The sequence below is a fragment of the Oculina patagonica genome, chromosome 4 (genome assembly GCF_052425735.1).
Source record: "Oculina patagonica isolate OP01 chromosome 4, crgOcupat, whole genome shotgun sequence".
In the NCBI taxonomy this organism is placed as follows: domain Eukaryota; kingdom Metazoa; phylum Cnidaria; class Anthozoa; order Scleractinia; family Oculinidae; genus Oculina; species Oculina patagonica.
This window is the reverse complement of record NC_135761.1, coordinates 30,402,348-30,544,024: the sequence shown is the minus strand read 5'-3', so window position 1 is coordinate 30,544,024 and position 141,677 is coordinate 30,402,348. Positions and strand designations below refer to the sequence as shown.

Genomic DNA, 141,677 nt, shown 5'->3' with positions numbered 1-141,677 from the left:
ATTATTGACCAGACCACCGCTGATTTCCTGATAGTGGAAAACGCTCGACCAGGCAACAGCTACTTTGTGCCAAAGATTCATAAGCCACAACGCCCTCCGCCTGTCCGACCCATTTGTAACACAATCAAATCGGCAACCACTAATATTTCGAAATGGGTAGATGACCAACTCCAACCATTGGTCCAGAAATTACCTTCTTACTTAAAAGATGACAATGATTTTCTACGCAAACTTCAGGAAATCAATAACAACCAAACCCTACCCTCTGACACACTCCTGGTAACTTGGGACGTTAAATCCCTATACACCAACATACCGCACGCGGATGGAATAAAAGCGTGTGAGCACTTTCTATGTCATAATAACTACAACAACAACAAAGTAGACACCATCTTGAAGTTCATCATATGTCGCCCAGACCAATTCCCACCATCATGTATTTCTGATACTGGGACAACAATTTCGGTCACGCTTAACATATCATCTTCGACTAATTGTAACAGCAGACAAATCGACAAACAAACTCCCGCAAGAAGCCTTTTCTTCATCACTACCAGTGTCAACATTCGACGTCACAGCTGCCTTCTCCGCTGTCTTTCTCTGGATATTTTCTCCAGCAATAATGCCTTCGTAAACCTCACCAGGTTGTTTTGGTTAAATCTGCGCGCTCTGTAAAATTTTGCGATCTCCCGTTAGTTTTTGCGGAAGACTCAATGAAAGATTAAATTCGGTTGAATTAAATTTGACGTGTAAATCAAGCGGCAATTAAATTCGACGTATAAACAGGGCCTAAGTTAGCAATGTCCACGGTCTAATATGTCAGTGTCTCATTTTTTTTGGTTATTGCTTTATTTATTGGCGCTAGTATTAGTTCGTCCCAATGAAATTTCCCTGCTTTTTGAAACCCTACACTGCCAGGAGGATTTAAAAAATCGGCTGCCACAAAGTAAGCTTGCTTCAATTCGGACTTTGGAAGCACCCATCGGAGCACAGAGCACAACGTGGAATATTTTGATTACAGGTGACTCAACTTAACAGGTTTGTGGAATTGGCATTGAATTGCCAACAACAAAAACTAAGTACCTAAATATCATAAATTTTTCAAATAGGATGGACAAAGATCACCATAAAACAAAAAGACCTCGAAAAGAGAAATTTAGAAAATGGATGTGTGTCCTCTTCAACTGAGTCTCACCACTGGGAAAGAAACAATCTTTTATATGTAAACAGACATGTGACCTCATGTGCGCAATCTTATCCACAGATATTGGTCTAAAAACAGTATCACATTTTGATCTTACCTTTATTTCTTGTATGATTCTAAAACTAAAAATGCTTTAACAACACAGATTAGGAAGACAGCAAGAAGCAGACAAAGTAAACACACCAGATTTTCATATTAATAGAACAGGTATATTTTTGTATAGAATAAGCTTCATTTAATTTGCCAACATTTTGTACTGTGCAATCTGTTTTGAACAATAATCTGTACAGAGGGAATGTACACTTTACTCATAAAGTACAGTTAACTACAAGAGCGTAGCATTGTTTCGTCAATATGCCTTGGCTACAGAGTTATTTTAATCGATGTATTGCGTTACAAACATTCCAGTGAACTTGTTATATAAACTGTGTATGCTATCAGCTCTATTAACTGGGCATCACTATCAGCACTTAGTGCTTATATCAATTGTTTTTTTCCATTATCAGTTTGGCCATCGGTGGCATATCAGGTCTCAAGCGAAAAATACGTACGTGCATGTGCTTTTATATACTAGTCTTTGTTCTACTAGCGGGCAAGACACCCCATCTACTGTCACTTGTAAGTTTGTTTTTTAGTATGCCTTGTGCTACAAGAAATCGTCGCCGTGCTTCCAATCCTGCAGTCAATCCGGCTTCGTTGGAGCTGGGTCAACTTTTGGCTTTAGCGCACCAAAGTTTGGTGTTGTTAGCTTCGGCTCGACCTCTCGTGACAACTGACTCAAAGGCACAGCTCGCCGAACGGATCCACGCATTCGAACACGCTAACCCTCCACCTGCTGGCCCCAAAGATGCCTTTGGTTCAATCAACGTTTCTCCACAGTCCTTGATGGTTAATGTTGGTGCAAATCCTTCACTAGCGGCTGCCTTATCTGACGAACAGATCACCCAGCTGCGATCGCTTATCTCGACAGCCATTCGTAGCGAGCGTGTTGGCTCGCAACAGCCTCCATTTCCGGATGCAAGTTCATTGCTTTCTCCTGCGTCTCCGCAACAACAGCCTCTTTCGACAGCTATCCAAACACACCCGCCTTATGTTCCGATTGACTCAAGCAACAGTTCAACAGGAGCTGAACAGTTGCAACATGGCATTCGTCAACCTTCTACACTTGGTCCCAGTCCCCTCCCAGCCAACTTGGGGAACAGTAAGAGAGTGCCATACTTGTTATATCTCATTTAGAATAATAAATATTGCATGTGGTGGTTTGAATATTCTATTCCTTTAGAGACATTTGGATTTTTATTAGTTGTAAACAGTGACAATAAAATAGTTTTACAGGACTGGGTGATGATAGTGGTAATCTGTATTGGGTAAAGTTGGGAGCAAGGAATCAATCATTTATGGATTCCCATTGTTGTGAGTTATTATTTTCATAGTGTTTGTTTGGTAAAAACAAATATGGAAAACACAGAGAATGAACATTGCCAGATATGCTTTATTATTTCCATTTATGATAATGACTACCTGGTGGGTTTTATTGCATACTCTATGAATGGTATTTGAAGCAACATACAACTGTTCTATAATTCCAATTAATGTATTAAAAGTTTAATTTTTTTAATGGATATTACCTAGAAACCAACAATGGAAAACATCACCTGAAAACTGTTTACACTTTACCATTAATGGTTATAGACAAATTAAGTATAAATACCGATACCACTTGAAGGTAAAAAACCATTATTAGGTTTTCTTGCGCTTCTTTTTAATCACATTAATGCTTATTAATGGTAAATGGGAATTACCATATTTACCATTATCATATTTTATTTACCCATTAAATGTTTTTTGAAATTTTTTCCTGTGAGGCGTGCTCCAACAAAACACAAAACAAAGACCCCCTAAAAGTGTTTTAGGTTCCCTTGCACCTAAGTCAAAAAGACAAAAAAGAAGCTGTCCACTGTGTGATTTTGAAGGTTTTAATCTGGCCAGACACACGGAGAAGCTAAGCACATTAAAGAACGGAAAATACTGGAAAATGAAATATCTCTCAGGGTGAAAAAAGCAGACTTCAAGGAAATGGCCGCAGAGAATGAGAAAAAAAAAAAACAAAGCAAAACGCAACCAAAATGATAAAAATGAGAGCACGTCCATGTCATTTCAGAAACATGAAAGAAATCACTACCTGTGTAAACAGCAGGGCTGCATGGCAGTGGTCAATCGACTATCGCAGCACCTGAAGTATGTCCATGCTTTACCCAGGGAAATGGCTGCATTTGCAAGAAGATTTATGCAATTGGTAGACAAAGAACCACTACAGCATGCTGGAACAAAAGAAAAACCAGTACCTTTGCTTCATCAAGGAAAGTGAAGAAGCTTTGACACCTCACGACGTGAAGAGCCTTGAGAATTCTGAACATGCTCATGAAGTCATAAAAAATATTGCGGAGATGGGCGATGGTAATCCAGTGTCAAAAAAAGCAGTTTACTGAAATCTTCTCACTACCCTTATTCTACACAATAGCGCTCTAACAGGAACTGTTGAGAATTGTCCTGTCAACCAGTTTCAAAGCACAAAGAGGGATACTGAGGAAAATTACGTGGTACTTGTAAACTTACCACAAGAACGTTTGGCGCTGTCAGGTTGATTTTCAAGCCCACCTTATATTCGCATACTGGCATGTACATAAAAGAAATGTTACCGATATTTGGAAACTCAAGCAGAGTTCTTTTCCCCAGCAACAAAGGCAATTTTTTCAGGAGTCTGACACCGGAAAAAGGGTTAGCAAGACCTTTTGAAGAGCCAACATGAGACTAGACAACAACATTACTGCCATCCGACTCTGAAAGTTCAACAGTGGTTGTGTCTTGTACTGACTGTGGCTTCAGTTTTTTTTATCACCCATATTAAACACAATCCTTTTGATAACGAACTGAACAGCGGTGGCGACAAGCAACCTTTGAAGGAATACAAAAGAACGAAGGACGTGTTTCTACAATAATATTGAAATGTAGAAACAGTCATATATTTAATCAATTTATCACAACATACATTTACATCGAATAAAGCTACTTGATTCCGCTGTGCGAAAAAGAAATTGTTCACGTGTGTGATCGATTGAAGCGTTTCTTTGTCTGAGCAATTGTTTCATGTCATGGGGTTGTTTCGGATTTCTTAGTGGAAAAAACGAATTAAATAATATTTAATATATTTAAACGACCTCAATTCAAGACGCTGCGAGCAGATGGGATTATTACGATAACAACTCCAAATGCAAATAGACAGCCAACAGCAGCAACAGCAGAATATGATGCAACAACAAATGAAGGCCCTCATGCAGCAACAACAACACGGTCAAAATTACGCATCCTACGCCCTCGTGCCCTGTTGCTAAATCGCTCTAATGTCACCGTAGATGGAACTTATCAAACGACGTTCACGGGAATTAATCACATTTCACTTGTGTTTTCATTGCGATTCATTTACCATGTAAACAGATATTACATCAAAATGGCAAATCCTGACATGTTTTCTAGTTACTGATGATCGCATGAATAGCTAAGTCATTAAGAGCACCCTTTCTTGTGAATGTTTAAATGATAAGTGATGACAGACAAGTATACGGTTTCACGAAACGTTGTTCCGTTTTTAGGACATCAGTTTAAACAGGATAACCTGCAGTTGTCTATAAGTATGGACGATCAGGAAAATTTATCGAGTTCTAGTAGTGAGGGAGAACTGCAGCTTCTTTCTTACAAATTACTACCAAAGCGGCACTGTTCTACTCATCAGTTATGGTCAGCAAATATTGTATTACCTCGACTAAATACTGAGCATTTTAAGAATAGTTTTGGTAATAATATAGTTTTTAATATAATTGTCATAATATTGTAACTAATTTTTTTTTCTTATTCCTGTATTATTACCATTGTACCTTTTGATATGTATTTATCAAATGAAATAAAGACACCTTACCTATTTATTATTTATTTCTCCTCAAGGCAAAGTTCATACATTCAAACAACTCCAGTACTATTATAGGAGGACAAAGGATAAGAGGAAGAGAAAGTACACACCATTTATACATAGAGAGAACCCTAGCAGACAGCTGAAGAGGTACAGTGTATTATGCTACTGTTGCAAGTTCTTCAAGCATTTCAATGGATTCTGCCACTTCCGAAACAACCAGAGATAATTATGAGAACTGTTAAGTTGGGAAACATTAATCTAATGGCGGTTCCCTCCATAAGTCACAAGATGAGGACACTACCCTCGATGCCACTTCAACGGATGAAAGTGAGGAATCATCCATATTCCAGTTATTCAGTGAAAACGACTCATCTTGATCTTCGACTGGAAGTGAAAACTTTGAAGAGCCCAAAGAGGTGATTTACAACAGGAAAATGATACTTTCAAATGGACCTTTTTCGCTTGGGCGTTTTGGTGCCCCATTACAGATCATGTGATGATACTCTTGAGAATTCTTGCTTTCAAATTTTCAAAAAGTCACGTGTATATGAATGAATAAATTTTATGTGGATGAAAGAGAAATTCTCTAGAGAATATCACGTGGTCTGCCCAAGCCAAGCGAAAAAGGTCTATTGAAGGGCTCGGCATAAAAAGGGCGGAAGTGATTTTCGCTAAAAATTAACATTGACAAAATGACTTGACATTTCACATGTGGGTTTGTTTACGTATGTGAAACATTGTACTGCATTTATTTTTCTGGGTTTTTGCTTCGTTTTCAATTGGGGGGGGGGGTGGGGGCAGATTTTTCTCAGGCTATTTGTAGAAGTGTAGAAGAGAGGAAGCAAAACGAAGCAAAATATCGAAAATCCTGTCGGTTGTCTTAATTGTTTCTTTTGTTCTCAAGCACAACTTGAGTAATAATAATAATAATAATAATAATAATAATAATAATAATAATAATAATAAAAAAAAAAGCAACCTGGGCAGATCTACTTCGAATGCTAACAGCCCTTTTCTGAGAATGGTGTCAGAAACGTTTCAGTCATTTTGTTGAATGAAACTGTTCATGAAGGAATATTTTGGATCCAAGGAACCAACGAAGATTAATTATTGTTCAAATTGTGTATAACAAGTTAAGGATCGATGCCCAAATGACAGTTGTAAAGGAGCAGCCCTGTCAAGTTTTATAGATTTACATTTTAAAGAGAAGAGAAAAGATCTTTTTCGGGAAAAAAACTTCTTACACCCAAGAGGTTTTCTTTCACAATTTCATAACATTTCTTTCACTGTTAACATGATGGAGTCAACAAATAGTCCTCTTCCCGTGCTCCCGTGCTGGTCATTTGTGGCCTATTTACATCGTGATCAATGAAATTCCAGACAAGAACTGATTTAAAAGTAAGTTTCTCATTCCTGCGTACATATTTTGTGTCAAACAAGATCCAAATATGCTAACTTTATTTAATCCTGTTATCGAGAAGCTCAATTCCTTAAATGATCCTGGAATTCATGTACCAGACAGTGCACATGGAAATATAAATGTTCGATGTATGCTTTTTGTGGCGACAGGAGATATGCCTGCCCGGACAGACTTGATGAACATGAAATGCTGCAAATGTGCTTTGCATGTCAGAAGGAAAGGGTTATGGACCCAAAAACATCCACAGATGCTGGCCTTTTCAACAAAACCTCGAGAAAAGGACTCTTGTAGATCAGTTGCCATACGCGTCAAAAGCCACTCAGAAGAAAGCAATGATGGGAGTGAAAAGGCACTCAGTTTTTGCAAAACTGTTGTATTCTTTTGATCTAATTCGATCGTTTGCAATTGATTGGATGCATTGTGTTGTTTATCTTGGATTTCTTAAGTATATCATGCAGCCACAAATTTTAAAATTTTCCTGGGGGAGCATGCCCCCCCCAACCCCCCCTAGGACTAGGAGGTTGAGCCTTTGGAGATCCAAACATTCGCTGCCTACTCTGATTCTTATTAAAAACCCTGTTATAGTTGCTTTGTGCACAGATGGAGCGACCAGAAAGCGTTAAGGTTAGCAACACTTCTGTTTATTTTTTGTTCCCAAGGAACCACTGAGTAGGTGGGGGGAGGGTCACTTTTTTTTGTGTGCGTGTTTGTGGAGGGTCATGCAACAAAACATTCTAGGAAGTGGGAGGGCCACGAATTTTTTCGCAAAAAAATTCTAAAATACCCCGGCCCACCCACCTAATAAAAAACGTACCTTCCCTTACACGGATTTTCTTCTGCTGATGATAGAGTTAACTCGGAACAGACAATATATGCTGTTGATTCATGCTGTTATAATACAAAAAATGACATTTTATTCTCTGTTAATTGTACTTACTAAAGTTTGGTTTTGATACAAGCAAAAAAATTATTATTTATATAGCGCCTTTTTCATATGTACTCCACTCCATCTCCATGAGAGCGAAGACCACTCTTGCTCAACGACTCCCGGCCGACATGGAAGACAAGGTCATCCAATTTCATCGATTCGTCCTGAGATCTTGCCAGCGTTGGGGGTACGATTTTAGTTGTATCCTGAATATGGACGAAACGCCAATGCGGTTTGAGCTGCCAGCCACCAGAACCTTGGAGTTCACCGGGAATAGAACTGTTCCAGTGTTGTCATGCGGCGCCGACAAGCAGAGTTTCACGGTTGCACTAACGGTGAAAGCGAATGGCGAGAAACTTCCCCCGAAGGTCATATTCAAAGGAGTTCGACAGCTGAAAATCAACGTGCCACCGAGGATGCAGGTCTCCGTTCACAAGAAGGGCTGGATGGATGAAGAAGGTAAGCTTAAACATTGTTTATTTTGAATAGCATCGTTTCGACAAGGGAGCGAGACCACCAAACTTATTTCCCAGAAAAGAGGTTCAAATTTCATTGTTGACGTATCACGTTACCTAGCACGTGCTGTTTAGCACGTACGCGCGTATGCAAATTTCAGTTTGTTAGCTTTTCTTGTGTAGTTGTTTAACACAATCCGGCGTTTATAATGAAGTTTTTTAGCATTCAAGCATTCTAAGACTGTATTTCTGATTATTTTCTAGGAGTTATGGAGTGGATTCGACGCAATCTTCGCTACACCCCAGACCAAAAAGCTCTCCTCGTGTGGGATTCATTCCGTGGGCATTTGACAGACGTGGTGAAAGATCTTCTAGCGAGACGAAACGTGGAAGCCGCAGTTATTCCTGGTGGACTTACACCCCTGTTGCAGCCCCTGGACAAGTGTATCAACAAACCTTTTAAGACCAAGGTGCGATCACAATACCAGGCTTGGATGGTATATGGTCCGTTTACATACACTCCATCGGGGAAGAAGCGTGCGCCGAGTAAAGAACTGGTTTTAAAGTGGATCCAGAAAGCATGGCAGGAGATTCCCGCTGATTTAGTCGCCAACTCATTCAAATGCTGCGGAATTTCAAATGCTCTGGACGGCACCGAGGATGAAGCTGTGTTTGACGAAGAAGAAGATGGAGAGGAGGAGGCAGATGATGATCTGGAGAACGAGTGCACCGATGCGGGAGGAAGACTAGCTGACATCAACAATTCACAACCGCTCTTTTCAGAGCCACCCCGGTTCTTTTCGACCACCAAATCTTAAAAAGTCAATGATTAGTGTCTTTTATTTGTCTAGTAAGTTCCGGTAAAATTCGGTCGTTAGATTTTGTTGCGCGAAAATATTCGGCTATAAGACGCACCCTGATTTTAGCAAAAACTTCCTAAGAAAAAACAGATTTTCCTTGAAAAAAACGTGCACCTTATAACGGAAAAAATACGGTAATGTTCAAATGCGCTGTACACATACTGTAATTTACTACACAAAGGCCAGGCCACAACACCGGGGACTTTGTGCCCGAATAATGGCCAGCAATGTACCAAGGTTGGGAGGTCTATGAAGTTTCCAATGTTGGGAAGTTTGTCTTCGAACATTGGTATGTACTGTACATTTGGTATACCAATGTTGATAGATGGTTCCAATGTTGGTATCTATGAAAAATACCATTATTGGCAGTGTCAAATCCAAACGTTGGTATCATATGAGATACCAATGTTGGTATAGCAATTTTAAGGTTCCAAGGTTGGAAGTTGTGCCAAAATTTCAAGGTTGGAAACCTTATTTAGATTACTAATGAAAGACCACTAATGTTCCAGTGAATTTTCCATGTTTTACAACTGCTTTTTGTGTCTTTTTTTTATAGTGACATTAAACAGCATAACTTGCATGCAACAGGAAGAAACAGAAAGGAGTGGGTCTATTATGACCTTGCTGAAAGTGTTTGGGACACAGAGAAGTGGCTTCAAAAAAAGTCATTGACACAGACAATGTAGGTTCTTTCTTCAGCTTTTTGTTTGCCAGTAATGAAGCTTATTCTTGACTCAGACCTAAATGCTGGCTTCGGTTGATGTTGCTTTTGTTTAGCTGTTTGTTTTTGCTTTTGTTCAAATAATGGAAAGTTATGCATGGCCTTGAAAGAAATGAACGGCTAATAAATGCAAAAAATGTGTGTATCTCCATTTATAGTAAGTTAACTGTAACTGTAGCTTAATTATTATGCAGCACTCACTATCATGGTTAATTTCACTTGTGTTACATCTAACATAAGTATCAGGAAAAATAATGTCTCAGAAATTACAAGGGCGGTCAATCAAGTCTTAAATAGGGGGAAGGAACAATATTATGTTTTCAAAATGCAGGTTTTTCCGAGGCAATTTGTAACCATATCTTGTTGTTTTAAACAGTGCAATACAAGGGTAATGGGTATCTTGATTCCAAATCTAAAGTTGATTTTCTTTTTCTTCCAATTGACTAACCTGAAATCAGAAAGCATTTAATGTCAGCCAAACAGGAAAAGGGTGGTAAATATCCAAAATAAAAACATGCACCTTGTTAGATTACTAAAACTTTGTTACTTTCTTCCACATAGGCTCCTCAGAACCTTGACAAAATCTGCAAGGAGAAGGGAAGAACCCAACCATTCCTCCTGGCCACCTGTAAAAATGGATGTATTGAGGCCATCAACTTAGTAATTAACAAGGTTCCACTAATGACATTTTAAGAATCGGTAGCAGCCATTGCAGCACTCACTGGGGCTTATTTCATTTTTGATCATGCCTTCCCAAATGAATGTACTGGCCTTATTTACCAGTACTTCATGCAAGAGTTTGTGGCACAGTTGCCAGTAAGAAGTTCCCTCAAATATGGAACTTATCAGAATGCATGTTGGCATTCTTTCAAATAAAGAACTTTAGGAGTAAATTTTATTTCCATCAAGTGCCAGCGTCATCCCACCCCAACTATTGACCAGGTCACGAGTAATTTTAAATGGCCCTACAGTCTTCTCCAGACTCAACATGTGGCCTCTGCTAGTCGAATATTGACTGATGTTGAACACAGATATTCTCAGACATTGAGTGCTTTTTCAGAGATGGTGGACTGGACATTTGTAAAGTGTGGGCACAGCCAAAGTAAGACACAAACGATCTGCGTCCACGTACTGTCCTTGAGTAAATTCTTGGGGTTATAATTGACCAGCAAGAGAGCACGGGTATGCCACCCCTTCCACCTACACTTTGGCCAAAATCCCAAAAGTGGTAAAACGACTGAAACTGTGGGGATCGTCAATCAGCAAACAGTATATTCAGGAACGTTGGGAGCAGATCCTAGAGGATTGAATAAATGCCATCACCACAGAAGACATTAAAGGAATTGACAGATTTGAACCCACTCTATTGGCTGAAATGAAAGAGTTTTGCAAGCAGAGTTCTTCGCGATCAGAGATTACCTGGTTTAGAGAATGCACAAAGGCCTAGACCAATGGAACGTGCACGACTCCGCGATTTTACATCTGCAGAAGATGATGGAGCAGGTTGGATGATAATGTACGTAGCCCAGCACAAGACATGGGCAGGCAGCCCAGCCCCTCTTGTTATGAAAGCTTCATTATACAAAATGTTCAAGGCATATGTAGAACATGTAAGGCCTTTCTTTGCTGATGCTAAAGAAAAGGCACTGTTCGTAACACAAAAAGGAAGATCATTTGAGCATGGAAGAGTAGGAAAGAGAAAAAAGGCATGGTGGAGAAAGACCACGGGAAAAAAATACCAGCACAGATCTAATAAAATTACCGGCCTCTGTATGATGCAGACCCAGTTGAAAAGAGAAAAATCCACGACCACATGTGTTACAAGGAAGCAATGGCGGAAGTCTACGTAGGCTTCCGTAAGCCACTGAGCCATCACCAAACCACTTGGAATTGACACAACAGATGTTGAAGAAGCAGAAGCAGATGAGAGTGAAGAAACAGAAGAGGCCGCTAATAAAGCAAATCACTCTGACAATAAAGACAAACCTACAAGAAAGACACAAAGAAGAGTCCGATGAAGAAGCTAATGATAATTCTCAAAAGGGTCTTAGTAAGGAACAATTGACAGACATGGATCTTCTTTTTAGTAAAACAATCTGCACCAATGCAAAGATATCCATGAAAACAGTAGAAGATACCATTAAGGAGAGTTTCACTACTTGAGCTGATAGACGATCATGCTTGTGTAAAGAAAGTTTAAGATCCAGTGCGATATCGGAAACAGAAGGAAAGCCTCACATGCAAAGAATAGAGGAAGAAAACATAAAGGATATCACAGATGACTGGATGTCAGTGCACTGCACACAATCATCTACCTAGTCATCAAGCTGAAGAAAGTGGTCGCCTGAAGATGAAGAAATCATTAAAAGGGCCTTTGAAAGACATGTGATAGTGTCAAACAAGTACCAGATCAAAACAAAGTTTTATGTCAATGCGCAACTCAAAGAAATCCAGGAAAGAAACGATTTCAGTCACTGCTACGAGAAAGTTAAAGTAAAATTTGTTGAGTTCCACTCTTTGACAGTCATCCCGAAGAGCGGGTCGATAGTTGGTCTTATTCGCTGTGTTGTTGTTAAAATTGAGGTTAAAACAGTTTCTCTTGTTCGACATGTTGAAGATAGGTTGGAAACGAAAACACAAAAACAAAAACAAAACGTTCCTATCAAGAAGCATGGTCAATGTTTGGTTAGACAATCAGTTGCGTTATTGGGAATCATGGATAATGGTAAGGTTCAGAGAGATTATTGTTTTTGCAAGTTGAGTTTTAGGCTGAAAGAATAATAGCCATTCCACACCAAATGCATTCTTTCTCCTTTTCAGTTAGATGCTCGAAATACCGCTGCTAAGGCCATAAGAGTATGGACTACAAGGGGTGGGGAGGGAGGGGGAATGGGAAACAAACCAAGAAAATGTCAGCAAACCTTGGGGGCGAGGGAAAATATTTCCTGTTAAGGTGTCTCTACTGAACTGAAGAAGAACAAGTACTTAAAGACATTTATTGAGAAGACAGAAAATTTCATATGTCGAATGCGATGGAAAGCGTACCATTTCTTAAACAAAACAGAATCAACAGCAAACACGACCTATGGCTTCAAATCAAGAAAATCACCGCCGCAAATCAATGAATTGATACCTTTTGAAGAAGACATGACAAACCTTATCCAGAACATCAAATTCAATGACACTAAATGCAGTTTCCAAGGCAAATTAAACTGCGATATCAAGAACAAGATCAAGAGATCAGACACCCTCCTCATTCCAGCAGACAAGACTACAAACTTTTATGCAATGAACCCTTTCTCTTACGACAAACTGATCAAAGAAAACGTCACCAAAACGTACAAAAAATCGAATGATGAACTTGTAAGAGAGATAGACGCGCAGTCTATACCGCGACGATGGATTGGCAGCCCTCAAGGGCAACCCACAGGAAGTGGAGAGGATTAAAAAAGATATATGCAAAGTTTTCCGTGACCACGACTTAAAGATCACAATCGAAGCAAACACCACCAAGGTCAATTTCCTAGACGTCACGCTTGACCTCCAAAGTGGAAAGTACTATCCCTACACAAAGGAAGGCAACGTCCCTCTATACGTCCACAGAAAATCCAACCACCCACCATCCATCCTGAAAAATATCCCCGAATCTATCAACAAGAGGCTCTCTGAAATATCCTCTGATAAAGAATGCTTTGATAACGCTAAAGGCGTCTATCAAGAAGCACTCAACAAAAGCGGATACCACTTCAACCTTTCATTCAATGCCACGAAAAAACAGACAGCGCAACATCCTATGGTTTAATCCACCATATAGAAAGAACGTGGAAACAAACGTCGGCAAATGCTTCCTTTCACTTATTGATAAACACTTCCCCAAATCTAACCCACTTCATAAAATTTTTAACCGAAACACAATCAAATTAAGCTACAGCTGCATGGGCAACATCAAAACAATCATATCTAACCATAACAAAGCTGAAATTAACAAATCCACCAGTACTAATGACAAAACGAAAAATTGCAATTGCCGGAAATCTAGCACGTGTCCTATGGATGGAAATTGTAACATTGAAAGCATTATTTACCAGGCCAAAGTCACCACACCAACCACGAAGGAAACATACATCGGGCTATGTGACACTACGTTTAAATTAAGATACCGTAATCATGTATGTTCTTTTCGAAATGAGCAGTATAAACATGCCACTGAACTAAGTAAGTATATATGGAGCCTGAAAGATCAGAAAGTAAAGTATGACATCAAGTGGCGCAAAGTTAAACAGGCTAGGTCTTATTCGAATGTAACCAAGAGATGTAAACTGGAAATGTCAACTCTGAACAGCAGAAATGAGCTTGTATCATGTTGCAGACATTCTAGGAAATTCTTACTGAAAAACGTTTTTTAACTAGTGATAAAGTTCTTGCGTGACGTGACATATGACACGCAATGTATTGTATTGTTCTGAATTGTCAAATATCTTTGAATGTAAACGTTTTTCTGGCAGTCGCCTGATGATTGCCTTGCACGAGGCATGAAACTCAGAGTAGCGAATAAATGACCATATAAACTAACTCTTGAGATTTTACTGTTATTCACCGCTCTAGTTCAGCTATTGAGCACTTTGTAGCAGATGAGAATTTCACTCCATTTTTTGATTATAATCACAATGTATGTATACTGGCTAAGATAAGTATATGTTTATATGTTACAAACGTGTCCTCCAAAGAAAACAACTTATCGAGGAAAAGAGGTCAGCAGTGCAGTTTCGTGATATTGTTGCAGACAGAAGTCAAGGGAAAGTATCATCCCACCATCATATTATTGACTACCGGTATGTCAATAAATTTGGAGTGCCTGCCTCCATTAAAGTGTTTACCAAACATCAGTTATCAAAGCTGTGCCAAGTTTATGGTGCAGCATGTAGTGCAAGGTCCAACAAAGTAGCCATGTGCTGCCAATTATTACGTCTTCGGAAAGTATGCCACACCCGTACTTTGTAGAAGAACTTCAAGCAAATTCTTTTGCAGATGATAACTTACAAAGAGTGATTCTGAGGATTACAAGGCGATCAAGGCAAACAGAGACAGCTTAAGTTATTCTTGTTTATGAACAAAGACATTTTCCGTGGGTTAACATTGGTCCTGCTTGTTTATTGGAGTTTTATTTTTTCGCGGGTTAGCAGGAGGTCCCGCTTGTTATAAGAGTTCTTGTTTTCGCTGGTTAACAGAAGGTCCCGCTTGTTTATTGGAGTTTTTTGTTTTTCACGGGTTAACAGAAGGTCCCGCTTGTTTATTGGAGTTTTTTGTTTTCTCGGGTTAACAGAAGGTCCCGCTTGTTTATTGGAGTTTTTTGTTTTCTCGGGTTAACAGAAGGTCCTGCTTGCTTATTGGGTTTTTGTTTTCCGGGATTAGCAGGAGGCCCCACTAGTTTATTGAAGTTTTTTAATTTCTCGCGGGTCAACTTTAGGTCCCACCTGTTTTATTTGGGTTTTTATTTTTCGAAGGTTCCCAGGAGGTCCCGCTTGTTTATTTAAATCTTTTATTTTCCTGGCTCTACAATACGTCCCCCTTGCTTATTGCAACTAAATGGTCCTTTTTGCAGTTTTTGGTTCTGCAATATCCTTTTACTTCCCCAGTTATAATTTGTAGCACATTTTACTGTATTTAGGCGACCTTTCCCTCCTAATGGTGGTGCCTAGAGGGGTGTCTTTCACTCTCGTGAATTACTGGGCGGAATGGTGGCCTGTAAATTTTTTAAGTTAGTACCTTTTTTCTTTCGTCCCTATTTCATCCCTTTACTCTCCTGACTAGTTTTTTCTGGTTTTTAGGATAATGTCGTGGAGACCCTTTAGGCTCGCCTCAAAGCGTTGGAGGACCTTAACAATCCCTCCGTTGGGGTGCTGTTGCGCAAAATCAATGCCTTGTCTCTTAAGAGTGGCTCAGAAATAAATACAAGGCCATACAGTTGGCGGAGGAGCTTCTTACCTGTGCTTCGAATGCCCACCATGAGAAATTCACCTATTACTCTGTCGCACTTCAGGAGATACGCCAGCGACTTCACAAGCGTAAAGAGCAATTCAAAGCTTATTTTCTGGCCCTTTTCTCTGACCGCGATTATGGCAAGGTTTTGGAGTCCCTGAGTAAAGTTGCAAGAGCTTGCGTGAGCCTCGTTCTGCAGTCTGTGCTGTGCCCGGTTCTGCCCCCCTGACCTGTTTCAGATGCGGTCGGATTGCCTATTACGCGAACCGCTGTAGGTTTCAGCCTTATGCCCGGCGAGGCGCCACTTCTTCCGTATCTGGCCCAAGACCCCAACTGCGTTGATTATTATTTTTTCTTTTTCTTTGTATTGACTTTTTTGCACAATAAAGTTGTTAGATTTACTCTTTTGCGCCTTGCTTTGTCTCTTATGTAATCCACCTTCGCGTTTACTCTTTTATAAATATTCTTATTTTATTCCATTATTTCTGTTCGCCCTAGGTCCCTTCTATTACAGCCTCATCTGTCCAGTTCCCTCAATGTGAGATAGACCCGGATTTTCGCCCTCTGGAAGTCCCTCTTAACAATCTTAAATGGGTCTCATGTAGCTCCACACCCATTCAGGAAGTTCCATGCGGTCTCACTGTAGCGTATATAAGGAGAATCCTATATCATCTCGCTCTCTTTTCTTGCACACCCGAAGTATGTTTCATCGCAGTTGGCAGTATCTTTGTATAGCTGTCTTTATCTGGTCTCATCTGTACTTATCCCCCCTGTGGTCTCTCTCAGTAGTTCTTCCCTTCCCTTTTCGTTGTCCCTTTTGCCGCTGAGAGCGTCCGCCAGGGCTCCCATTCTCATTATAGAAGTGTAGGTGAGACCGATGAAAATACTTCACATTTTGGATGATAATGCCTGAGGCTGAAAGATTGTCCTAAAAATAAACAGTTGGCAGATCTTTCTTTTGATATACTAACAGTATCAGGTATCAGAAATGGGAACGAATTCAAAGCACTCTGCAAAAGAACTGAATAATTCAGTATCCAGCACTCCAGTAAAGCCAAGTACAAGGAAAATGAAGAAGAGTCGATATTATGAAAATATTGAGTGAAATTAACACAAAACTGAACAAGTGAGACACAATAAAACAACACCTTACGTGTTGATGATGAAATCAAAGAGCTTAAGGAATCTTTCATGTTTGTCAACAACACAACTGACGAATTAAAGAACGATCAAGAGGAGAAAAGGAATTCAATAAAGAGCCTAGAAGAAAGCATCACGAAAATTGAAGCACGCAATGCAGATTAACAGAGAGAACTCCTGGATATGAAGGTATTTATCTGGTATTTTACAACCTCCCAGAGCAAGCAGAAAGAGATGATCCATTCCCTGTGCTGAGGGAACTACTTAGGAAAACGATGGCCATTGACGAGAATAACGAAATAGAAATCGAGAGAGCCAACTGAGATGACAGAAAACCTAGGCTGATTGTTGCTAAATTCTTAAGATACCAAGACAAAGAATATATTTGAAGTTCTGCATATCTTTTGAAAGGTACTAAAATCAGCATGGCCGATCAGTTTCCAAAAGAAATTGTAGAAACCATACCCAATAATGAAAAAAAAAAAACGAAAAATGAAGGAAACACAGTAAAACTTAAAGATAAACTCTTTGTAAATAAATGGCCAGCGCTACAGGAAAACATCGAACAATAGACAGGAGATGAGTTACTAAATTGGTTGGATGTCGCTGAGTCAAACACAGTCTGGATTTAAATCATCTTAAATCTTAAACTTAAATCTTAGTTAGCAATGTTTATTTTTGTCATTATAACGTAAATAACTGTTACCAACGAGAGTAAATCATGTAATTTTTGTGATTATGAAATAACTAGAGGTTAATTAATAACAGGGATTGCTTCATTGAGTGTTCGCGTCTCCACGCTGTTAGTTAGCTAGCTTTGTGTGCTAAGTTCTTGTTTGAGTTTGCTTTCAACATTTATCCTTTTCTGTCTAATCCAGTCGTTCCATTCGTCACCATGAGTTTAGCTTCTCTTTCGACCCGAAACAGCCACCGCCATCTTAGCTCTCATTATGCATGGGAAACGCTGCCTTCTATTGACGAGAACACATTGTTTCAGCTAAACGCATCTCAAGAGTCCCCACTGATGGCCAGCAGCGGGAAAGATCGCAAGCAAAAGAAATCCACACCAATCAAACCTGGTGCACTCCCAAAAAGACGCACCACAAACAATCCTATCAAGAAGGTAGCTGACGTATCGGATTCCAACACGGCAATCATGTAAAGCAGTTTTAGTTTAGTTTTAGTTTCTTTAATACTTGAGCTTATTGTAACTGATGGTTTCCCATGTTTAAATAAAGTTTTTACATTACATTACAATCCTCCTTCGACAGCAGGCGCAGGAGAACCGCCCCCTTTACCTAGCTCGAGGCTCGACGCGAGTCCAACCCCTTTGCTGGCCACTCTTCAGCTTCAAAAGGAAACTCACAAGCTTGAAATAAAGAAACTAGAATTGCAGCTTCAGCTAGCCCAGCTTCAAGGCAGCCAGATCGCCCCGCCGAATTCCACTGAGTCTTCTCCCAGAAAATCACTCAGCGACTTAAAAGCACCACAGAAGACCTTACACCCGCAGCCCTGGCCACACATTTTTGCACCAGGCGAGCCAAAGATGTATAATGAATTATCTATGCCTGAGTTTTGTGCTGGGTATTTAGTCATTATACAGCAAAGCACCATCAAACCCCATTTCGCCGCTCTTCATCACCTTATGGTCATAGCATTAATTTATCAGGGGTCAGTGGTCCGCTTATTCCATTATAAAGTGTTGTGTTCCCTTGAGCTTGGTTTGGTTAAATGTGGAGATTTTTTTGATCATCTCAAACTTCAATTTTTGACACCATCGTCCTTGCTGTCCGTGAGCACTTCACTTTTAAACCGGCGATTTCGCGTAACCAAATTTGTGATGAATGGTCCTGGTATAACTGTTCGTGAGGCGATTGTTCCAAGCAGCATGTCTGCATACGTTCTGATTACCAAGCCCTTGCTTGCCCCAAGCGCAAGTTTCCAAGGTCGGTAGCGTGCAACATATGCAATAACTATTATCATCATAATAGGCATTAACAAATCTGTCTAGCACAGATAAGGAGTTCTCTTGTTATCAACGGTAGATGCCTGCTTGCCGTTCAATAAATGCGACAGCTACTACTATCAAGGATCAAATGCTGCTTACCTTTAAAACATAGACTACTTTACTATAACACCATGATTAGACCGATTATAGATTACGTGAGCGTGGTTTGGACCAGCTGTGACAAACATACCCTCACACGTGTTCTAAAACTGCAGAAGAGGGCTGCAAGAGTAATTCTAGATGCCGATCGCCAAGCGAACTCTGTCAAACTGTTTAATAGACTTAACTGGATACCATTTACCGAACAGGCTAAACTAAGTAAGTGCTGCATTATATACAAGCGTTTACAGGGGCATGTACCCACCTATCTGAAAAGCTTACTTAAGCTTACTAGCGAGACTCATTCACGAAATACAAGATATGCCAATTTTAATATTGTTCATCCAGTTATAAAACGATTAACTGAAGGTGGCAGAACTTTTACCGTGACTGCTTGTAAAGAATGGAACAGCCTACCCCTATCTATGCGAAAATTGTCAACAATTAAAGCTTTTAGGAACTCTCTTTGGAAGAGAATTTTTAAAGAACAGCAGTTTTTAAATCATTTTATTCTGTAATTTAGTTACACTTTTACTCTTTTTACCTTTTTAATATTTTATCTCGTATTTCTTGTATTTTTATTCGTAATATTTCATAGTTTTAGTTTATCCATAGTTTTAATATTCGTATTGTTCTGAGTATTTTTATATTTTATTGTAAATAATTATTGAGGGCCACTGGTTTGTTAGTGTTTTTATGCTATTTTAGTGCTACCCTCGTTAAATAAAGACTTTACCTTACCTTACCTTACCTAAGTGCAGCAGCAGCTTTTCTCGGCTCCAAATCTCCAATATGATGACTTTGTAGTGTGTGCCATTGACAAAGAAAAAACATTCATTTATTTGTGCAGCTCATATATCCAGATGCGCAGCAATGGAAATTTGTTTTGCCTAAACTAGAAACATTTTGGAGAATATGCATTCTCCCAGAGATTTTGGGACAGTGGTATACCTGAAAGTGCACAATACCGCCTACATTACCAAGTAAGGATGTCATTTGTTTTGTTGCACAGAAAAAGAGGAGGGTAGCATTTTATGTTGCAACAAGAACTGCCCTTATCAAAGGTTTCACACTTCTCAACTCCGTAGCAATGCCAAAAACCTAGTACTGCCCTCACTGTTGCAGAGTAGCAAAAAATCCTTTCGGACCTACTGTTGTGTCAGATCATGAAATGTGATAGCATTTGTACTTGCAAGGCAAATCCTACCCCTACAGACAAATTAGGGAGAAAGCTGCACAAATGATAAGTACTTTCATCTTGCTTGTCTTGATTTGAAGCAATGGATATAAATGAATATTTGTGAAATTCAAGGCATGTTTAAATTAATGCATGTGGTTCATTTGATTTTATGCATTATTCATTCGCTCAGCCACTTCAAGCAGGCAATTTGTGAGGGCTGATTCACACGGTGCAACTTTGTTGCATGCGACTCTCTTACAGCATGAGACTATTGTGGTTTCGATGCCTTTTTTGAAGACCATTTTTCAAAGGCATAGTCTTAAACCAGCAGTGTACTCTGGACATATTACTATCAGATAGACAGATCAAACTTCAGTCGGCATCATGCTCAGTAATTTGTCAGAACCAGAACATAAGCTTACCTATCACTGGGATCGCCTGAGATGTACCGCATTTTGTTCCCATTTTGCTTTTTGTTCCCCAGGGCAGGTAGCATGGGCCATGACCTAACAACCCTAGGGAGACCTGGGTCAGCCGTTGAATTGCAGGCCGGCTGGGGGCTGGCTAAAGTCAGCTTTTTGTTTGTTTCAGCAAAGACGTTTCTTTGAAATGTGGCCGGGACTGGTGCCGGCTTTTGGTCCCCGCTTCTAGGCTTTCTAGCAGTGCCTGGGCTCTCTCAAACCCACAGGGGGAAGGTAGGGGAGGGCTAAGAGAGTTGTTGGCCCCTGGCAGTTCCGGGGGCCTTGTTTTTTAAATCAGGACAGATTTATATTTTCAGAATAGTGTAAAAATCTTCAAACTGATGGTGGATAGGGAGTGTATTCGAAATATGTCTGTAAAATTTAAAAGTGTGTTTATTTTTTTTGAAATGTTTACTTTTTAACTTACTGAACTCCAATTCTAACTTCCTCTCAAAATCGCGAAATTTAATACTCGCGAAATATGGCTCTTGATTTACAAAAAAAGATGTCCCTCCCCCCTCCCCCTCCCGCCTTGTGTAAATGAAAAATCTGTGACAATATTCAAAGTTTTTTTACCTTTTTTTTTTAGGTTGAGGAACCTTCCAATCGGGCCATTATATGTGACCTTGGAGTTGGAAAGGTCAAAAGCATGATGACCATGGTAACAAGAGAAGGGGCAAATGCTGGCACTCTTGCCTATCAACATATAGAACAGATTTCAGAAAAGCCCCCATTCCCAAGTGTGGATGTTTACTCTTTTGGTGTAATTATGTTAGAAGTTTTCACAAGGACTCCAGCATGGAGTGATCTGTCATTTGCAGATGTTGTGAGTGAGTGATTATCCACATCCCACATGTACTGTTACCTGTACTACAAGAACAGCCAGTATTAAAACAGAATGTACCAGCAGTGCTAAAGAGGAATCCTTCTTTAGATCGTCCGAATCCTGCTGGTTTGCCAAATGATGCCACAGAAAACCAATACGGCCATGAACCAACTCGTCTGTGGTTATGAACCACATGATGTCTCAAACCAAGGTAGAGTACCCCAGTGCCAATGGCAGAAAGCAGAACGGAAACCTCTCTAAGCTTGAATTACACGTGAAATGTTTTCAAAGAAATACACCAATTCACCAGGAATGAAGTGGTCGAGTTTCAGGAAGACGGATCTCTTTTTGCTCGACTATTGGTAGTTTGCAAGAGCAGACCCAAGGTAAAAGTCAAGGCAGTGATAGGGAAATCTGGGTTTTGTGGTACCGAGGTCTATGTTTGCACCCGACAGCATGATGCTTCACTGTTCCACAAAGAGCTTGTTAACGAGGATCCTTTACAAGCATGGTGGTAAATCATGGCAGAAAACCAACACAGCTCCTCAGAATAACGTAGATGGCTTAGCGGTAATAAATGTGGGTGCGGAGCATTACCTCCAACTATGAGTCACTGCTGTTGACACTATGGCAGAAACTCAGGACATCACCAAGCCTCAAAGCCTTCAATGAACAAATTCGCAATGTGGATGTTAAACATTATATAAACAATAGCAGCACTTGCTGCAAACTTTGCAACCTATGAATAGGTGTCTTAAATAAGTTTATTCACACATTGTACATAGTTTTAAATGTTTAAGATAAATGAGAGTAGATAGACCACTTAATTATGCATGCGTTACATTGTCTTTTGAAACAATGGGCTTTTCCCTAATGGTTTGAATATAAACATCGTTAATCGTTACTTACAGTGGAATAAAAGATGATTTTATCGCGCGCATGTTTCTCTCTTTCCGCGCCTCGCTCTGCCTCGTTCTTCCCTCCTTCTCAGCCCCTTCTCTGCCCTTTTTCTCTGCGGAGTCCTCCCGTGTTCTTTTTGTCTTGGTTTTTTACCTTGGCTGGCCTTGAACTCCTGGCTCTCACTTACCTTTTGACTACCAGTCTATCGTCTACACGTGACCACTACAGTACGCGGTTCAGTTGAGAATTCTCCAGGAAAAAATAACTTATATTTGATCATGAGAAATTTACATTGCAATTCATTTTTTCACCTCTTTGATACATTTTAGACAGTGCACAAAAGCATGAAACCCAGCTTTTTCTCATTTGTTATTGTGGTGATTAAAAAGAAAGGATGTTTGCATTTGCTTCCCTTTTGAGATTTGCTACCGAGAAAAGTCAACAGTTTACGTGCCATTCATGTTCTTCTGATGTTGCTGTCCAAGTTGAATTTGTTTAAACTGTGTCAAATCCTCTCGGATCATGACCGGTGCATAGAACTAATTTTCTCACATGGTTTGGTAAAGAGAAAGGTCTTTTCTTGTAGCAGTGGGAGCAGATGGGGCCCCTTTTAGTAAAGCATATGAGGCATGTGCATGGCTTGTTTCATTTCTGAATTTTACAGAAAGATTTGCCTCTCCAGATGACAATTTTCTAATTTGCGGTGATGTAAAGACCACCCTTCAATGCTACAATATGGGAAACTACTGAAATTACAGATGACTTCTATTTAAGTCAGACTTTTACTGTAAGAGATCAGCAGATAAAGTTTGAGTTTAAACTTGTTCCATCAGATATGGTATGGCTTGCAAAATTTTCTGGGGAGCTGTCCAATTCTGCCAAATATCCATGTTCTTTTGCAAATGTCCAGTTAAGTGAATTACAGGAAAGAGGGCAAACCTTGAATAATAATTCTCAAAGTAAGTGGCAGCCATGGGCATATAAATTTAGGGAACAGGTTGCCAAAAAGGTGACACAATTTAAAGAAAAACAGGCAAGGCCAATTAATGCAGCTCAAGAACAAACATTAGTACTAAAAGATGCAACTACATAGCAAGCCTCAAATCAAGACAAGAATTTGAGCCAGTTCTTGGCCCACTTATTCAAAATGCAAAATGTGATAGCCTTCATGTGGGGAATAATTGCTGGGGGCATTGGCATAAATTGCTTTTCATCCATGTTTTGTTTAAAGCAAAGAGATCCTACTAGTACAAAGTCTGTTTTTCAGTTGCCTGAAGATAACCCATCGCGAAAGCATTTGAAGGCTCTCAGGTTTAAATAAAAGTGCAAGAAAATGTATAATAAGATTTTGCCATGGTTTAGGGAGAAATGGAAGTCATCTCCATTTGAGTTTCGGTTTACTGGGGAGAAAACAAAAAAAATTGTGATGGCTTTATGTATCTTGTTGAAGCTCAAATTAAAGAGGGAAATATTGAGCAAGCCAAGAATTTTTTGCATTGTCCCTTGGCAGAATGGGTCTTCACCTAAGGGACAGCTTGTCCCTTGCTAGTAGAGTCTTTAATATTAACTTCAGTGATCTAGTTAGTTCCCACCCTATACCTTGCAAGAAATGCTTTAGTTATGCTTACTCTAAATTTGTGGCCAGAAGTTGGTTTATGGAATGTAGCAACAGGGAAAGTGATTGATATAATTTATGCAGAGAATGACTTCCCCCTCTTTGCCCATATCTGTGATAGTTCAGTTTGACAACTACAAAGGTCCATCGTTTGTTGATACCTTGCCAAACATTGTTCCAATTTGCCCCATAACTATTACAGCAGACACATTTAATGGATATTATGAAAGACAGCAAATACCTTTAAAGCTATCATGGGCTATAATTGAAACTGATAACTCACTCTTCTTTTACAAGCGTCTTACTGCTTTGTTTTGTTAATATTTATGATTACACTAACTTCTACGTTATAAATCTCGTAAAACATCCCGCTCTCAGAAAAATTATTTTACCTTTCCCCCACACATCCTTTAAGGGAAGCACAATTTCACATAATCTTTCAACAACCAAATCATCCATTGTGGGTGTAAAGTTGAACTAAAGTATTAATGTTATTCTTTTTTTATTATTTTCCCAGGCTATGGCAAAAAGAAAAGACAGTGATGCCGGTTTCCTACACTCAGTCTCACCCTTGAAAAGATCCAGAACAAATAAAGATTACTTTGTGTGTTCCTTCCATCAAGTTCAAAGTTGTTCAATGCGGTGTTGCAGTCTATGAAGGATAAAATTCGGGTTCCAGAGTCTCAATTCCAATACTGCCTTCAGGTCGTATAGGGCGACAAAAATCATGGAAAAGTTCTTGATTCGATTGCTAAAGTTGACAAGGCTATGCAAGTGGCAACTCCTAGACCCTTCACAGCCACAGGTTGTGGACGTGATGGCCAAGCCTTGGTTAGATGCTTTGCTTAAGGAAATCCCTCCCTGTGATGGGATTTCAACAGCAATATTTAACAACACACATTAGCACCGAACCTAACTCTCAGCTATGTAAATTTTCAGCTGTCTCTGCTCACTTCAAACATGCTGCAGTTTGGTGGACCTAACCTCCTTCTGAAAGACTACAACCAAGAGAACCCTGATCTTCGAAAGAGACAGAGGCATCTAGAGAGGTGCAAGGATATGGTATGGAAGAGCTCTGAAACATCCCGTCTTTGGAATTCCAGTTCAAAGAACCCCCTTGCCCTCGAAATTCCAAGATGCCGCCTGTGGTATGGTATGGATATTTTCTGGAATCACCCAATACCCATACTCGCAGTATCCAGAACTTCCATCTGTCCCAAACCGCCCTTCAATGTACGGTAGGAATGAGTTTCTTTGAGTATTCCAACCACGTACCACTCAAACACAGCAACCCGCATTGACACAGCTATCTCTCAACCAAATCCTGGTTCTGCTGTATCCATGAATAATTCAGAAAAGGGCATAAAAAGGCCACAGAAAAAGAAAGATGGAATTACGATGACGAGCAAGTTGCACTGAAACTTTGGGCAGAAAACATTGAGAAGATTGAAAGCAAAGACAAACGAAAGGCATGGCAAATTGCATGCATGCCTTCTTCACGTCCTACACCTCTTGAACAGTTCCTGCACGTTCCTGGAACATGATTGGTTAGTGTAAATAAAAAAAGGCCTTGTTTTGGATGATAATGAATTAGCTCATATTGTGTGCAGATTCCACAGAAGCACACAGTTCTGTACGTTCTGCCGGTTCGTGAACCAATAGATCAATTGTTCCAATCGTGAAATACAGCTTATCCTAAAAAGTTCAGATTGGATACTAGAATGGCATCCTTTGTCATTGACTGGACTGCTCCAACGGCATGTATGAGTGCAATAGGGCTTTCAAAAAAGGTGCTTATAAAGGAGAGAGAATCATCGCTTCTGAACTCCCACATAAGTCAAAATTTATTTTCAAAGCATCAAAACCAGGCATGAAGCTTATCATCCTCCAGGAGAAAACTGACAAAGGGGAGAAAATCTTAGAGCTTTATTATTCCAAGCACTAAAAAGGAATTGATCTGGGGTTTGTAAGTCTTCTTTGCTATCTGTTAACCTATCTGTTAACTGTCAGTTAACTTTGGATGAAGTAGAACAAATTTAACGCAAAGGGATCGCCTCCATTGTTGGTCATGTGTTCCAACTTACCTATGCTGCGTATTTTGGCCAGCTTATCCAACAAGCGAGTGCAAACTGCTCCAATGGCTGAGAGAACACTCCTGTGTTATGATGGACAGTGAAGACGGGTGGATCAATTACCATGATGAAGCCCACAAGCAAGTAGACCTTGCTACAATAAAGACAACTGTGGAAAGTGTTTGCAGCCCTTTGGGGCTTAAACTTGCCCAGACGTGGGAAAACTATCTGACTGGGATGACCTTCCGTAAAGTGATAGAGACCAAAAATGAATTGAAAGATACAGTGGGATATGATGAGGGCCTGTAAGGGTTAAATTCCAACAAGCGACATGGCCTTGAACCGGCGACATGAGAGCCACGAACTGGTGACGACCGACAGACAATTCCAACGAATTAGCGAAAGCGACACCAATGTTACGATAGACCGTCAGCAAATTTTGGAATTGTTGCTTACTGTTACATTTGCACGTACATAATTTGGTCATAATTACTTAGTGATGATCAATAATGGCTAATGATGGTACAATAAAGCTAAAGGCGAACAAAAATACCCCTCATTTTATTGCTGTTTTGATTGTTAATTCATTTGATTGACGTATTCAGTGCATCACTACTTTAACGCTTTTCGTATCATGTTCATCTCCCTGCATGACCCACGTGCGTATCTGTTGGAGAGATATTTTTCTTTATCAATCGCGTGACCTCAATGTTCCAAATTGAAGGCGAGTTATTGAAATACATTACTATCAGAGTCACCAGAGAGTCGTTTTGTCGTTGACGGCATCAACAGCATGGGAAAACACAAAAAGCACAAGAAGGAAAAGAAAAAACGAGAAAAACAAGACAAGTTAGAGAGATCGAGAGAGCGACCAGGTGAGTGTAAATCTTTATTGAATGGTCATTTATAGATTGCCGGCACTCGCACTCGTGAAAATTTGGGGGATGTTTCAATTCTTATGTCACACATTTTGTATCATTCCCAACTATCTAAAACATTTGGTTAGTGAGAGAAAAATCTTTACCGTGAGTCAGCGCTAAACCATAAATTATAGACATAATTGTTTCACAACACATATCATCTGTCCATCAACGGGCATCAACGTACGCATTTATTATTTATTTTACCTCTTCAATCCATGTGAGCATGTAGGGTACGTAACTCGCAAGGAAAACTCTTTCATACATTAATGAGTTTCGTAAGATGGAATTTCCCCTGGGAAATTTTTTTACAAACGGAAATACAGTGGAACCTCGATAAAGCGAAGGTACAAGGGACTGGCAAATGTGTTCGACAGACAAGGTTTCGTATACCAAGGTTCTTTTTCCCATATAATTCTTTATTATTGGGGTAAAAAGTATCGTTCGTTATGTCTTGGGCTTCGTTATATAAAGGTTCAGAAGATCACTGTGTCGGTCTTGAGGACTGGTGACCTCTGGTTACAGCAGTCTTACACCTATATCCGGGGTCTTTTGCGGTCACGCAACCCCGGGCACGCAACACTCCTGTGAGCAGTGACTGAAAATTTCAGTCTTTCTTTGCTCTAGGAAAGTTAAAAGATTATGGCAAGAAAGATAGAAAGAGAAAGAAGAGCTACCAGTCAGACGAGTCTGAGTCAGATGTCTGCGAAGTAAAAAGAAGAAAGCAAGAGTGGCCGCCAGAGTCGTCAAAAGTTCAGGCTACATTGGCTCAGTTTGTTGACAAGAATTCTGGCAAAGAATCTACATCCACCACTGTAGACAGCGGCTTGACACTGACAGTCGATACCACAATAAAAATCTATCAGTACGGCCACACAAAGAAATCTGGCTTCCGAAATACCCTTTTTGTGTTGTCAGACAAACATAGAGATTTAGGTGCTCTGAAAAAAGACCTCAGAAAAGAATACGGCATAACAACTGATGCCAGAAGGTACCAAATTGGCGATTTCAATATAGAAATTGGTGTCACCTGCTCTGAGAAAGCGTACATGGCCAACACGCAGACAGAGTGGCAAAATTTGATGACCCGTTTCAACAGTGGCACAGGACAATATTGTCTCCTAGGTAAGTTACATGGGAAGACAAAGGAAGTTGCGAGAAGACCAGCGACCTCGACTCCGAAGATGAAAGCCAAGCAGACGTAACAGACGTGGTGTTCGGCAGAATGCCCTTGCGCACATCATCTGGAAGAAGCGTTGTATGCCCAGACCGCTTGGACCTCTGACCACTTCACCTCTGAGCAGCAAGCACTTTTTAAATAAAAGCATAGATAGGCGCTACAATACCCTCAATTTTTAGCCTTTTGCTGTAGTGACTGTAGTGTTATCAGCTGATGTTTTAATATTCTTTCCTTTACTAATGCGTAATTCATTCATAACTGGTAGTACCATCTATTGGGATAATTGCTAAAACTGTTGACACAAATTGCCTTCCTAAAGGACTAGAATGCACCTCGATAAGAAAACTAGTCAGGTATGGATTGAGATTGTTTAATCTACAACTGGAAAATAACAGAATACTGGGCTGCTAGAACAGACCTCGTCTTTCAGACTTTGATTAATTTTTTCTCCGGATGTTTGTCTTTGTATTGTTTTCCAAGTATATAAAGGATAACATATATCACTATCTATTATTATTATTCCACGTACTATTGCGCCATTCACAATATAAGGTCTCGAGAACATGCAAAATATGAGACATTATTACACCGTGGAACAGGGACAAAATACGGACAGAAAGCGAAGAAACGACATGGCGAGACTAAACGACTCAAACTTAGGGGGGGAAAGGAGTGGAATAATAAATCCCTTATTCGATGGTTAAACATATAATCGAATAAGATGTTTTTATTGTAGCTTCGTTTTAATCAATCAAGGTCAAATTCCTTGTTACAACTCCTCCAAGAAGAAATTCCGACAGGCAACATAAGAACCTTGCGAAATGCCGACATAGCTGCTTGCAAAATTCAGACGGGGGACATGGGTACCCCCCCCCCTTATAGGGTCTTTATGATTGGCTGGAATCCACAGAACTCGCTATTGATAAGCAAAAATTCTTACTCAATCGGTTGTTTGTCAAACAATCTGTTCCCCAAGACTAGAAATGGATGATAAAACAGGTAACAGTTTCATGAATGTTAAGCCAAAGAAGCCCTTCACTCATTCAGCCATTTCCCATTTCCACAATTTAAGCTTGCTACCAACTTAGTACCTCCAGTGTAATGATGTGGCACCCTTGAAAATGCAAATATTATATTAAGTTTTCTTTCATTCAGTGCCACAGTGTGATGATGATAACGATGTGTTTGATGGATCTAGTGACAATGGTAAGCGAAAACTCTAGGATTAAGGATAAGACATTTGTTAAGATCAATTCAATGCCACTGTAAAATTCAAATGTCTGGTCCTAAGACACATAGGACCTTTATCAACATTCTGTATTCAATACACACAGGGTGACTTATCCCCTTGTGTGTTCCAACGTTAAGAATCAGTGAAACAAATGCAGAAGGTAACAATGATTTATTTCCATATGCTTGGTTACAAAACATATTTCTTATAGCCCAGGCAGTTTTAAATAGGTCAACCTGTTACTAACTGCAACAGAAGGGGTTTTAACGCCTTTTGGTCCAGGAACATGTCTTCTATAACATATCAAAAGTCTCTGAAAATCTGAGCAGGGGAAGGTGACTAAAAACGGGTTTTTTAGAACCCTATATAATGCAGCATGGAAACGAGGCTGCCTGGACTATCTGCTGTATCGCAAGAGATTTTTAAAATACCACATGCAGCACGGGCTAGCATAGCATAGGCTCTCGTGTTTTCTTGCTAGCTAAGTCCAATTACATGCAGATTAGATCAGATAATTGCTTAAATAAAAAATCTATAAAAATACACAAAGCTTGTAGTGACACAGAAAAGTGTGCTATTTGTAAAAATAGCACACAATGGTGAGGGCGAGGTCGTAACACTAGAAGCGCAGGAATAAATTGGGCAAACACAGAGCAAAATGATTCCATCACTACGGTTCCTGGGAAGCAGGTTCATCAGAACTGCGAGCCAGCGAGCCAAGAAAATTCTTACATCTAACACAACTAGTAATCGTCGCTCTCTAATTTGCCAAGCAGACCAATGTTTCTCATTTAAAACTGACTGTTTCTTTTGTGGCACCAAAGTTGAGTTTGGGGAACAGAGAACAAGACTGGGGGAAGCGTTCATGGTTATGACAATTGAAATGAAAAACATGATATTGAAAATTTGTTCAGCAGCAGGGGACGAGTGGTCTGAATCGATAAGAGCTAGACTTCCAAATGTGCATGATTTGCCTGCTGCTCAGGCGGTTTACCACCAGATCTAGACCTGCAGTGTAAACTTCCGCACAAAAAGGAAATTACCTTAAGTTTGTTAAGTGGATGAGCAACTGGCTGTCAAATAGAGGAAAGTTGGTTGTCCCAAGGATGAAGACAAACGCGAGGCCTTTTTTAAAGGTACAAAGTTTCTTGAAGAAAATGAAGACGAGCAGATAACAGTGAGCGATCTAGTGGAGAAAATGGAAGAATATTTGAGTGGTAGAAATAGCGAAGCTTACGGACGGCAGCACATGAAAAACAAACTTCCTAAGTACTTTAGAGACAAGATTGTGATAACAGATATTGACGGTAAGCCGAACGTAGTATAAGAGTTTTTACCTACAGAGGGATTACATGGAATGATGGATAGGATAGATAGATAAGTCTTTATTTTATGAGAGTGACACTTGACAGTTATAAAACCGATGAACTTGTGGCTGTCTAAAAAAAAGTGAACATCTACAAAACAGCAGCTAAGCGAGGGTGCTAATGGGGGTACCCAATTGTCAGTTAACTACAATTTTTTAGGCCAATTCTCAGTAAACTACCTTTTTGGGGGGCCAATTGTCAGTAAACTACAATTTTTAGTTATCTATTAACTTTCCTTTTCTTGAGCGAAAATAATTGCGTCAACCCAAATTTTCTTTACTTCAGCACATCAGTGATAAAATAAGTTGACAGGCACGCACGACTCTCACGCAGGTGTATGAGCCATTTTTAAAGTATCGATCTCACGATCTTTGTATATTAGGGGAGGTTCTTCGAATATTTTCTTGAGCAATGGTTTTTGTTCTATGAAATGTCAGTTTTTCATGAGTATTTGCTTCAAGTTTGGACTGTGTCTGGTACTGCTGGTTGGTATCGCCTTTCATTTGTTTTAAGTTTTGGTTGGAGGGCCCGCTTCCTGTTTTCAAAATTAAAATCTTGGAGTAGGCTTTCCGAGTAACCTCTTTCGATAAGATGTGATTTGAAGAGCTTGACTTTTTCCTAAATTTTGTTTTAGAGGAATTTGTTCTATGCTAAGCAGTCTTAAAACCTCCCCTTTGATAAAAACCTGTCTTAATTTCTGGTGGGTGACACAAGGAGTAGTTAGTGTACTGAAATGTTTCAGTGGCCTTGTAAAGGGTGCGTATGTCAAGCGCTGGGTCGTATCATGAGACTGCCATTTTAATGCCTATGGCAGTTCCGTGTGTTTGTATGTAACAACTTTAAGTCAAACGAACCGAGTGCAAACTTTTCTGCTTGTCGTGTGATTCCGACCCATGAAATAGATCAAATGTTTACAAGCTATGTCCATTGAATTGTGCTTTGCCATGTCAAATGGTACGCGACCTCTGGGTCGTTCGAATGCAGATCCTGTGTCATCATCTCGTTAAACTCAGATAACTTTGACCACGCTCCACTCGACGCCTTTCGCATATAATATCAGTAAATATGTCACCTGGTCATGCAGTGGGACAGGTAAATGTCACGAAATAGCTTTGTCGTTAGGATAAAACTTTGTTGCTTTCATTTACAGCAACAATCGTATTTAGTATAATTAATAGAATGTCACTTACGGTAACTGTTTACTTTTCGTTCATCCATTAACTACTAATTTTTTGGTCAATTGTCAGTAAACTGTTAACCCCATTAGCACCCTCATAAGCTGGTAAAAAACGACCTCAAGTGGCAACTATCACACGAAAGACACTGATGCCAAATCTCATGTCAACTTTCTTCCTGCCACATTTTTAACTGCATTTCTGGGAGTTCTCGCCTCAGAAAAAAATAATTCTTTGAAGGTAGCGTCAATCGGGCAGACCATTGTTCAAGTTGTGCATCCACGTGTTGTTATCGCACCTTTACAGATTGGGCTTGCAGTTCAGTTGCACCACAACTTCGCCTCGCGCTTCCTTATTGACACCTTGCATCACCATGGGTTTTGTTTTCATACCAAGGAGTGCAAATGTTCACCCAGAATGCTGCGCTTAGACAGGGAACTAATAAAACAGTACAGTACAAACATCCGGAAATGTTTTCAAGAAGCCCAAAGGCCAGCCAAGAAAAGAACAGTTAAAGGCACTGTGTACAAAGTGACCTAGGAAATCTTGGGGGGCCAAACACAAGCCCAGAATTAATGGGAATGTTGAATCCACTGTCAAACAGCATGCCGCAACCGGCCACAATCTGTACATTTCAATTACCCCAGCGTTCTAGAACAGGTGTGAACAGCAAAAAAAAAAAGATTGTTTCCAGAATTGTTGCCTTTTTTCTTAGACAAAAATTCCGTAAATGAAAGGGCACCCTTTGCCAAAAGTTTATGCATCACTGGCTGTCTCCCTAGAGGGCAATGAACAATGACGTCACAACAAATTAGAATAATGTGTATGTAATTCTCGCAAAATCATCACTCTTTGAAAAGACCGTAGAAGGCAATCCAAAACTAAGAAACAATTTTACTTTTTAGAACTGTTTTAAATGTTTGTAAATTTCTAATTACGAACATAGATCGCTCCAACAGTTTTGGAATTACAAAAGCTGACAAAAATCTTCACCCTTGGCCAGTTACAAGGCAAGTTACAATGACTCACAAAGGAGTGATTGCAAATTCACTCAGCAAGGAGGGCTACATTTCCATACATGAATCTAAGGAGTAGGGATCGCTGACTTGTGTTGATATTACCACCGTTTGCATTGATACACAATTTTTCAAATTGAATCACCCATGGAAACATTACCCAAATTTCAAACATACATGTCATAACATATATAAAAGTGTTTGATTTCCCCTCCAGCGCAAAGCGAACAAAAAATGGATACCGTAATGATTCGATTAAGCGCCCTCCTTTTAATAAGCGCCCCCTTCCGAATAAGCGCCCCCCTTCGAATGTGTTTTTGTTAATAAGCGCCCCTATTCCAATAAGCGCCCCCATTCTTATATGTGCTCCTATTCTTAAAAGTGCTCCTATTGTGGCTAACTGACCCTACTGAAGTCGTCGACGTCGAAAAAAATAAACTCATGAACATTCAACGTACCCTACATGTATATATTTACTGCTAAAATAAACAACTCTTGTAAAAGTGACTGAACTTTCAACAAGTTGTTACTGTTACAGCTTATGTTATTGCTAGTTATTTTGAAATATATTTAAGTTTTGCTTTGAACATTTGATTGTTTCGCAAAAAATTAAATAAGCGCCCTGTCCCGAATTAGCGCCCTGTCTCGAATAAGCGCCCTCCCTTTAGGTGCCAAAAGTAAATAAGCGCCCCGGGCGCTAAATCGAATCATGGCTAAAAGCTTTGAGTACAGTCAAAGTGAACTTGGTTTTGAAGATCGAAGCTTTGAGTTGCCAGATCTCAAAAAAAAGTTTCTCTAAAGCAGCATGAATATTTGCAGTCAATTAACTTCTCCAATCAGTGCGGGTCCATTTAATTTAAATTTCTGAAAATCACTTTCTTTCAGAGAGAAATGGCATTTTACTCCATTGCGAAATATGGTATGATAAATGGAGCACAGCTTGGAGATTCTGTCCTTCCTCATAGATGTACATTTGCACTCTAAATGCGTGCATCCATGATTTTCTGGTGAGCGTGCTGCGGCAAGACATCAAAATAGAAAGCCTTTATAACAACCCTAAGAATGCAGTATTGCCGAAACGTCAGAGCAGTTTTATACCACCATTTAGCGTCATTTTGGAACAATTTTAACAATTATTTTTAGCCTTTATAACATGAAGAGTGGAAAAAGTAAGCATGTAGTTGCCTTAAATGGGGATATGGATATCTCGGCATTGCTTGATGAATATCCCTTGACATTTGGTTGTGGCAAGGGAAAATGGGCCAAAGATCAAGTATCATCATGGCTGTTGACTGGTCACATGTGAAAGGGCATAATAGCATAGTACAAAATATTTTGTACCTTCACAGTCACAACATCACATGAAGATATACCTACAGGATCCTTGCCCAAAATGCTATCTCAAAAGATGTTTGGGATGGTGGTTAGAGCTTGGAGAATGTTCTTTGTAGTTTATGTATCACAGTGACCTGTACTTGTGACCTTTGAAATGTGGCCTGCAGTTTGTTCCTGCCACTTATTCATGGATGTAAATCATTTCCATTACCATTGACTTCATGACGTTCACTGTTGTCTTTTAGTAGATCATGGGTAACCAACTGGATGAACAAAATCACACCTTGCATCTCAGTTACTGTATATATTTCCATTTCAATGGGTAAATTCCTTTCTTAGCTTTCATGTGTTCGAGGCCTTTTTAGGACCCAAGACCCAAATACAATATGACAGAAGTTCATTTGGCCATTCAAGAAATGCCACTCGGGGACAAAGAATGATACCCTTGCTCGTGTTGCAGAAGATCATGTGGTGGGAGTGCTTTATTTAAAACCAAACTGCAATTAAAGGTATTGAAATATCTGATCGTGGTTAATTCACTTTGCTGAGTGGAACCATAAAGATTTTGTTCTTAATCAAAGACATGGAGTTGCATATTTTATTTGCGTCATTTACATTTCCTACCTTTTATTCTTTTTTTAGACCAGCCACGAAAGTATTCATTAACAATTTACACATTACACAATTGGGAATGCTTACACAATGTAAGGCCAGATTGCACCATCACTTCGACGCTAGCGGGACTTCGAACGCGATGTTCGACGAGTTAGCTTCACCGAAAGGTCTCTGATGAGTCTCTTGGCGGAGCACATCGCTTTCAATTTGCCTCTGAGCGGAAATTTAGTTGGTAACCGCGCTTTATTAACTTTGGGTCATATGTCACAGTTAATATTCCTGTTAATAACTAACGCACCACTCCAGACGTGCAACGGAAGGGTCATAGCGACTTAAAAACGTGATGTGCAGAAGTAGGTGATGAAAGAAATGTATGCGCAATGATTATTTTTGAATTCTTTATGTATTAAATCATCATAATAAAGTGGAATAATTTGGGTGTTGTTTGTGATGTTACCGTTTTCGAGCCACATGAAACGGAGACCATGTGATAATGGCGGAAGCGTGCGTTACAAAATAAAGGAACTTTGATCTTGATTTAGTGTCTTTCTGAAGTTTTCCCAACCAAACCAGTAGTATATCAGTAGTCCCCAGGCATTTTTGCTCGCAATTATTGTCTCACACTTTTACTACAATTTTGTCTGAGCGACTACGGGAACATTTTAATACAAGCCTTTTCGGTCTGATAACACGCGCGCCATGGCTGAAGCGATGGAAGACCTTCAAGATCACCGCAATAATTTAAAGCGTCTGTGCCGTGTATGCGGAGGAAAGTTCAAGAAATCGAAGGAGAAATACGAATGTAGCTATAGCTGTATCGAACACAAAGAGGCTTTAGCTGAGAAGTACCAGCTAAATATTGAAAAAGACGACCGTGATATTCACCCCTCGCATTTTTGTAATGCGTGTTATGTTTCACTGGCCCGTACAAGCGCCGAGCGTGGACCGATATTTTGGGAAATACACACGGAGAGTTGTAAAACCTGTTTTGCCATTACAGAAAAGCAAAGCAAGGGAGGAAGGCCACGAAAACCAAAAAAGGGTCGAAAACCTACCTCTGATAAGTTGAAAAGCCCAGCATCTCATGATAGTTCGGAAGGGCTTCAATCAAAAATTAAGGATATCACCCAGACATTAGAATCGCATCGAACAAGAGACTTTGATGAGAAATTCACTTTTACAGAAACGTTGAACACTGACTTCAACTGTCCTATATGTAAGGATATCCTTGATAGACCACTGGAAACTGCATGTGAACACTACTTCTGTGCCAGTTGTCTATTAGAAGCTTTTGAAAACGATTCCAGCAACGAAGCATGCCCAGTGTGCAAATTTCCCTTATCAGCCCCCCAGGTCAAGCCAGCAACAAGAATGATCCTGCGATTAATTGGAGAAATAAAGGTGGGATGCAAGAGGTGTAAAACGCAGCTCAATTATGAAGATACAGCTCACCATGTTTGCCCTCCTGCGCCCCACCTGCTCCCACCCCCAGCCGAGACTGCACAACGGCCTCTACCAGCTGCACCTGCCGTTGCTCGCGCTATTCCTGGTCTCGCAATCGAGCCTGTAGCTACCGACCCAGTTACATTGCAAGATGCTCTTGAGGAACTAAGGCAAGGGAAAGTTTCCCCACAAGTGGAAAAACTTGGAACAATGTTTGTAAAGTCCAAGCTGAAAGCCTCAAGCGATGGAAAGTCGGCTCTTCTAAAAACACAGGGCAAGGTAAGTAACCTAAAGTGGAGAAAACTGTTTATCAGTTATAGAACGAAACGAAAATTTACATTTCTATTCATCCCGATTTATTACAATCTAGCCCATCCAAATTGTCCATGTGCCACGAGCTGAGAAGTCCAGTAAAGAAGTGGGTGAACGCCAGTTAAGGAGCCGAACAAGAGATCTTCAAAGTGTTGGCGATGCACTCAGCAAAGGCCAGATGGACATCCAACTGGTGCAGTATTTGAAGACAAAAAAAAGCAAGCAAGAGCGGGAGGAAATTATTAGGGAGGCCCTTGGTAAAGAGTTGATTTTGGAGATACCTGACAAGCAGTCTTTGGCTATGAAAGCTGACCTAGGGATGTCATGGTTTCGCCTTAATAAACTGAGAAGGTATTTGGTACATGTTCTCATTTTGATAAATATAAACCCAATCTATCATACGTTTTTAAACATGCCTGCATGAGGGTGAGGTCTTTTTTTTTCTTTGAAGGTGGTTCAAACAATGGGGAATAAAAATGGAGAGCGAGAAGTTGCAGAGAAAACAAAAAAAGGATCAGATTGGTGATAACCTAGAAGCAGAAATGGTACCCATGGAACACACGGCCAAAAAAGAAGGAAAAATTGTAACTTTTATAAAAGCGACCCCATGTGCCTATGTGGATAACTTGGCGGAACAAATTAAAACCTTTGTTGATGAAAATGCAAAGTAAGTTAATGTTATGTTAATTTAAACTTAATATAACTATGTATAACTTCTGTATGTTTAAATACATGCTTATACATTGTACAATCTTATTCTCTTATCAGAGCTGAATTGCTGACTACACATGGTGGCATGATCCCTGAAGATCAACTCTATGTCAAACTGGGAGGAGATCATGGCCAAGGCTACATGAAGTTCGCATTTCAGCTTGCCAACCTGGAGAAACCAAATTCCAGCAAGAAAACGGTTGTGTTCTCATTGTTTGAAGCAAAGGACACAAGGAACAACTTGAGGACTTCTCTCGAGAGATATAATGAGCAGCTAGAAGCTGCAGTAAGATATTCCTCTTTAATATTTCTTGAAAATTTACCAGGCAATTGAGATATTTTGTGTCAAAGAGTAGTATTTCTTGGTTATTTATTCTAATTGAAACTAATATTTACTTTGCAGAAATAAATCAGTGGTACTGTTCTTATTTGGTGACTATGAATTTCTCTGCAAAATCATGGGAATTTCTGGGGCAAGAGGTAAGAAATTAAACTCAAATACTATATTTAATATTATTACACCCGGGCGTTGGCTAATGATATCCATACTTCAGTTCCATGCCCAACACTGTTGTCGCACTTTATTTTACTTTAGGGACCTATCCCTGCTTGTGGTGTTTAATTCTTGGGACCGAAATGCACCTGCCCAAAAATCAAAGAGGAGAGGCACAAACAAGAACACTTGAAGGCATGCATGAGCACCTAAGGGAGTTCAAGGAAAAAGGGAGGGGTGACTTGAAGAAGGCAAAGTCCTTCTTCAACGTCATCAACGAGCCACTGTTGGAAATACCAATTGATCAAGTAAGTTGAACAGCAACAACAAATTTAATAGGAGAGCAAAATTAACATCCTGACAACTACTTACTGTTATATTTCACAGATCTGTGTTCCTGGGTTGCACATCAGCCTTGGTTTATTTTTGAAATTTTACGAATTGCTTTTGGACGATTGTGCTGTTCTTGACGCAAAGATAGCCACCAGGAAAGCCGAGACTGATGAAGCAGCTGGGGACACAGATTTGGATAACTACATTACGCAGCTACGTAACGCAAGAGAGCACCACCAGTTGGCTCGTTCCTATCTAGAAGAGGCCCAACAGACTGTTGGATATGCCACATATCTCATAACAGCTGGTGCGCTTATTCATACAGAGGAGGCACCAAACCCAATTGTGTTACAACTCCAGCAGCATGCTCAGGATATGCAAAGCAAGGCAACACGGGAGGTACATGATCACATATTTAGACATATTTCATTGCTACAACTAGTAAGGGCCTGCTACATGAGCCTGACTGCATTGACCTTGCCTTATGTTTGTAATTGTGTTAACACTGTAACAAGATAGAGAGAATTAGAAAGGCTCACCAGGTTCATAAATTTTTTTCCAAAATATACTTCTTAACCCAATGCTTATGCTTTTTGTGTCAACAGGAAACACTTGGCAGACAAATAAATGAATGTGCTAAATTTTCACGAGACACTGGGTTGGTATACAAAGCCTTGGAAGACACCTTGCAGTCCATAAATGTCAAGAGGCAAGCATACCACAGCCACAGCTTTGTTGGAAACCACATTGACATATGTCTCAAGGTAAATTTTGCAAAATATAGAAACAAAACTTGACTTTCTTTATTAAATTAATTAAAAAATTGAATAACACAAAACCATGTTATCCTCACTAGGAGTCAAGCATTCAAAAAATAACTAGAACTATTGTGGACAAGACAAGTGAGCAGTGTCCTGGACTTACTGAAGAGGCAAAGTCAATTGAGCGCAAGTTCCACACACTGTTCACTCTTTTTGCCAAATGCCATTTCAGCTACAATGCCAGTGCTCCGATGAAGGATGAAGAAATCACCACCTTAGGTAATGAAAATTATAATTAAACAGTGATAGGGTACAAGTGGTAGGGTTATTTCATTTCCATTTTCTTCCTTTTATTCACAGCACAGGACATCTGTACATTTACGAACTACTTCAGGGAACAGTTTCCTCAGGCAACCATCCCTCCAAAGATGCACATGCTGGAGGACCATGTTGTCAGCTTCATTCAGAAGTGGCATTTTCCTCTGGGCTTCTTTGGTGAACAGGGTGGAGAATCAATTCATCATGAGTTTGTGGATTTGGAAGCGACGAGGGAGACGAAACATGCGTGTCAGACCAGCCACGAAAGTATTAATATGTTTTGTTGAAAATAAACATCACCTCTTTATACAAGACTAAAATATTATCTCTTCCAGTATTTCTAGGCCTGCACTTCATAACCTGTGATTACTCCTAGTTTTGTATGATAACTCCCATCTGTGGTTGCATGTGACTACATAAATAAATACTTGTCATATGTATTTTATCTACCATGTGATCAACTTCCACTTTATCGTAGAAGTTCCTTTAAAATTAAGTTCCATTAAGTGGATGATCCCGTATCTCATTTCTTACTACAGGCAGCAAGACTTTACTGGCGATACAGGTTACATTTTTGACCCAACTGGTATAGTAACTGATGAGCATTATGGCGTCAGATAGGGGACAAAATCGAAACTTATATTTCGTGGCGTCGAAACTTCTTTTTGTCATCGAAAACAGTTCTTTGTGTCGTTGAATTCTACTCTTTATGCCGTCGAATACTGTTCTTCCTGTCGTCGAGTTCCAATCTTCGTGCCGTCATGTTCTTCGTTTCGTCGTAATTTAGTTGAGTCGTCGTGTTTTTAACATTCGTAAATTCTCTTTGTCGTCGGGTTCTCCATTTCGTCATAATTTCTCTTTGTCGTCGTTCTCTTTGTTGTCGTGATCTTCATGTCGTTGACGACGGTATAAGTAGGTCAGCGGTAACTCCCGCCAATATTTAAAACAAGATGGTGACCAAGCGATCTTAGAAGAAACAGCTAAGAAATGTCCCAGTTCAGTCCACATGTTTCACCAGCCCTTAATCTGAAGAACCACATTTCATCAGCTATCTGTGAAGTCATTCGCCTACTTGAAAATCTCAGGTTTAGTGATGATAACGGAAACCGACTTGATTACTCGCTATACAAGCTTGAACAGGTTGTCTATCTCTGCGTTTGCAGTCAAAATATATGGCCAAATTTTTTAACTGACGAGGTTATTCAGCTGCTCCTGAATGCATATAATAACCTATCTCAAGACAACTGTGAAACTGATTCTCGTACGCCGACTAACTGTGAGGCAATTTATACAGGGTCGGCAGGTAGGCTAGCTTTTGATATTCCAAGAGAAACTTTAAAACTGTACTTGAGCTATGGTTTTTCTCTTCAGAAGATTGCTAATATGTTTGGGACTTCAAGAAAAACGATAAGTAGGCGTGTTAAGTCATATAGCTTACGAGAAGAAGTCCCAAAGTATGACGATATCTCAGATGAGGCCTTGGACTCTGCCGTTTCTGCTGTATTACACAACTTTCCTAACTGTGGTATAAGAAGAATGAAAGGGTTCTTGCTTGGGCAAGGTATTAGAGTGCAGTGGAGTCGTCTCTGTGGAGAACTGATCCCAGTGGTATTCTGCTACGAACTTCCCAACTCAATATTGTAAATCGGCGTCATTACAGTGTGCCTGGACGCAGATCATTATGGCACTTGGATGGCAACCATAAGTTGATCAGATGGGGATTTGTTATTCATGGATGTGTGGATGGATTCTCAAGACGAATTATGTTTTTGAAATGCAGTACCAATAAAGCAGTGTTACAGCTGTTTTTAAATGCAGTTCAAGACTTTGGACTACCCTCCAGGGTCAGAGGTGATCAAGGCACTGAGAATATTGAAGTAGCTAGACATATGATATCCCATCCAAGAAGAGGGCCAGGTAGGGGCAGCTTCATTGCAGGAAAAAGTTGTCATAACCAGAGAATTGAGAGGTTTTGGAGAGATTTGTTTCATGGTTGTTCCTTTCTTTTCTATTACATATTTTGCTATCTAGCAGATACAGGATTGCTTGACATTAACAGTGCAACTAATTTGTTTTGCTTGCAATATGTGTTCACTCAAAGAATAAACCAACATTTTAAAATGTTTCAAAATGGCTATGACAACCATCCCCTTGCCTCAGAATCAAACATGACCCCTGCACAACTCTGGCTATATGGACTGGCAAACTACCAGGGAGAATGGGAACCACTTGAGGAAGACTTACCATCGTTTGGTGTTGACTATAAAGGTCCTCTCCCATCAAATGAGTTTGATGGGGGGACTTGGAATGATCTTTCAGTTCAAGTACCTGAAATTCAGTGCCCTTTGAGAAGTGCAGCTTTCAATAGAATGACATGTATGGTTGATCCTCTGGAAGAATCTTCCTGCTATGGAATTGATATTTATATCAAGTCTTTGGAAATTGTGGATGATCTTTCAACACTTGCATAAGTAAACAGATGTTGTTAGACTCTTCAGGAATTACACAAGACAGGATAACCATGCCATATTTAAGAACCCTACACACCAGCAAATTTATTTTAATGAGGTACTAGCCTGTGTATGGGTAACAATTTTCTTCACTGACAATTTGCATGTATGTGTAAGCAATGACTTCTGTCCTGTCATTTGGCTTCAATTGGTCTACTCTGGCTCCCCAAGCTCTTGTGACATCAACATTATCCAGCGTTTCTCCAGCAACTCAACCCACACCTTCCATCCAGCAGTTTTCAATGAGCTTAGTTCCTTCCTCATTCAGCCATCCCACCCTGCCCATCTCTTCACCAGTCATGTCATTTGGCTTCAATCCGTCTTCTCTGGCTCCCCCAGCTCTTGTGGCATCAACATTAACCAACGCTTCTCCAGCAACTCAACCCACACCTTACATCCACTCTTCAATCACCCAGCAACCTTCAATGAGCTAACCAATCCTACACCACCAGCCATGTCGCTTGGCATGAATCAATCTGCTCCTGCACCTGTATCTTTTTCCCACCCAGCAACAGTGGCAGTGTTCAGGGAGTATGGATCAGGGGCATTGAAGGATTGGCTGGATTCTTTATTGATTCCAAGAAATATAGCCAATCTACAGCAGGTTAAAGAGATTTGGGAGGTTGGGACTACCAACTGCCCACCACTCCATAAATGGACAGTGGTTATGAGAAACCACAAATCAATATCTGGAAAAACTCTTCCATGTTTAGTCAGCGCAAATTCATCTACAACCTATTTAAAGACTGTAATTTTGATGAAAACATTGTATTTGCAAGACATAATGAACTGAGGCCAGGGAAGCTGTACAAAATCTTAAATTCTAAAAGTAAGTAGAGCTCTTTTGTACTGATTTGATAACACACAAGAAAAGACAACAAAAAATAACATTATAACAATACCACCCGGCGTTGCCCAACCTTAAGAATATACTCATGGGCAAATGGCACCTTATACAGAACCAACCACATTTAAGAAATATCTTCAAGGAGCCTCTCCTAATATCTTATTGCAAAGGAAAATCCCTAAAAGACACGCTCATCAAAGCTCAACTAAGAAGGCTTCAAACACTATTCTCTTTGTGAACCGCAGGAGTCGTGCAGGCCCGTCAACACTTTACACACTGTTTGATTTTTAATGGAGGGGCCCCGTTCTGCCTCGCATAAGAAAAATCAGTTTTCCAAGACTCAATACAGGCATTAAAGCGACCTAGAGCAAAAGATATTACATATGATAAGAAAACACTGCTCTATAGGAAGATCTCCAGGCCTACAAGTATACATATCTATCTAATCCATAGACGCACTGACCTAAGACATACATATGGATCGAAAAATCGTAGTCGTCATTGGCTTATTCAAGTACGTAACCATTGGCTCATTCAAGAACCAATAGAAAAACAGGCGCGAATTTTCGATCCGAATAACGGTCAATAGGGATATATAAACTCCAAACAACACAATTTGCTCATACTGCTCTCAGACCTTCAGTGGCAACTGACGAGATTTAATTAGAATTGAAACTGCAGTCTTGCCTCAGTCACTTTGATAAAATATGGCAGATAACAAGCTTTCAGCAGACGGTTTTTTAACGACCACAGAACTAAACAACCCTGAAGAGGAGTTAATGGATACAGGCGATCTTAGTGCCAAGGAGGAAAAAGCTCTCCTTCAGAAAAAACCCGAGAATGACGGACTCTTGGACGAGGAGATTCCATGCGCTCAACGACCAGCGGAGCGAAGTAAAAAGGCCTCCACCAAACAGCCTAAAACCAACGAGCTAAGAGACAAACAAACCGAGGCACAGAGAAACCAAAAGTACGGCGGAGATAGAAAACGGCGCCGTGAAGCTGACCCTAAATCCTACAGCTCCGATGCGAAGAAATCCTGCCAAGAACAAGACGCTATCAAAGAAAAGATGGCAAGCTCTGAACACTCCATCGGATTGCTCAAGACGCACCTCGAGAAGGGCACATGCCCTAAGACATTACGTTATACTGCACGGGCTAATATCACGCCCGATGAGGATTTTAAGAACGATATCGGCTCGATAAGAAAGAAAGCTGAGAATGCCCTTGTAGGAGCGCTGAGATTTCACAACAGGCGTGTTGAGAGATTAACGATTAAAGCTTAGAAGGCTCGAAGTAGCTAAGTCTCGAAAGAACCATGAAAATAGAAACAGAAATGTCAATCAAGAGAATGTAACCGAACTAGCCAAGACTTTAAAATCCAAGATAAGTGAAGTCAACTCACTGCTGGAAAGACTTAAACAAAAAGAAATAAGGGGGGAAGATAAAAACAAAAAAGATAAAAAACCGGCTAAATGCCAAAAAAGAAAAGAGAGGAGAAGAAATAGAGAGAAAAAACGCTTTCGCAACGCCATTGAGTCACGTAAACAACAAATCAAAAACCTGTCAAATACACAACTGACAGATGAGCAGATTTCATTACTATCCCGTGGTCTTAAGTTCATTCCTGTTCCTGTTCCTGGGAAAATCACTGATGGAAACCTAACGATTGGCAAAATATCCGGGGTGGATCAAGCAAAGGTCAACAAGACTGTTTACACTGGTTTACACAGACGCACCATCTCTACAGTGAATGAATGGCGAAACAGTTAATTTCTGTGTATCCTGTACTTAGTGATGTAGAGCTGACAGCAAAGAGTTGGCTGCAGTACAAGGGCAAACAGAGCAATGGATCCTGTAATAAGTGAAGACGCACATGGTTTAGAGGAAAATTGGAATGGACAAGGAAACTAGGAATTGGACCAGACTGTTTTCGAAAAGAGACAACAAAACCTCACTGAAAAGAGCAAAGTACAGTGGCCCACAAGGGCACTGCAAATTCCAAACGATACTTCCAATTTCAATCTTTACTCTGAATTATTTAGTCTCACTCTGAATTTAGTCTCCTCCCAATTTCCCACAACTTCAATCCGAATTTTAAAAGTTCACACCAAATTCTAAAGGTGGTTCTCCTCCATCGTTTTTGGCTGAGTCTGTGCATGAATTGATGCTAACACTTGAAGTCAACTTTGACCAACTTGATGCTGCAACACATTTTATTCCTGAGAACAAGGAACTCTTTGAACAAATAAGAAACTGTTAGTCATTTAATGACAGCTTGAGAGACTTAATTTTAGACCATGGATACACTGGCCCATTAGACAAGACCCATCAAGATGGTATCATTGGAACCATTCAAGTGAGCATAGTTAACAAGCGCTTACTCTACTAAAGAGAATTTTGTGAGGATTTCAAACTGTTTAAAGTGTATGCAGTGGTAAAAGATAATGATTCCCTCTGCAAGGACCTGTTTGGGCAAAATGCAAGTGGTCCTGGGGATTCAGGTTATGTTTTTTCTCTGGTTCCGCCATATTTTTCCAAAATCTCTTTTTGCCTGTGGAAGGAGAAGAACCAAATTACAGATGAGAACAGCGTTCTGGAAGCTGAGAAGAATTAGGCTATAGATGTGAGTCCAGCTGGAGTACTTGGCTGGTTAACAGGACAGAAACATCGCCCTGTAAATATGCAGAACAACTTACAATAACAGCACATTTCGACCATGATTGCAGGGAAAGAAATCCAAAGCACACCGTCTGCTTTCCTCAAGTTGGAGCATGTAGCAGGGAAATAACATTCCCTGTGGCACACAAACGAAAACAATCCACACATTGCCAATCATTGTTTTTGCATAGTCTGAATGATGTCACTTATAAGTATTAGGGATCAACAACCCTTGGAGACATCATCTCGTCTTAGCTTAGTCCCTCTGCATTCTGGCTTGGTCAAATCTGGATCTTAAAATCTCGATCTTACTGTGAGCGGTGACATTAATAATCCTTTCGTGTCCAGTAAACCACACATCGGGCTTCTCCCTGATTTTGAAAGCCTGGGACCCAATAGAAGGTGCAAACTTTAATTGGCTGCACTTCTTGCAAAGGTTGCGAGGAAGAATCCAAAAGGATCAGTAATAGTTTGAATTTGTTAATATTCAAATGGCCTTTCCATTTAAATATTTGTATTTGCTATTTTTCAAATGGCCTTGCTCTAATCTGTACCTGATTTGCAGGGATGTGAAGGGTTCATTTAGAACTCAAACAAGTGGTAGCCATAGAAGTACCCTCAGAGAATAACTGTTGTCAACAAGGTCGAAGCATTTAAGAAAAGAGAATCACTAGAAAAAATGTCTGAGAAAGCAAAGAGATCTTAAGGTAATGATTTTATTGCCAAGCAAAACAGTAGACAGGAATTTGTGCCTCTCTTAAGTTCTTACATTGATAAAGCTCATGTGGAACCTTTTCATCTTAAAAACAATGCTTGGTAGTACTTCTTGAAAAGCAGTTTTAACATAAGCCATAATAAAATCTAAGCTGTCAGCTGATTTAAAAAAGATTCTGACAATGTAAAGTGTATCCATATTCATTGATAAATTTGTAATGGTCTCTCACCACAACTTGGTGTGTCGTCATATCGAAAAAGGAGTTTCAGAACTGATCACAACTTCTGAAGATCCCTTTCTTTTTCCTTTGCTTTTCTTGGTGAAAATTTTAGGGACAGACTCGTGACTTATCTGGGTTTACACTGACAAATCATGGATCAGTCTATTCCCTCTGTCATATGAGATGGATGGGGAATTGAAAATTTTGGCTCCAAATGATAAACAGGCGCCTTAGACCACGAATGAAAGTTTGTAATGGCTGGATGTTGTAATTCAGATGCGCAATGCTGTCGCAGCAAGTTTTAACATAAATTTTGGAAGAGATAAAGAAAGCTTGTTCTACCGATGGAGTCACCTGCAAAGAAGAAAAACTGATTGCTACCAGGAGTGGAGCGCCTTCAATTTGAGACCATAGTGCTCAGCTTTGGCCCTCAACAAATATTTCATAAAGTAGAGAACGACTATTTCTAACCTCTTCTTCAAACACATAGTGATTATTTAACTGGCCCCATAGTGGACGGAGAGCTTTTGTTGCATTTACAATCGCAGCTTTGGCAGCCATTTTTAAACTTGGTGCCTTGCATTTTTATGTATTTTCGCTGTACAGTTTCTAAAGACAGCCGGTGAAAAAGTTCCACTGGGCAGCATGTGCCAGACCGGCATGGGTAATAAAATTATTTGTTATTTGACGTACTCATATAGACTGTGCTTTATATTCATATTTATTTAGACCCAGGAATAGAAGGTTATTCTCCAAACATGTATTATACCATATTTTTTATTTGATACATGTACATGTTCCAGAGCATTTCGCACAACCACAGTTAGCTGCTTTGGACCACAACTCAGGTACAGGTCAGGAGCAAACTGCCATCACGTGGGAAAGAACGAAACTGCACGAGAATAAAAAGAGAAAGAAGATGATGAATTTAGCAAGAACAATTGAGGTCTTAAAGAAGATTGCACCAGAACTGACAGAAGGAAAGGCGTGCACTAAGGAATATTTATACGCAGGGATCATCTCCAAATTTGGAAAGGGACAGAAGAAATCAGCAGCCCCTTTAAAATTACATGTTTTGTTTCTTTATAAAGAACTTTGTGGCAAGCCAACAGACACACGTTTAGAAAAACCTACATGTAACGAATACAGTTATGATAAGTCATTCTTCAAAGGTGGGGTGAAGACAAACAGATGTTGAAAAGTGAAAGCAAAGACATTACTTTCTTCAGAACTTACAACGCATCAGCAGACTTTCGTAGAATATTCAAGCACTGTTTGGAATGCTTTGGTAAGAAAAGTACAAATAAGATTTTCCAAATGTCCTTTTTCAGATCAAGTGGAACTCGGCATGCTCCAAGAAAAAGCATAAGAATACGAACTTAATTTCTAATTTCTAATGGAGTAATCTCAAGCACTAAAAATCGGGGGTGTAACAGTAACCATAAAAGATTTTTAAACCGTAACGGAAAAGATTTTTGAAACATAGCAGTGGAGAAAAAATCATCTCGCAGCAGGAGATCTCTAAACCATTTTGCAATATATGTCTTAATGATCAGGTAAGCAAAAAAAGAAATAATGAGCGAATACTTTGAAAAAGAGGATGCACTGGCACATGGACTGCTGGGCAATATGCACAAACCAAAGTTCATTGGTTGCATTTCCATTAAACCAACTAAGTAAGATTTTCAAGACAGGTCTTGTGAGCTTTAGCCACATTGAACCAACAGTTGGACATGCTAAACGAAAGCTGCAATCAATCTCCAGTGAAGCCACCCCTATTAAACAACTGCAGGAGGACTTCAAACCTGGTGGTAGGCTTTCAGCAATTGATCTCACACCAACAGTGAATCATTTTGTAGAAATGGACAAACTGTTTCACAAGTACATTGCTAACCTGATTGCAAACTTTAACAACCATTATAAAAAGAACAAAAGTAAAGAATGAGAACATATCAACGCCCTGCTGTGAATGTGAGAGGAAGTGAGGAAGCTCAAAAGTACAGCTGTATATTTTAGAAACTAATACACAACCAGTGGTTACTGGACCAGACCAAACAAATAATTTGAATCACACAATAGAAAGACAGGGAGCGCAGTCTCTCATTAGTAAAAATGGATTCAAAAGAAAGGGAAACAAGGTATCACCACAGTTGCAGTGTTAAGATATCAAGTGATTCACCTGTTTCAAACCATTTTTGTTTTGTTTCCAGGTAGTTTGGTGTATAACTGAGGTGGCTTATAACCAGAACAATGACCCCTTGATTGGAGAAAAAATGGTTTTATTAAAATCTTAAACACATGGAGATTTGATTTTCTTGATTCTATTATCTTTTTTTTGCTTACATATTCTAACCCGCTTTACATCAAATCAGCACTCTGTAGTCATATAAACATTTCTACTTAAAAACTTAGAATTGTTGAAAAAATTTCATTTAAAGGTCCTTGACATTGTAAATGATGATGAACTGTTCAAAAGATGACCTTGGATCATACTTCCATCAGATTGTATACCCACTTGGAATAAAGAAATTCGAAGTGAAACACTCACAAACAACCAGTGAAGATGGGCCAACCCTTGATTACATCTCTTATCATGGATGCCATAAACTCTTAAGAATACAGCCGAGGATTGGCATGTATCACATAAAATGCTTTTCAATTTACCCCAAGTAGGGATTCAACACATTAGCAGTTAAATCTAATGTATGCAATTAAATAAGCTCATTTTATAGCCCAGGCAAGTGCATTTTATAGCCATGTAGTTGAGTTTAACAATAAACACAATATTAGTCTTGCAGAAGGTTGTACATTTAAGCTGACAAGGTTTATTGTCCTATCTAATCAATAATGTTTACAATAATCACACATTCTCCCTGGATAGTTGTTTAATAGTTCAGTAAAAATCGTGCATAAAAACCCAGTTTTTTCAGTTAAGTCTATATTGTATAAAATTTGCATGAAACACTTATCACTCAGAACAATTAACAATTAAGCCTTGTCCAAACTTAATCAATTTCAGAAAATGAGAACTAGCTATTTTCAGGATTAAAAGACCCTTATAAATTGGGCTAAATTAAATTGCAAATTTTAGCCTAACACTGACACAGCACTTTTCCTGTACAATTGCTAACCTGCATAAACCCAAACATCCAGTTCAAGCAGGAAACACCAGAAGGGGGCGTGAGAAAGTTTAATAGGATTGCTGTGTCGCTTGGCACATTTCTAAACACTCTATCTGAAAATGGAGATGAGCCACCAAGCGTAGATCAGCTCAAAAATGAGATCAACCACCATGGCATTGAAATGACAAAGAAAACTAAACAAGTTTTCAACGCCAGTGCCAATGGCACAACTATTTCCAGAAGCCAAGATGAGAATGCCACAAAGACCAAGTGTAAAGTATGTGTCTTTCTGAAGAGGAATGCTTTTTCGCCAGATGCCTGGGAAAGCTTTTCAGACTGTAAGTATATATAAAAGGACATTAGATTTGGCGTTCTGGGTATATTAGCCTTTATTAAAAACTAGCAATGGTATACAGTCAACTCTCTTTAAGACGGAAACCTTCAGGACCGGCTCCAACTGTCCGTCTTAGAGAGGCGTCCGTCTTATAGGGAGTTTAGTTACAGTAATATAACTAAAGAACAGTTGGGATGTACTTCTTTCTAGTTTTCTTGTTAGTTTGCGCAGTTGTTCCAGCCAGTGAGGTGGTGCACTACAAGCCAAGATGCGCCCATTAGGGTGCAGGAGAAAGATACGAGTCAAACAGATTTTTGAATGATAGTTGAGTAGTTTTAATGGTCATTTGAACGCCCCAGCTTTTTTCTAAATCAAATGAATAAAAACACTTTATAACAAGGTTAAAAGCCTTTAAACTTACTGTCTTTACCTTCGTTGGTCACAAGTATGTAGTGAAATTTGGCGCAAGCATCATTATCGAATCGTAAACATCTTGGCCGCCATTTTGGATCAGTTTGGTACTTTTGGCAGTTCAAAGCATTATCCTTTGTGAACAAACAATACAGAAACAATTTCCAAGTGATGATAGAAATTATTTGGGGTTTGTGATTCTAAGAGAGCTTCTCACAGGTTTTGAAAAATTCTAACTAACATGTAGCTTTGAAAAGCAAATAGAAGGAGAAATGAAGAAAACAGTAAAGTAGAAAAAGCGGTTCAAACCACAAGAGGAGTAAGTTGGTAAATCTCACCACTTTAATTACATTTTTTAAACCAAGGCTGATTTAAGTGATATTAAAGGATCCCTCCTAACCATAATACCTTGCGTGCCTCTATTAATGTTTTGATGACGGTATGCGCGGTCGCATGGCTCACAAACAGCAGACACGTGAAAGAACAGTGAAGAGATAGCTGTCTAATGCGCCAAAATGGAAGAAATGAAACACGAAACAAGCGTGAATGTCGATGTTGAGGGGCCATCAACACCCGTAAATGTATACGGTTCGCCTGTGGCTCCACAAGGCCGAAGAACAAGAAATCAATTGCAGCAACATCTTACGCTGTCCATTTGGTGAACATGACTTGAGTGGTAAGCTCGATCCTACATTTTCCACGTGAATTTTTTTAAAATAAAAATCATTGTTTACAATATCGTATATTTTGTCCTGTCATAGACCTGTTCCTGTAAGAATTCGTGTAGTCGTAAAAAGACGGCTAAAATCCCTGGCTGTCCATGTAAAAATGCTTCGATGAAATGCTTCAGCAGCTGCACGTGTGGAACGAAGAAGACGGCGTGCAAAAATAAGACAGTAGAAATTGTTTTCAATGGAAACCCTAGTGCTTTTTCTCGACATCAAGAGCAAGCCGCTACCGCAGATTTTCAATAACCATTATTATTATTGTGATAAAGAAATAGATAAATGAGCAAAAATCAGGAAATGTGGATTTCAAAATCTAAAATGCAAATGAGTATAATGTATAGGAAAATCCCAATTCAATTCTCTCATAATCATTTTACATATATTTTAAAATCCAGTCACTAAACTTTTTTTTATTTCAACAGGGTAGCAAGTCGCCTGGTATTTATTCCGTTTATTGTGGGGCCCTGTAGTCCAGCTATTAGCAGAAGCTGAGTGGACACTCAAATTTGAAGAGGCTCCAAGGGCTCTCGGTGCGCTTTTGGCACTGGATGTGGATGAAATTATCAATGGCAGTAGAATTTTAAAAAGAAAAATAGCAAATCTGTATCCGGATGTTGATGACAGAGTTTGTGAGAACTATGGGCTCCTGTTAGCAATGGCAAGGAAGTTACCAGATTATTGCTGTAGCTAATTTCCGTTTTTTAAATTTAGGAGAAATGAAAGCATGAATATTTTGATGTTAGTTTCCATACTGAAACAGCAGTAAAGAACTCTTTTTAAAAAATTGTAAATTTATATTTTTTATTTCTTTTAAAGGGAATATGTTTACAAGAGTTAATCACCTAACAAGCCTACCCTTGTTGTGATAATTAAACAGATAAAATAATGAGCAAAAATCAGGACATGTGGATTTCAAAATCTTAACAATGATGTGGCCAACAAGAACCACAGAAGTAAACCAGAACTTGAAATTTCAAATTCTGGATCACTAAGTAAGAATGATCTATCTGTCGCTGCTTTAAAAGTTGAGACAAGTCAACAGAAATATCTTGTAACCAAAGAACCATCGTTTACGTTTGGCCTGTCGATTTTTATGTCAACATTGAGATATCTCAAGACAGGGCCCTATCCTAGGTCAAAGTTTTAAACTTTATTCAGCACCTTTTTTGATCTACTCCACAATTATTTATTTTTATTATTTATTTATTCCCCGTAACTCCAACAGAATGTGTCTTGAACTGTGGACTTTCCACTGATTAACTGATTGAATAGTTTTACAAACAAGGACCAGGAATGAATTGACTAGAATTGAACCATATACTTTGTACTCTGTGTGCGTATGATTTCGACATATTGGATTACTTTTTTGTTTTTGCATAGGTGCGGTTAGAATTGTGAAGCCTATTAAATGGAGTTGTACAAAGTGGGGAGGTAAATATCCACCACTAGCCACCTGGAATAGCTATATAACAATGAGAATAGCTTCCACTACTATTCCTTTAAACCTGGACATAGTAGCAACTGTTGGGATTTACTTACTTGAGACAGAAAGAAACTAAAAAGTAGACAGACAACTTGCTGAAGCCACATAATTGCCTCTTAAAAGCTCTGGGCCAGGTTGTTCAAAGCACGATTAAGCTAATCCAGGATTAGTGTGAAATTTGATTTTAATTTTATAACATTTCGTTGAGGTTTTCTGTTAATATTTTCTGCCCCCAGTTTTGACGTGGACCAATCTCAAATGGAAAACCTCTGGAAAACCTCTTTAAACAAGAGAAATTAAAATCTTGATCATCTTTTAATCCTGGGTAAGCATTAATCTTCTTTCGAACAACCCGGCCCTGTTGTTTATCCTGATGACTCACTTCAGCATGCAGATCCAACAGTCAACGGACAAACAGAAAGAGTACAAAGAGGAGAAATTACCCAAATCACCTAAAGGCCCCACCATGACACCATGGGTGGTAGTTATGAGCACCCACCACAGAAAAGACCCTGCCAGTTTCAGCATGAGAGCATTAATGAGAAGATCCAAAGGTGTGAAGATTCTCTCACCAAGCTTTACAAATATGACCCAACGTATGACAATTTAAAACTGAGGAGAATGAAGAAGATGAACAAGAAGAGGAGGCCAAGGAGTTGCTAATGTCAATATTTTCATGAAATATTTTAAATCAAGCAATGCAAATTAAATGCAACTGTTGTAATTCAATTCAAAATAAAACCCTATGCGTCTTTCTTTTCATGTTGATATCAAGAGCCACGGCTGGGGCAGTCGAACAAGGTACTCGTCCGAAACTAAAGTCAATTTTGCATGCAAGTTTTTTGCTTATTACGACGATTTCGATCTTAAGAAAAAATCGTTTTACTTGCTCACTTGTTATTTTTGTCATTCATGTTAATAGTAAGCACTTCCTCCAATGTAATTGTTGTCATGCTGGAAATTGCTCTTCTCGCTTTTGGCCGCCCTCAATGGCGGCAGCGTTTTGGATACTAGTAATGATTCTTCACATATTGAACACAACTGCCTGTGTTGCAGTGAATGAAATGGTGCAACTTTTGTTTAAGTGTATCGGTGAAAATCATGGCAGAAACCATATCCTTTCTTCTAAATATATAGAAATGTAAACAATAGTGCATTTCAGTTATTTTACCGTCGTTTTGTTCTCTTCTATCAAATAAATTTTAAAGGGACATTTTCACGGTACTGCGCATGTACAAGTTATGACGCAAGCAAAATCACTTCTATTGTTTACAGACCAATCGGAAGCGATATGTCAATATGCAAATCCTGCGCGTATTTTGTCCGTGTCATGGAATTTTCGTGAAAGCTGATCGATTTACTCGTCTGACTCGTTTAAATCAACTCTCTTCACAATTTCAAAGCTCATGCTTAAAATGTCGCCAGCATCTGGCAAATCATTCAACTGCCAGTGTTATGGTGTGTGCTCAAGGAAAGACAACTGGAAAGATGAAAGCAAATCGAATGATTTTCCTTGCAATCACGCGGCGAGCTACACGACAAGATACCTCCGCATTGCTTTGTTTATGTATAGAATGATTGATAAAAAGCGTATAACGAGAAAGTTCAGTTTTCCTTGTACATTAAAGCTTGCACATTCAACGCTTCTGTTATGATAGAATTCTCTCACTCGCATGAAGTTGCTGTGAAGATAAATCGGATAATTCAACTGAAACGTACGTTCGAATTCAATTTTGAGATGCAGGAATACAATCGCGAAAACGTCGATGTGGACATGAGATTTCTTAGCTTATGCCGCGATCCAAAATAGTTGCAACTCTTTGTAGATATTTTCTAAATGGTATTAACAATCTACCGCTGTATTTTGTTTTGCAAGAGAACCTTGTGATCTTTATGCAGTGAGCAAACAATCTGTGTGATCGCTCGTTTGTATCTTATCGCGTCCACGGTCACATCACACCTATAAATTTTATTCAAGCGCATCAAAACAATGTTCATACGAACCCGCACATTCTACAATTATGAATTTCTAAATGATAAATCCTTCTGCAAGCCACACAAGACCGCTCAGCACCACACCAGATTGATCTGTTTATCTTTTCGATCGCCAAGTACTCTTGAGAACGTCCCGTCGCCGGTCGATCGTGATGTCGCTTACAAGACTCCGTATGTTAAATGGCTTTTTCGTTGCCCAAATGCCTCAATCAGTCGACAAATCATCACTCACGGGTACTTGAAAAATAGCTGACTTCAGTTTGTCTAAGCGGAACAACGGATGACAATGTTTAACGACGGATTCATTCGGATTTAACAAACGATCGCTACTTTGAATTTAGTGTTGACCCGTATGACTTATTCTGGAAGCTGTCACCTCACGCATGCGCATTACTGTGAAACCCTCGCTTTAACATTTACATTCAGTTCGATATTTGGACATTTTTATATTTATTCCATTCAATTAAAGTTGATTTTGATTAGTACTGCGTGATTTACTTATCAAGAGAAAGATTTCGAACAAAATCGAACCCGATTGTGTTCGCTTATGTTCGATTGGTTCGAAAATCGAACTCACAGCAAAATAGGTGTTCGATTTTGTTCGATTACCGAACCCAATCGAACGATTGGTGTTCGATTGATTTTTGCGTCGATTTTGTTCGATTGGATACCCCGGGAATCCAGGGTAGCCTGAATTTCAAACATCCCTCTGTGCTCGCCTGCTAGGGAGATAAACAACGTGAACATGAAATGAAGGACATGAAGACAAAATGTCCAAAAACACTTTTAACAAACCAAATGAATGACTAAATTACTGTTGTAATACTGTTACATTCGTAACGACTGACAAATCTTATTCTAAAACTATGTATTAAAGGTTACCTTTCCCAGGGGGGGTACTCAGGATTTTAAGTGACGGGGATGATCGAGGATTTTTTTGGGTTTGAAATTTTCGATTCCGGGATTTTTTTGGGTTGGAAAATTTGGCAAGTATTTTTTTGGGTGACTTGATTTAGATAGGGGATTTTTTGGGTATTAAAGACGAACTAAAGTGCCTTGCCGCGGCCTTGGCGTATTTATGGTATGATTTATATACAAAACGAGCGTTATTTGTGTTATATTATTGCCCCTCCTTGCAATTTAGGGGTAATTTGACAAGGGATTTTTTGGGGGTTATTTTTGGTCCATGGATTTTTTTGGGTAATGTCAAAAGACCAAGGGATTTTTTTGGGTCCTGAGTTTTGCCTCCATTCGATCATCCCCGTCATTTACAAGCCGGAGTACCCCCCCTGGGTTACCTTTCAGCTTTCTAAGCTCTCCTTTAATACGGCCGCCATGAGTTGTATCATCGATCGAATATATATCCAACTTGAATGAAAATTCAACCTTTCTCAATTCGAATATTCGCAGTTTCACTGTTTTACACCTATAATGTACAAAACAAGAGCTTCAAGGTGATGTACAAGCGTGCAAAGAAATCACTGAAACACTTTCGACGATCCAAAAATTCATTCACAGCTGACTTCCTGACAACTCTCAGCTCTGCACAACGTTTTAGCTCGACCGCTTGCGTCAGAGCAAGCACGTAAACAAATGAAATTTCTCCTACAACTGCCCAGCATGTAGCTGAGTCTCTTTCGGATGCAAAAGGAATAGTTAATTTACCTGAAACTCTCTCTGTGATGAAAAACCTCCAAGCGAACCTCCACTCACGCGCCATATTACCATCTGGAATCAATGAAGCTTTGTAACCACGTGTGTTGGTACGCGTAATCACGCGTGACGAACGTAAGACGAACGATCCTTATCCTCAACCTCGTTCCCACAACGAGGCTGTCGGTTGTTGGATGTCGGTTGTCGGTCCTGACCGGGGGAGGGGGGGGGAGAGGGGGTTAGCCCTGCGTAGTTTGGAAAATGCAAAAGGCGACGCCTTCTCGCTTTTTCCCTCGCGTGGCCGTCTCGCGTCTGTCGTCCTTTTGCGTTTTCTAAACGCGAGACTCCCCTGCAGCCAGCACAACTTGCGGAAAACGCTTCAAACGATGTGACATTCAGGCAAGCAACAAAGAAAACAACATGGCTCAAGAAAAGTCGATTTCATTTACAGAACATAAAAATTAAATTATATTCCTTTTGAATCAAAATCGCTGAGTTCCCCATACAAACGCTTAACGTAGATGTGAGCTTGGGTAGTCTGTGCGTAGAATGGCCAATTTTCTCTAACGATTGGAGAACATTGGAGCCCGTTATTCCTAATTTTTCGCTCACCCCTACAAACCGAGAGCCTGCCTGGAACAGGCTACCCGGTTCTTGGCTGAGTGGTCTAGAAGGCTCGCGAGTTTTCTCTTGATATACCGTAAAATTCTGGTTATGAGATCCTAGACCCCCTGCTTATCAATATCAGCCCCCTAAACCCCAGATGGAGAAGGACTATGTTAACTTTATGGCAAAGGTCCTCGAAAAAGGCCACGCAGTCCAAGTGCCCCCAGATGAAACCTTGCCCAACGATGGCTTAGGAAAAACATGGTACCTTCCACATTTTGGAGTATACCACCCGAAAAAACCAGACCAAATTCGGGTGGTATTCGATTCCTCTGCAGAGTACCGAGGAGTGTCCCTAAATAAAGAGCTGTTGACAGGTCCGGACTTCATGAATAGTCTCGTCGGAGTATTGACACGTTTTCGTCGCGAGGACATTGCAGCAATGTGTGACGTGGAACAGATGTTCCATTCCTTTCACGTAGATCCTAAGCACAGGGACTTTCTACGCTTCCTATGGTTTAAAGATAACGACCCGACACAGCCTATTGTAGAGTACAGAATGACCGTTCACCTGTTCGGTAATGGTCCAAGCCCCGCGATTGCTACTTACGGCCTGAGAAGAACAGTCGCAGACGGCGAGGAGTTCGCACCAGGAGTAAAGGAATTCGTAGACAGAAACTTCTACGTGGACGATGGTTTGGTCTCAAGACCTACTGCAGCAGAAACTATCGAGCTAGTCAGAGCCACGCAAGCCGCTCTGGGCACCGCAAACCTCAAGCTTCACAAAGTAGTATCGAACTCTGTGACAGTGATGGAAGCCTTCCCCGCCGATGATCTAGCGAAAGACATACGCAGCTTAGATTTACGCCATGATGAACTACCAGCACAACGTTCTCTAGGAGTCTTTTGGGATTTGGAGAGAGACGTATTTACGTACAAGGTATCGACGCCTGACAGACCCTTCACCCGTCGAGGAGTCTTATCACTGGTGAACTCAATCTACGACCCTTTGGGTCTAGCCGCGCCGGTCTTGTTGGAGGGCAGATTACTTCTTCAAGAGCTAGTAGCCATGGGCAAGAATACGACTGCCACTGCACCTCTAGGCTGGGATGACCCACTTCCAGAGGGCCCTGCGAACAGATGGAGGAGCTGGAGAGATGCTCTCCCAGACTTGGAGAAAGTCCATGTGCGACGATGTTATCACCCGAGAGAATTCGGACCAATCACCAGAGCCGAAATCCATGCATTCTCAGATGCAAGTCAGCGAGCAATTGGAGTAGCCGTTTACCTCCGCCTGTTCAACGCCAGACAGGAAGTGGCCGTATCTCTCGTATTTGGCCAGGCGAAAGTAGCGCCCATCAACCCGGTGAGCATCCCACGTCTCGAACTCTGTGGTGCCGTACTGGCAGCTCAAGCCGTAGACAAGGTTGCAAAGGAGTTAGATATGGCAGTATCGGAAGTGGTGTTCTACACCGACTCGCAGGTTGTCCTCGGTTATATTCGCAACGAAAGCAGAAGGTTCTATGTCTACGTTGCAAACCGCGTAGAGATCATACGCAAGATATCTACCCCAGACCAGTGGAGGTACGTGGAAAGCAGCAACAACCCCGCTGACCTGGCGACACGCGGCCTACAGGCGAAAGACCTGACAGAATCAGATTGGCTTACCGGACCCGTCTTTTTAAGAAACGCGAAAGGCACTGCCCCAGTACCCGACGCCGATCACGTTACCATTAGCGCAGACGATCCAGAGGTACGCAAGGAGGTGAAGTCCTGTGTAACTAACACTAAACAACAGGAATTCGGTACACTTCACAAAGGAGTTTTCGAGAAGTTTTCGTCCTGGCAATCACTCAGGCGTGCCATTGCAGTCCTTATTGCCAAGGTTAGGCGATTCAAGCGGAGGAACAAAGCGGACATAGCATCTCAACGTGAGCCAGACCAGCGATTGTCGCCAGAAGTAGTAACCCAGGCCACCAATACCATCATTAAGGCAGTCCAGCACGAAGCCTTCAAGGATGATCTTTGCACCCTTACAGAAACTGCAGCACAGAGTGGCGACGACCGTAACGGAGTTAAAGAGAGAAAAAAGTCACTGAAGAAATCCCATCTCTATCGACTGGACCCTTACGTCGACGACGCCGGAGTACTGAGAGTTGGCGGTCGCCTCCGCCAGACCAATCTCAGTTCAAAGGAGAAGCATCCAGTAATTCTACCAAAAGGACACCATGTTTCAAAGCTACTGTTACGCCACTACCATGAAGAAGTCCATCATCAAGGCCGGCAAATCACCCATGGAGCCCTTAGGAACGCTGGATACTGGCTGGTGGGCGGCCATGGAGCCGTTGCAAGTCTAATTGGTTCCTGTGTGACATGTAGGAAACTCCGAGGTTCTATGCTAGAGCAGCGCATGGCAGACCTGCCACCGGATAGAGCAGAGCCTGGACCACCCTTCACAAATGTAGGGTTCGATGTGTTTGGGCCATGGACGGTGCAGACCAGGAGAACACGAGGAGGAGTCGCAAACGCAAAGCGCTGGGGTCTTGTCTTTACATGCTTGGCCAGTAGAGCGATCCACATCGAGCTGTTGGAGACAATGGATGCCAGTTCATTTCTCTGTGCCCTAAGGCGTTTCCTTGCCATACGGGGACCTGCATTACGCCTGAGATGCGATAGGGGGACCAACTTCGTCGGCGCAAAGACGGAGGTTGATGAAGCCTTAGCGAACATGGAAAAGGAGTCTATTGCTAAGTACCTTTCAGACCAAGGTTGCGAGTGGTTGTTCAATCCCCCCCATGCATCCCACTTTGGTGGCGCTTGGGAGCGTCAGATAGGTACGATCCGGCGCGTTTTAGATGCCATGCTGTTGGAGCTAGGGACACGGCAACTGACCCACGAGCTACTGAGTACCTTAATGTCGGAGGTTGCAGCGATAGTGAACGCCCGACCAATCACAGCCATACCGTCGGACGTCGACGAACCTCAACCATTGTCACCAGCAATGTTGCTCACGCAAAAATCACGCCCACTCGGGCCTCTTCCTGGAAGCTTCACGGCACAGGACCTCTACGCCAGACGACGGTGGAGAAGGATCCAATACCTTGCAGATCAGTTTTGGACCAGATGGAGGCGGGAGTATGTCCACAACCTGCAAGCTAGGACAAAGTGGAACCAGGAGCGTCGGAATTTAACGGACGGAGACATCGTCATGATGAAGGACGATCAAGCCCATCGGAATAACTGGCCTCTCGGCAAGGTGGTGGGTGCAGTCAAAGACAAAGACGGGAGAGTGAGGAAGGCAACAGTGATGGTCTACAGAGACGGACAGAAGAAGGTGTACGAGCGACCAATCAGTAATCTCGTGCTGTTAGTTCCCTCTGACGATACGTGCGCTTAAACGAATAAGCCAAGGTTCAACGACTAAAGTAAAGACAAGGATCCACGAGGATCCTTGGGCGAGGAGTGTGGCGTTACTCACGCTCATTTCCGGACTTGACTTGTGGCGTTACTCACGCTAATTTCCGGACTTGACTTTTACCAGTTAATGTTATTAATCAGTTACTATGTTATCGGATCATCTTTGTAATTCAACTTAGGTACGCCCTCGATCAATGTCGTAAAGTGATTTATCCTTCGTTCCGTCGTAATTTTCGTGTGTTTTGGAGTGTCTATCGGAGTATTTCACTTGGAGTTTGGAGTAGGACTGTGTAAGTTTGATTTCCTGTGATTTTCCCTTTGATTTCCTCTATTGTTGTACCTTATCCTGATTTCATCTCTATGTTGTAATTGTAGTTTTTCACCGCGTGCCACGAAATTAAGAGAATAAAGGCAGTGTTAAAGTTAAAGCAAGAATCGTGGTTCTTGGTTGAAGCGGCGTTTGGCTCAGCCCGCAGTCATCGGGGTTGGGGAACGCGACACCCCTTATTATAGGCCCATTACCTGGAAACGGGAAAAAAGCTATCCGTTTATAAGCCCCCACCCCCTCCTCCCTCTTCCCGGATATACCCCCCCCCATCTGCTGGGTGACAGTACTTAACAGTAAATGTTGCTTTTTATGACTTTTTAACTTAAAAACGTATTTCGAGCAACACTGCCGTGGTCCGTTTCGAAACATCCCCCGGATATATATAAGCCCGAATAAAGAAAAAATTGCAAGGCCGATTGAACGGTTTGGGACTGTATTGAAATTCCAATATTTCGGAAGGCACGGCCTTCCTTCTTCAGGGTCTTACAAAGAATGACTCTAAAGGTTAAACGTTACAGATATAAAATGTGGGAAATACGATACAACGCGTAAATAACAATGGTAGAAAAACAAAAACGTTAAAATTTGAAATTTGAAAGGATAAAGAGACGTTACAACATGAAATTAAAGAAGATATACATATATAATAAGATGCTATAAATGGCACTAAAGACTTGAACACCGTAAGCTAATACTATAATAACAACATGAGTGTAAATATAAACTACGAAATGTCATGCTTCATCCTTTTTGTTTAATCCTAAAGGTTCAAGTGTTTGACCTCTTTCAATGAGGTACGCCTCTCTTGCCTTCCGAACAACGTCACGGTTAGATCGAATGAGTTCAAGAGGAATGAGTTGCATGTCAGTAGCGTTATGATTGTTACAAAGAAAATGTTCTGATACTGTAGTGGGTTTAGAGTGGTTAGTTTTTTTGTCAACAGTTCTGCGGTGTTCGTTGAAACGGTCTTTAAGTCTACGTTTGGTTTCCCCTATGTATTGTTTGTGACAACGGTTGCACTGTACCATGTAAATAACGTTCTTAGAGTTGCAGTCAATGTGTTGATTAATAAGTCTAGTTTCGCCGGTGGTATGAAATGTATAATTAGTTAGTCCGTCAGATACGTAGTTACATGTTAAGCAGTTGTTACCACAACGGAAAGAACCATGGGGTTGGTTAGTGGCAGAGGTTTTGCGAAGTTTAGCACTAACAAATATATTACTTAGGTTGTTAGACCGCCGGAAAGCAACAATGGGTTTATCTTTGAAAACGTTAGTACAACGGAGGGATGAAGACAGAATGTTGAAGTGTTTGTGAATAATGGATGATACGTGGCGAAGAGCTGGATTGTATGTTATGACGAGGGGTACCCGTTGTGGCTGATTAGTAGTGGAAGAGGCTTTAGGAGTAAGTGCTTCAGTTCGTGTGATGTTATGTACGCGGTGTATTTCTTGTTTAAGGAAAGTCAAGTTGTACCCACGTTTGTTAAGATAAGATTGAAGTTCATTAGTACGTTGTTTAAAAGTCTCGTCAGAGGAACAAATGCGACGAAGTCTAAGAGCTAAACTGAATGGAATAGCTCTTTTAGTATGTGTAGGGTGACATGAAGAATGTAATAAGTACTGATGTTTGTCGGTGGGTTTAGTGTAAAGGTCAGTACTAATGTTGCCGTTATTAAGAAAAACGTTGACGTCAAGGAATGGTATAGATGTTAATGAATAATTAGATGTAAACTTGATGGTGGGGTGAATGCTGTTAAGGTAAGAGGTAAAGGCATGGAGGTCGTCTATAGAATGTGTCCATATCATGAATATGTCGTCTATGTAACGCCACCATGTGTGAGGCTGGTAAGGTGCACGTGACAAAGCGTCGGTCTCAAATTTTGCGAGAAACAGATTAGCATAAGAAGGTGCCATTCTGGTTCCCATAGGTGGTACCTGTTAAATTTGAACTGTTGACAGTGATATGCGGTCGGTTATCAGAGTATAAAGGGTGATTAGAATTGTTGTGACGTGTACGTGACGTGTAAGCCCATGCAAAGCCACTTATAGTACAAAGTTGTATGAGCCCAGCCCTTAATTACAACCGGAATTTTACGGTATAAGTCTTGATTTTATCATAAAAGGGTAGTTGCAAGATTTAGAATTCTACGATACGTTAAAATGAACCTAAAATTGCTTGCACATTCTGGAAAATACCGGGTCCCCTCTAACTCTAAGTGGCATACAGGGAACTGGGCACGACAAGGTTTTCTTTACAAACCAAACAATCTTTTCATACTCATTTGCAAGTCGGCATTGTCCTAACGACCTGTCTGACAAGCATGGCGGAGGTTTACAACGGTAAAAGCACGCTTGTTCTTCTTGCTTTCGTAGCCGTATTTCTTCATCTATCCCGAGTGGCATCAGGTAAGATATAAACTAGTCGTTTCATATCGCGCTCGTATATATACTCATACCCCGTCTACAGAAACACGATGCTAATAATTTTTATATGAGGTAAAGTTCACTGGTGATGGATTTTATTTGACCGGCACGAGACGCAAGTTATACTCTTTATACTTGTGTTGGTAACTGTTGATTAAGCTTAATTTTCTTGTTCTTCACTAAAATAGCTGTGAAATAAGGAAAAAATCAAGCTACTCTGGAGGATCGGAACATAATATTTTGCAATAAGCCGGACCGACCGCTGAATATTTAATATTTACCAGCTGCAAGCAACGTGTAGAAATTTACATTAATTTTTTGCTTTCTACTCTGATTCACTTGCATTTTCTCTTATTATTAATACCAACTAACTGCAAATTTTATATCTAGAGGTAACTTTCAAAGTACGTTAGGTAGATTTTTACGTATAAAGACTATATAAAAGAAACATAACATTTCAATGTCTCACACCTTTCAAGGGTTATATATTGCGTGACGGAAACGATTGAAGTTACCGCCCCGAATGGAATATTTCAGTCGGAACAGTCTATTAAATTTCCTATCCAGTCAAGCATACAATATATTTGGAATTTGAAGCGACGTTTAATACTGTGTGAAATTAAAAATGGCGCACAGAACACAGAAAAGCTGCTTGTGTTGTTTGCCGTTCACGTATGTACATATGGGTCGCGTAATATGTACATTGTAAATTATGAAGACTGCTTTAATCCACTTAAACACACGCTTCATAAAGAAACCGAAAGGCCTAGAGGAAACAGAAATCTTTCTATCACTTAACGGAGTGCAAAAGAACAAGTCATTTCGTTATAAAACGCAAAATAAATGACAGCTGATGTAGAATGAAGCATCACCAACTGTTTTGTTTACACAAGCCAAACCCTGTCAAAATTGTACGAAATTTACATGTAATGGATTTAAACAAATCAATGTAAATTTCATTGAAATGAACTTCAACTTTATGAGACGTCTATCAAGGTTAATTAACTTCTACTTTGCCAATTCATAGTTCTCTTGGCTTAGTCAATAGTGACAAGAGCTTGGCCGTAAGTAAAATCACGCTAAATTTGCATTCTAGCCAAAATTTTAGGGATCTGCAAAATTGTAATTGTCTGAGCGCGATAGAAAAAAAAAATTAAAAAATATTATGTGAAACAAAATCTACATATAAATAGATCTATTACTTGACTTTTTTTGACATTTTCGTGCGAATCAAATGCATTTTTTCCACGATACTTTTGTAAGCAAGTCAGTTTTTTTAAATCAAGTCACCTAAGGCGGGGATAAATATCAATTTGAGTGAAGTTTATAGAAAGGAAAGGAGAAAGAAAATTGTTTTTGAAACACCACCAGACGGTTGACCCCCACGCAAGAGCACTCCAGGTTGTCAGGGGGACTAACTGGTGTCCGATTACCAATTTTAAACTTCATTCTAATTTCAAAATCACATTAAATCCTGTAAATCTCCAGTATTTCTTATTTCTCTAAATTTTGCTCATCCTTTGGGGAAAATTATCGCCTCCCAAAAAATCCTAAACATTCACAAAACACCGCAAAACATAGATTTGTGAAATGAGCAGAGAGTTTTTGGGTTGCTTAAACGCTAACGAGATATTCCAATTAAACCCACATTAAAGGTCATTAAACGGTGGAAAATGGCTTTCATGTGAACCCCCGCCTCAATATTTTATTATATTTCACTCTTCGCGATTTTATCGTATCCAAGCCTTGAAGAGACATGGGAGGCTATAGAAAAGCAGCGCATCGCATACTCATCTTTCGGTCACGTTCGCGAGAGGGCCTGGGATCGGGATTGACGGCCCGATGGCAAAGTCGCGATATAAAGTTGCGAACAAAGAAAGCTGAGCAACGTATAAAGAAAAAGTGTTAAAAAAATAAACTGCGTCTTTTGTTTTTGCCTTATTTAAATATAGTATTAATTTTGACAGGCGTAATTATTAAAGAACAATCAAGAAGCTGACGTGACGAAGACAGTGACTAGGAACAATGTCTTATCCAAAAACGTTTGCAAGAAAATCACATGTAGTAAGATACGCCCTCTTTTCGTAATCAAGCCTTAAAAGACGTGACACAGGCCAAGAGTATGTGGAAACGGTTGGGTTTTCAGTTTTAAGTTATAAGTGGATTACAATGATAGCTCTATAACTTTTTGTGAACTAATACCCTCTCATAAGTGGCCAGTTTTTCGTCAGTGATTACTCTCACAAAACCTATAATTTTCTCTATGTTCGGCCGGAAACCTCGCTGAATCACTCGCATTCCCATTTCAAATTTTCGTTAATTAAGAGCTCTAAACTTCAAATTGGCAAAAACACTGCCATATAACAAACAAGGATTACTTTCGAGCATTGTAAATGACATTTTTATGACAAATTGAGATAAACTTGAAAAAGGTCGGGCCGACGTTTTTCAAGCTTACCCAAACGCAATCCGTTTTAATCTTCTAGAATTTCGCCCATCCAGGTCTTTCTGTGTTTCTTTTGCCGGGGTCCTTCTACAGTTTTAAGCTGTTATTGTGATATTTCAGTTACCGTATTTATTCGATTAAGCGCCCAACCTCGAATAAGCGCCCACCCTGAAGGTAGGAAAAGTTAATAAGCGCCCAGCCTCGAATAAGCGCCCACCCCGACCCCACACAAAAAAACTTAAGTGCACAAGAGGAGTATTGATTATTGAAATTGTATAAGAACCTTTAAGAAGACTTCCCCCATGACCGAGTTTTCTTAGTATTTTACAGGAACTTTCAATAAACAGTTTAAATTCTGCTTTGGCACACCTTACATGTAATGCTTTGTTATTGTTTATTGTTTTGTTACAAAAATGAACTTACTCTTTGCAGTAATCGTGAAAATTTAATAAGCGCCCAGCCTCGAATAAGCGCCCACTCTCAAGGTCCAAAAATTTAATAAGCGCGAATAAATACGGTAATTCTATCAACAGTTGGTTAGTGCCGAAATTACCTTAAATTGCGTGACATAGCCCCTTTATGATTATTTCTGTAGGTATCCACTCGCCACTGAATGTTCAGATTGAAGCTGTAAATGGCACAGATTTTCTGATAATTTCGTGGGATTATCAAGTTGGAGCAAACTATAGCAAGATTAATGTTGGGTGGTACATAGGGAATTCAGCTCATGGCGCGGTGGGAGTTGGTCCGACACTTGCACCATGTGACAACTCAAGATGTAGCTACTGTGCGTCTAACAGACGGCATCATATCAACTGTCATCAGTTCAATTCGATCTACCGGGATTCGTTAACAGTCTGGATGGACTATGAAGGCGTTGTCACGTACAAAGTCGCTGCATGCAGTACCAACGAGTCAAATAGCTGTGTTTATAGCATGCGCAGAGACTACACGATTCCCCCGGGAGGTAAGTTCACTTTCATATTTGGTAATGTTTCCATGGCAATGTTAGGTTTATAGACCCGTTAAGTGCGTGCCTCAGGCATCAAGAAGAAAGACTCTAGAAAGCTGGACAGAGTGACTTAAGTGGGCCAGAGTGACTTAAAGGTGATTGATCTAAATAGTAAGACGGACACGACACCAGAAATTTAATGCGATTAATCATTCAACAACAATAATTTATTTATTGCTAAAACATGTAAACGTGCGCTCGAAAAACCCTTAAGAGCTAATCTTGGCTGGGTGGCCATTCAATATCACAATGAAGAAATACATTAACTCAGTTAGCATGGATTAATCATGTAATTATTCAAGATAAAGTTCTCTGTCTCCTCTCCTTTCTCTAAAGCTCCAAGTGCAGTAAGAAATGTTCAAGCAAGACCTCTGTCATCCAAATCTGTGGAAATCACGTGGACTGCACCCAATCAAACTAGAGGAACGATCAAAAGTTACATGGTGTATTACAAAGCGAGTGACGTAAGTAGACCGTGCATTTGCTACTCTATCAGGGACGGCGGAGCCGGGGGGGCTGGGGGGGGGCTTTAGCCCCCCCAGAATTTCCGAAAAAATAAAGACTTACTAAGAGAAGAGTCTTTTTAGCCCCCCCACTTCAAGTCACTAGTCAGCCCCCCCCCCCCCCACTTGGAAAAATGCTCCGCCGTCCCTGTCTATGAAGGGATGATGCCCGGGGGATGATGTACATTTATAGAACATTTAGCAAGTGAGAGAACGTGTTATTTAAACTAATTCTATTAATTCCCTGGGCCTATCTGGGTTAGCATCTGCACCGATTTTCGTTCGTTATTAGCGCGCCAGTCTGCGTAGCAAGCGTTGACATATTTTTAGCAGCGAGAAAATTGGGGCGAGGACAACGCGCAAGACCATGACATTTTTTTTGGAGCTGAGCTTGCTAGAGAGAAAACCTGTCCAGATTTCATCTTCTTTATAAAGACCAACTCCCGTGGCATTTTTTCTGCATCCCATGGTATAAGAATAATGGTAATGGTAATTGTTCTTGTAGAGCGCATTTACGAAGCTCAATGCGCTTCACAGGACGAGATCGGACATCAGCATATCAGTCGCCTTTTGGCAGTCACTATTCGTCCATGTATATGATGTCGTATCACCACCCAACCCATGGATACATGTGAATAGACCAGACCGCAACACCGGGAACTCCGTGCCCTACTCTTTGCGAGTAAGTAATTACTGAACACGTACATGAGCTAACTTACTCATTCCTCTTATCCTCAGGGAGAGATGAAGTATCATACGTATCCTACTCACCTATTCAATGGAACAAAGGTCACTCTCGACGGTTTACAACCGAAGACAACTTATACGATTTCTATGGTTGCGTCAACTTCAAGGGAGAATGGAGAAGAATCCAACACAACTACTGTTACGACGTGTAAGTTTTAATTGGCGTTGATATAGACTTTCTAAAAGTCGTTCGCTTCTCATTTCCGGTTTGGTGGTAGTGGACCCCGATGCGCTCGTGCTCTCGCGCTTTGCGCTCTGTGAGCTCGTCTTGTAAGCAAGTCTAGCGTTGATAGTGGCTGATTGCCAATCCTATCCAAGTTATATCTTACAAACCTCCATGAAAATGGTGAAGTTTATAGTTTATTCACTTTGGGATAAAATACTTGTAACATTTAAAAAGTAGATGATAATAGATAATACACTAATAGAATTTGTGTAAAATTGATCAGTCTGTAATGCAAGCAACAAGTTCTCGTAGAAGATGATCTCCACGACTCAGAACAGGTGTCGAAAGCAGCTGACCTTCGTTATTCCGTCCTTCAGCGAATAGGGTCGCTCTTTAAAGGTCATGACCTTTCATGCGATGGTCGGATGCTACACCTTACTGCATTATGGACGCTTGTAATTGAAGATTCGAATGCTACATAACAAGTTTCCTTTAGACTATAACAAAAAACCCCTCTATTGATTCGTGTTCTCGATTCAGTGAAGTTCTGTAATGCGAGCACCAACCGTTAGAGATGTTATGTTATCTGTGAATTATGCACTGCTATAAGTTGGCATAATTCTTGACGTAGCTGCAAGTTACCTTATGTATGGTCTCGTTTAGTGTACACCAATGTGCGGGGCTGCACAGAACTACAGCTTTCAAAAATTATTCTATTTAATTTTAGATGAAAATGAGTGTGTGTCCAGTCCTTGCCAGAACAACGGCCAGTGTAAAGTGACCGCTGACACTTATGCCTGCGACTGTCCTGAAAAGTGGGAAGGAAAGAGCTGTGATAGTAAGTAATCAACCATTTAAGATGTAAGATGGCAGGATGTTGTTAAAAGTGCCTCGCTATCGATCTAACAATGATAAACGCCTCCCACTTAGCAGAAATTGCGTCAGTATTTGAAACTTCTTTGACGCCCTAACCACACATTTACGTAAAAATCACTTGTTTTTAAACATAATCAGGAGGCTAAGGATGTATATAGTAATGTTTTTCAAATTTGGACGCCATTTGTGCAAGGTGACTATACAACACGGGAGAGGTTACGGAAAAATAGGGATATCGAACAATAAAACCGTCGAGAACACGATGCGAGTTTTTTTCTAGCTTTTTTGATTTCTCCGAAACCGTCGTGCGCGACTCTTTCGGATTTTTCTCTTTTTCGTTATGGAGCAAATTAAAAATAATAAACTTAAAGCAATTTTGGTCGTCAAAATGTTTTTTCGTCCAGGCAAATGTAAACTTTGAAGTCTTCATTTGGAAAGTTGCAGTTTGAAACGAAGAACGAGTGAAAATTTTGCAAGTGATGTGTTTCCCCGAGAGCTTTAAAGGTAAATCTGCTGTAAATTGCAGATTTGTAAACAGGGGCCAGGTTTATCTGAACTTTAAAGCGTCAAGCTAAACCAAAACACTGACATGTTTCTTTCATTTTCCAGTACCCAAAGGTTTTTCACTTGACACTAGAATGTGCCTAGACTATGATGACTTCATCTCTGTTGAAAACAACTCCACTCTGGCATTTTGTGTTGAAAAGTGCAACAGTGATTCCAGGTAAAATGCCGGGGGGGGGGGGGGGGGACACTCGGGTACGTTTTGGGTCTGTATGTGCCGCCGGGTCTCCAAAGAAGCACCATGTTTTAGAAAGAATTTGCATTCGAAATGATACCTGGTTCGAGAAACAGGTCATTTTTTAATGCCCCGTTTTGGTTGATGATAATTTGAGACTGTTATGAGTTCGAAATATCATACCCCGTTCTAGGAATCGCCTCTCCAATGGATACCCTGTTCTAGATTAGGAGCCCAAAATCCCGACCCCCCTGGAGCAACACATACCCGTCTAGGTATTTTTAGGGAGTACCCCTCGGGGTAAGGTGACTAAGTAAACACCTCGAGAATATACTGAGCTAGCTGGGAACAGCCAATGCCATTGCGCGCGCAGTATCCTAGGAAGAGATTTGCACCATTTTTGAAGGAATGTCAGGGCCGTAGTCAGACTTTTAGCATAGACCAGGCAAGATCTTGCTAGGGGGGGGGGGGGGGGAGACTGGAGGTAAACGGTCAGGAAATTTTAAAATCTAGAGGCTCTGAAAAACGTTTTTCAACATTTTTCATGACTTACGGTATTTCTTGAGAAAAGTCAATCGCGAAACGCACTTACTTTTTTTAATTTTGGGTTAAAATCTGGACGAGGCAAGTGCCTCATCTTGGCTCTTGCTAGCTACGGCTCTGATCATGTTATCTTAATATTTGTATTTCTAAAGCATCAACATTTATGTATCTCTCACTTTATAGTTGCAAGTCTTTCGAGTATGGCCGAGGATACAACAGTAGTGGGGAGTTCCAAAGCGATCTTAACATGAAGGGAGTCGGCCAGTGTAAACTGAGAAGTGGAAACAAAGACTCGTACAAGCTCAAGTCTTGTGTCTATAATTACTATGAGAAACGCCCCCCTAGTAAGGGAAGTGTAGGAACGATTGCACCATATGTGTTGTTACTGAGCCTGTCTGTTATGTTAGCTGCTGTGATGTGATCAACTGTTCGATTTTAACAAAGTTTATATGTGAAGTAGGAATTGCAGCGTTCTATAGAGCGGTTTTCAACTGAGTAATTCGCATTTGCTTTGGTTTTGCATTTCTACGCTTAGTGATTGAGTTAAAAAAAACTCGCGCCACTTTCTCAGCCAATCAGAAGTAAAACGAAAACTAATGTTGACTCGCGCGCACACGTTTTCCCGCGCTTCGAACCGGCTACATGTATATGCTTCGAGTTTTGATTGGTTCACTGGATTGTCTGTTTTCTTCGTGATTGACTAGAGTAATTACCTTGGTTCGGTTTTACGATACTCAATTGAAAACTGCTCTATGCACAACTACTAATCAATTATTGTATGAGTGTAACCCAAGTATAGAAAAGGAAGGGTCCAGTGTACCATATGCATTGTTGAGAAGGCCGTCTCTTGTTATATACTTTACCATTTTCTGTAACCAGAGTCTAGGAGTAAAATGTACTCTCCCTCTCACTCCGTTGTCGCGTAAGTGTAGACAGGTTTCAGAAGAGAAAAAACTAATGTACCATATGCATTGTTTCAAAGCCTATCTGTTTAAGTAAGATAAACCATTACTTCAGTGTTAATAAAGGTAATGAAATGGTTATTAGAAAATTCTATGTTCTGTTTTCGGTTACGCACGTATTTGCAAAACCTTGATAACCCAACATATAAAATCGAGACTGGATCTATAGCTTGTTTCTGGCTAAGAAAGCAGCCTGGCTATTTCAGCTCCAGAAGTAAATAAACACAATTAAACATTATTCTTAATGCCCATAAAGGCAATATTTAGCAGCTTAGACAGGAACGGTGCCTTTCTGAAAGGTAGCATTTATTCGAAAAAATTGAACTTTAGTACCGGCGAAGAAACGCAAACTACTTAGGTAAAAGGCCCTCCAAGGAAAAAATTGGTGTTGGAGTTACAGGCGAACATATCTCCTTTCGCTAAGTGTTAGTGTGCAAGAGCAACCTAAGGTTGATCTAAAAGCAGCTACAGTACAGTTCATGTTTTGGCAGACCTGCAATCCCTGGGAAAGCAAATGGAACAGTAATGTTTCCGGATAATCTGTTGGGATATTGAGCGCTGCCCTTAAAACGTAGTCACTACGTTCTCCAATTTTAAGGTAGTGCCACTAAGGGAAAGCAACAACAAGAAACTGAATAAGAAATGGTTGGTAGCACCATCTCTTTCGGTCGGTTTGCTGATTTTGGAAGAATGCTTGCTATTATTAAATGATCATTCAAACCGGACTGAACAGAAACGCCTCTTTACTCAACTCAAGGTACTTACATATATAACCAATTAGTACTCAGACAAGTATAAATTATTTGATTAATCATCTTTTAATGACGTTTATATTTTGTCCTGTTACGGATATACAGTTGTGGTAAGAAATACGATGAAATCCTATTGACTATTGCGCAATTAATTTTTGTTATCTAAAGATACGAAAAAACACTCTTAAAGGGACTATGTCACGGGGATTTCGCAGATTTTTGGTCTAAACTGTTCTGAAATAAGTGGTAGGCAACTTTGCCCATGAAAAACATAACATTTGAACATTTGACTGAAGATATAACCTTTATTTGGGGATAGAAATCAAACTTCGACTATAAATATCAACATTTTTGAAGGCGCGCGGGAACAACTTCAAGACTTAGGCTAACGTTTTCAAATTGCAATCCATTTCCATCCGAGCCATCTTCAGCCAAGAGCGCTTTTAAACAGTTTTAGTGCTATAATAATGTACCATTATGTTTAAGTTTCCCACGTCACAAATATAAATTTTGGCTGTTCAAATATCTGTTAAAATCCGTGACATAGTCCCTTTAATAAGGTAACTTGTTTATCGCTCCCCGCGAGGTTTGTCTTGATGCAAAATTAAAAACCATCGACAGCTGGGCGACAAGTTTTGTTAACATAAATGTAATTGTCAATGGGCTGGATATTCTTCTGGTCAGCGGCAACCTACAAAAAGAAAAACATATTATATTACCAGATCATCCTTACGGTAAGGCAAGTCTGCATTCGAGCCTAGTGGGCATACAGGCCGGATCGAGCTTGTCCCGGTTTCTGTAGCATGACTACTCCCCCTGGATGGGATGCTAGTCCATCGCAGGGTTACCCCCAGCATTAATTCGCCGGTACCCATTTATACACCTGGGTGGAGAGAGGCACTACGAGAGTAAATTACCTTCCCCAAGAACACAACACAATGACCTCGGCCAGGCCTCGAACCCTGACCGCTCGATCCGAAGTCTTGCGCGCAAACCATTAGGCCAGCGCGCCTCCCTTACGGTACATCAGGAAAACTAACCTAATGATGAAAGTCTTCATTCTCATCACAATTCCACCTGGCATTGTACAGATAACTTAAGGAAAACTAAAACGTTGAGAATTTATTCGTTAGGCACTAGCTTACCTTTTCCATTTTCTCCATAGCAGTAATAAGATTTCCTCCCACCACCTTATTCGCCTCCTCGTCGCTGTATCCTCGCCGTAGAAGTTCTTCTATTAGTTTTGGATACGTTGAGACATCTTCGAGTCCTTCAGGAACTCTGACAATAGAGAGACAAGACACATACAAGTTCCCAAATACGGACACCGTGCAACCAGCAAAAAGGAATAGGGAAAAGTGTTCATAGTATGGAGGAACACGCATTACAGAGGTCGAGTTTATATGAATTTTGGCTGCAAACTGTCCGTAATAGGGAGGTGACCGTGTTATAGAGGTGTCCGTAAGGAGAGCAGGGCTGTTCCTAGCGGGGGGGGGGGGAGGGGGGGGGGGGGGGCAATTGCCCCCACCATGACAACTAAATGCTTTTGTTTTCTAATAAAGTGTTTGATTTTGCTGCGCTATTTCTTGTAGCTATATTGGAATTTGCCCCCGCAGCGGAGTTTATCGGAGTTTGCCCCCGCAGACAAAAAGTCCTAGTAACGGCCCTGGAGAGGTTCGACTGTACTAAAATTAAACATATGTCGCTACCGGGAATTCACTTTACAGAAAAAGCAAACATGAAGAGCGCTATCCATTTATACGGACAAACCAGTTCTTGTAAAAAATCAAATGGATAGGTTATTCCCACTGAATATTTTTCGGGACAAAAAGGAAAACCTTCAGGGGTATTTCTTTTATTGTCACTTTCACCGGAAAGCTCCGAATATTAGCGTGCAATTTTGCTTTTTGGCATTATTACCATGCGCCTCGATGAAATACGCGGCTGTACCGATGGGAAATGAAATGGAAAGGTCCTCCCCACTGGAAATTTTTCGAACAAAAAGAAATACCTTCAGAGGTATTCTTCTTTTTCTCGCTTTTACCGGAAAGCTCGGAGATTATATCATTGTGTCATTTTTTCTTTTTCGCACTATTACCATGATTCTCGATGAAATGCACGGCTGCTCCGGTAGGAAATGACAGTGGAACAATCCTTTCCACTGAAAAATTTTTAAATGGTACAGACTCGTCTCGTAATATTGTGCTTGTTGAGGAATCCTTCTGTTCTATTTGCCGGAAATTCTCATCAGTTTTTCTAGAGAAATGGAAAGTGTTCTACGACTAGTGTTCATACCTTGGTACGCCATCGTAATCACCGCCAAGTCCAACATGGTCAATGCCTGCGATTTTCTTGATGTGGTCAATATGATCTGAAATAATGAACAAATACGAATACCATAACCCCATGTTAATATCATCACATCATGAATCGAAATTGTTCCTTTGTAAAGTTCAACTCCAACAGCTCAAAAGTAACAATGTGTAGAAAACGTATACAAAGGTCAACTTCATAGATAAAGACTGTATTTATAGACGAAATTCCAGCAGAACTACATTCAAGACAACAACTTCGTATCAGTTTGCATTCAATAACAGACTTGTTCCCGGTCCCTAGTTATTCATTCTCAAAGGTAATAAAAGACTGAGGTGAAATGATATGAAGGTTGCGGGGCAGGCTGAGAAGGGCAACGAAAAAGTAGGGAGCTCCCCGATTTTCGTCCGGCTTTTTTTTGATACAATGCGTTCTAGATAAAACCACCTTGGGAACGAGTCTGATTCAATCAAGAGTGCCGTGTTCGAGGAGGGGGGGGGGGGGGGTGCAAACATGTAGCTATGAGTTACGTAACAAGTTTGGTTCGAGTTTTCAACACAGTGGATGAAATGTAACGATATTTACAGAGCACTACATACGACATAAGCGCACGCTAATACAATGTTAGCTTGATACACAGAAAAGACCCCTTTGTCCTTCAATAGATAAAATGCGTGCTCAAGGACTTCAAGCTAGTGAGCATGTTTATTACTTATTGATGTAAACAACATAAAATATTAACCTGCCACATCACTGAGGGTCGCCGTCTTATTGCACGTCAGGTAATCGTTGTAAAAGTTCACCATAACTACTCCGCCATTCTGTGGCTGCAACATACGTTAGTAGGGATGTGAATCGCACGATCGCACGAGTGTATTAGGTAGTGGACGAACGAAAGAACGAAAGAATATAAATGAATGAATAGCCTAATAAAAACAAACGTTCACTGGCTAAAAATATTAAAAACAATGAGCTTTCGGCTGTCGCTCTACAGCCTTCGACGGAGCTCATTGTTTTTAATATTTTTAGCCAGTGAACGTTTGTTTTTATTATGTCTAATCCTGGCTGCGCTTCAATCTTTAATTGAATGAATAGCCTGTTACAGGCGTTCATTAAGTTGCGGAGCAGCGCGGGTAACGGGATTAGCGGAAGACCGGCCAGTGGAAAAAATGGCGAGTGGACTAAGGCGATTTTTCGCTCCCTTTTTTTGCTAACCGAACGCCAAAGCGCAGGCTAATGAATGAATAAATGAATGAAAAGATGGATCAATTGATCGATAGATGGATTGTTGTAGTTGTTTAAGATAATAAATGCCTGTTTCTCACCAATCTCTTTAATACATCATTAGGAACATTTCTAGGGTGTTTACACAGTGCGTAGGCAGAGGAGTGACTGAAAATAACTAAAAAGGAATATTATGTCAGGTTGTGAACACATTTGATAACAACAATGATCACAACAACAACTTATTAATTCGTTCAGCTCGCAACTTGGAAGTAAACCTTTTATCGTCATCCTTGTTATTATGCCGATAAAAACGATAGGGCTCCTCCTACATAAATTTGCAATTCGGCTGTACCAAAATAAAAAAAATGAAAAGATAAATCAATTGTGAGCATACAACCACACAAATTCTGAAATGTTCTAGTTTGTTGCAAATGCAATGGGAGTGGGGTGGGGTGACGTAACATATGGTCAGATGATATTGTGTCACAACCATATTTTGTTTTTCTAATTTCATTTATTTCTTGTCCTTACTTTGGACTTCCCTCGGATACTGCATTCACAGCGCACTCGTTCCTGTTTTACCAATCAAAGTTTGAACGCATGCTGACACCGCGTTTTTTTAAGGCGCACACTTCCTCACCTGGCGCTTTGGTGACGTCCAGGACGTCATGCATTGCCTTGTGGGAAATATGCGACATGTCAATGAACATTCCAAGACGATTCATCTCTTTGATCACCAACTAAAAGAATGAAGTGAGATCAGTTATATATGGAAACATCCCAGAGGCATTTTCTCAAATTATCGAATAGTTTTCTTCCAATTTTTATTATCAAACTGTTCAGTCGTGGATCAGCTCAGTTGAGCGGACGTCTGGAGTAAATGTAAAATTAGTCATGGTTGCAGCCACTTATTAACGCCGTATTTTTAACCTTTGAGAAGCGGACACTTTTCCCAGATGGACACTACTTCTGGTCCCATGAATGTGGTTGTCTCCTACGCAGATGCTATTAAGGATGTCACGCAACGCTCCCAAATAGCGGCTAGGAAGGAGTGAATGTCCATTTGCGAGAGGCTCGAAAAAGATTGTACATTGTGTTTCTTTTAGCCGGCGAAGCCTAAGCACGAGATACACCTAATTCTAGCGACTGGGTCCTGGTGGCTAACAGAGCCATTTTCCCTGGAGACGAGAATGGGTTGGAAGTCGTTCAGGTCGATTGATTGATCTCGTAAAAGAGAAAGGGGTTGAACCACAGGACTGTAAACCGTAACTTTAGACAAAGATCAGTAGTTTATATATTATGCTGTGAGAAGTCAGGATTGACCGTTGTGTTTCAAAACTGGAAATCTGTAAAAGAGTCAAGGAAAATCAGAGACACACGGGGCAAATTATCAGTTGCAACTTGGTGCATGCCGAAATATACCTAATCTACTCCAGGAATCTGCGCAGAGCATTTTTCTTACCTTTCCAAACTCCGTCATGCCATTATGTTCTGGTATTTTCGGAGTACAAGAATCAATCCTAAAAAATAAGAAATCTATCAACACGGCGGCAAGACATTAAAACGAAACGAAACCAACGAAACAAGCGAATACCATACCATCACTTATTTTAGAGCAAGAGAGAACGTAAACAGGTTAACCTGAGTGTTATTCAGGCTAATGCTGGATTTTCACTGACGCGTAATCTTTTACGTTCGTTTACGTGCGTGAAAAAATTTAGAGACAATATATGGACGACAAGTGACTTACCAAGGAGTGTGGCAGCTATGAGTCAGTGTCATATATCTCCCTCCCAACTCGTACATCATCCTTAGCGCATCCAAGCTACTGTCAATAGCGTGACCACCCTCTATGCCGATCAGAGAGGCGATCTTTCCATCTTTGTGCGCGTCTTTTATTCCCTGGGCTGTAGTGACGAAAGTAAAATCCTTAGGGTACTTCTCAACCATTCGCATGACGACATCCATTTGCTCAAGGAACAAGCGGACCGAGTTCTTGTACTGGTTACGACAGGATACGTATGCGGACCAAAACTGCGCGAGAATAAAAAGTGTTACTTTTTGCGTGCAATGATTCATCAAATTTGTAGTAAATAATAAAGATGGTAGATTTTAAGCTCGGTGATAAATAGTGAAGAAATTATTCTACATGATACGAGCGTGGGACAAAGAAAAATGGTAAATGGCCTAGCTCACAGCGAGTCTCATGCACGTAGCTCAGTTGGTTAGAGCGCCCAACCGGTATTCTGGGAGGCCATGGGTTCGATTCCCGTCGGGGACTCAGATTTTTTTCTTTGTCCCACGCTCGTATCATGTAGAATAATTTCTTCACTATTTATCACCGAGCTTAAAATCTACCATCTTTATTATTTACTACAAATTTGATGATTTCGACATTGCTGATCCTAGCAGTATGCAGGACGCGTGTCACTTATCAACCTAGTAAATGGCCTAGCTCACAGCGAGTCTCATGCACGTAGCTCAGTTGGTTAGAGCGCCCAACCGGTATTCTGGGAGGCCATGGGTTCGATTCCCGTCGGGGACTCAGATTTTTTTCTTTGTCCCACGCTCGTATCATATAGAATAATTTCTTCACTAATGATTCATCTTCAAAGTATGGCATAAGTTTTGCTGCGGGCCAAAGTGTCGCATATGGGAGTTTACTTCGCCTTTTATTTCACGTGAATGGGATAGTAGTCAAGCACAAATTTACCAAGCATTGAATTCGCCGTTACCCATTTAACAAATTGGCTGGAACTGAAGAGGAAAAGATAAGAACTCGAACGTCCATCCAAGCATGGGTTATCCCGAATCTTGAGGACCTACAGTACGAAGACTAGAAAAAAGCTCAATAGCTATTGAAATAGTTCCGACAAATACGAGTTTTATCAAAAATAGTCTATAACTTCTCCTCCAAAACGATGTCTGGTATTTTAAGGAAAAATTACGGTCCTTATTTACAATTCCATGATAAAAAATGGCTTAACTTCTCTTTGATTGATTGAATCCTCCAAGAGGTCCAGATAGGCTCCGTTTCTAGTTTCGTCCCAAACTCCTGTCCCAAACTGGAATACTAATTGGAAGGGGGGGGGGGGGGATCGTCACTATCTTGCAGTAACCCAGCATGCATGGTCCGTCCAGTTGGTAATTAATGCTTTCGGACCTGCTAAGGTCGCTTACCTGAGCTCCAACTCCACCCTTCCTGAGCCTGGGAATATCAGTGTGAAATTCTGGGTTGTCCTTATCCAAAGTCACGTTTTCCAGTCGATTCATGTAGTTCTTCCTTAGTTGCCATGGAATGTCGTTATGTCTAAACGTCAAAAAAAAGAAAGAAAGAAAGAAAGAAAGAAATAGTTCCATGTGATTACCGTATTTATTTGATTAAGCGCCCAACCACGAACAAGCGTCCACCTCGAATAAGCGCCCACCCTGTAGGTAGGAAAAGTTAATAACCGCTCACCCCGCCCTCTCCTTCACAAAAATTAACTGAAGTTTACAAGAACAGTATTGACCTTAGTGACAATTGGGTTGAATGTTGTTGACTAAGTACTACTAAAATACTTTTACAAAGACCGAGTTTTCTTAGTACTTTACAGAAGCTTTCAATGAATAGTTAAAATTCTGCTTTTATAATACATCTTCACATTTTGCCAGTGCTGTTACTTCGTAGCAAAATGAAGTTACTACTTGCTGAAATGGTGAAAATTTAATAAACGCCCAGCCTCGAATAAGCCGTGAGCATCCACCTCAAAAACGCGCCCAATCTAAAGATCCAAAACTTTAATAAGCGCCCAAGGCGCCTGATATAAAAATACGGTATATCATTAGGAGGACCATATGTTAAAAAGCAATATTGGGCGTGGTCGTGGCAGCGAGTAAGGTCCGTGACAATGTTATGACGTGAAAACAGCTATGATAACTTAATCTTGATTGGCTGTGAGGAAGTGAAGTTGTGTACATTTGCTTTTGCAGACGTATTTAGCTTTACCCGCGCTCTCCCGCAGATTTCAAATAGTCAATCGAAGCTCCAGTTTCTCAGAAAAGGATTTCTATCTGTCACTCTGACAGTGTCTTACAAAGACCCGCCTTATTTCCAAGAAAGACCTGAAAGTGATTTTGTTAATCCTAATCGGTCGTTGAGAGAACATTAGTGTAGAATGTTCTTCAAAGTACATACTGTACCAGGAAAAGATTTCTTAACATCCTTTTGGTCCATTGCACCGGCTCAATTCCCATTTAAATCACTTAATGAAGTGGCAGGAATGCAATGATTTGAACTCTTGTCAACTGGCCGCCCATGCTCGCGTTATACGCTACAATTTTATGAGGAAAACAGAGCCTGTTTTGCAGCGTAAGCTGATATCTCACTCCCACAAAAGCCTTCAGTTACAGCCAAAACATATCAATCTGGCGATTCTTCCCTCGTTTATAAACAAACGCATTTATTCACGTAACGTCGCTTTATGCATTTTCTTGGTCGTTCGAGCAACGTTCGCATACATATACTACGTTTCCTGCAGCGAATGTTTCAGTAGCTATATTTAGTTTCAAATTGAGATTTACGTTTTCCGCAAAAATACTGGAACCAAACAGAAGTTCTTACCCATCAATTAACGACGTTTCGTCCAATATTTGCTTTGCGCGTTCCGCAAACAACTACAACCACTGCACCGATGATGAGATATTTCAATTTCATTCCAGGGAAACGCAACAACGAATGCAATCGAACTTGAGGTTGAAGGCAAAAACAAGAAAGCGTCTCTGTCTAGACTCTCTCCGTGAATAAAATACTCACCCAGTGACCTGTGTTTGACTTAACTTCCTCCTCAGATATCTTGTTTTTTACGGTCTAACTTTTGGCGTGTTCATTGACCTAGCGTGATTCTCAGCGGGTCCGAGGTCGAATCAAGCTGTTATGGCTTAGAGCCATTGTTTATTAGAATTTGTTTACAGTGCATACTACTCTATGTCTGCATGTTAAGGAAATCAAAATAAGATTTTTTTTACTAGTAGATAACTTTATGATTGTTTCGAGGTTACAGGTATGCGTAAAAGCTATAGGCTTACTAATCGGGGACACACACACCAGATCCAATTGGAGTTTGGAGTTTTGATTTTTGAGGATGGAGGAAAACTGAAGAACCCGGAGAAAAACCCTCGGAGCAAGGACGAGAACCAACAACAAACCTGGACAAACTCAACCCACATATAACGCCGAGGATTGGAACCCAGGCCCCGTTGGGGTAAGGCGAGCGCTCACTCATTTAAGTGATGTCAGGATTTGTCGTATGAGTGATGAGCTGATGTAGAGCACTAAAGACCCAAGCGTCGATAGCTCACGATTACCTACAGCTGTTTTCGTACCCTTTCAAGGGTCAGAGTGATCTTGTAATACTCGCAATTAGCGAGTAATGCTTGGTATGTGGACATTTGTGAGTGCATGCTGTAAAAACTGTCAAGTCCTTTTGTGAAGTCTTTGGACTTTCTTTGTGGAAGAGACGCATGAAATGGCATCAAAATAAATTAACATAAAATAATGCGCTCAGTAGCAAAAAAAATTAATCATAATTCAATGCGTTTTCGACAGGGTATCACTTCACTTAAACAAAATATTTTGTTTCTACAAATTGGATAAGCGACCGGAAGTACGAAGTTTTGATTACATTTCAACCTGGCGGTGCAGCGATTGGAGAAAAGCTGTTATATGTTATAGGATTGCTGGTTACAGCTATTGATTTCCTTTTGCACTGTTTAGTAGGTAAATCGAAAATCCAATAAATTTGCATGTGATCGTATGTCAGTGAAAGCGCGCGAAACCTTCACTCGCGAACTCATATCTGCTTTTTGCGCCTTGCAGGGAAGAAAGTGAGAAGGCTTTTGCGCACAGACTATAATTATGGGGGGAAACCTTTGCTCAAATGTTCAAAACGTTTTGTTAATCAAAGAAAGTGCAAATCTAGTTATGTTTGTCTCTCTACTCGCGTGTACGCGTATCGCGTTTGCCACGCGCACGAGCTCTTCGCCGGAGGCTTCATAGCGCAGAAAGGTCCCATGTAATGCAAGTATATTTTGTTACCGTTTAAGACTGTTTCGCTGTAATAGTGTATTTAGAATGAACATATTCGAAAAAGAGCGTGAATAAAATAGAAATTCTTACCCATCAACAAGCGGTGTTTCTTGCAATATTTGTTCGGCGCGCTGCGCATAGCTCTTGGGCGTCTCGTCTTCATCCTTCTTTCCTAACAACAAGGCGCAAGGCACGGCTATAGCGACCACTAGAACAACTACAACCACTGTGCCAATTATGACTTGCTTGCGATTCATTCTGGATTCGTGAATTTGTGAATTACACAAGGAAATGTTAGATGATCTGTAAGGTTGAAGAAGACGCGATCTTTGTGGCTGTCACAGTGAATAAAATATTCACTTAATCTGGGTTGTTGTTAACTGTCATGTTTCTCGCGCGCTCATTGGTCAAAATACATTGTTTATAAGGTTTTCATGAAATACTACACTTAGAAACCAGACTATCTATTGTTCAGATACATTATACACAGGATAAACTTTCAGTAATTATTGTACAACTAATCCCGGTGCATAATTGTATACAAGCGCGCGGGTGACCTGATCTACTCGGGATCCAAGCGTTCTTTAGGCTCTGTGCAGAACTGAAGTTGAAGACTTAAGTGAAGAAGATGATCTGCAAACGCTTCAGCGTATTTTGTTGGTTGCTTGCTTTGGTTTGCGTTGCGAGTTGTGTTCCGGTGTCACTGGATCGTAGCGTCCGAGCGGTTGACGATTACAAGGCGCGAGCAAACAAGATCCTAGATGAGACGCCTCTTGTGGATGGGTGAGTGTGCAACATTACAAGATTGTACGCTTTTAAAAATGTTTGATGTGCGTTTGATATTTTAGTGATTTCAATCAAGTTGGAAGAATGTTGAGTTATTGGAGCTGTCGCTTTTTCCACTATTTTCGATCCAACCGTGGAGCGGAAATATCTGGTTTCACTATCGGTATAACAGAGGCGCGCAATCAAATTTAGTATACGTGAGTGTGCCCAAAACACGGTAGTACACGCTAAAGCATGAACCAATTGTTAAATAGTAAACTAGTTACTTCAATTAGTACTTTATATGAACTAACTCTTTTCAACAGTTCATTTAGAATGTAATCGTTTATCAATGTTTTGTCGTTCTTGTGTCTTGTGAACTTCCTCGCGCCTTCGGCATTTTATCCGCCCAAAAATGGGGCATAGCTGACGTGACTTTTTAACGAAATGAAAACCAGCGATCAAGAGAATTACTAAAACACAGACAGATTGCGGAAATCTGTCTGGTTTCGGAGGCTAGAATGCAGCCTGTGGACAGCTTTTCTAACAAAGCCGAAATGGATATTTAGGTCGGGTTTTCCTAAAAGATAGACATGGCTCTCGCCCAATGAATACAACGCAATTTGACAGTAAAATAACAAGAAGTACATACGTACAATGCAGGTCACTGGCTTTGTTATTTTTTGACGTAGAGGATCTTGACGAACACACCTTGTTTATACAACTTATCTCAAGTTCGACTGCACTTTTATTTCCCTGGAATGACATTGAAACAGGCGTTATTTGAAACGTCACGCAACACTTCTCCTAAATCACCTATCTTTCAGGTTGGGAACTCTTATGGTTTAATGTCTACATATCTATTAAGTTAAGAAAAAAACATGAACGAATCTTTGCTTATAAAACGGCATGTGCTGTATCGCGTGACTGAGTAATTTACTGTTTTTCGTGGTTAAAACAAGTCACGGAACGCGAGGGCTAACATGTCACGGAGAAATGCGCGTGATGCAAGAAATAAACCGAGGGGAGGGAGGGCAAGTAGAAGAAAGAATTGATTCCCAGTTCCCCGCGTTCATAAAATGCGTTCTTGTTTTCTGGAGGATAAAAGTCGGTTTTGTTTGTAAAACTATAACTTAGTTTAATCCTAAAACTTTCTGATTGATACAGATTTGTTCTTCTTTTTTGTAGGCACAATGATGTTCCTTATCAGATCCGTATTAAGTACAAGAACAGGCTTGAAAACATGACGTTTGATAAGAATGAATCAACATGGCACACTGATATACCCCGGCTAAGGAAAGGCAAAGTCGGCAGTCAGGTACGAATAGAAATGAAATATTACAGATATTACAGTGTTTACTGTTACCAGCTTCTGATGATGCTAAATCAATGCGCAAAATCAACAACAACAACAGAAATGATTTCTGTTTTACAGAATTTGCATGGACAGAAAAATGAGACAGCCAGCTAAATATGCATGTACAATATTTAATGAATTAACATTATTTATAGTTAATATTATTATCAAAAAGGTAGACGCAGTGGCCTAATGGTTAGTGCACTGGACTCTGGTTTAAGCAATCCGGGTTTGAGCCTGGCCGGGGTCATTGTGCTGTGTTCTTGGGCAAGACACTTTACTAGTGGTAATAGAATGGTCCTTGAAATATAATGAGTATTGGCAAATTTTAGGCGAGTCTCGAAATCTCGGCCTCGCAAACTAGCATCTCGGAATCTCGAGCTCGCAAAAAATAAAGCTCTCGGAATCTTGAATTTTGCAATTTGAGTTTCCAAATCTCGCAACAACAGTTTTATCTGAATGAATTGTCACACGACAACAGAAAATCAATGAAAATCACGAGAAACGCTTGGACAAATAATTTTTTCTAGAAATAATTTTTAGTACGAGACATAGAACAGACAGAGAGCTACACAGCGCTGTAAAAGTCTTGCGCTCGGATTTTTAAATCGTGGCGTCTTGGTGTCTGATTTTAAACAAGGGTCTCGGCTTTTTGGCGAGGCTCCGAATTTATCATTCTACACCCCTTTTACTCTCACAGTGCTTCTCTCCACCCAGGTGCATAAATGGGTATCGGCGAACTAATGGCTGGGGTTAACCCTGTGATGGACTAGCATCCCATCCAGGGGGGAGTAGAAATACTCCTGGTTGCTTCATACTACAGAAACAGGGATAAGCTCTGACTTGTATATGCCACTAGGCTTGACACAGACTTTACCCTATATAAAAAACAACAACAACAATAAATCTTTCAGAGGAGAATTTGTCACACTAGACTAGGATAATAACATTTCAATGATCAAGGCTCTGATTAGTATATATCAGTGTCAGATCCAAACCTTCAGATAATCGGGGGCCTGATCATCCAGAACCTGGAGTAAGGGTAGGGCCCACCCTCAAAAATAATTTTTCTCGTCCCTTCAGACCTTTGTTTGGCCTTAAAATAAGGTGGGGGCCTGGGTCCCCTGGCCTCTCCCCACGATCCACCACTGTTAATATGATAGTGGTCGAATAGAGGTTATTTGTCAAAGTTGAAATCTCCTTAAGGTAACAAAAGAAAGCAGGCAACCTCATTCCCAGGGCCTCTCTCTCCCCAACCCCCAGAGTGAGAGAAGAGAGACCTCTCCCTTCTCTCACTCTGGCGGGCGGGGAGAGAGAGACCCTGGGAGCGAGGTTGGAAAGCTGATAGCTCAAACAGGTTGAAGTGTAGTTAATTAATTAATACCATGTGTTTTGAACAACATATTTTCAGTTTTGGGCAGCATGGAGTCCATGTGATATCCGTATGATGGATGCAGTCAGAGTGGGCCTGGAACAAGTTGCGGTGATCCACAGACTGATAGACAAATACTCAGATGATCTTGTGTTCGTGACGACAGCCCAAGGCATAAAAGATGCAAAAGAGAATGGAAAGATTGGCTCTTTGATTGGTTTAGAAGGTGGTCACATGATCGACTCAAGCCTTGCAACTCTGCGAATGTTTTATAAGCTGGGAGTCAGATATATGACCCTTACTCATTCCTGTAACACTGCATGGTAACCACATTATTATTGATTCATTACAGTGTGACTACTTGAATCAGACCACAAAACAAAATTAACCAACCAGAATGTTAATTGAGAACCAAGGATGGTAATGTCCTTTTGGGAATGAACCAGCAGTGTAAAAGAGTACACAAAATGATCTTTAGATTGTTTAAGCATAGTGGAGGCGATAGTGCTTAAGACGGAATCCACTAGGAAGTCGAGTAATATTTATTAAAGTTGGACAAAAATCGAGTACCAGAATAATTTAAATCCTATTGCGTTATTTCCTACCCTTAATAAAAGGTAAAGATGTAAGTAATTATCCGTGATAACATCAACAACAATTTCTTATCAGAGTCTGAGAAAATGAATTTCAAAGTTCACAAGGTATAGGCAAAATCTCACGTGTAGCCATTTTGTAAATTCGTCTTAAGCGATTCAGTGGAATTCAGTGGAACTTCGAAATTTGTTTTTGATGTTTGGTGTTATTAGAAAAGATTTCTTTTGATAAGATATTTGAAGCAGTAACAAAAAAGTTTGCAATAAGGTGGAAATAATTCTGGTACAACAATTTCTTATCAGAGTCTGAGAAAATGATATTCAAAGTTCACAAGTTATGGGCAAAAGCTCGCATCTTTTAAGCGATTCATGGGAATTCAGTGGAACTTCGAAATTTGTTTTCGATGTTTGGTGTTGTTAGAAAAGATTTTTTTCGATAAGATATTTGAAGCAGTACTTAACACAAAAGCTTGCAATCAGGTGTAAATAATTTTGGTACATAATTTTGTCCAATAACTACTCGAAGTCCTGGCGGATTTCCTCTTAAAACCTTTTATCATCCTCTTTCAAAATATTCCTTGTTTATTGTTATTAAGTTTGCCTTGCTCTGTGCAGTTATGGGTTGACCTCCCAATGTGAGATCTGACATGTTCTATGACATAGCATGTGATTTCGACTGCAGGTCTGACATTCCGAGGTTTGAACCTTGCACTGTTATTGTCAAGGCAACATAACAAGATGCCACCAAGTAACACAGATTAGCAGCCAATCAAGTCATGACAAATAGCAGCACATCTGCATGAAGTTGTCTAATGCCAACGTATTGTACAGTCTTGAAGTCTTACTTTTACTTTACTGGTCCTGTCTTTTTAGGGCTGATGGATGGGTTGACAAAAAATCAAAAGATATCCACAAAGGACTCACAGACTTTGGAAAAGTTAGTATCTTTTTTGTAAACATCCGCTGCTTGGCTATCTACATAACAAATTTACGTCACTTTTTATGCATCTGTACTGTGCTGTTATTGATGAATAATGTCCTTATAACATTGTCAAAGTGTTAGATCTACAACTATCTGTTGAGGTGAAGTGCCAATAAAAAAATTTTGGTCACCAAAATATTACTATCTGTTAATCATTGTGCCAAAACGTATGAATGAAACAATATTATTCAACACAAAATTATCACTGGAGAAACTCAATGAAAGTAACAAAAAAGAATTATAAGATCAGTTAAAAATCCCTCAAAATTGTTCCATAACATACTGAGCAGTTTCTAGTTTGGATGATCACTGATGAAAGTTTGCTCAAGCTACAGAGCAGTCTATTTGTAGTTGCCAGGATGGTGACTAATGTCCCACAATAGCAAAGGGCATGAAATCTTAAGAAAGAATGCCAATGATTATACCCCCACAAGGCTCAGAAACTGAACATCAGCATGTTCTGAAAGAGAAATAGAGAGAATATAGTCAAAGTTTTTATTTTAAAAAAGTGTTTTAGGAGCACTGGCTGTTTTAAAAAGTGTTTTAGAAAATTGTGTGTCATATTTCTGGTTTGTTTGTCTGAGTCATGACATCACTCATGCGCTCTGCTATTTAAATGCCAGTTCCAAAAATCTAGTCACCATGGTGACTTAAATGGTCACAATTTGGAGGGTTGTACAGTGGAACCCCGATATAATGATATGCCAAGGGGGCAGTAAAATTATATCGTTATATCGAGAAATCGTTATTTTGGGGTTCGGTCCCATACATTTTACTATTGCCGGGACATAACATACCCCGGTATTCATCGTTATATCAGGAATGTCGTCATATTGAAGATCGTTATATCGGGGTTCCACTGTATGTAATTGTATATATATGTAGGTCTACTTGTTTTATCTACCAAAATATAAAAAGCCCTTTTTCAGCTAGGCTATCACATGTCGCCAACTGCAGATTATGTTTGTTTCTTGCAGCTTGTTGTGCTTGAAATGAACCGGCTTGGAATGCTTGTTGATTTGTCGCATGTGTCTTTTGACACAATGAGAGATGCTCTTGATACTGTGAAAGCCCCAGGTGCGTTTATAGTGAGAACTAGTTCTGGTGTACAGATGGTGTAAGAAGAGAACAGATGGGTTGAGTGGGTGAGGTGTTTTTTGTCTGGTGTGATAATAGACCATTTTACAGTTGTCTGCTCAGTGACCTGGCCATTGACTGAAAGTGAGGCTGAAGGTGACCTTGTTTTGATACAGACCTCACTGCTTTTGTTGTGTTAATCACGTTGTTTTGATGCTAACTAGGTTACATTTACATGATAAAGCAAAGAGGTTTGTATCAATGCAAGGTCACCTCCAGCCTCACTACCATTCAAAGGCCTGGTCACTTGGTAGACAACTGTAAAATGGACTATTGTGCAAAATAATGTTGAGGTGCAAAAAAGTTTGGGTTATGGTCTATTTTTTAGGGAGGAGGAGGGGGGTTGTACTCCCTGATTTAGCCTTAAAGGAGACATGCCAAAAAAAAATATAGTTTGGTTTTGGGGTTCGTACATTTTATATCAGGTTGAATGGCTCAGATCATCATATTATGTTTTACACACTCCAATTGGACTATAAATTATGAATCTTGTTGTGCATCCATAGATAGTGCACATTACCTAAAGTAATGTTGTTTACTTAGGGAACACTTTCAGTCGAAAAGTCAAAATCTATGAGACAACAATCAAAGGAGAAAGCTGAGAGCAAGATGTTAAACAAATTCTGTCACGGGTTGCCAATAATTTTGACTTGATGTGATAAAAATATTATTTCATTCATACAAGCGTATATGGTAGGCATGGTGGCCTAATGGTTAGTGCGCTGGACTCGAGCAGTCCTTCTTCGAGCCCTGGCCGGGGTCACTGTGTTATGTCCTTTGGCAAGACACTTTATTTCATAGTGCCTCTCTCCAACCAGGTGTATAAATGGGTACCAGCGACATAATGTTGGGGGGGGGTACCCTGCGATGGATTAGCATCCCATTTAGGGGGGAGTAAAATATTCCTAGCCTTGAGCTGCATGGCTCAAGGCTTACCCATTCAAGTATGTAAAGTAAGATGTAAGTAATGACACAGCCCTTTATTAAAATGAGCGATTTAACTTAAAATGGTACAATCCATTTTCATGGAAGGGGGTAATTTAACTGATAGGATGCTAAGAAGTTAACGATCACAGAGGATGCAGAGCAGACTTGTTTAGTAACACTTGGTGTTTTTGTTGTTGTTTTCAGTGATATTTAGCCACTCATCAGCCTATGAAATTCATTGCAATCACGGCCGTAATGTTCCTGATGATGTTCTTAAAAGAATGGTAAGGTTATTTTTTGTTTTCTAGGATAATAAATGAAATAAATAAGTAGTTCGTTCATTTGTACCGAGTTGGGTGTTTGATACAACGTTAGTACAATAATTCTATTTCCTGTAGAAATAAACGGCATGCAATGCATTTAGAGGGAATGATGTTTCCCAAGGGTGTCTTAAATAATTTTCAGGAAGTTTGTCAAAAACATTAAAGTATACTAAAAAAAAGTAGCTGACACCTTTTGTATTGAATGATTGTTCGACAAATGTTGCGTTATCTTATAGCGTGACATCTGGTATAAGCCTGATATACGATAAATGATACTTCCCTCAAGCAACCAAGGTCAAACACAGTATTGTAATTTTTTTACACAGGTCAACTGTAGAAGATGTCTGTCTACTGAATCTAATAGAACTTGTCAAATATAATTTGTCCCTTTTGTTCATATTTTGTATTAGTCCTTTCTTACTTTCCATGAGTATTTTGCTAGGTGTTCTTGGCAGCAACTTCTTTTTGTGCTTAACTTGATCTCTGTTCATGTCTCTTTACCGTAAAACTTGTATATAAGCCACACCTTTTTTGTTGAAATTTTGGGCTTCAAATCGTGGGTGGAGCTTATCTACCAGACCATTTCTTTTGAGGGGTGTAAATTGCCTAGAAAAAGCACTAAAAAACCTTAAGTAAATAAACATTTAACTATTGAAACCTGGGTGCGTCTTATCTACAAGTGCGGCTTATACACTAGTCTTTATGCTATTCCTGTAGTTAGTTTCCAGTCCTATTCGGTCAGTCGGTCACGAAACAGAACCGGTCGATGGCCCATGCATTAGGGGATAGACTGATGTCATTGCCTAAATAAACAATAAGGGAATTATTTAATATGTTTGTTAATGTTGTAGATAGCAACTGACCGTGCATTTTCTGTAGTAATAAGTCATGCAAAGTTAAGACATGCTTGGTTAAGAATGTCATTTTAGACATTTTCACATGGAAACCCTGAAACCCAGTCAAAATGACTGGCAAACAGAAGGGTTTGTCCAGACAAACTGTCATCTTGCTTGGACATTGTCCATTGACAGGCCGTTATTTTGAGCCCTGTGAGGCATTGTGGACTAACTCTGAGCTAGTGTTTTATATTTTGTATGGAGAGCTCCAAGTTGGAGTGTGGCCATTCTGGGTCCTGTTATGGTTAATTTTTTGTTCTTCAGGTTTTCCGAGCATTATAATACAACTGTTTTGTTCATTGCAGCCTAAGAATGGAGGCGTTGTCATGGTGAACTTCTACAGTGACTATATCTATTGTAACAAGACCAACAACAACACAATAAATGCAACATTATCACATGTCGCAGGTGTGTAGCAGAGAATACAATCAGCGCTGATTTATAGTTAATTCAATAAGTATATGGGAGGCGGGGTGGCCTAATGGTTAGTGCACCGGACTCCGGATCGAGTGGTCCGAGTTTGAGCCCCGGCCGGGGTCACTTGTGTTGTGTTCTTGGGCAAGACACTTTACTCTCATAGTGCCTCTCTCCACCCAGGTGTATAAATGGGTACCGGCGACATAATGCTGGGGGGGAACCCTGCAATGGACCAGCATCCCATTCAGGGGGGAGTAAAAATATTTCTAGCCCTTTAATGCTACGGAAACCGGGATAAGCTCCGGAAGTGTGGGCCGCTTGGCTCGTGGCTTCTCCTTCAATAAGTATATGTTATGAGCCAAAGCAGACTGCATACCTGTGCTATAGTCTAGCAACTTGTTAACAACTGCAGTTCTCACCAAGCTTATAACCACGTTTAAAAACTGTTTAGTTAGGCATAAAATGTCCCTACCAAGATTTACTGACATCGCAGTTTACGCGAAAACAAAATAGAAGCTTTTAATCTTTAGTTGAGGCGGGCAAGGTCTGTTTAAATCTAAGGATGGGAGGAGTCAAATTGCTCATCTTAAGGCACCATGACTCCTTAACGTCTTTTATTTTGCTATTGTTTAAATGCTTTCTTGTTAGGTATAGAATGATATGTAGTACTTCTGAGACATTCAGTATTTCTCTTACTCTAATCTATTTGCCTTAAGTACCCCCTTTCTTCCTTGGATTGTGAAATCCTCTGGTATACCGTGTTGAGATCCGGGGGGACTCCCATGTGAAAGTGGCGGGGATGCTCGCCATCTCGCTTAGGGGTGTAAATTTCGGATTTTTGGTCTCACTTAGGGTGTCCCAGGAAAAAAACGTCAATATTTTTAGCCATCAAGGTCTCGTTTAGGGTTGCATAGAAGAAATATAAAAATTTTAGTATTTTCAGTATCTTTTAGTGGTCCAAAAAAGCTTGAGCCATGCCCAGATTGGTCTCTTTTAGGGGTATTTTTCAAAATTTCCGACGAGCATACCCGCCCCTTTCATAGGAGAGTCCCCCCCTCTCCAGGATTGAGTTATTGCGCACCTGATTGTAAAGTACGGTCTGGTGTAAAAAGATCAGTAGGGTTTACAGAGATGTTAAGGATGCACATACTTACTCACTCACTCAATCCTCTTCGTGCCCTTGGGCACATAAGGCCGTTACCAGATTCCGCCACTGCTGCCTGTTCTTTGCAGTCTTTCTCAGCTCTCCCCAGCTGAGTCCGCTTTCCCGCATCTCTTTTTCAACTGTCCGCCGCCAGGTCTCTTTTGGTCGTCCCCTTGCTCTTTTCCCAGATGGAGTCCAGTGCAGAGCAACTCTGGGAATTGATGATGGATCCATCCTGAGGACGTGTCCGTTCCAGCGCCACCTTCTCTTCTTCACCTCGGAGCTGATGTTGTTCGTTGAGGTTGCCTGGCGTAGCTCGGCGTTTGAAATGATGTTAGGCCAGAAGATGTTCAGAATGCGGCGTAGACACCGATTTTGGAATGTGTCAAGTTTGTGGCAAATGCACATACTAACAGTATTATATTGTTTGGTTTCAGATCACATTGATCACATTAAGAAGGTGGCAGGGATAGATTACGTGGGCCTTGGAAGTGATTATGACGGTGTCAAGCGGTAAGATCTAGTGGCTCCATATAGTAATATGGAAGTCATTGCAATAAGATTTGCATTAGCTTACTTCTGTCTTTGCTTTGCAATTATGTTTTGGTATAACGATATGATGTCTACAAAATTATCAAGTACAGTACTTATTCGATTAAGCGCCCAACCTCGAATAAGCGCCCACCTCGAATAAGCGCCCACCCTGTTGGTAGGAAAAGGTAATAAGCGCCCAGCCTCGAATAAACGCCCCCCTAAAATGAGGGCACAAGAGGAATTTTGGTTATTGTTGAAGTTGAGATTAAAATTGACTAAGTACTACTAAGAGACTATCCCGAAGACCGAATTTTTTTGGGTTTTTTACTGAAACTATTAATTCCTCGCGAAGCGAGGCCGAAGGCCGAGCGTAGCAGGGTGTATAATTTTGTTCCTCAAAGGGCTCAGGCGGGATGAAATCTTGTGTGCAGTTTACGGTCAGATATATATATATATATTTATTTATTTGTGAGATTGATGTGTGGCGGAAATGACGTCACACGGCTGCGCGCTGGTGGCCTAATGGTAAGGCGCCGAACTTGAAATCAGATCTTCCGGACTGAGGCCGGGGGTTCGAATCCGGCTAGGGTTTTTTTTTTCTTTTTTTTTCTTTTGTGGGTTCGAATCCTGAGCCCTTCATTTTTATCGTTTTTCTTTTCGGATTAAAATAACACTGATTTCCACATAATACTCCCTCAACGCCTATATTCAGGCTATAAACCTTTCATGGCCGTCAGGGGCCCACGGGCGGAGGGTTCGAATCCTCTTGCCGTTCGTTCTTCTTTTTTTTTAATGCCCTCAAATAAATGTCCAAAATGCAACTATCCAATAATTTGTCGATGATTTTGAAAAAAGCCTGCGCTTCCTAACGCTTTATTTCTCTTTACGAACCAGAAAGAGCCGCCATCTTCAAAGCGGAGTAGACCCTGGGAACGAGGGTGTCGCGGGCATGTCCGTTACTAGGCAACAATAACAAATCACCGGTTAAAACCGGTTATCACTCCTTATTTATAACACCCCCCCCCCTCCCCAACCCAGAGCTTCGCGAGGCCCTGCGAGTCACGTATTACTAGTGAACATTTAAAATTATTTTCATTGTTTTCTTGCAAAAATAAACGTACTACTTGCTAAAAATTGTGAAAATTTAATAAGCGCCCAGCCTCGAATAAACGCCCACCCTCAAGGTCCAAAAATTTAATAAGAGCCCAGGGCGCTTATTCGAATAAATATGGTATCTTTAGCTTTAATCTATCTGAGGAAGACTCTTTTAGTACTTTAATCTCGTTGCCATGGCAACTAGCGACAGAGATAATTGGCTTGTTTTTTGATGGAAGCAAACTTCGACAGCTCGTGGGCGCAGATTCCGACAAGCTTGCACTAGCAGCGCGCGCGCGGTAATGTAAATGGAGCCACCTTAATGGGATTTGTTCAGAGTCATAATTTATAAGCAAAGGATTTTCTAAAGCTTTGAAACAAATTTGGCTTTAATTTATATGACAGAGTTTTATCCGCACCAAGTCGACATCCAATCCAATTTATTGCTGCGAAGCCTAAGCGTAGCAGCAGAACTATTTTTGACTGTCCGCGCGGGGCCTGGGCGCTTTAATGGTTAGGCTACTGTCAACAATATCCTCGCAACCATTTGGATAAACACGATCAGAAGGGAACTGGGGATGACCAACTGCCTTAAAACAGGAAGCCGCGACACAGCGACACACTCGATTTGACTTTTTCGCTGGCGATGATTTTGAGTACATGCAGTACGTATGATCAGCGGCATGTAAAATGTGGAAGCTGCGTTTGTCGTTTGCGATGTCCTTTTCGCTAAAGAGCAAGAAGTTAAATTTTAAAGCGCTGCCGCTTGCGCTTCTGTTCAGTACTTTGTAAATGCTTCCCAAGAAACCTCTCTTTGAGCAAGATGGTCAAGTATAGTGCCGGGGAAATGGTCTTTTCATCCCTTATGCGCCAGCTCTGATGAATAACGAATTTACGAGGCCTTCGTATAATTCGCTTTGATAATTCCCGTGTAATTGGATATCCGAAAACATGCCAGGCTGGCATTTTCAGAGCTATGAGAAACGACTTCCGAACGTGTCATAGTCACAGGACAACTCGGATTAATATTAATCGGATTAATATTAATCCTAATGATTATTATAATCCAGTAATAGATTATTATAATCTAGTAATAGATTATTATAATCCAGTAATAGATTATTATAATCTTATTACTGAGGTTTGAGCCGTGCCTTAATCCATTAGGATTAATATTAATCTTATGTAAGATTAATATTAATCGGATTAAAATTAATCTTAATAATAAATCTCAACAACTCAATCCTAGTCTAAAGCTTCCGAAGATTGACATTATTTAACGATCTAAGGTGGCCTTATCAATATCTTATGCATTCTTGGACCCTTTTGCTAATGGTATCTAAATATAACAGATATCAGATCAGTAAAACAAACTAAGAAAAATGTAAAAGGTTTCACACAATCGTAGAAGTGCTCGATGCAAATACATGCAGAGCGGAATACTATAATTAAAGATAGAAACTTCTCTGACAGTTACTCAGAGTTTCACACATGAAGCGATCATCAGTCTGTGCCGTAAGATGCGGGTGAAATACAATTCAAACTACGTTCATGGAGGACGGTTGGAACAGAGACAGGATCGTTCCAACCGTCCTCCGTGAACAAAGTTTAAATTGTATTTCACCCGCATCTTACGGCACAGTCTGAAGATTAGTAAAATATAAAGATATTTTTTTAATAAGAGCGTCTGCTGATAACAGTAACTGTTTGCAATTTGTTAAATAAGCTACTAAACAATATTTTAAATAAACATATCTTTCGATTTGCTGTTATCCGAGCATTCACAGAATTTTATCGGGATTATAATAGAGATTAATATTAATCCGGATTATAATACTAATAATAATCTAATCCTTCCAATTTTTTGCCGTGCCTTAATCTATTACTGGATTATAATAATATATTACTGGATTATAATAATCTATTACTGGATTAAAATAATCCTATTATAATCTATTATTATTATAATCCGCGGATTAATATTAATCCGAGTTGTCCTGTAGTCAGTCAGAAAAAGTCAGAAAAAATAGTCAGGAAAAGCTATAAATATGCAAGATCAAGTAAAGCCAAGTTGCTGTCAAACACGAAATCGAAACTTACTCAATTTATACCGTTAATTTAAAGGTCTTTGTTCTGCAACCAAACACTAAAATTATTCATTCCTAAGGAGAAATTTTACTTTCTGAGTCTTCAGCGCGAAATATACCCGGCAAAAAGCACAATGATTTGCGAAGGCTCCACGCAAACGTTTTCATAATGACCTCGCGCTGAAATGGAACGAGCTTTGAGCTTTTTGACGTCATAAATCGGTGTTTCTGCTGGCTTTGCGATCGAATTGGACGTGCACGCAAGGTTGTGTTTGGAAACAGTCATAAACATTACCAGCATTTCACTCGCTGAGAGAAATCACATCTTTCACATCTGAAAATGAAAAAATTCGAAACATTCCTATGACCTTCCGTTCCGTTCCTACTATTATTATTATTCTTATATCTCTCTTCGCAGCACTTTACTTGCTATCAGCAACTCCTAGTTATAACTTATAATTTATTAATAGATTTATTACTAATTAAGCTTATTGATTACACATTTCAGCTTACCAGAAGGTCTGGCAGATGTAACGACGTTTCCAGATCTTGTAGCTGAACTTCTCAAGAGAGGCTATACTGATGAAGAAGTCAAAAAGGTTGTTGGTGAAAATCTCATTAGAGCTTTTGAAAAAGCTGAGCAGGTCAGTGCTTAGTCGTGTTATTGACATTCTTTTTACGGAAGGAAAGCAAACAACTTTTGTTGATTGGTTGCTTGGTTCGTTCCTTACTTCGTTAGATGGTTTATTCGTTGGTTCGTTCGTTCTTTCGTTCGTTCGTTCGTTCGTTCGTTCGTTCGTTCGTTCGTTCGTTCGTTCGTTCGTTCGTTCGTTCGTTCGTTCGTTCGTTCGTTCGTTCGTTCGTTCGTTCGTTCGTTCGTTCGTTCGTTCGTTCGTTCGTTCGTTCGTTCGTTCGTTCGTTCGTTCGTTCGTTCGTTCGTTCGTTCGTTCGTTCGTTCGTTCGTTCGGTCGGTCGGTCCGTCAGTCGCTCATACGTTCGTTCATTCGTTCGTTCGTTCGCTTAGCTGCTTTGTTAATTTCTATTATGATTTTGCCACTGGTATACAATATTACAAAACCTTTATAGAGGTGTCACTACGTATTCAGAAGTTAATTGTCGCGTTTGATAAATTTGTTTCATTTTAGGTTGCTAAAGACATGCAGAGTAAACAAGCACCTTATGATGAGTATCGGTTCTTCTCCAATGTCACGTGTCGTCCAAATTATGGCGGGGGACTGAGCGGTTTTGTTCCTTACTACAACAGGACGATCACCGCTGTACCGTTGGTGATCTGATGGCATACTCACGCATGCACAACGCTGATGTTTTAGTACAAATAGGGCTTACAGTTATTAATTAGGGGATTGGCTATTTCTCTTGGATCATCAAGCAAGGAATAAAAAGCCGCGCGCAAGAATAATGGCCACGCAATATCTCGCTTAAGAACCAGGAGGAAAAATGCAGACTGCTCGCAGTTTGCCTCTGTCCTGCCACGCCCTGTCACGCAATATTTTGTTTAGTCACGTGAGCGTTTGACTCGTTACGCAATGTTTCCTGCACAAAGTTGGTCGAAGAGGGAACATTACGTGACTATTCCAAAGAATGTCGGTATGAGAGGTAAGCTGTGAGCACTTTGTTTACCTACAGACGGTGGTAATTATAGATTTGACTTCATTGCATCGTAGTGTATCACTTTTCTTTGACACACATCGGCTTTGGAGTACTTGTATAAGGAAAATTTTCAAATCTCCAATATCACAGTGCATGTGATGGTTTACCTTTATTGAGGAATAGCTAAATAAAATAGGCCCGTTTTACTTACAAGCCGTGTGTTTAGTCGTGTTCTGGTCGTCTTACATTCCCTATCTTTGATGAGAACTGAGCAACAACGGAGAGACTTGGGAAGGTCCGATGGCTTGTTTAGTTCGCTTTGCAAAGAACAAAAGGGGGAGTTTACTCAAGGGATGGATTGTCAACAAACAATAAGATTGTTGGAGACAAGCATCTTATTAGGTTGCTGTGAACCCACAGTGCTCTTGTATGGGGTCGGCTGTCTGGTCTGCGTTATCTCGTAGTTTACCTCTTGGGGGAACAGGGATCGCGCAGTGGTGAGAGTGCTAGCATCCCACCAAAATAAACCGCCTGTTCTGCAGGCTATTCCGGCCCAGTACCATAACTGGGTTGCGTTTGTTGTTGGTTCTCGTCCTTGCTCCGAGGGTTTTTTTATCGAGTTCTCCTTGTTTACCTCCTTCCCGAGAAACCAACATTTCCAAATTTCAATTGGACCTGGATAGAGGAGCCACACGAAAACCAGCTAGAGCTGACGTGGCTTCCTCTCTAAATATAGCAATTTACTTTAGTTTTTTTTATCCCTTCCCGTGATTCTCATCTCCAGTTGGTTTATTTTTTCCTTTCCCGGGGCTTTTTTGCCAATTGTACTGGAAACTAGACTAAAGTCATAACCAAGATATAACAAAAAGCGGTTAAAATTTTTATTTGTTATTATACAACCCATGGCAACTACCGCACTAACAGCGCAACGAAATCGCGTCTTCTAATATAGCTAGGGCCTCGTAACTGTAGCCTGCGAGAGCAGAAGCGACGGCCGGAAATGCGTCTGCTCTCGCAGGCTATCGTAACTGAAGCAGATTTGGATTCTGCTTCTTTGTCTATAATATAGATACAGCAAGAAACCCTGGGTCCCGAAAGTTTACAAAGGGTTGAAATAAGCTCTCACTTGTGGTTTTCACTATGGCAAATTATATGGGGAATCCTAGGTGTCTGTACGCTTCAATACCATTCCTTGATTATATTCTCGATCTCCTGCGATTTTGGTGTAAGGTTCCAAAACTACTTCAGGAGTTTTCTTGTAGAAATTAAGCATCTAGAGCAAATGCATTAAGTCACATGTAGTTATGGCCCTATTCTCCCAAAGGAGATTTAGGATATACCGGTAGGTCAAGTTATTGCCTTGTTCAAGTCCAGTACAGCGTTTTCGCCGCTTTTGACTCTTGACCGCCAATACATTCTGGTGACGTCAAATTGACGGGCACCCCACGTGATCCGAAACGGATTGACCCTGACGAAATCGAGAGGCCTAGGAACCAGGCAAGTGTGGTTAAAGTTTCTACATCATGCAACTTGGCAGGAAATTGAAATCTCTCAAGTGTCTATCATATCATCTTCCGTTACTTTGCAACGTTTGTTCCTCTAAAAGATCGACTATTTCATGATTTCCACACTTGTAAGCTATATCCAGAGGCGACTTACTCTCGCTATCCAAGGCTTTGGTATTAGCGCCACTTTTCGCCAACATTGTTGAAACTCTGATTGCGTTACAAGCCGCGGCGACGTGTAACGGAGTACTGCCTTGCCAGTCCAGGGCTTCTATCTCAGCTCCGCGGTCCAGTAGGATATTTGCGATGTCATCTCGGTCTGACTCCGCTGTGCGGTGGAGTGGAGTGTTGCCTTCATTATCAACTGCGCGTATGTCACATCCATGTCTGATTAAGAGCTCTGCCGTGTCACGTGTCCAGCGGGACCTGGTAAATCTGAGGTGGTAGACAAATACACTTAATGACCGATACCGAGGGAAACGGTTAGTTTTATTTTCCCTTGTAACATCGCGATAGTAGCCAAAAAGTAAAACTAAAAAAAGTACGCGCATTTCAACTAAAGAGTGTAAGTTAACTTACAAATCGCGTTGTTTTATGGACACTCATGTTGAGTCATCTTAAAAAAAATTGGGTTACAAGGAGAATTGTAAACAGTTTTATTTTAGTATGATCTTTGTTACAGCCCCCTCTTTTCCCTAGATGGCAAATCATGACGATTTATGAAAATAAAACAAGGCATTCTTACGCTACTTATCATTGTTTCTACTATGTGAAAATGTGTTATTGGTTTGGTTATTGCGTTTGTTTTGGTTTTTTTTTTTTTTCTTTTGTTATTGGTTTAATATCCGCCCCCCTTTCTACCCACAAAAAAAAAAAAAAAACCCCCCCCCCCCGTTTTCCCCCCCTTCTACGAAATATTTGCTTCGTGTTTTGATTGGTTCACTGGATTGTCTATGTCCTTTGTGATTGGCCAGAGTAATTACTTTGGTTTTGGTTTCAAGACATTATTAAAAACTCAGCAAAGGTATATTGTAATTCCTACGTTTTGATTGGTTAACAGGCAATGGTATATGAGCTCATATAACATGGACCATAAATATGGTATGTGTACGCGTCAACGGACAGCCGAGGAGCTCAAATATTACAATTCTTTGGGTGTTTTTAATAAAACAATTATTTCACTCGCACTCGTTGGATATGGGATCGTTATAGCCAACTCGGCGCTATGCACCTCGTTGGCTATCTTCCATCTCATATCCAACGTGCTCTCATGGAATAATTGTTAAATAGACGATTTGAAACAAGCCCCCGTCTCTAAAATAAGCCCCAAATCTACAAGCTCCGCCTCAAAAGGTCCTAAAAAGAAATAGGCCTCTCCCTATATTTTATCCACTTTTACGAGGTAAATGTTTTTTGATTCAAAACTTCTGTTTTCTATAGCATGATTTCCAAGTAAAAACACTGACTTACTTTGCTCTAGAACGCTCACACTTAACAGCAGAAATGAGATGTAATGGAGTACTGCCTTGATTGTTCCTTGCTCGAACGTCACCTCCGTTTCTAAGCAACAGTCTGACAGTTGTGGGATCAGTTATAAACTCCGCCATCAAATGAAGGGCGTTGTTGCCATCAATGTCAGTTTTCCTGACGTCACAGCCCTTCTCGACTAATAACGCTACAGTATGGTATTTCCACACGCATTTTCTACAGCCGTGCGTGCATTCGCATTTCGCAGTTATCGCTTGATGCAAAACGCTTTCGTTGCGTTTGTTGCACGCGTTTATGTTGCATCCGTTTTGTAACAGTAGCTCTGCTGTGTGTGTGTTGCGGTTGTTAGCCGCGAGATGCAAAGCTGTATTACCTTCATTATCAACATCGTGAATATCAATGCCTTTCTGAATCAAAGTCTGGGAAATCTTACGGTTGCCTTTAATCCCCGCAGAATAATGCAGAGCGGTGCGACCGAGTTTATCCTTTACTGCTAAATCAGCGCTGTTTTCAATTAACACTTTGACAATAGGCTCAGGTCTGCGAGAAAATCTTATCGCTCGTATTAAAGGAGCACATCCCTCGGAGTCAACAACATTTACTCTACTGCCATAGTCAAGAAGCTGTTCTACAAGCTTCACCGAAGAGCATTCAGCCGCCATATGTAGCTCCGTTCGTCCATGCGGATCAATGTTGTTAACTTTACTTCCAAATTCGAACAGTAATTTCGTTATAGCGAAACTAATCCGCTCGTCTGCAAGGAACGAGTGAAGGTTCGTGTACACATTATGAAGTGCTGTGTAGCCTTCTCCGTCTACCAAGTTCACGTCTGCGCCGTGGTTCAACAACAAAGTAGCCATTTCAAGATGTCCTTCACTTACAACTAAACAAAGTGTCGTGCGATTAGCGCCATCTCGTGCATTGACGTCACACCCATAGCGTACAAATAGCTCTACCATTTTGATATCTCCATACGAGCAAGCTATGTGCAATGGAGTTTGGCCATCACAGTCTTTGGCTTCGCGATCAGCGCCACGCTGTAACAATAATTCTGCAAGAGTCGTTTTTCCATTTTGTGCTGCGATATGAAGAGGTGTCAACAGGCTTTCGTTTGCGTCGTTTATCTCAGCGCCGTGACGTAACAGAAGCTTTACTACGTCATCACTGCAGTACGCCACTGCAAGGGACAGCGGTTGGTCGCCTGTGACTTCTTCAGCATTCAGGTCGCTGCCATTTTGAATCAACAATTCGGCGATTTCAGCATAGCCTTCCTGTGCAGCAAAGTGAAGCGGCGTTTTGCGATTGATATCATTTGCATTCACGTGGGCTCCCTGTTGCAGTAACAGGCTGGCGGCCTCTTTCTGATCATAAATCACTGACATGAACAATGGAGTCTGACCTTCTTGGTCACGTGCGTGTACATTCGCGCCTTTTTCGATTAGCGACTTCACCATGGCAACTCGTCCTTCTTGAGCCGCGTAGTGTACAGCTGTTCTTCCAAATATGTCATGCGCATTGACGTTGCTGCCATAACGAAGCAAGAGCTCAGTAGTTTCTCGGTGATTTGCAAACGAAGACAGAAACAAAGGCGTTTTGCCCGAGGCTCTCGCGTCCACATTACCTCCCTTCTGAAGCAGAAGCCGAACTAAGTCAGTGTAACCTTTATCAGCCGCAAGATGAAGCGCAGTAAAACCCATTTGCTCTGTAGTGTGAACACGGCTACCTTGAGCGAGAAGAAACTCTACAGTGTCGTAATGTCCTTTCTCTGTCGCCAGCATCAAAGGTGTATAACCGCTGGACGATCTTGAATGAACGTCGGCGCCGTGTTCAATGAGAATGGCGACTGTTTTAGTGTGACCATTCTGAGTGGCAAAATGTAAGGGTGTCATCCCTCTGTCACTAGTATCACTCACGCTAGCGCCAGCCTCTATTAACACCAGAACAGTTCTCGTTCGACCGTTCAGCGTGGCGTAATGAAGCGCTTTCATTTCAGACTTGTCTTCCATATTGATGTCTGCTCCCCTCTCAAGCAGAAGCTCAGTGAAGATTGTGGTGTTGCGTGTGACAGCTAGCATCAATGGCGTGACTTTTTTATCGTCACGCGACACCTCATTTGGGTCCGAACCGAGATCAAGAAGTCTCTTAAGATGTTCCCACTTTCCTCTTCTAGCAGCGATATGTAACAGAGATTTGGATTGAAATTCCATAAACACATTCTCTAGAAACTGGTGTATCTTCCCATTATTACCAGTCTGATATGGATCACTGATATCCAATGCTGTCTTTCCTGGGCACAGGGCGTGATTTTCAGTGTTAATAGTTAAGGCAATGGCGTTGTCCAGTTTCCCAGGGCTATAGCTCATGATTATTTGTATAGTTTCCAAGTCGCCTTCAATGCACGCGGCGTGGAGTAGGCTCAGTCCACTGCGCTTGTTTGTGGCCGTGGCAGCCTGGAAAGCTAATGATCGTAACGACATCTGCAAGAAGAAGAAACACAAACTGAAAAAATGCTCTCAAATGTCTATTATTAAACTATACTCACAATATAAATAAAAAATATTATGCGGATTTTTTTCTAATTTAAAGTCACCTCCATTTTACGCCCGTAAGTCGACCCAAGCTTTCAAGCGGATTTTGCGCTCTCCGAAAATCAACGACTACCACGGAGATGATTACAAAATCAAAATATCATTTGAAGCCTTTCTTAATTAAGACATTTGCAGATTATCTTAACAGCTATCGTCGTGCGACATTAAACAACATACACTCCTTTTTTTGTCTAGTGATTTGAGGCTGATTTGCGATTTTGATTGTCCCGATGCTGAATTGGATATGAGTGGAATTATACATCTCTCCCGTGTTCCTTTCTCCCATCGCAACGAGACCACTCCAAATTTCGATGCTATGACAGTCCGGACATTCCCCAATCATCTAATGAAAATGTCATGTTTATCTGAAGTTCTAGAAATCAATCAGCAGAAATAAGAATATCTAGCTTGGTAGAAACAATATTCTTATAAAATAAAAAGAGTGTAACGCGATACGGTACCTGCTTAGACCCTTCGGCAATTTGACTTGGAATAACTAAAGTCAAGAATGCAAAATGCTATTTCAAAAGAGCTATATAGAGAAACTAACCTCAACTATTTATTCTACTGACAGTTTTGATCTCAACAATAAAATGATTTGACGTGGTCAGTGCGTGGGCCCAATGTATTGCAATCAAAAGCTGATTTTGCCGAGTCACACTAACTCCACATATTTGTTACAATACGTGTTCATTTTCCCTTTGAAAGCTGTATACAGTCAGCCAAATGTTCTCATGGCTTTTATTTTGCGCATGAAATGAAGTTCATCATTTTGATTTTTAAATGGTTTCAATGGTTAACATACAGACAGCTATATTTGTGACAGGCACCATTTGTAAATCTTGTAAAATTTGTAAGAGTGACTTTGTCACGCAGTCACGCAACATATCGACCAATCGTGACGCGTTTACGAAATAAGAAGTCAGCGCTTCGATAGTTTGACTTCGTGAAGTAAACGCCAATTATCTATATCGTACTGGTTATAAATTAAACAAGGGGTAAATAAGTTCTAATTAGTGCTCGAGGAGTCTTGTATCGTTAGCTTGCCGTCTAAAAGGATCATAACTACTCATTCTATGAAGAGTAGAAGACAGATTACAGGATAGCTTTTTGGACATAGAACTGCAGACTTCGCTTTGTGAGAGAGAAAAGTTGCTTTTCATAACTTCAGGCCGCAAGTGTTATGATTAAATACAACATTATTAACTCAGGGTAATTAAGCGCGACTTGTTCCAATGAAACATCGTCTTGTATTATATTCTAGAATGCAAAATAAAAGAAATAAAAGTCGTACTTACCATCCGGGCATCAATTATGATATTGTTCCCTTCCATGCTGGGCTGTCTTTTATTATGCACACATAGGATTCCTCAAAACAACGCCTTATTCGCACCTAACATGCACAAGTAACATGCAACAGTCCAACAGTTTCGTTTCGCTTGACTTCTTTCACATGAAGGACTATTGTTTTTATTATAATTTCTTGTAGCCAGGAAAGACAGCATTACTTAGCTTGTTATGCCCGGGTTGTTATGGTATGCAAACAAGAGATGGCAGCTTATTGTTTACCCATTGTTTACATACCTAAATGTCTAGAGAGGAAATATAGATTGGAGACTGGGGTCTAACGATGACAAGCGAAGTTGCTTCGCTTTCGAAGCACAGATTATAAGATCTTATAAACCTTGCCATAAACTAATTTCAAAAGTAGCAAAGATGAAAAGAATACTTATGACATAAGAGGACGAAGGTGTCAGAGGTTTGAGTGTTTTTTTTTCTATTCGATTGAGAAGAGAGAAAAAAAGCGAGAGCCACTGGGACTACAGAAAGTAATGTAAGGTTTGAAAAGAACTTTTGCAAATGAGGGTCACTGGACTCATTTTTGAGTTAACACTATAACTGACTTGAAAACAGTTTATAATTGTCTGATTATTAGAACAGATTATTATGAATAACTGTTGAATAACTGTTTGTCCAAAAAATGATAATGACTTGTTCACCAATGAATGGACATTTTTTTTTTAATTGGATACCATTATTGTAGCATCAAGTGGCAAATAGTGCTGATGTTAATATCTTAATACATCAAAATCTAAGTACTGGAAAATGCTGGAAACCGTCGTTTCAAGCCACCTTTTTTACCCGATATTATCGAGCCGGGATTTCGATGATAGGTCGAGAAAAAACAACAGCCACTTTCGGCATATGTTTAAAAATCTTGATCTTGCTACTGTCGCTGTCTGCTACGTTGGTTTTTCCCTGCTAGCAGAGAGCTCTTTTCCGTTGTATGAAAATTTGCTAGGAGTAAAAAAGGAGGCCTCTACTAGCAAGAAGAGTTGACTCTAAAGTTGAATGGAAAATTGCAGCTTTTGTCACAACAGGTGTACCATTTCCCAGCTCACTGGGGCTTCCAGTCCTTTTCAAAAACACACGTTTCTGTAAGTTTTTTTTTTCTAGGAGGCAAATTGAAATTCAAGCTCTGTTTCAAAAGCACTTTTAACTGATACATCTATATACCCAAATGGTCAAATGTTCGCCTTTTACGGATTCAGTGGCTGACTTGATCGGTATGAATTCCAAGAATAAACAAACTTAATTGCAATTTTCGATAAATCGGCAACTTCTGGCTGTGTAAACTTCCGCGCTAAAATCACTTAACCTATGCAAATACGAAGGGAGAGTTCGTTTTACAAGTGATTGTTCTACACCAGCGCCTTTCAGCTGCTACACGACTAAAAATCCAGCATCTAAAAAGCAGAGTTGAGGTCGTAAAACTGCGCAATTCTAACTTAGAAAATCATTCACATCTCCCGCGCTGTGTTTGTAAGCTTCGATAAAACGGTGTCAGAGAGTGCAGGTGTGATAAATACACTCTAAACGAAAGATGACGGGGATTGACGGCCTTAAGCTGCTTTTAATTAAGAGCAACGTGTGTAAAGTTTATCTAAATAGAGCTAAGTAGCGTTCTTACGGCTTTGTTAATCAATTTGTAAACTTATCTTCAGCTGCATTTAGCTGAAAGATCCTCACATTAACTGAGATACTGTTGAACATCCAGAGACTATAAAGTGAACTTTGTTAGCTTTTCTCAGACCTCAAGGGGCATTTCAGACTAAGAACGGTGTATTACGATGGTATCAGGTCAGTATAAAGTAGAGTAAAATGTTCCAGTACATAAATTACCTTCAAGTTTTATCAGCGGCGGTGGACCACCTGAACTTTTATGAACCAAATTTATGAAAATAACTTTCTTGTTGCACTGAAGAGGGTAAGAGGACTGCTCTCGCCGTAAAATGCGTTCCATTTTTGTCTTTACTGATATTTTCCTGTGTGTACCATAGACGTATTTTGATACTAAATTCAGGTAAAAAAAATGTAGTTAAGAGATATACTTAAGTGTGTATAATCCTAGTGTTCTTATATTTTTTCTTATATGTTTTTCGGTGAGACTTTTCTTTCTTTTCGGTTTTTGCCAAAACAGTAGGATTTTGAATTTGCAAGAAAGGTTTACGAGAAAACGAAAACAGATATCAAAATTATAAAAAGATGTTTACGACACGAGGGGGGGAGAAAAAAAAAAAATGAGCCCCGGGGGAAAGACCAGGCCCCCCAGAACCGGGGGGGGGCTCTAACCAACGAGCACGAGAGACCGTTGTGAGCTGGGCCATTTTACTAGATTGATATGTGATTCAATCCGATTCGAAACTGTTTTTTTGTCGGATAACGGTTGGAAAGTTATACTTGTTGCGTGCAATCAAAAAATAGTCTAAAAGTTGGCTATGGAAATCACGTCAGATTTGAATAACACTTGCACAAGAAAATCAGTTTTCAAAACCCTTGTGTATTAGAAAACTTTTGTGTATATAACATACCTTATTCTTACTAATTTTCGCGCGTACTTAATTTCGCGAAAATTTGAGAACCAAATTTCGCGAGTATTAATTTTCGCGATTGCAAGAAAAATTTTAAAAGGAAAAGTGTATTAAATTTTGCGATTTTGTCAGTGTTTATGGATCAGTTGTCAAAGACTAAGGCCCTGTTTATACGTCGAATTTAATTCAGACGAATTTAATTCAAATTAAATTCGTCGATTATTCGACGTTAATTGCCGCCTGATTTAGACGTCGAATTTAATTCAACCGAATTTAATCTTTCACCCGAGTCCTCAGCACTTCTGACCAGTGGCGGGGATAATTGACATAATTCCCGCAAAAACTAACGGGAGATCGCGAAATTTTTTCAACACAACAACAACCTGGCGAGGTTTTCGAAGGCATTATTGCTGGAGAAAATATCCAGAGAAAGAAAGCAGAGAAGGCAGCTGCGACGTCGAATGTTGACACTGGTAGTGATGAAGAAAATGTTTCTTGCGCGAGTTTGTTTATCGATTTGTCTGCTGTTACAATTACAAGATGAAGATGTTCAGCGTCACCGGAGTTGTCGTCGCAGTATCAGAAATACATGATGGTGGGAATTGGTCTGGGCGACATATGATGAAGGAAGATTCGAGAAAGCGTTTCGAGTGTCAAGAAAAACATTCAACTTTATTTTAAAGAACATTCGACCCGACATTGAGAAAAAAACCGTGACAGAAACTCCCCCAGGGCACACTGCAAACAGTAACCAACACTTTTGTTTGCCTCCCATCCCACCGTTTCTTCGTTTTCTTTAGCAATCGAACATTCCAACCGAACACACACGCTTCTCCCACAAGCTATGCATGAATATTTTGTGGTCCGTGTTGCAATTTATGCAAGCGGACGGCATTTTTCCTCCACAACCGACGACATACTTCAACAACGTGCGAAAAACGCGAGAAGACGCCTGTGCGCATGCGACATGAACGAAACTTTCCACGAATCTACCACGGGCTCAATGGGGATACATTATGATAATGTATGCATTTAATTCGATGCGTCTGTTGTGCGACGTCTAAACTGAAGACGCGCTATCGATATTTTTTTCGTCCTACCGAGACGAATACAACGTCTTGGACGAATTTAATTTACCAGACGAATCTAATTCGATTTATACGTCGCACAATCGTCGAATTTAATTGCTAAATGGTCCTTGAATTATTTTCGTCCCAATTAATTTCGACGATTGTGCGACGTATAAACAGGGCCTAAGGAACGTCACTGGAAATACACAAAGGTCTGTTTCAATGTAACTACAACTGAAGAGCCTGCAAACGGAAACTTTAGTGACTGTACTAAAGAGGTTTTGAACTAATTTACAAGCTCGAAACAGTAATCAGAGGAAGGGTGCTGTCAAAAACAAGACGGAAAGATACTTTTAAAGGTAGATAGTTGCAGTTTCAAACATTTAAAATTTTTATTGTTTTGATATAAAATATGGTATTAATTTTCGCGTGTTTAAATTTCGCGCAATGTTTTTTTCACGCGTACTAAATTTCGCGATTATTTTGAAATCGCGAAAATCGCGAAAATTAGTAAGAATAAGTTATATATAAAAGCTTATTAACAAAACGTAACACATGAGTATTACGGTATGTTATTGTGTTGGTTTTGCATATCAACAACCTGACGCGAACAGCGAAGTAACGCAATACCTTGAATACAACGGAAGCTCGTATCACAGATCAAGGAAGATGGCGTTCTCAGCTCAGTTGGGAATAATGATAGTTCTTCTACACACAAGAGTTTTGGCACAAGAACCAGGTAAGTATTTACGTAAAATATGCGTGTTTATATTGACTTCTAGTTAATCGATTTATCTCGCAATTTCGCGCGTGCGAGACTCACAATAGAAACAATCAAATTGAAATCGCAACTTGTTTTAGTTGTTTAGTGGTTGTGTAGTATTTTACGAATTATCGCCGCTATTAAAGAGTTTATAAATACGGTGAAACACTTTTGTAACCGTTGGTTTCAACTTTTCTATTGTATTATTAGAAGTGCTTGCTATGGAAATGCGAATAACTGATTTCAGCTTGGAAACACGAAACCATTTCGTTTTTTTTCGCCTGTAATTTTGCGCTTATGACTAAACATGGTTTGTGAAAGACAATTATCTATCATTTGAGGCACCTTTTCTTGTGTTTAAGCCTTTTATTCCCAATGTTTTGTTCAGTTTATCGAAGTTTGGGTAATAGCAAATTGCAAAACAACACGTAATTTTTGTCACACAACGCCTCAATATAAAGCGGATCCCTTGTAACGCACTACCGGGTTTGGACACCGTACAGTGTCCGTATAGAAATCTCCGTGACAACGGTTTTTCCCAAAAGTAATTTCTCAGACATCTTCACTTCCGAAACTAAGGATATCATTCGAGTGATTTTTCCTCTCCCCCCTCCCCTCAGGTGTCGTGAAGACAGTAGCCGGGGGTGGAAAGGCTCACGAGGGTGGAAAAGCAGATTGTGTGGATAACAAAGCTTCTGCAATGGACGGCATAGGAACAGATGCCCGGTTTAATTACCCCTGGGGTATCGAGTTTGACCCCGAGGAAAATGTGCTGTACGTGGCTGACTGTGTAAGTATGAAGATTAGTTATGTTAATTTTTCCTTATTATCGCTATCAATGATATACTAAACGTATATATTATGTAGCAGGGAATCAGGGATGGCGCAGTGGTGAGAGCGCTCGCCTCCCACCAATGTGGCCCGGGTTCAATTCCGGCCCGGTGTCACATGTGGGTTGAGTTTGTTGTCGGTTCTCGTCCTTGCCTCCGGTTTTCCTCCCTCCACAAAAACCAACACTTCCAAATTCCAATTCGATCGGGAATACACAGCCCCACAAGCTTATAACTTTAATTCTTACCGTGTCTAAATAAAGGTAATTTATTTATTTATTATTTTATGTAACAGTAGCATTTATTTATAGTAATACACGATTAAAAATTACAACAGAGCTAATGCAGTCGTGTTATGAATAAAAATATAAAAAAAATGTTCTAAAAATAGTAAATTACGATACATTTTAGTTGAGTGATTTTGCTAACCCCGTGAAATAGTTATTACACTTTTAGATACTATTTGGCACTGACTCCATTGCCTTCTTTTGTTTAGTTTTGACTGTTACGAACTAACTATTAGATATTATTTCAGGGGTTAAATGAAATCACTGTCGCTATGGCCCTAAGTTTTTCTAGGCCCTAAACCCCTAAACGAGACCACGACGGCTTAAAAAGTTGGCGTTCTGTCCTAAACATCCCAACTGAACTGATAAACTGAACTGAACTGAAAACTTTATTCCATTCAGGTAAAATAAGACCAAAATCCGTGATTTTCACCCAGACTTCCAACTTCAGAGTCTAATCTTACTATTTAAATTTTCCTCATTAATGTCATCAATGACCATGATAGTTTGAGATTGTGTTTCTGTGCTCTCTATAGGGCTGTCCAGAAACTGTTCATAGCAACGATCGTATACGAAAAATCGACGTCAATACAGGTGAGGAGGTTTTTGTTTTTACAGCGACAATTGAACATTCGTTTTACTCTTTTCCTGCGTAACTCGATTTTGTTTCATATTTTCTGCATTTAGTTCATCTCTTTTCTTTTGAGGTTTAATGTCTCATGTTGAATTTACGCTCACCCACAGAGGTTAAATTAAGTACAAAACTGACGTTTCCTTTCCGTGATAGGTCGAGTGACGACTCTTGCCGGAGGCGCTCAAGGATACAAAGATGGAAAAGGCGAGGACGCGAAGTTTCATCATACTTCAGGTGACAAAATTACATGTAAAATTCAAAACAGTTAACAGGTCGAGGGGATTATTTAACAATCATCATTTTTCTTGTAGTAACGAATAAGAGGTCTTGACTATTTTCACCAAGAAATAGTAATTACTCAAAAATAGATACCATTAGACACTTGTCTCATCGTTTCCTTTTGTTTAGTTTCCCTAATTAGCATTAATTGTTAAATGTTGTCTCATGGCTATAAAACACCCTAGACTAAGACTACTTGTCTTAAAACCCCTTCAGGAATATCCAAGATATTTTCACAAATTCAAGTCCAAAGACGGACGGTTAATGAAAAGTTTTCCTGTAAAATTAAGCTGCAAAAAAGACGACATTTGCAAAATCAAATTCAAAGCAGGATAAGCCAAAAGCGGGGGCAATGTTAGTGAGAACTACTCCTAGTACTAATAGTATATAAACCTTAGAGGGTCGACAATAAATAATTAGCCTTTGCTTTCGTTTTGCTTAACTAGACAAAAAATCGCGCTACTTTCTGGTCTAATCAGAAGTTAAGTACGAAAAGTTACATGATTGTCTTGGTTTAACAAAGACAAGTCGTAAAACCAAAACAACCAAAGCGTAATCACTTTGGCCAATCACAAAGGACATAGACAATCCAGTGAACCAATCAAAACTCGCAGCAAATATATTTGGACGGCACGAAGCGCGGAAAAACGTGTACGAACAAGCCACGATTGGTTTTGGTTTTAGTTCTGATTGGACTAGAAAGTGGCGCGAGATTTTTAAACCAATCACCAAGCGAAGTAATGCAAAACAAAAGCAAATGCGAATTACTTTCGGCACTCAAGTGAAACCGCTCTAAGCCTCTAACTGAAAAAGAACAACGGCGTGTACGAGAGGTTCTCGTCACTTAAATTAGTGATTTCATTTAATTTTTTGGAGTTCTTATTGAACTTAAAGTAATTTGTATTTCTTGTTTACAGGAATGGCTATCGATCAAGTAGAAAAAGTCTTATATGTGGCAGACAGTGTGAGTGTAATCACATACAATAACAGTGTCTATATATATGGTTTATTCGAACCAGAGCAAAAAAGGCCAATTTCTTATAAATGTCAGTTTTTGTTCTATATAGTGGCTTATTTTAAAATGAATAGATATAGAAAGAAGCTATTGAGTGCTGTGCTGTGAAGGGTTAATCCAGGGCTTCTATGGAAAAAAAAAAAAAAAAACCCCCCACCACCCTCATAAAAACTAGCTGCTAATAAGGGAAGTACACAAGGGGATGCTCTCTCCGTTGCGGATTGTTTCCAAGCTGTTTCCTCTCTCGTGGGATTAGGACGAAAAGGAAAGGGGGGGGGGGGAGGGGAGGGGGAGGAATGAGAGAAGGCTGGGATCGAGGTTGCGAGTCAAACCGATGTGACGTCAACTCGTCATAGAACAAGTCATGTTGCTTCAAGAAGACGGAGAAAGGCCAACAAAAAAACGATTTGTAAAAGGTGTAAATTTCCCATTTTAATTGGCGGAAGGTGCAAGGTAAAATAAGGCTCGCTTTCATTCACCCATAACCCAAAGTTTTTGTAATACAGTCAACTCTCGCCTTGCGGACACCCCGCTATTGCGGACACTCGCTATTCGAACAAAATCCAGATCCCCGGCGAATAAGGTTTGACTGGAAATGACTCCCGCTATTACGGACTCTCGCTATAACGGACACTAAACGACGCCCCGAGCGTGTCCGCTTTAACGAGAGTTGACTGTATACAGCTTTATCATTAGAGTTGGATGATTTATATGACTGTTTCTTTTGTTGATAAAACAGGGTAATGACAGAATAAGAAAAATTGATCTTAAAACAGGTGTGTTCTGTTTAGTTACGTCTTCTTTTGACTACTATTGGGTGAATAGCTAGCTGATTGTTCTGACAAAAAAAGAGGCTAAACCAAAGATTGTCGTTTCAGCTCAAGTAACGTCGTTTGCTGGCAGTGGGGAGCCTGGGTTCCACGATGACGTAGGAATCAAAGCCAAGATGACCAATCCCCAACAACTTGAAATTGACAACAGGAAAAAGAGGCTGTTTCTCAGTGACACGGTCAGTTACATTCGAAAGGCCTGCTTTTTTTCCCAATTTTTTCATTCCATCGTGTACTGATTTCTCGTTAGTGCCGTTTTAAAGCATATTCACGATGAACATTACAAGAGTACGGCCCGGTTCAGACGCCGATCTTTTCATGAGCCGAACCTAATTCCTTGAATTAAGTACATGAAAAGATCGGCGTATGAATCAAATTAGAACGGCTATTTCAATATGGAACGGCTCACCCGTTCTTCCCGCCTGGCTTGGCCGAGAATTTCGCCTGTGGAACGCCTTTGGAACGGCTTTGATTCAGACGCCGTACTTTTCATGTGCCGATCCTAATTCATAAATTATTACAATGTATTTTGCCAGCTGTTTACCTCAATTATTGCAACTGTATTAGGAACGGCCTCGGAACGGCCAAAAAGTACGGCGTCTGAATCAAGAGGCGTACTTTTGTCAATTTGGGTCGGTCCAAATTCGAATTGAGTTCGGCTCATGAAAAGTACGGCGTTTGAACCGGGCCTACCTCGTTTGGTTTTGGAGTAAAATCTACGCAAATTTCAGTGAGATAATTCAGAGTTTTTTGTGCCAGACGTTTTTTTACTTTTCAAGCATTTTCAATTTTGAAACTTTCTTTTAAGTGTGACTGAAGAATTTGTTGAAAATATCGTGTATTAGTATATACTCAAACAGTGGATAGCAATTTTGGCGCGCGCTAATTGGCTATTCAAACTCCGAATATCCTTTGTTATTCACCTCCGAGCATTTCGAACGCGAAAACTGTACTCGTTGATAGGAATAAACTAGTCTTAAAAAACTCATTTATAATTCATAAAGAAAGTACAAAAGAAATTAATGTTTAATGAGTGTCTTTATATCTGATAAAGACACGGCTAAACTTTACGTCCAATTTTCTAGGCCAAAATAACTCCAAATCTAAATATAAGTGCAAGAATGAGTTGATCTACATCAGAAGATTTTTAAGCCGTTCAATAAATTCGCAGTTCGTGTTTTATCAAGTCTAAAACACTTGGCTGTGCCTCGTGTTTTAAACTTGATAAAACTCTGCTGCTCATCTATTAAACATTATAAAAATCATCCTTTTGGGCTATATTATCTCACTGTTTTAGCATATACTTAATTGTTTACGGCTCGGTTAATATCCACCACTAGCCACCTCCACTTGGGTGAATAGTTGTTAAGTATAATAGGGTGAAATTATATAAAAAAAGTCGTGTTATAGTCAAGTTATTTCATTAAATATGATGTTTATTCTTCGCAGGATAATCATGCAATAAGGATCATTTCGTTGTCTGACGGTACGTTGATTTAAATGTATGTTCGTTCGTTCGTCCGTTCGTCCGTTCGTTCATTCGTTCGTTCGTTCGATAGCTTCGGGCTTTCGTCGACTCGTCCGAACGTTCTTTTATTTTGTTGGCTTGCTTTCTGTCGTTTTAGGCTGTGCGTCCGTCGTTCATTTTATTGCTTTAGACACTACTGTAAGTTTTCACTGCAGCTAACTTGGGCCGTTCATTTTCTTTTAACAGGAAAAGTTACAACATTTGTCGGGGGTAGCCAGGGGCTTGCAGATGGTATCGGAAAAGAGGCTAAATTTTATCATCCAACAGGGATCTCGCTTGACGTGAATTCTGGGATATTATACGTGGCTGATCATGTAGGGGACTAAAGGCTGGTTCTCATATGATCGCCCCGATCGTCTCTGTCGCTTCTGTCGTTTGCAAAGTCTGAGGTGATTGGAGCAAGCAAACTTTTTGAAGCGACAGAAGCGACAGAGACGATCGGGACGATCATATGAGAACCAGGCTTAAGTAACTTTCTAATTTAACCAATAACTCGTGTTGAAACATTGCTTGGACAGGCCCAGAATACGGACAACATTTTCTTGCAACTTGACACGCAACAACGTTGAAATACAAGTTGTTAAGTGTTATTCGGAGTATTAGCACGCGTGTTGTAATTTTCGACAACATGTTGCACAAAGTTGAACTCAACATGTTCCCGCACTTTGTTACACGCGAAATTACGCAAATCAACTTGCAATGCAATATTGTCAGGAAAAATTGCATGAAAATGTTGTCCGCATCACTGGGCCTTTTAGAACGAAGTCCGAAGCGGGAGAAAGAAAGCCAATTTAATCCAGTGTTCTTGTCTATTTTTTTTTCCTTGGCCTTCGCCTTTTTCCCTTGGTGTGACATAAGTACCGTCCTTTTGTTCAGGCCCCAGTTGTTCAAAGAGTAGATAGCGCTATCAACTTGACAAACTGCTATCTAGAGTCTACCCAGTAAATGTTGGCCAAACAGAGTACGCTTTCGACTGGATAGCCATTTATCCGTGGGTGGTGGGGGGGGGGGGGGGGGGGGGTGAAGTTGTATACAGAGTATTAAAATGATATACTTTTGTCAGTATACCATATACCATGGCCTGTTAACCAATCAAAACTCAGGAATTACAATATACCATGGCTAGTTTTTAATAATTTCTAATGTTTGTATATTATTCTTCCCAGTATAACCATGTCATTCGCGCAGTGGACGTAAATACTGGTAAATTGTTATTATTTTTACTGTATTTTTATATAGACATTGATTGTTGATTAGTCGCAGGTCTTTTAGGTGATTTTTTTTTCTGCAAATGATGTCTCTAATAATTAGGTACAAATAACAAGGTGTTAACCTACAGTTAAGACTTCCCACCCAGTCAACATTGTCCGTATACGTACGTTGGTCCGTTTGTTTCAATTCATGTGTCACGTGTGCGCTAGATGCATTCACGTACATTCGCACGCGTCGGTTTGCCTTCGTGTGCATTCGTTTACGTTCGTTTGCAAGCACGGCTTGCTACACGACTAACGGTTAATGTTCTTTTTCTAGGCCAAGTAAAAACGCTTGCTGGTGGTGGAAGAGAAGGATTCAAGGACGGTGTTGGAAAAGAAGCGAGGTTTAATTACCCTGAGGGAGTGTACTTTGACACGGATCATAACATTCTATACGTTGTTGAGTTTGTGAGTATGATGTGAAAGTTCAGTTGTAGATTTGATTATTAAATGGACATTTTCTCGGAGCTGCTGCAAAAATATTAGAAAATGTACAAGAAATGTGGCAATGACTCAAAACTGCTTTAATATTTCAACAGTGATCTTATGTGGTTTCTAAGTCGTATGTCGCCACTTCAAGTCTCTTTATGCAGATTTCTATTAGAAGCTTAATAACAAATTGCTTTTAAATTCTTTTTAGGACAGCAATGCCGTAAGAATTGTTACTCCAACAGGTAAGTGTATGAGTTAGAGTAACATTTCAGTTCGTAAAAGTTTCAGAATAACGACGACTTCAAGGCCTTTGGTTTATCGCAATTGATTGTATAGAATAGTGAAGCGCGCGAGTGACGTCATGACCCAGACAAGACTCAGACAAACAAACCGGAATGGCGCAAAAACTTCGCCTAGATTCCCCTCTATTTCCTTTGAGAACACGCTGATGTTTTCTGAGCCTCGAGAGGTATAACATTTGCATTCTATTTTTAGATCTCGCGCGCTTCGCTATTGTCTTACGTTGCCCTCGGCTTAGTAAACTTGTTGGGTGGGTTGCTGAAACGGTATGCTCCGACCTGTACAAGGTCTTAAAGAATTTTTTTAAAATAGAAAAAAAATTATGTCACGAGAGTTGTTTTAATTTACAGGTGAAGTAAGAACGCTGGCCGGTGGTACTGAAGGCTACAGAGATGGAGTCGGCAAACAGGCCAAGTTCTTTCATCCCACAGGACTGACTTTTGACCATAAAAGAAAAATTATCTACGTTACTGATCAGGTGAGCATTCTTAATCTGTCTAGGATTGTCAACCTTGGTCGTCTGTGTTTGACCAGTCAGGGACGCTATCTGGATCTCACTTGTTCCACGTCATCAGTATGGCATTTTCTGTTGGTATTTCAGACAACCTCGTCACCAGGATCTTCTCCACTTTTCAAGCCGCGATTCTGAAAATCGTCGCGGAGAAGGCCCTGGGCTCGATATATCTCAGATGCCTCTCTCGGGCCTTTGTTCCTCGTGCCCCAGGCTCTGCCGGCTCAGAGGGACGAGAATGGGGGACGAATGGGGTGGCTTAGTACAGGAGGCAGCGTGGCCGAGTGGTTAGAGCGCCGGACTTGAAATCCGGAGGTCCCGGGTTCAAGTCCCGTTCTGACCACTATCTGGATTTGTTCTCGGTCATCCCGAGTTCAAATCCTCGGTCATGCTTGTGAATAGCCAACTGGTCTGCCTCCTGCCAGTTGGGATTTTTAACCATGTTATGTTTATTTAATAGATTATATTTGTTCAGTATTTGTTTCATATACACGGCCCCACAAGCTTCTAGCTTTAAACACAAACCGTGTATAAATAAAGTTGCTTTACCTTTTTTTACCTTAGGAACATAAAACGAAACCACAAATGAAAGCTTTGTTCAATTGTTTTACTCTCTTTTTTTTTAGTACAATCACATGGTGCGGAGTATTACGGGTGTTGGTTCAACAGTTGTGGACCCCAATAAATCAGGTATGATTTTCGAATTTACAATGGTTAGTGAAGTATTTTGTTTTTAACCAAACCCGATCTGATTTAATTCTGTTGTGTGCTCACAAACAAGAGCTCAACTTAAGAGAAAGCTTGAGTTATTATTAAATTTACCAAGACTAAGGCGTATCTGAAATATCTTGAGCTCAGCCGTCGATGGTTAACACTTAGACGGCAGGCTCGAGGGTAGAAACCGAGAGCGAGCCGTCCAATTGCTTTAGCATAACCCAAACACCTATCTATTCAACAAAAGGATCAGTGAAAGTGGTTTAGTTAAAGTTTTGGTTTGTGATTTCGGCAATTTTACTTGTGCGCGCTCCTTCCCATGGCAGTCCATTGAAATTTACACCGCCCGTGCGTAGCCAATCAGATTACTAGTTTGCCAAATAGTTGGTCACTAGGTTATGCTAATCAATTTTACACCCCATCCTATCCTTGTGGAGGTATAAGTTAGAGTTTTCGCTGATATCTATCTCAAAATTGCGAAAAATGAATTGATTACTAACGCTTTTTGTTTTTTCTATTTGTTTTCAGTTTTATCGCGGACTTTAGAGAAGACACAAAGCTCTCCATATTTATTTGCTTGTTTCGTTTTTTCTGTTGCCTTTTTAATCGTGGTTGCTTTATGGTTTCGACGAAGTGCTCGATATTTACTCAGAACAAGACTTATTTAGCGATTTAATATGCGACTGGTGACATTTGTCGATAAATGCCGGTCTTGTTCCGGCTGAGATTGGAAAAATGCTCCTCTTACCCGAACCATCAGAGCAAAACGATTGTTTTTGACAAACTGAAGCGGTATACTTTGTGAACAGTGGATACAACGTCCGTTCTGTTTGAAAACAATCTTAAAAGTTAAGGCGGCCGTTCCTTGCCTGGTACTCTGAGCTCCAACTCTATGAAACGACTGCCAGCCCCCCCCCCCCCCCCCCCTCAACCCGGAAAAAAGGACTAATTTTATAGTCAGAATTTGCAATTTTAAATACATTTCTTTTATTATTATTTTTTAATTTCATAATTTAGCTTAGATATTTAAGATTTAAAATAACTATTTGTAGTTAACAGCTTTAAACTGTTTTAAGTGCTACTGAACCGATGAGAAATGGCGCTTTAAATATTTATAATTATTTAAAAATGTTTCAAGCGCGTAACCCTCGGTCAAAAACTTTTACTGTCTATCGCTTCTTCGGGGACGTAACAACAGCTCTTGATATTTAAGATTAAGTTTATTTCATGAATAAAATTGTATTTGTTGCTGATGATGTGTGCCTGTGTGTTTCTTTGCTAGAAGCTGCCGAAGCAACGCTTGTATGCACAGCGCTCATGTGATTTCTAAAAAACTTGAAACGCTTCGGATCTATTCACGAGGATTTACAAAACACCGCAACGTTTGCAACAGAGAGTCTGTTCAGTTCAAACAGTTTTATACTCCATGGCGACTTACTTGTAAATAATCAAAACTGTTTTTTTTAACTGACCTTTTCCAAAACCGAGAACAAATAAGTTCCACTGGTGTTTGGTCGGCCGTGGATTATTTTCAGTTTTCTTTTACCCCCATGTGCCTCGACTCTGATTAGCTCGGTCATTGCAGTCGGCACTCTTCGGCCGTCCTAATAGTCGGTCTTATTCGGCGAACTGGCTCATAGTAGTCGGCCCTCTTCGGCAAGTCGCGTCATAGTAGTCGATACTTTTCAGCAAACTCGCTCATAGTAGTCAGCCCTCTTCGGCAAGTCGCTCATAGTAAGTAGTCAGCCCTCTTCCGCAAGTCGCTCATAGTAAGTAGTCGGCCCTCTTCGTCAAACTCGCACATAGTAAGTAGTCAGCCCTCTTCGTCAAACTCGCACATAGTAGTCAGCCCTCTTCGGCAAGTCGCTCATAGTAAGTAGTCAGCCCTCTTCCGCAAGTCGCACATAGTAAGTAGTCGGCCCTCTTCGTCAAACTCGCACATAGTAAGAAGTTAGCCCTCTTCGTCAAACTCGCACATAGTAAGTAGTCAGCCCTCTTCGTCAAACTCGCTCATAGTAGTCAGCCCTCTTCGGCAAGTCGCTCATAGTAAGTAGTCAGCCCTCTTCCGCAAGTCGCACATAGTAAGTAGTCAGCCCTCTTCGTCAAACTCGCTCATAGTAGTCAGCCCTCTTCGGCAAGTCGCTCATAGTAGTCGGCCCTCTTCCGCAAGTCGCACATAGTAAGTAGTCGGCCCTCTTCGTCAAACTCGCTCATAGTAGTCAGCCCTCTTCGGCAAGTCGCACATAGTAAGTAGTCGGCCCTCTTCCGCAAGTCGCTCATAGTAAGTAGTCAGCCCTCTTCGTCAAACTCGCTCATAGTAGTCAGCCCTCTTCCGCAAGTCGCACATAGTAAGTAGTCGGCCCTCTTCCGCAAGTCGCTCATAGTAAGTAGTCAGCCCTCTTCGTCAAACTCGCTCATAGTAGTCAGCCCTCTTCGGCAAGTCGCTCATAGTAAGTAGTCGGCCCTCTTCCGCAAGTCGCTCATAGTAAGTAGTCAGCCCTCTTCCGCAAGTCGCTCATAGTAAGTAGTCAGCCCTCTTCGGCAAGTCGCACATAGTAAGTAGTCGGCCCTCTTCCGCAAGTCGCACATAGTAAGTAGTCGGCCCTCTTCGTCAAACTCGCTCATAGTAAGTAGTCGGCCCTCTTCCGCAAGTCGCACATAGTAAGTAGTCGGCCCTCTTCCGCAAGTCGCTCATAGTAAGTAGTCAGCCCTCTTCCGCAAGTCGCACATAGTAAGTAGTCGGCCCTCTTCGTCAAACTCGCTCATAGTAAGTAGTCAGCCCTCTTCCGCAAGTCGCACATAGTAAGTAGTCAGCCCTCTTCGTCAAACTCGCTCATAGTAGTCAGCCCTCTTCGGCAAGTCGCTCATAGTAAGTAGTCAGCCCTCTTCCGCAAGTCGCACATAGTAAGTAGTCGGCCCTCTTCGTCAAACTCGCACATAGTAAGTAGTCAGCCCTCTTCGGCAAACTCGCTCATAGTAGTCGGCCCTCTTCGGAAAACTCGCTCATAGTAGTCGGCCCTCTTCGGCAAACTCGCTCATAGTAGTCGGGCCTCTTCGGCAAACTCGCTCATAGTACTCGGCCCTCTTCGGCAAACTCGCTCATAGTAGTCGGACCTCTACGGCAAACTCGCTCATAGTACTCGGCCCTCTTCGGCAAACTCGCTCATAGTACTCGGCCCTCTTCGGCAAACTCGCTCATAGTAGTCGGCCTTCTTCGGCAAACTCGCTCATAGTAGTCAGCCCTCTTCGGCAAACTCGCTCATAGTAGTCGGCCCTCTTCGGCAAACTCGCTCATAGTAGTCGGGCCTCTTCGCTCATAGTAGTCAGCCCTCTTCGGCAAACTCGCTCATAGTAGTCGGCCCTCTTCGGCAAACTCGCTCATAGTAGTCGGGCCTCTTCGGCAAGTCGCTCATAGTAGTCAGCCCTCTTCGGCAAACTCGCTCATAGTAGTCGGCCCTCTTCGGCAAACTCGCTCATAGTAGTCGGCCCTCTTCGGCAAACTCGCTCATAGTAGTCGGGCCTCTTCGGCAAGTCGCTCATAGTAGTCAGCCCTCTTCGACAAACTCGCTCATAGTAAGTAGTCAGCCCTCTTCCGCAAGTCGCTTATAGTAGTCAGCGACGAAGATTGAAACAGATTGCGATATGGGTTTTTGAAATATGGTCCGGCGGAACAGTTTTCAAAGTTAATCTTGTCTGCTTATAGCTTTAGATTATAACGCCCGGGAGACACATTTGGCTGCAATGAAGCTATGGTTTTATCATTTAGATCCATAGAATTAATTTCTTTGCAAACATTTAGTTTCTTTTTTTAGCGAATATTTGGAAAAATGTAATAACGTCCCCGATTATGGCTCCTGCATACAATTAACTTAGCCGTGATACAGTCCCTTTAACCTGTGCAAATACTTAACAATTATCCTGCGAAATCGCGCGGAATATCGCCTGATACTTAGCCGACGAGGCCGTAGGCCGAGTTGGCTAAAATCAGACGATATTCCGCAAGATTGAGCAGGATAATTGTTTTATTATTCAACAAATTGTCAACGAAACACATTTTGCACATAGAAAAACTGTAATTGTGCCGCGCTTTACAAGATTTCGGACGAATCTTCGCAACCTACGAATATCGCAGGTTATCTGTTATCTACGGATGACAGATATCGTTAACATTTTGACCATATATGGGCAGCGCGCGCATCTGTTGAATAATAATAAGGGATAGTTGGTTTTACAAGTGAATGTTCTACACCAGCTCCTTTTAGCGTCCACACGACCGAAAAAACAGGATCTTTAAAGCAGAATTTAGGACTGCGCAATTCTAGCACAAAAATATTCATTCGCATCTCCCTCGCTGTGAGGACCTGAGTGTGAGACACAGTTAGTGCAGGTGTGATAAATACACTCTAAACGAAGAATGACAAAGATTGACGGTCTTCAGCTTCTTTTTACGTGTGTAAAGTTTATCTAAAAAGCGTGCTCACGGCATTATAAACACGTCTCCAGTTGCATTAAGCTGAGAGATCCTCACATTAAGTTACTGTTGTAGATCCAGGGTCTACAAAGTGAACTTGGTGGTTTTATGTTTTCTCAGTCTTCACGTGTCTTACGATCCGGTAAAACTTAGCATCATTTTCCCAGGCAACTGAGTATAAATTAAAGTTAACTGTTCCAAACATAAATTACCTTTATTATTTTTTTCAAAAAATATTTTATCAGCGGCTGTGGAACATCTGAACTTTTATAAACCAAATGTTTGATAATATTTTTTTGTTGCATTTAGAGTAGTGAGAAATGCATTACTTTTTTGTTTTCCTACTTTTCTGTATATACCATAGACATTTTTAACGTATTTTGATACAGATTCAGGTAAAAATGTAGTTAAAAGATATACTCAAGAATGTATAAAGAGTGTATGAAATTAAAAAGGCATTAAAATCTGAGACAGAGTTCTTATATTCTTTCTTACTTTTTTTTTCGGTGAAACTCAGTTTTTGCCAAAACAATGAGTTTTTGAATTTGTAAGAAGGTTTAGCTTACGAGAAAACGAAAACCGAAATCAAAACTTATTACACGGTAAGGATTAAAGCTTTAAGCTTGTGGGGCCGTGTATTCCTGATCGAATTGGAACTGATTTGGAAGTGTTGGTTTTTGTGGAGGGAGGAAAACCGGAGAACCCGGAGAAAGGACGAGAAAGGACGAGAACCAACAACAAACTCAACCCACGTATGACACCGGGCCGGAATCGAGGCGAGCGCTCTCACCACTGCGCCATCCCTGCTCTCTTAGGTCTGCAGTCCTTTTCGTGTGTTCTAATACGAATTATATACAAGATTTTGCTCGGTCATGCTTGGGAAGAAAAATTTTCGGCCAGTGCCTTCCTAACACTTGCGTGCTGTCTGCGAGCTTATGCTTGTATGTGATGTGCAAGTCGGGAAAATCGTTGTTTACAGTTTTGTTGGGAAAATCAATCGCTGCCAGAAGCAAAACCTTCCCTCCTTCCCACTCTTCCTCCTTTACCCTCACCGTTTTGCAAACACGAGAAATTTTTCACGCCTATTCAGGCAGATGTGTCGAGCGGCCGACTAGCTACGCGTGCAGAGCGTGCAGCAGCGATTCTTGCTTTTGATTTTCCGTGTTTTGAACGCGAAAACGCAAAAGTTTATTTAATTTTTTTAAGTCTTGAATTATTTTACCTTTTTTTTTGAAGCAAAATCGCCAAAAAAACGTAAACTTTCTCTAAGTCTTTAATACACTCTGACTTTTGGAAAGTTAGCAAAACAAAGCAATGACTTGAACAAAGCGTTGCAGTCCCAAAGGTCCTAACAAAGAATGTATGGGACTGTGCGGACATCTTGTCATCCGACATATTTCACCGCGGGCATGGCCGTCAACCTTCCTATATTTTCGACCTTGGAAGGCACTAGCCAATTTCTCCCTTTCGAGACAAGAAAGCGAGCGAACTGATCTGAACAAACAAAAAGAACTGTAGACCCGCAGGCCGCCGATTGGGCAGAATAATACAAAAGGAATACAAAAGATTTTTTCTGCCCAATCAGGAGGCAGCATTCAGAGAGCTGTCTGGAACTGGCCTGGTAAGACTATTTCCCCAGGGGCACCTTTCAATCGCTCCAACTTTTCTATACCGAATTTTTTCTCCACAGCTTCGCGTTTCCCACACCCCAACTAACTGCCCCTGGGTCTCCGAGGATGAGGAATGCGCAGTTATGTCACGGTTATCCTGAAAATAGTCAAAAAGTTGGCTATGGAAATCACGTCAGAATTAAATAACATTTGCATAAAGCAGTTCAGTTTAAAACCCTTGTGTATAAGAAAACTATTGTCTATATAAAAGCTTATTAACAAAACGTGACACTTGAGTATTGCTGGTATGTAATTGTGTTGGTTTTGCACATACAACATGACGCGAAGTCACACAATACATTGAATGCAACGGAATCTCGTATCACGGCACAAGGAAGATGGCGTTCGCAGCTCAGTTGGGAATAATGATAGTTTTTCTACACACAAGAGTTTTGGCACAAGAACCAGGTAAGTATTTACATAAATATGTGTTTAATATTTACTTCTAGTAAATCGATTTATCTCACAATTTCGCGCATGCGAGACTCACAATGAAACAATCAGTATTTAGAAATTAAATTTAGCGGTTGTGTAGTAATTTACGAATTTCAGTTTCGCGTTCTTTCAGCACTGTAATAGACGCCGCTACTAAAGAGTTCATAAATACGGCGAAACACTTAAGTTTGCGCTTTATGACTAAACATGGTTAGTGAAAGACAATTATCTATCATTTGAGGTACCTATTCCTGTGTTTTAGCAAGATTTGTTCAGTTTGACGACGTAATTTTTGTCACACAACGCCTCAATCCTTGGTAACGCACTACCGGGTTTGGTACACGGGACACCGTACAGTGTCCGTATAGACACTCCGTGACAACGATTTTTCCCAAAAGTAATTTCTCAGACAACTTCACTTCCGAAACTAAGGATAGCATTCGAATGATTTTTTTTCTCACCCCTTCCCTCAGGCGTCGTGAAGACAGTAGCCGGGGGTGGAGAGGCGGCTCACCATGCATATGGCGGAAAATCAAATTGTGTGGACAAAGCTTCCACGATGGACGGCATAGGAACAGATGCCCGGTTTAATTACCCCTGGGGTATCGAGTTTGACCCCAAGGAAAATGTGCTGTACGTGGCTGACTGTGTAAGTGTGTAGATTAGTTTACGTATGGAAAAATATATTAAAAGGGCTATGTCACGGTATTTGAATTAAAGTCACTTTAGTCACTTTTCTGATTGCTTTTAAAGATAGGTAAACAGAATGTAACATATTTTGACGTTATTTGAGATTACCGTATTTTCTCGATTAAACGCCGGACCCCGATTAAGCGCCGGCCTCGTATAAACGCCGGGTCATAATTGCTATTTTTTAAATAAACGCCGGGGGCGTTTGTTCGAGGTCCCGGCGTTTATTTGAGATCAGGCTAACAAGTAAATACCGGTATACTCTCTTGAATGACAGCGCTGCCTATGACATACTAGTACGGTATGTTGATTTGGAAACTACAATAAACGTTCAAATTAAGGGAAAGTCCGCGCGTTACATAGCTAGGGTGGACGCTGCACAACAAAATAAAACCTAGCAAAGTTTGCGTTCCTGTCTTCATGACTGACGCATTTTATATTAGTGCTCACACTCACAGTCGTTGATTTCTCAAATATCCCTTCAGCGTTTGCTTATTGTTGGACGAGGTCGTTTAAAAATGAGAGCTCCCCGAGACGTTGGCGACATCGCCGTTTATGAACTTAAAACTTTGTACCCATAACCTTTACTTGCATCCTCCTTTATTGTTCATTTACCGTTTATGTTCTGTTTGTCACAAATCTTGATACACATAAATGTGTCCTATCCGCAGTAATGTACCTTAATTACCTTTGGATAATTATCAATTTTGGAGACCCAGGGAAATTTTTTCAGGGCAAAACGAAGAGAAAAATCGCCCCGCCTTGACAAACTGCCCCTTGGTCTCGGAGATCGGTAACAGTAAATCAATCTGAAAAATTGACAGAAAATTACAGTCCTTAAATAAACGCCGGGCCCCGATTAAACGCCGGCTTCAAATAAACGCCGGGTCCACTAAGCCAAGTTTGAAATTAACGCCGGGGGCGTTTATTTGAGAAAATACGGTACTTCGTTAACATAGTGTTTGTGTCTCGGCCCATTTATTATCGCTATGCAAAAAGTACAATTTGAAACCTTTTTGCGATTTATTCGAAATCAAACATACAGAATTTTTCAGTTCTTGAATATCTTATTTGCAGTACTTTATAGTTTAAATTAGCTTTTTAGCGGTAAATCTGATTCACGCAAAAATCAGGATTTACTCATTTGGCGGTTTTCTGTTTAACGTTGCCATGGAATTTTTAATTACCTTAAAAAGTTTATTAAATCAAACTTCAATCTAAAACCAATGGTGTAATTTTCATATCGATCCGAGTGAGGGAAGGTCACTAAAAGGTCAATTGCAAATTGTAGGTATGGCCCAGAAAAAACTGTAGGAAGACACCTTAAATTAAAAAGCTCAAACAAAGGTTATTGACAGTGATCTAAAAACAGTTAACTAGAGCCGTTTTCACTTGATTATCGAAAGTAATTCGCATTTGCTTTGGTTTTGCATTACAGTGGAACCTCGATTTAACGAACCTCTATACAACGAAGACCTCGGTATAACGAACGATTTTCTTCAGCCCGGCCAAAGTTACAGTAAAATGTATGGAGCAGTACCTCGATATAACGAACCTCCATATAACGAAATCCTCGTTTTAACGAACACAATCCGGGAGCCCAAACGTAAAATGTACCTCGATATAACGAATTTTAGTTAACACACGACAAAACATGAATGTAAAACAGACCAACAAGGATGAAAATACTTTAATCCTAACAGGAAAACAACTTCAAAGACATATGCCCATACCAACGTGGAAATTAAACGTTAAAGCACAAATGTAATTTTTGACAGGCGCTCAGACAGTTCAGATCATTAAATACTGGGTAGTGCAACGTCACAGCGTTAAAAACAATTATTAACTATACCTCGATATAACGAACATTTTGGTTGTTTTTCCGCAAATTCGTTATATCGAGGTTTTCGATATAACGAACCCTCGATATAACGAACAAATTTCCCCAGTCCCTTGGCTGTTCGTTAAATCGAGGTTTCACTGTACTACGCTTAGTGATTGGTTTAAAAAACTCGCGCCAAATACTTATCCAATCAGAAGAAAAACTAAAACCAATCGTGACTTGCTCGCGCACGGTTTCCCAGGGGGGACTTCCAAAAAAGGAAAGAGTATGCTCGTTGCAATGCCCTAGAAAAGACCAATCTGGGCGTGTCTCTCCTGAAAATCCTGACTGAGACCAAAATCCGTAATTTACAACCAGACTTCCAGCTTCAGAGCCATTCTTGCTTAGGAATCCGTCTTTAAACAGAGTAATCTAACTATTTGAATTTCCCTCATTAATGTTATCAATGACCATGATAGTTTGAGATTGTGTTTCTGTGCGATCACTCTATAGGGCTGTCCAGAAACTGTTCATAGCAACGATCGTATACGAAAAATCGACGTCAATACAGGTGAGAATTTTTTATAGAGAAAATTTAACGCGAATCCTTGAAAGAAATGTTGACAATTTGCTCTTATCCTGCATAACTGACAGTTGTTCAAGTGCAAAAATTTCTCGGCTTAACTGCTATCGTTCTGTCCATCACAAGACCTTCTTGATATTTTCTGCGAACAGGAAAGATCAAGAGAAAGAAAATTTTTAATTAATCAGTTGTAGTAAACGCAATGCATTTCTCATGCTGGGGGAAGAACAAAATATATCAAATTTTTTTCATTGTTGTCAGAGGTGATGAGGGCGAGGCCGCGCAATAGGTCGTAATGTAACAGAACTATAGGCTTGAAAAATTGGTAACTCCTCTTTTTTTCGTATTTTCTGCATGATTGTAATCTATTTTCTTTGGAAACAAATGAGGTTTTATGTCTCATTTAAATTTTACGCTCACCTGCAGGAATTAAAGTAAGTAGAAACGTGAACTTTCTTTTCGCGCTATAGGCCGAGTGACGACTCTTGCCGGAGGCGCTCAAGGATACAAAGATGGAAAAGGCGGGGAAGCGAAGTTTCATCATACATCAGGTGACAAAAACAGTCAACTTTAGCGTAACATAAAACTGGTTTTCTATTGAGAGTCGAAAGTAATTCGCATTTTCTTTAGTTTTGCATTTCTACGTTTTAATTGATTGGTTTAAAAACTCGCGCCACTTTCTAAACCAATCAGAAGTAAAACCAAAACCAATCGTGATTCGCTCGCGCACGTTTTCCCGCACTTCGTGCCGGCTACATGTATTTGAGTTTTGATTGGTTCACTGGATTGTCTGTGTTGCGTTTGTGATTGGCCAGAATGACTACTTTGGTTTTGGTTTTACGACACTGAATAGAAAACTTAATCAATACATACGCGTAGCTACACAATAATAAACTGTTTTAAACTACTGGTGGGAAGATTTTTTCGAAGAAGAAGTATGAAAAGTTATATGATTATCATGATTGATTTAACAAAGACAAGAAAGTCACTCGATGTGTCAGATGTTCTCTAGCTGTGAAAAAAAAGAACGACGGCGTCTACGAGAGGTTCTCGACACTTAAATAAAGCGATTTCTCGTTATTTTATCATTTCGTATTGAACTTCTAGTAATTTGTGTCACTTACTTACAGGAATGGCTATCGATCAAGTAGAAAAGGTTTTATATGTGGCAGACAGCGTGAGTGTTGTTTTTACAAACGTACAATAAAATAAAAGTTAAAATTAACCGACCAGAAAAAGCCCGATTACTTATACAGTCAACTCTCTCTAAAACGGTAACCGTCGGGACTGGCTCCAACTGTCCGTTTTAGAGAGGTGTCCGTCTTATAGGGAGTTAAGTTACAGTAAAATGGCTGAAAAACGGCGGAGACGGGACCAACACCAGGTGTCCGTCTAAAAGAGGTGTACGTTAAGAGAGAGTTGGCTGTAAACAATTGAATGCCAGTTTTTGTGATATTTGTGTCTATTTCGAAGTGAAGTAGATATAGAAAAAAGCTTCTGAGCGGTGTACTGTAAAAGGTTTAATCTCGGGCTTCTGCAAATACAGAGGGATAATCTCTCCGTTCGATTGATTTCTGGCTTTCCAGCTGTGGTCTCTTTTTGGGTAGGGGCGTGTCGCTGACACGTCATAGTAACAAGTCATGTTGCTACTCGAACACGGCAATAGGCCACCAAAAACAGATTTAAAAAGCTATAAACTTTTCTTTTAAATTCGGAGGAAATTCAGCGTTGAATAAAGCCCGCTTCCATGTATCCATAGCCTTAGCAAACGCTTTACAATATACGACATTACAATTATCAAAGCCCCGGCTAAACGATCAGACAATTTCATCCAACATCGTGTTTGTCGCGCATACATGGGGTGATTAAACATAGGCATTTGGAAGGCTCAGCCCTTCCACGTTTTGGTGTCGCGAGCGCAGCGTAAAATTGGTTCGTCAAGATATTCCGTCTCGTGAGTGAGTTTAAACATCTTCAAAATTTCCTTGGAAGTCTTCGGGAAACTTCGTTTATCTTCTGAAAAGTTCAAAAATCGATCGGAAAGGTTCGTATGGCCTTCGAACAACAATCGGAGAACCTTCGGAAAGCTTCCGTCTAGATACTCCTAAGAAAACAAAAAGTTGTTAGAACGGAAAAAAGTTGCTCCTTCCGAGTATTTTTGGGACAGTCTTACCCCCCCCCCCCCAATTTCCAAAACGCTCCGCTGCCTCTGTTAAACATCGAACAAAAAGTGAGCCCACATAACGCTTTGTGTGTATTACCGCTGAAACGTTACATAGAAACGTTTCTGATTGGTTGAATTTTTTCCCGCTTTGGTTTACTTTGAATGCAGAGGGGGCCTGGGGGCTAAACGATCAAATTAAACATTTGCTTGTGAAACAAAATGTTGGATGAAAATGTTTGATCTAAATCAAATATGGGAAACCAGTTAAATGCAATATTGAGAGAGGCGCCTAAACGGTCAAACATGCTATTCCAACATGATGTTGGACGAAAATGTTTGATCGTTTAGCCGGGGCTTTAGAGTTGGCTGATTTATATGACTGTTTCTTTTGTTGATAAAACAGGGAAATGTCCGGATAAGGAAAATCGATCTCAAAACAGGTGTGTCTTGTTCAGCTACGTTTCCTTTTATTTACCGCCTTTGGGTGAATAGCTAGCTAATTGTTATAACAAAACTGCTGAACCTTAAAAAAACCTTGTCATTTCAGCTCAAGTAACGTCGTTTGCTGGAAGTGGGGAGTCTGGGTTCCATGATGACGTAGGAATCAAAGCCAAGATGTCCAATCCCCAACAACTTGAAATTGATAGCATGAAAAGGAGGCTGTTTGTCAGTGATACGGTCAGTCACATTCGAAAAGCCTGTTTTTTTTTCAGCTTTTCATTCTACTGCGTAATAATTTCTCAAACGCAAATTTCAGTAAGATAATACAGAGGGTATTGGTGCCAGACGTTTTTGCTTTTCAAGCATTTTCAATTTTGAAGTTGTCTGACAATATCGTTCAGAAAAATAGGGAGAAATAATTATTTCATTAAAATATGATGTTTATTCTTCACAGGATAATCATGCAATAAGGATAATTTCGTTGTCCGACGGTACGTTGATAGAAATATAACATAACATAAACTTTATTTTCTCTCGAATTTTAGAGTAGCTTATAATATTAATATTAATAATAATATTATTAATATTATTAATATATGTTCGTTTGTTCGTTCGGTCGAAAGCTCGTTCGGACGTTCTTCAACTCACCCGAACGTTCGTTTATTTTGTTGGCTTGCTTTCTGTCGTTTTAGGTTGTGCCTCCGTCGTTCATTTTATCGCTTTAGACACTACTGTGGGTTTTTACTGCAGCTAACTTGGGCCGTTCATTTTCTTTTAACAGGAAAAGTTACAACATTTGTCGGGGGTAGCCAGGGGCTTGCAGATGGTATCGGAAAAGAGGCTAAATTTTACCATCCAACAGGGATCTCGCTTGACGTGAATTCTGGGATATTATACGTGGCTGATCATGTACGGGACTAAGTACCTTTTTATTTTTAACCAATAATGCTTGGATAGTTAAAGACCCAGTAATTCAGACAACATTTTCTCGTAACTTGTCAAGCAAAAATGTTACCTTGAAAGTTGAAAAGTGTCATTGGGCGTATTAGCTCTCGTGTTGTAAGTTGCAGCAACATGTCGCACAAAGTTAAACTCATGTCCACTTTGCGTAACATGTTGCCGCAACTTGCAACACGGAAATGTTGTCCGCGTTACCGGGCCTTGCGTTCTTGCTTACTTTCCTTTCTTTAGCTTCTTTTTATGCCGTGGTATGCCTCAGTATCTTAGGCTTGTTCAGGCCCCAGTTGTTCAAAGGGTGGATAACGCTATCCAGTTGATAAACTGCTATGCAGTGGAAACTGTTGGCCAAACAGAGGAAGCTATCCACTTGTCTTGTCTGTAACTGTGCTCACATCGTGGGTGGCTCCTCATAAAATGTTCTGCAATTGCAGGCCCGTAGCCAGGTTTTTGTATGGGGCCGGGAGGTGCGCATGAGCGCCTCTGGCGCGGAATCTTGAGCGACGCAGGCAATGGAACGTAACATCATTTTCAAAAAATAGGTTATCTGAGACAGCAGTTCGTGCGTTTTGAAGACAGTTTGTTAGGAAACAAGGCAGGTAAAAATGAACGTAGCAACAACAATAATTCTAGTGCATTTTTGAATTCAAAACGTATTTTTAGAAATAGAACAGCTCCCAGCGAAATCAATTTCTTCCCCCGTGCGTGACATTTTACGGACAAAATTGTCAATGGATTGACATGATCTGGCTGCCGCCTTTCTCTTTTTATCGTTTGTTCGCTTCGGTCCATTTTATAACGGATTTGTCAAGGAACTACATTTAAATACTGAGTACCGTTTTCTGAGCCCAAGAAGTACTCATTCTTCTCTCTTTTGGTAGCATCTGGGAATATTTATGGAAATTCCAACTTAATGACAACGTATCGTTGAAATTAACCTAGAATCACAGTATTTGGTCCAAAATCATGATATACTACACGAATCAAAGGGCCATATTAAATGTAAATAGTCGAAGTATAGAAATACTATTTCCCTTTATTTATTTATTTCGATATTTTTTTCACAATGAGCGGAGTTCCAAGGCTCGTGGGGAAGGGGGTGTGCGGACACACCCGACGCAACCCCCTTTCCTACGGGCCTGAATTGGTATAGGGTTTAATGGCGTCGAAACCAATTGTGGAATTGCACGCATTTTAGGCATCCTACTGATGAACGGTTACGGCAATTACTGAGATATTTTCATGGTCTGTCCCCTTAGGACTGGATGGTGTTTTATGCGGGGGCCAACTGAATAAGATGTAACAGCCTGGTATATTGACATAAGCATGATAAGATGATGTACTTTAGATGTTAACAAAGACTGTTAATTTTCGTACGTGTTCAGTGGTTAAGTTTCCTTATCTTTTTGTGTTCTGATGTTTCTATTTTATTCTTCCCAGTATAACCATGTCATACGGACGGTGGACATAAATACTGGTAAATTGCGATTTATTTTTTTACTGTATTTTTAAAATAGACTTTGATTGTTGATTAGTTGCATGTGTTTTGGACGATGTGTTCTGCAAATTATGTCTCTACAAATTTGGTACAGATTAGCAACGTGTTAATCTAGAGTTAGAACTTTCCACCCAGTCAACATTGTCCGTACACGTACGTTGGGCCGTTGACGTGCCTCCGTTTCTATTCGTGTACGCTAGTTTGCATTCACGTGTGTTCGCACGCGTCCGTTTGCGTTCGTTTGCATTCGTGTCCCTTCGTTTCCATTCGTTTCCCTTCGTTTGTAAGCACGGCTTGCTACATGAGTAACGGTTAATGTTCTTATTCTAGGTAAAGTAAAAACGCTTGCTGGCGGTGGAAGAGAAGGATTCAAGGACGGTGTTGGAAAAGAAGCGAGGTTTAATTACCCTGAGGGAGTGTACTTTGACACGGATCATAACATTCTATATGTTGTTGAGTTTGTGAGTATGACATGAATAAATCTTCAGTTATAGATTTGTTTATTAAATATTTGGAATAATGTATAAGAAATATGGCAATGTTGTGAAACTGCTTTTGTTAACTGATCGTACCTTATTAACCCTTTTACGCTTTTTCTTCTAGTTATCGTTCGCCGGCGAACGATGACTTGACATACGCGCTATGAAAAAATAATGAAGTTTTAAAAGTTGATCAGGTATTCTTAAGTATGAGAAGATATTGCTCTTTCAAAAGAACTATGATATGGAAGAGACCATTTAAAATTAACTGATTGTGTTCAAACCAACTTTGTGATCTTGCATATTAGTGAAAAATGCAAAATAAAGGGTGAAAACCTGCCAACTTCAAAGTTGTCATACTTGCAAACAATTTTATCTATTTAACTGAAACTTTGTCAGTCAGTCTGTTACAGACTGTTATTACATATTTTAGCCCCAAAAAGCTCCTAGCACTTGTTCTCTTGATTGTTTAACTACAAATAATTAACTCTCATAGGTTAAATATTACCAAAAATGTACATTTATGACGTCATAACTCCATAGGGGTTCACCTGTCAATCGAAATCTCATCAACAGCGGAAAGTACATTCTGTGCTCTTAAAAACCGTATATAGTTTACCATGCTTTCAACTGTTTGCTATGCTCCTAATACCAGTGACAACAAACCTTCATAGAAAAGCCCACAACAAAAAAACGGTTAAAGGGTTAAGCAGTATGTCGCCATTTCAAGTTTCTTTTTAAAAATCCCTATCAGAAGCTAAATAACAAGTTACTTTTTTTTTCTTTTTAGGGTAGCAATGCCGTAAGAATTGTTACCCCAAGAGGTGAGTGTATGAGTTGTCATAGAACTACATTCAGTCCATACTAGTAATACGCAATCTCGAGCCCAGAGTCCATCTAGTCGGTCAGCGGTATAGGATGGTGTGTACCGGCGACCCTACCGCTGACCAACCGCTGACGGACCGCGGAGCCGGGAGACACTCTGGGCTCGAGATTGAGTAATACGTGACTCGCAGGGCCTCGCGAAGCTCTGGGTTGGGGAGGAGGGGGGAGGGGGGTGTTATAAATAAGGAGTGGATTATTTGAAGTTGAACATTAATTGAATTGTAAAGGGCATGGCCGCGACACCCTCGTTCCCAGGGTCTACTCCGCTTTGAAGATGGCGGCTCTTTCTGGTTCGTAAAGAGGTATAAAGCGTTGGGAAGCGCAGGCTATTTTCAAAATCATCGACAAATTATTGGATAGTCGCATTTTGGACATTTATTTGAGGGCATTAAAAAAAAAGAGAACGAACGGCAGGAGGATACGAACCCTCCGCCCGCGCGCCCCTGATGGCGATGAAAGGTTTATGGCCTGAATAGGCGTTGAGGGAGTATTATGTGGAAATCAGTGTTATTTTAATCCGAAAAGAAAAACGATAAAAATGAAAGGCTCAGGATTCGAACCCACCAAAAAAAAGTAATAAAAAAAATAAAAAAATAAAAAAACCCTAGCCGGATTCGAACCCCCGCCCTCAGTCCCTCAGTCAGTCTTTTTTTCTCTTCTCCTCTCTCTTCTCTACCTTTCAGCGCTGTATTTCTTTTTTTCCCCCTTTCTTGTGGCGTTTTAAGCCCATTCGCGCAGTAACGTACTTGTTCAAGAATACTGACGTCACTTTTCTTTGACCCGGTTTTGATAAATTCAGACATATATCTACACAGATTTGACAAAAGGTGGACTCCGTGCTTAACCGTGCTTAAGGGCCGACGTTAGTCGGCCTTCAAACCAGTCCGGTGAGAAAAAAATGAGGGGGGGGGGGGGGGGCAACGTCTTGGAAGGTTGTGCCGGGTAGCAGAGTGGTAGGGCTAGCAGCCCTAGGGAGCCCAGGGTCAGGGGTTGAATTGCTGGCTTTTTAGGGGGGTGGGCATAGTGGAGTGTTTTTGTGTCATTTCCGCCAGACCTTGCCAGACACAGCAAGGTCATGGTATTTTAATGAGTATTGTCTTGTGACTGTCAGGCAGCTGCAGCCCTGTGGCAGCTTGGCTGTCACCGGGCTGGACTAGGCACTCTGCTCGGCTCCCCTGGTCCTGGTCTAGCCAGGGGACTTCTAGCCAGGGGACTTGGTTTATCACAACTGCTGTTGAGTTGTCTTGTACTGTTGGAGCTCTCGTAATCTTCTAATTCTACTGGTCTTCTATAGTGTAGCAGCTGCTATTGTTTTGGAGGCTAGGGGCATTGTTCCTGTTGCTTGTTCTCTCGGAGGATAGCGAGCCATTCATATGAGAACTTGTGAGAGCTCAGTGCTTCCCGACCCGAATAGTGAAGCGCGTGAGTGACGTCATGATCCAGACAAGACTCAGACAAACAAACCGGAATGGCGGTCGATTTTCTTAAAAGACTTTCTAAAACAGCCGGTGTTCCTAAAACAATTTTTTAAAACGAAAACTTCGCCTAGATTCATTCTATTTCTCTCAGAACACGCTGATGTTTCCTGAGCCTCGTGGGGGGTATAATCATTTGCATTCTATTTTTAGACCTCGCGCGCTTTGCTTTTGTCTAACGTTGTCCTTTTGGTTCTCATATAATCGCCCCGATCGCTTCTATCACCACTGCCACTTCCAAATGTTTTCTTGCGATCGGGGCGATTACACAGACGATCGGTAACGTCTGCGGCGATTGGGGCGATCACGAACGCTTGGATCGCCCGTGTTCTATCCTTTTAGCTTTTCTTTCTCTTCGCCGTAAACTGCAATAACTGAGAAGATTGCAGGCCACGAGTTTTGCTCTTTCATTGAAGGCTGCCATTGTGTTGGATCTAAAATGAGTTCGTAGGTCTTCGCTCATATCAGGCGATCGGGACGATCATAAGAGAACCCCCGATCGCTTCCAATGCTTCGATAGCCAACGATCGTCTTAGTGTATGTGATAGAAACGATCCGGGCGATCATATGAGAACCAGGAAACCTGTTAGATGGGTTGCTGAAACGGTATGCTTCGACCTCTACAAACATTGTTAAAAGAAAACTTTTGTTAAAAGAAAACTTAAAAAAAAAAAATTTACAGGTGAAGTGAGAACGCTGGCCGGTAGTACTGAAGGCTACAGGGATGGAGTCGGCAAACAGGCCAAGTTCTTTCATCCCACAGGACTGACTTTTGACCATAAAAGAAAAATTATCTACGTTACTGATCAGGTGAGCATTCTTAATCTGTTTAGAAGGGTTGTCACCTTTAGTTTGACCGCTCGGAGACATCATACGACATGATCAGTATGGAATTTTCTGCTGGTATTATCAGGCAACCTCGTCACCAGAATCTTCTCCGTTTTCAAGGTGCCATTTGCCGAGAAAACCCTGGGGACGAGGTTGGAAGACGGTTGGAATCTCGGGCGCTTGTTCCTCGTACACAGGCTCCGCCGGCTAAGAGGGACAAGCGGCTCTGGGGACGAGAATGGGGTGGTTTAGTAACACAAATATTCTCGTCCCCAGAGCCCTTTTTGTTTCTCTTAACCGGCGAGACCTTGGCACGAGAAACGAAGGGCGCTTGGGACATAGGATTTTTTGAATTAATTCAAATTTTTTTGATTGGTTGTTTGAAACAAAGAATTCTTGAACGGAAGTCAAAAGTCAAAACGCAATCTCTCTTTTTTTTAGTATAATCACATGGTACGGAGTATTACTGGTGTTGGTTCAACAGTTGTGGACCCCAATAAATCAGGTATGATTTTTTTAAATTCACAATGTTCAGTGAAACATTTTGTTTCTTTTTAAATCACATATAAGAGCTCGACCAAAGAGAAAGCACGAGTCATTACTTTTTAAATTCATACCCTCTTCTTTCCTTGTTCTGATTAACCATTTCTCTCTCATATCTCACGATTGATTGAATTGATTTAATCACTAATGCTTATTGCATTCATTTTGTTTTCAGTTTTATCCAGGACTTTAGAGAAGACACGAAGCTCTCCATATTTATTTGCTTGTTTCGTTTTTTCTGTTGCCTTTTTAATTGTGATTGCTTTATGGTTTCGACGAAGTGCTCGATATTTACTCAGAACAAGACTTATTTAGCGATGTAATATGTCGACAAATGAAAGGTTTTGACTCTAAAGATGGCGGTCTTTTGCCGGCTGAGATTGGAAAAACGTCCCTCTTACCCGAACCAGCACACGGGACTATTGTTTTTGACAAACTGAAGCGGTATATTTTGTGTTGAGTGGATACGTCACTTCTGTTTAAAAGCAATCTTAAAAGTTAAGGCGGCCGTTCCTTCCTTGGTACTCTGAGCTCCAACTCTTACCAGCGACTATTTCCCCAGAAAAGAGACTAATTTAATAGTCAGGAATTTGTAATACATTTCTTCTTATTCTTTTTTTAATTTCATAATTTAGCTTCGCTATTTAAATTTTAAAATAATATTTATAGTTTAAGAGCTTTAAACTGTTTTAGGTGCTACTGAACCGATGAGAAATGGCGCTTTAAATATTTATTATTATTTAAAAATGTTTCAAGCGCGTAACCCTCAGTCAAAAAACATTTACTGTCTATCACTTCTTTGGGGACGTAACAACAAGACTTAATATTTGAGTATGAGTTTATTTCATGAATAAAACTGTATTTGTTGCTGACGATGTGCGCCTGTGTGTTTCTTTGTTAGAAGCTGCCGAAGCAACGCTTAAATGCACAGCGCTCATGTGATTTCTAAAAAAACTTGAAACTCTTCAGATCCTCACACGAGGATTTGCAAAACAAGGCAACGTTTGCAACAAAGAGTTTGTTAAGTTCAGGTTTTTTCTTGATCTTTTGCAAAACCGAGAACAAATAAGTTCCTTTGGTGTTTGGCCGGCCCTGGATTATTTTCAGCTCTTTCATACCCGTTGTGCCTCGACTCGGATTAACTCGGTCGTCTTCGGCCGTCCTCGGCGAACGAACTCATAATAGTCGGTCGTCTTCGGCGAACTTGGTCGTAGAAGTCGGCCCTCTTCGGCAAGTCGCTCATAGTAATTGCACTCTTCGGGAAGTCGCTAATAGTAGTCGGCTCTTTTCGGCGAACTCGCTCAAAGACGTCAGCCCTCTTCGACAAACTCATTCATAGTAGTCGGCCCTCTTCGGTGACCTCTCTCATGGAAGTTGTTGCTTTTCGAGGCAGTCCACTGTCAAACCTAATATGGCTTGTAACGGTAGTCATTTCGTGGTTTTCTCGCGAAGTCTGGATTATATTGAGAGTTGTATCTGAAACAAAACCAAATGCACAAATAAGAATTAAAAACAATCGAAACTCGTTAAGGCTGCTTTGTAAGCGCCCAGTTTTCTCGAGCCAGAATCGAACGTGTCTGCATAGTTGAAGGCGCTTTCCATTCGACCAAAACTTGGAACGTAAGCACAAACCAGGAAATACTTTTCCTTTCGCCACACGGAACATATCCTCTGGTTATTCGTTCAAATTAAAGTGACTATGTCACGGATTTTAGCAGATTTTTGAACAGCCCAATTTTCTATTTGTGAACAACACTGAGCTGTTTTAGAGCACTAAAACTGTTTAAAAGCGTGTTTGGCTGGGGATGGTTCGGATGGATATGGATTGCAATTTGAAAACGTTAGCCAATGTTTTCAAGTTGTTTCCGCGCACCTTCAAAAATCGATATTTATGACCGAAGTTTGATTTCTATCCCCAAATAAAGGTTATATCTTCCGTTAAATGTTCAAAGACAATGTTTTTCATGGGTAAAGTTGCCTACCACTTATTTCAGAACAGTTAGACCAAAAAATGCGAAATCCCTGTGGCATAGTTTTTTTTAAGTATCATCAGTCTTTTTTAAGGTGAAGCCATAATACCTATGAGCTCGATGATCATCAGTATCTTGTGTTGTAGCCTCTGTACTCTTCTCTCCTCTCACAGAAGCCAGCAGTTTTCTTTCTCGTTCATGTTCTTCTTGCTCCCGTCGTAATCTCTCCTTTCTCATTTCTTCAACACTTTTCTTTTGTTTTCTTTTGGAGTCCTTTTCTGTATCTTTACGTTTCTTGTGTTTGTGTTTTCTGTCCTTATCTTCTTTGTGAGATGTCTTCGCTTCAAGGAATTTTGTCATGTTTTGTAGAGGATCCATCTTCTTCTTTTTGTCGCTCTCTTTAGAGCTATCCACAGAAAAAGAAGCCGTAACAAAGAGTTATGCTTTTAAAAAGTTTCTATGTATTATCAACAACTTAATTTCCCTTACACTATTACAGTAGAATCCCAATTTCTCGAACCCTCGGTCTCTCGAAACTCCCGATTTCTCGAAGCAATTTTCGTTTTTCTTGCGTAGTACTTCTTTGTAATTTTACCCCCAATTTCTCGAATCTCCCAATTTCTCTAGCTTGATTCTGTTTCCCTGGAGGCTCGAGAAATCGGGATTCTACTGTAATACGCTTTGAAGCAAACAGATGTCAAGAATATAAAAAAATTCTCTACATGGTCACAACACCGCATAATTACAGACAATGATTTGATGCCTAAAACACTCATTTTCTTTTAGATTAACCCCCTCCCCCTAGGGACTCCGCCATAAAATTGATTTTAACCCCAAAGGGGTAAAAATTCTAAAAAAAAAAACAGACATGGACTCAAAACCCTTAAAGGTACCGCAAAAACTTTAACAGCTGTCATTTTAGATTTTAGCATCCGTCCCAATGGTCAAATCTTACCTCCTAAAAGGTCTGATGAGCACCCTGTCTATGTGGGGAAACTCTCTCCCCCACCCCTGGGAAATTAATCTGTTTAATAGAGCCACTTCTTTTTTTGTGTGATCAATTAGTAGTCAGTATTAACAGGTTTTGACTACACTTCCGAATCCTTACAAGAGATGCTGTAAAATCAGTAAAAAAGAAATTTATTACCAACAAACTATTACCTTTCACTTGTTGCATTCAAGTTCATTCTCTCTTCGTGTGATTTAACATACCATGGCTTTGCACCTACATGTAAGAAAATGAAGTGAACAGCAAGAATTATTCATCCTGTCTGTAAATCGAGTCAAGCTTACAGACAAATACATCAGGGTTCGTACCCTTTTTCACAAACAATTTTCCAGGACTTTTCAAGGACTCAGATTGATTTTTCAAGGACTCCAAAATTCACATTAACACTTTCACTCCCAAGATCTCAATATCATTTCTCCTTACTGTCTGCCATGCATTTCTTATATTAAAATGCTAGTTCTGAGAATTCAGTTGTTACTTGAGTTTAACAGATTTCCAAAGCTTTCCAGGGCAGGTAGTCTTTCTCCGGGACATTCCAGTCCTGGAAAGTGCCACAATAAAATAACAGGACTTTGTAAGTTTTCCAGGACCTGTACAAACCCTGATACATGTATCGAAAAGTGACGATGCAACTGTATGCTTCTTAGCTGATCTACATCTATTGTTCGAAGGGGTGTCTGGAAAAGAGCCCCAAGTGACTGCTGATAAATTGCTGGATTCTCCTTCCAATTTGCCCTGTGCATGCTTGTAAATCAAAGGGAGAATTTCACGTTACATCAGGAGTCACTTAGGGCCTTATTCCATGCACCCCTTCATTTGTTGAATATCTTTAGTTTACAGATTTGGAAAAGTTTGGTTAAGTGTCTTATTTTACAGAAAATATTTGACAAAAGATTCCTGTACAAACAATGTATTTTATACTGTTTGCCTATGTTACTTTCTAAATGGTGGTTGTGGCTATAAAATCTTCTACCTTAGCCTTTTTTCCTTTCTACCCTGCTGTATAAGGATAAAGATAGAATTGTTTGTATTGTATATAATATAGAGATGATGGCTCAATACCTTGTGAGTCTCGTTCACTCTGTCCTAGGTAAGTTAACAGGCCAATGGCTTTTTCTCGTTTCTCCTGTTCTGCTTTTTTCTCTGCTTCATATTCACGATTGCTCCCATGACTGAGCTGAAATAAAAAAAAAGTGACAGAAAAAAATTAACTACAGTCACTAAGAGTGTATTTGCAGCATCTGAGAAAAAATTTAGTTTCTTTGCTTTTTTTATTTAACCTGAAAAAAATATTGAATAAAGGATCAGGGTTGAGAGGGAAAAAAAGACGTCCCTTGTATTAAAGTTTTAAATATATTTTTATTTGGGAGCAGGGGTGGTGCAGTGGTGAGAACTCTCACCTCCCACCAATGTGGCCCGGGTTCGATTCACGGACACGGCATCATTATGTGGGTTGAGTTTGTTGTTGGTTCTTGTCCTTGCCTGGGGGCTTTCTTTGGGTTAAAACAGATCTGTAACAGTGGACTTAGAGTTACTACTGATGTGAAAATGCTACTGCAAATTCCCATAAATTTAATTTGCAGAGAGAAATCTAGACAATGTACATGATTAGATTCCGTGATAATACTGGAATGAGTAATTTTGCCAAGGTAATTTTTGTTTTGAATGTTTCATGACCAGGTAAAACAACCCTTCAACTGAGTTTACTAGAGTCACTATGCAATGCATTTTTTAGAAATTTTTTCTAACAACATTCTCAATATATTAGGTATTTGTCAAGAAGCCATGTCCTTGGTTTATCTTCCTATAAACCATAACTGTATGTCGAATTAAAATCTTCTATCTGTTATGCCACTAACCTTTTCCTCAATGTCGGCAAACAAATTAAGATGTTGTGGTTTGTCATCAACTGGAACAAGTGCTTTGTCTTGAGATGTTCCATCTTTGAGCTGTTTTTTGGTAGCACGACCTCGCAGCAAGGCTGTTCTGGCCTCTTGCTCCTGAAAAAGGTTGAAATGTTACTGTGGTTTACACAGAATACTTAAAAGTACTTTGTATGACTTGACTGGACCAGATTAGTTAAGACTAAGAAAGACTGGATTCCAAATAACAAATTAGTAATGGTTAAGGTTACACCTGTTTTTCGGTCTACTGTACACCTGTATGTGACTTAACAGGGCGGTGTTTAACTGTGGTTTCATTTCATTTCATTTTTGGTTTCCACAATGGGTTGCCAGACCATTGCGGGATTTCTCTCCAACATTAAATTCACCAGTACCCATTTCTACACCTGTGTAGAGATGTACTGCAAGAGTAAAGTGTCTTGCCTAAGAACACAATGCAGTGATCCTGGCCAGACTTCTTGGTCTAGAGTCCAGTGCTAACCATTTGACCACTGCACTTCCGAATCAACTTGAAAAAAAAAAATGAGATAAATTGGGCTAAACTGTAGAATACCGGGCCACTAATTTGCATCTCATTGAATTTGAATGGTTCCTTTTGTTTCTACTATGCTTCGTTCTTAAAGCGTTCAGAGATATGTAAATAGGTGGCCCGGTATTGTAAAATCGCTCCATAAATAAGTTGCCCCAACAACAATATGAAGTCAATAAGAGAAGAAGGGTCAAGAAGGGAATCCCTTTCTTGTAAAGTAATACAACATGTACAGGTCTTTGAAGCATAAAGGTACACCACTGTAGCTTTTAAACTTTTAAAAATAATCATGTTAACTCACTGCAAGTGCTTTTCTTCTTTCTCTTTCCTCCTCTTCTAATCTTGCGTTTTCTTCATCACGGCGCACACGGTTAATATTGTCAATGTTTCGCACGTGCCAACTGAAAAACATTTATGCAGACAATTTCTTTAACAAACAATAATACATTACACATTACATTTTGGAGGCTGGACATGTGAAAACAAGGAATGAAGGGAACAACAAACATGATTGGAAAAGTGAAATTCAGCAACCCTTATGTTACTCAGTAATAACTATTGATGGATTTTGTATCCTTTGCAGTGTGGGAAGGGGAAAACGTTTGTGAAGTCTCTTTCATTTCTAAAATAAATCAGGCTTAACTCACAGAAAACTATTTCTTCAAAGGAAAATTAAGTGTGACTTGATAAAATTAAGCTTACATGCCTGTTTAAAGTATCTTTATACAAAGATTCTGGCACTGATCTAAAAGCTGCCTTTGCAACAATTTAACTACAGATAAATTACCTTTTCTTGGGTAAAATGTTCATCTTGTCAAATGTTGCTAAACCTGGACAAAAAAACTCAACAAATATCACAAAAACGTCAAGCAATGGTCGACCAAAACAAACCAAGAATGAATCCGCAATACAAACTGTCCGCGGACTGTTTGTCCAGGCTATGCGCACGCTAATGTTTTGGCGGATGGTGTCTGAACTCATCTCTTTATATCGCGGGCGATCCAATATGGTGGACGATTTGAAAGTATAGATCTTGGCTAGATCTTGATAGATTTGTCCAATATTTACAGATAGTTTCGTTGTTCTAGGCCAGGTAATGAGTGAAAGAGCCGTATCAACAGCAGTGTCGGACTTTGTTCTGGCTGGATGTTCATTTTATGCGGCGTATAATGTCCATGCACTGTCTGTGTATGCTGCCTGGGGGTTCTTGTGTGTCGCTGTTGCGGCATCTTTCGGAGTTCTCAAGTTTGGTGTGGTTTTTCCAAGTTTTCAATCTAAAGTGATTCGATTTCACGTTCTTTTCACATGGATAGCTTCAATCGTTGGTAGGT

General features: G+C 40.3%; 10 protein-coding genes and 2 pseudogenes across 14 annotated transcripts in view; 8 read left to right on the top strand and 4 right to left on the bottom strand.

Moving 5' to 3' along the window:
- The first annotated feature begins 44,159 nt into the window (after window positions 1-44,159).
- Window positions 44,160-45,282, top strand: LOC144648308 (uncharacterized; annotated as a pseudogene).
- Window positions 45,283-45,941: 659 nt separating this feature from the next.
- LOC144648307 (uncharacterized) lies at window positions 45,942-46,559 on the bottom strand (annotated as a pseudogene).
- A 9,952-nt stretch (window positions 46,560-56,511) lies between these two features.
- Window positions 56,512-59,006, top strand: LOC144648306 (uncharacterized). Its single transcript, XM_078507909.1, has 2 exons — window positions 56,512-58,791; window positions 58,899-59,006. The coding sequence occupies exons 1-2, from the start codon at window positions 56,512-56,514 to the stop codon at window positions 59,004-59,006; spliced, it is 2,388 nt and encodes a 795-aa protein (XP_078364035.1).
- Window positions 58,972-60,214, top strand: LOC144647833 (uncharacterized). Its single transcript, XM_078507540.1, has 2 exons — window positions 58,972-60,037; window positions 60,123-60,214. The coding sequence occupies exon 1, from the start codon at window positions 59,059-59,061 to the stop codon at window positions 59,725-59,727; it is 669 nt and encodes a 222-aa protein (XP_078363666.1). The 5' UTR covers window positions 58,972-59,058; the 3' UTR covers window positions 59,728-60,037; window positions 60,123-60,214.
- Window positions 60,215-62,352: 2,138 nt separating this feature from the next.
- Window positions 62,353-71,055, top strand: LOC144652279 (uncharacterized). The gene is made up of 7 exons (XM_078512316.1): window positions 62,353-62,483; window positions 65,543-65,914; window positions 66,296-66,423; window positions 67,201-67,357; window positions 68,103-68,213; window positions 68,861-68,975; window positions 69,717-71,055. The coding sequence occupies exons 1-7, from the start codon at window positions 62,399-62,401 to the stop codon at window positions 69,952-69,954; spliced, it is 1,206 nt and encodes a 401-aa protein (XP_078368442.1). The 5' UTR covers window positions 62,353-62,398; the 3' UTR covers window positions 69,955-71,055.
- A 268-nt stretch (window positions 71,056-71,323) lies between these two features.
- On the bottom strand, window positions 71,324-81,213 carry LOC144652280 (dipeptidase 1-like). Its single transcript, XM_078512317.1, has 10 exons — window positions 80,945-81,213; window positions 77,968-78,097; window positions 76,538-76,821; window positions 76,250-76,307; window positions 75,428-75,527; window positions 74,886-74,962; window positions 74,303-74,387; window positions 73,543-73,618; window positions 72,393-72,528; window positions 71,324-71,938 (listed from the first exon to the last, which is right to left on the bottom strand). The coding sequence occupies exons 1-10, from the start codon at window positions 81,109-81,111 to the stop codon at window positions 71,852-71,854; spliced, it is 1,200 nt and encodes a 399-aa protein (XP_078368443.1). The 5' UTR covers window positions 81,112-81,213; the 3' UTR covers window positions 71,324-71,851.
- Window positions 81,214-81,351: 138 nt separating this feature from the next.
- Window positions 81,352-96,307, top strand: LOC144652273 (dipeptidase 1-like). The gene is made up of 10 exons (XM_078512310.1): window positions 81,352-81,637; window positions 82,808-82,937; window positions 84,388-84,671; window positions 85,815-85,878; window positions 86,901-87,000; window positions 88,192-88,271; window positions 89,512-89,614; window positions 91,205-91,280; window positions 94,992-95,127; window positions 95,629-96,307. The coding sequence occupies exons 1-10, from the start codon at window positions 81,483-81,485 to the stop codon at window positions 95,776-95,778; spliced, it is 1,278 nt and encodes a 425-aa protein (XP_078368436.1). The 5' UTR covers window positions 81,352-81,482; the 3' UTR covers window positions 95,779-96,307.
- A 933-nt stretch (window positions 96,308-97,240) lies between these two features.
- LOC144652244 (uncharacterized) lies at window positions 97,241-103,441 on the bottom strand. The gene is made up of 3 exons (XM_078512265.1): window positions 102,974-103,441; window positions 99,070-101,564; window positions 97,241-98,034 (listed from the first exon to the last, which is right to left on the bottom strand). Exons 1-3 carry the CDS (start codon window positions 103,007-103,009, stop codon window positions 97,662-97,664), a joined length of 2,904 nt encoding a protein of 967 aa, XP_078368391.1. The 5' UTR covers window positions 103,010-103,441; the 3' UTR covers window positions 97,241-97,661.
- Window positions 103,442-103,444: 3 nt separating this feature from the next.
- Window positions 103,445-117,247, top strand: LOC144652268 (NHL repeat-containing protein 2-like). Of its 3 annotated transcripts, none has more exons than XM_078512305.1 (16): window positions 103,445-104,816; window positions 107,232-107,356; window positions 108,001-108,170; window positions 109,034-109,091; window positions 109,285-109,365; window positions 110,328-110,374; window positions 111,165-111,201; window positions 111,304-111,434; window positions 112,705-112,741; window positions 112,970-113,097; window positions 113,950-113,986; window positions 114,314-114,444; window positions 114,677-114,710; window positions 115,119-115,246; window positions 115,906-115,969; window positions 116,522-117,247. In XM_078512305.1, exons 2-16 carry the CDS (start codon window positions 107,287-107,289, stop codon window positions 116,659-116,661), a joined length of 1,293 nt encoding a protein of 430 aa, XP_078368431.1. In that variant the 5' UTR covers window positions 103,445-104,816; window positions 107,232-107,286; the 3' UTR covers window positions 116,662-117,247. The 3 variants fall into 3 exon arrangements, with proteins under 3 accessions (XP_078368431.1, XP_078368430.1, XP_078368432.1); XM_078512306.1 differs by lacking the exon at window positions 103,445-104,816 and adding an exon at window positions 106,005-106,976; XM_078512304.1 differs by lacking the exon at window positions 103,445-104,816 and having other exon boundaries at window positions 106,004-107,356.
- A 2,120-nt stretch (window positions 117,248-119,367) lies between these two features.
- Window positions 119,368-141,236, bottom strand: LOC144652299 (leukocyte receptor cluster member 1 homolog). 3 transcript variants are annotated; one of them, XR_013570470.1, is made up of 8 exons: window positions 141,134-141,236; window positions 140,648-140,747; window positions 139,773-139,913; window positions 138,976-139,090; window positions 138,066-138,129; window positions 137,014-137,310; window positions 136,189-136,410; window positions 119,368-119,449 (listed from the first exon to the last, which is right to left on the bottom strand). XR_013570470.1 is itself a non-coding variant. In XM_078512340.1 (8 exons), the coding sequence occupies exons 1-7, from the start codon at window positions 141,154-141,156 to the stop codon at window positions 136,341-136,343; spliced, it is 810 nt and encodes a 269-aa protein (XP_078368466.1). In that variant the 5' UTR covers window positions 141,157-141,236; the 3' UTR covers window positions 119,475-119,493; window positions 136,295-136,340. The 3 variants fall into 3 exon arrangements, 2 of the variants coding, with proteins under 2 accessions (XP_078368466.1, XP_078368465.1); XM_078512340.1 differs by lacking the exon at window positions 119,368-119,449 and adding an exon at window positions 119,475-119,493 and having other exon boundaries at window positions 136,295-136,410; XM_078512339.1 differs by lacking the exon at window positions 119,368-119,449 and having other exon boundaries at window positions 135,565-136,410.
- On the top strand, window positions 122,435-135,380 carry LOC144652272 (NHL repeat-containing protein 2-like). The gene is made up of 15 exons (XM_078512309.1): window positions 122,435-122,542; window positions 123,043-123,218; window positions 125,595-125,652; window positions 126,135-126,215; window positions 126,795-126,841; window positions 128,232-128,268; window positions 128,376-128,506; window positions 128,724-128,760; window positions 129,051-129,178; window positions 130,667-130,703; window positions 131,055-131,185; window positions 131,994-132,027; window positions 134,246-134,373; window positions 134,833-134,896; window positions 135,110-135,380. Exons 1-15 carry the CDS (start codon window positions 122,473-122,475, stop codon window positions 135,247-135,249), a joined length of 1,299 nt encoding a protein of 432 aa, XP_078368435.1. The 5' UTR covers window positions 122,435-122,472; the 3' UTR covers window positions 135,250-135,380.
- The window catches only part of LOC144652313 (transmembrane protein 276-like), a 3,198-nt gene continuing 2,691 nt past the window's right edge, over window positions 141,171-141,677 (top strand). Inside the window, exon 1 of the mRNA XM_078512360.1 lies at window positions 141,171-141,671. Coding sequence (XP_078368486.1) covers window positions 141,443-141,671 — 229 coding nt within the window. The 5' untranslated portion in view covers window positions 141,171-141,442. The remainder of the gene's footprint in view (window positions 141,672-141,677) is intronic.

What these genes read in the sequence shown, in the direction of transcription:
- LOC144648306 (XM_078507909.1), top strand. Translation starts at nt 56,512, where the DNA reads ATGGCAAAGGTCCTCGAAAAAGGCCACGCAGTCCAAGTGCCCCCAGAT. An exon ending in CTGGACCACCCTTCACAAAT is followed by an intron (nt 58,792 to 58,898) that starts GTAGGGTTCGAT and finishes CTTGGCCAGTAG; the next exon opens with AGCGATCCACATCGAGCTGT.
- LOC144647833 (XM_078507540.1), top strand. Translation starts at nt 59,059, where the DNA reads ATGGAAAAGGAGTCTATTGCTAAGTACCTTTCAGACCAAGGTTGCGAG.
- LOC144652279 (XM_078512316.1), top strand. Translation starts at nt 62,399, where the DNA reads ATGGCGGAGGTTTACAACGGTAAAAGCACGCTTGTTCTTCTTGCTTTC. An exon ending in CTACACGATTCCCCCGGGAG is followed by an intron (nt 65,915 to 66,295) that starts GTAAGTTCACTT and finishes CTTTCTCTAAAG; the next exon opens with CTCCAAGTGCAGTAAGAAAT. An exon ending in CACAACTACTGTTACGACGT is followed by an intron (nt 67,358 to 68,102) that starts GTAAGTTTTAAT and finishes ATTTAATTTTAG; the next exon opens with ATGAAAATGAGTGTGTGTCC.
- LOC144652280 (XM_078512317.1), bottom strand. Translation starts at nt 81,111, where the DNA reads ATGAATCGCAAGCAAGTCATAATTGGCACAGTGGTTGTAGTTGTTCTA. An exon ending in AGGGTGGAGTTGGAGCTCAG is followed by an intron (nt 76,822 to 77,967) that starts GTAAGCGACCTT and finishes ATTCTCGCGCAG; the next exon opens with TTTTGGTCCGCATACGTATC. An exon ending in GACCCTCAGTGATGTGGCAG is followed by an intron (nt 73,619 to 74,302) that starts GTTAATATTTTA and finishes TCATTATTTCAG; the next exon opens with ATCATATTGACCACATCAAG.
- LOC144652273 (XM_078512310.1), top strand. Translation starts at nt 81,483, where the DNA reads ATGATCTGCAAACGCTTCAGCGTATTTTGTTGGTTGCTTGCTTTGGTT. An exon ending in CATTCCTGTAACACTGCATG is followed by an intron (nt 84,672 to 85,814) that starts GTAACCACATTA and finishes CTGTCTTTTTAG; the next exon opens with GGCTGATGGATGGGTTGACA. An exon ending in TGATACTGTGAAAGCCCCAG is followed by an intron (nt 87,001 to 88,191) that starts GTGCGTTTATAG and finishes TGTTGTTTTCAG; the next exon opens with TGATATTTAGCCACTCATCA.
- LOC144652244 (XM_078512265.1), bottom strand. Translation starts at nt 103,009, where the DNA reads ATGGAAGGGAACAATATCATAATTGATGCCCGGATG. An exon ending in TCATAATTGATGCCCGGATG is followed by an intron (nt 101,565 to 102,973) that starts GTAAGTACGACT and finishes TTCTTCTTGCAG; the next exon opens with ATGTCGTTACGATCATTAGC. An exon ending in TGTGAGCGTTCTAGAGCAAA is followed by an intron (nt 98,035 to 99,069) that starts GTAAGTCAGTGT and finishes CTACCACCTCAG; the next exon opens with ATTTACCAGGTCCCGCTGGA.
- LOC144652268 (XM_078512304.1), top strand. Translation starts at nt 107,173, where the DNA reads ATGAGTATTACGGTATGTTATTGTGTTGGTTTTGCATATCAACAACCT. An exon ending in TCTTATATGTGGCAGACAGT is followed by an intron (nt 110,375 to 111,164) that starts GTGAGTGTAATC and finishes TTGATAAAACAG; the next exon opens with GGTAATGACAGAATAAGAAA. An exon ending in GGCTGTTTCTCAGTGACACG is followed by an intron (nt 111,435 to 112,704) that starts GTCAGTTACATT and finishes TATTCTTCGCAG; the next exon opens with GATAATCATGCAATAAGGAT.
- LOC144652272 (XM_078512309.1), top strand. Translation starts at nt 122,473, where the DNA reads ATGGCGTTCGCAGCTCAGTTGGGAATAATGATAGTTTTTCTACACACA. An exon ending in GATAATTTCGTTGTCCGACG is followed by an intron (nt 128,761 to 129,050) that starts GTACGTTGATAG and finishes TTCTTTTAACAG; the next exon opens with GAAAAGTTACAACATTTGTC. An exon ending in TTCTATATGTTGTTGAGTTT is followed by an intron (nt 131,186 to 131,993) that starts GTGAGTATGACA and finishes TTTTCTTTTTAG; the next exon opens with GGTAGCAATGCCGTAAGAAT.
- LOC144652299 (XM_078512340.1), bottom strand. Translation starts at nt 141,156, where the DNA reads ATGAACATTTTACCCAAGAAAAG. An exon ending in AAAGAAGAAAAGCACTTGCA is followed by an intron (nt 139,914 to 140,647) that starts GTGAGTTAACAT and finishes AACCTTTTTCAG; the next exon opens with GAGCAAGAGGCCAGAACAGC. An exon ending in GATGATCATCGAGCTCATAG is followed by an intron (nt 136,411 to 137,013) that starts GTATTATGGCTT and finishes GTTTTGTTTCAG; the next exon opens with ATACAACTCTCAATATAATC.